Source organism: Gavia stellata, chromosome 14, assembly GCF_030936135.1.
Source record: "Gavia stellata isolate bGavSte3 chromosome 14, bGavSte3.hap2, whole genome shotgun sequence".
Lineage (NCBI taxonomy): Eukaryota > Metazoa > Chordata > Aves > Gaviiformes > Gaviidae > Gavia > Gavia stellata.
The window spans coordinates 19593760-19712762 of record NC_082607.1 but is presented as its reverse complement, the minus strand read 5'-3'; the positions used below and the strand labels follow the sequence as shown (position 1 = coordinate 19712762).

Below are 119003 nucleotides of genomic sequence, written 5' to 3'. Positions count from 1 at the left end.
CTGCTGTATCTCATTTCAGTGCTTTTTTAGCCCCCGCAGAAAGAGGAAAGCTTGTTGGATAAAGAGTTTGCTCTAGGGGAGCCTGCCTTTTGAATGGTTAAAAGGAAAAAGGTACTTCTTTCTGGAGTGAGAAAAGGGACAATATAAAAAAGGACAGTCCAGCACCTTTATAAGCAAATGGTATTGTGCTTTTTGATAATAAGCTGTGCCTGCTCTGGGAAGTGGATACAGAGGATTAAGTCTATTTCTGATTAAGTTATTTTGAGGTGACAAGCCACGGTGCTCTCCTCAGAAGAGTTTATATTATTGGTCCCATTACAGACTTCCACTCTGTGTGAGCTTGAAAATTACAGTGAGTTCATGAATTAACTTTTAGGCAGCAAACACTCCAGCAAAAGCTTATAAATATTTTTTAGACAACAAATGAGGCTGTGCAATAAACAAGCAAACTGTAAAGTGCATTTGAAAGTCAACCTAATGATGGATTTAAAGGCTTAAAGCGGCTCTTCTACTGTACTTGTTTGAATCTTTAATTACACTCTTCATCCCCCGCAATCAGATGTGGTACTGAACTAGAGAGCTTTGTAAATGACGTTATGCGGGGTTTGGTGTCTTTGAAAAATCACATATTTAGCATGTTTCAGGAAGACAAAGCGGTTGAAGTGCTGCTGAGCTTTGTCAAGTTAAACACGGAATTCTACAGGAATTTTTTTAATTAGGTTTCAGGCCAACAGAAGCAACCCCTGAATATCACGGCAGCGCTTGGCTGGGCGATGCTGCCTTGCTCTGGGTGTGCCTCTGGGCTTCGTTTCTTCAATGACTGACACTTCTGTTTATGGATTGAATACAAGGGAGTTGCTTGGAAGAGAACGTTTCTGAATACGTTTCAGTGTACACAGATTGGAGTCACAAAGTCTGTTAACATACAGTTCCTGGTACTGGCCCCTTCCATTTAATCTCGAGATAAGAGTCTTTGCTCCACCCATGGCAAAGGGACTGTTGCCGTTGCTGCACTCCGGGCTGTTCTCTCCTCTTAGGCAAGGGCCGGCGGTGTAAGCGAGAGCTTTGTCGTCGTCCCACTGTAACTTAACCTTAACCACCATCAAACCAAACCAGATTTTGCATTCTGTGCTCAGTTCTTTTCCTAAGGTGACATTTGAACAGGCAGTGCTGCTCTAGTAGCGATGAGCTAGAAGCAAAACCAGCAGCTGACAGGTACCATCTATTACCTTCACAGGAGAATAACCCTGGATGGCTTGGAAGATTAGCGTTAGGGTACACGCTTCTGGTTTGACGGTGTGAAATGAGCCCCAGGCTGGTAATAGTCAAGTTAATGCTACTGGTGTACCGTATCCTCTGTAAAACAGGATTGATGGTTGTAATCATTCGCTACGAGATACACACGCTCCGTAATTGGTAATCTCAACCCTGTGTCCCGAGCTTCAGTGGGCGCGTGTTAGTGCAGAAGTTGTGTTATTGGCTCCTGTTCTCTGGTCGAACTGAGCTTTTCAGCCTCCACGAATGTAGTTCTGTCATTTTTCAGAGACTTAATTCACAAAAAGTTAATATAGCATGGAGAAAATACATATTAACTGAGGGTGCCTTAAGTGCCAGAGAAAGGTCTTCGGTGTTGCTTATGGCATTTTGCTTATGGCAGGGGTTACGGTAAAATTACGCACAACTCCCCAGAGAAGGCTGCCTTCACGCCATCACTTGCTGGCCTCAGCTGTCTGTGGAGGAACGCTTGTAAAGAGCCCGTTGTGGAGATACAATCTGAAAGTTTTCAGGAAAAATCAGATGCAACGCACCCTTCCATCTTTCTCCTCTTCCCAACCAAGGCAAGGCAGCAGGCTGCAAACTTTCAACGTGTTTTTGAACCCGCTGTGAACAAGCAGATAGCCAAGCCAGACACAAACCCAAATCAAACCTGTCTTTTCATCAAAGGAAAATAGCAGCGTTGGCAGATACAGAACTTCCCCTGTGCAGACAACTGTTCCTCTTCAAAAGGGAGCAAAAGAAAAGGAAACCAGCGTGAAGCTGTAACTGAAAAACAATCAGAAGAAAAGCTTGGAAGTGAAAGTAAACAAACAGGCTTCCAGTAGGCTGGAGGCTTAATGCTGCAGAGAGAAAGGTTGCCTGAGGAAAGCTAAGAAAATGTCCCTGTCCTAGGTGATAACTGTGGAGTCCAAGAGGATTGCGTGTCCCTGTAAATACTGCAGAGGATAAATGCCACCCAGCCACAAAAGTGCCGTCCCCTGCCAGACACCCGGGTAGGCACCGAAGTGATCTTTATCACCCGAACATTGTCCCAGGTGGGTGACTCACTGTGCCAGCCTGCCCACAATACTTCCGCTGCTGCGAGGAAAATCACCCCTGACAGAAGCGGGATGTGGGAGAGCAAAGAACTTTTGCACCCACCCGCGGCTCCTGTCCGGCCGTGGAGGATGCTCCCGGGGCGCCGTGGGCACGGCACGGCTGCCTCCCGCCTGCCCGCACACCGGCTGCAGCCCCCACGCAGGCTGCCGGGGCGGAGAGGGCCGGCGGGGCACTCACGCACCGATCCTGTCCAGGACTCTGCAGGGAAGATCCCGGCCGTGCCAGGGATGCTGCTCACAGATGAGGGAGGGCAGAACTGGTGCAGAGGTGGCTTTGGGCTGGCTGTTAAAGGATGTTTTAAATATACCCCCTGTGGGGCTGGCAGTGGTCCGGGCTGTTGTTATAACATTTTCCACATTTTTGGACTATTGCAGTCAGGGTAGCTTGGACATTTTAGATTGCTCAAAAATGTGGCAGGCAGTTTATTCAGTGGGATTTTGTTAAGAGCATGCAAAATGCTAGACCTCTGCCATCGAATCTGACCTCTTTGACAGACACAGAAGATGTAGGAAGTTTTCTTATCCTGTATCGGCCGTAGGAAGCTGATGCCCGCTGCAGTTGAAGGGATTTGTTTGTGTGCAACACATTGCAATAGAGCTCCAACACCTGGACCCACAGCGGTGTTTATTTAGTCACCCAAGTCTGACGTGAAATCGGTGGGAATGTAAGCACCTGGATAAATCTGTGGATCTGGCTCGGGCCCTTTGGGTTGTGTCCTCCCTGCCTTCTGTCCTGAGAAAAGCGTAAAAAAGCAGGGAAGCGGCTGCTCGTGATGCTGCCCCAGACCTCCTGGGGATGCTGGCATGGCATCCACATGACCCGGGACTGGGCTGCCTTGGCTTGTCTGTACTGGGATGATGGGAGTGCTGGAGAGTTTTGTTGCAGAAGCAGAGTGATCGTTTTGCAGCAGTCGTGGTGTTAGTATGAATGGTAAGTTTTACCCCCTCGTTTGGCGGGGAAGCTGTGCCCCACGAGCGCCCTGGCTGATGCAGGCTAAAGAGTGACTTTCTAACAAAAAGTGCCACCATCAAAGAATCCGTTAATGCGCTGTGGCTCAGGTGTCAAAAGCAAAGGAAGCTCTCTGCTGCATGATAAATCACAGTGAAATGGTTCTGTCTCTGTACAATTGCTGTTCCCTTGAATTTGCATTGGCTGAAAAACCTGTTCACTGTGTATGATTAACTCATTGTTATGTCTTTTTTTCCCCCTTGTTCTTTTTCATGTAGTTTCAGAATTGAAGCTAATAAAGCAAAAAAAAATGGGAAGTTCACAGTGGGGATGTGGGGATTAAACTGTCTATCAACCGCATCGGAGGGAAAGGTCTTTTTTCTAATCATCATTTGCATTTTCATAGGTTAACATTTTCTGAAACTGTTAAGTGATATTGTTCCTTGAGTTTGGCAGCGTTTGTTGTACTTGTCTAAAATGAAAAATGCTTTCAGCTTAAGAGTGCATATAACTGTATAATTTATATGGTGCCTGCTTGCCTTAACAGGTATGATAATGTAATTTTAGGATTACGGTGCCAAATGAAAACCTGGCATAAAAGTCATGAAATTGCGCTGAACTCTATGGTTTCCGGCTGCTTCTGCCGTCTCTGAAATGGAGGGTTCAGGTGGATAGATGTTAAAACAGTGCTAGTGTTTGGTGCTTTTCAAACACACCAACTCATGCTGTCAAATAAAGACAAGACAATATCATTCTTTATTTTAAAAAATAGCTAGGTTTTAATTCTCACTGTTTCAAGGAAATGCTTGGACACCGTAGTGTCCAAGTAGGGAGGAACTGCTAAAATCTCTTTTGCTTTTGGCATGCTCCAATTTAGGAAAGAGACTAAAGCAGCCTCTGATGTCTGAGCATTGCTTTGCCTGCCTGAGTTTCACCTGGGTGCGAATCCTTTTCATTTTCCTGCACACAACTGGCTCCCAGAGGGAACTGAAGTCTCCGGGAGAAGCCGTTCCCACATCCAGGCTCTGTAGCTCGGCTGCCCTCTGAAGGAGCCTACGTTCAGTGAGACTGCGTGGCCTTTTTCTTGGGGAGGCGGAATAAGAGTTGTATATGCCATTAATTATTAATTAATGTTTGTATAGCTCATTTTTCCGGAGCTGCCCTTCCCCAGGTGTGAGTGCCGTGGGGTCCCCCGCAGTGGCTGGAGCCTGGCTCTGCCTGCCGGCAGCTGGCTTCCCACCACTGCTCCGGCACCGGCTCCTCGCGCTGGATGTGTTTTCTTTGGGAGACTCCAGATTCCCCGAAGCTGGGCGGTGCTTTGGAAATGCTGCAGTACGTTAAGGTGAGCGCGCTAATGAACTAAGAGCGACTGCTTGCTTAGTGCCTGGTCTTGATGACACTTTTCCTTTTAATTCCCAGGAGCTTTGTATTGGGAGAAAGTTAGTTGTTTAGTTGGTTTTAATTTTCAGGAAGAATTATATGATGCTTCCTATCCTGCTTTGTTAATAACCTCATTATAGTTATCTTAATTATTTTAATCGCACTGAGTACAACAGTGCAATGGTGTGATGTGATGAAGTTGTCGAGCAGAGGATCAGCTATCCTGAATAAAAAACAGGGTGGAAGACCAGCTGAGATAAACCTAAGCACTTCTTTTGTCACGCCTTTGATTTCCTTGTGGCAGGCAACCAAAGTTATTCATCAACTGATGGGGACTCAGATCCTGTAGCCCGGCAGCTTTGTTACACACCGCGTATTAGCAGTTCGAATTCTTTGGAAGCATTTGTTATCCTCCAGTGATCAAGTAGGCAGTGAGTTTGCAAACTGGAGGGAAGTAATGGAAAATGAAACTGTCAGCAGCCCGTACATCACGGGAGCAGCTGGGAGAGCAATCGCTCAGATGACTTCATCTGAAAAACACATGAATCTTAATAGTGTGTAGGGTGTGACCTTTGAAGAACAGCTGTCTAATCCAGTTGTACATAGCAATTTGATCCAAATGAGCTAATAAAAGCAGTGGGGCAGGCTGGCCTGGCACAGTTACATCCCTGTCACATCTTCTCTCGCGGCAGCAGGGTTTTGCAGCTGTGCAAACAAGTCCCCTTGGTGGAGAAACCACTGATCCGTGGCCGGTAGCTGTGGCACGCTGCACGCCAGCCCTCGCCCCGCAGTCCAGCTCCCTCGGGCGAGGAGGATGCTTGGTTTGTGCTGCCTACAGCCAGGCTGCGTCCTGCACGTTCGCTGCGCGTGGCCATGTCCTTGCTCCCACGTCGCGGCTGGCTTCCCCCGGGCCAGGCTGGCGGGTGCTGCGGAGCCCCGGGCACCGCGCGGTGCTGTCCCGCGAGGCCCCACCACGGCACCCGGGGTACTGGACACCGGCCCCTCTCCGGCAGGCACCTCCGCTCGCCCGGCTGGGCTCCTCCTCGCCTGTGCGGCTTCAGAGCACTCGACGTGCTGCAACAATCTTGATTTATAAACTACCCTGTAACTCCCAGGCTCTCAGAAGGAAAAAGCAAAAAGCCGCAGGCTTGTACGGGTGTCCCCGAAGAATCAAATTGCTTTGTAAAATTATCAGAAGTGCAATGGGGCTCTTTTTGCTCTTCTCCCCCCGCCAAACACTGAGTATTGCTGCTGTGCCAGAGATGATGTAACACTCCTACTGGGTGGCCTTTTCTGTAACGTTCAATAAGTAAAGTGATATATTCTTGGAGCCTGTATGAAATGCTGAAAAGCTTCCAATTCTATAAGCACACAGTCCCCAGAAAGAAATAATGGCTTAAAATCCAGTTCAGGGACTTATTTATTGGCACCATTGATGTGACTGGTATTGAATTAGCCCTAGTTTTTCGTTCTGCCCCTTTTCGTTCTGCAGGTTAATGTCATATACCCAGCCAGGACTGTTCCATCAGCATCCATCACGGTCACTGTCTTTGCATCTCTAGAAAAAGCTGTTTTCAGTTTGCTGTGATTTTGGGAGTCAGGTCACACCCCAGTTGACAACTGACCTGTAAGCAGATGGATTAGAGTGGTTGTACATTGCTAACAGTAATTACAAGTAATTAAAGTGCCTTCCTGGGACAGCAAGACCCTGACCTTGCAAACGATCGCTTGCAGCCTTGATTTTAGTCCCGTGGCGTCAGTGAGACTGCTGCGGCGTTGAAGTCAGCCAGGTGTGCGCGGCTGTGGAAGCAGGGCTGAGGTCTGGGGGAGAGGAGGACGCCACCGAGCACGCGTGCTGGAGAAAGCTGCTGTTCAGCCTCTGTGTTTCATCATGATAATACATTGCATAGGGGAGGCATTGACCTAAGGTGCACCAGGACTGTCAAATTTTTCATGAACGGTGTAATAATTAATGGTTTTCCCTAAGTCCCTAGCTCTGGGCGTGGTGGTGGTGGTGAATAATGACGTGAAAGGTCAGTTTATATTTGCTCTTTCTTTAAGGAAAGGCTGTTTCTATCCTTCTGTTTGCATGGAAAAATACTAAAATAGTTCCAAATATACCCTAAAAGAGCAAAATCCAGAAAGCAAATCAATTACGTCCATAATTTTTGCTTTTTTAAAAGTATTTTTAAAAATATTTTCATTATTTTTATGACCCTGTTCATGGTTTTTGACTATTTGGAGTGGCTCTACTGAAGCACACAGCTACTGTGAATATGTCATCATAGGGCTTTAGGAAGGATTAAAAACTATTAGCAGCTTCTTGCAGGTTGGACTTTAAAGCCAACCAAGACAATGCCTCTTTCTGATTTTTCTACTTCAGCGTTATAACAACAACAACAACAACAACAACAACAACAACAACAACAATAGTTGACAATTAGTTGATAATTTCTAGAAAGAAATTTGAGTACTATAATCTCTCTTACACACCAAATGCCATTCATAGGCTATTTGCATTTTTGCAAATGTTTCCTTTTTTAGAACATGAACTGAACAAAGGGATAAACATAAATGGTGTGGGAGTTCATCACAAGGGCTGGCTCTTGACGATTAAAAAGGACTTGTAATTGTCATTGCGCACAAATCCATGGGACATTTTTTATATGCCTTAAATGCGTTATCCCTCGCTGTAGCAGTTTAATTTGCACTTCCAAAGAACACGGAGCAAATATTTCCTGTTTCCTTAGAAAATGCTGTTTCTGTGAGCTTATTCCTGTAAGCAAACTCATTTTGTGCAGTAGTCCCTCAAAGCAAATGCAGCCAAAGCAATACTTCCTCTAAGCAAATATCAGCATAATGCATTTAGGCATTTTTTTATATTTTAATAATACAAAATTCTGGCAGAGTCCTGGTTTATTCCATGCATGTTAAGTAAACAGCCTATTTTGATACCTCTTTTTGCAACACAAAAGCTTTGTGTACATTAGTGGCTTAAAAGCTCATTGCACCCTTTTGAGAGGGGAATACACGGAGGTGAGCGTTTCAGCCCTGCTTGGTTTGGTGGAGGGAGCAAGGGAGGAAAGGAAGGGATGGATGCCTGTTCAGTTGTAAGGGGACAGGAAAAAAGGTTCTGCTTTTTTGTAATGAGAAATCATCCTCAAACTAATGTTCCTTTTTCCTTTTTAAAGAATTATTCTTAAGAATTCTCTTTTCTGCTCTGACTGTTTATTAAGGCACTAAATACCAAATGCATTTTGTTCTTTAAAATGCTGGTTGTAAGCAGTTTTGAAGCCCATTTGTTTTGAGTAGGAGTTCTCGCGCTGATGTCTGGCAGTTCAGTGGGACTTCTCTCGAGACAGACGCCTACTTACAGTACTTAAAATCTACTGGGAGAATGCGGACTTTTAGTTCAAAATGAGTATGTCATTAAGGGTCTGATGCAAAGCCCAGTACAATCCCTAAAAATGACCTGAGTGAGAGACTGGATGAAAGCACGTATACTGGTGAAAGCATGTATACTGGTGAAAGCATGTATACTGGCAAAGAACCCGTCTTGAAAGGGTCAGCTTTTACAACATACAAAGTCTGTGCCCGTTTCTGGGGAACTTAGTCCATAGGATGTTGTATGAGTTCATACCAGGGATGATGCACAACCATAGCTGAAATTTTCAACTTTGCAGTATATTTATTCTGAAATAGGTTATGTTACATATGCGTGTAACATACGTGTATGTACATGTACATGTATGTATGTACACGTTATAGGGGGCAAAAAAGGAAATTCCAGAGCTGACCGTGTGCGGCGCTGCTTGTGACAAGGAGTTTTGTGGACCTGAAATGTTTGTGTGCGCTGTCTTATGCTGGAGCAGAGCGCAGTTTCATATTGCTAAGCAGCACTTCTGCTTAGTTTCCCTATTTTACATGACAGACCCATGAACAAACCCAGCCCCTGCTTACCTCGCGGGTGGGAGGGTGGGTCGGACAGGCCCGGCTCTCTGGGGTGCTGGTACCCTGCCCTGGCCGAGCTCTCCCCCAGACAACTGCAACAGGCTGTGCGGCGCCGGTGGTAAAAGAGCATCTGTGGGGAAGGTTGTGCCACTGTAGGTGACCCTGTCCTTCACTTTTGTTCACTGGAGTTTGTTCGCTTGCAGGCTCATTACGCTGCGGATATTCTCATTAAGTGGAGAAACATCTACTCCTTTTTTTGTATCTTGCAAACGGCGTCGCCTCTGTGTTATCTTTCCTTGGGTGGTGCAGTGTAGCCTTTACGTAGGACTCCCTGTCAGAACCAAAGAGAAATCCAGTTTTAAAATACATTTTGGACTGCAAGAGGGCAGCAAACTCACAAATATTTAAAAAAAACTCTGCATGAAGGAAGGTTTATTGCTTGCTTGTTTACAAAGGCATGTCAGGATGCGTTCCCAACAGGAGAGACTATTATTTCCTCTTACAACATAATGCATTCTTAAGGCCAGTTAGCAGCAAACATGTATTTCTGATGGCTTCCTGCTGATGTGAAGGGAGTGTGCAGAGCGTCCGGAGGGCAGGGGTGGGACAGTGTGTGGAAGGGATGTCAGGCAGAGTCACTTAACCGTCGACAGCACATTTCTGTCTGAAAATGGTAAACCTTTGCTAATTGCCTGTCTTTGTGGAGTCACCTTCTGCTCCATGTTGTCTTCTGCTGTAAGCTGGGTTACTGCGTGTCTTGGAAGCCAGAGAACGGATCTCTCAGGATGCTTTTTGCCATAGGCACCGTATGTCTAGCTTAAATCCTCAGTTCAGCACAGCAAACCTGGAGCGACGGTGGTGGTAAGAGCAGCTGCGCAGCGTTTCCTTTTCTGTGATGGTTTCATTCTGTTGTGGCACTGCCCTCAGCCTACACGCATATGGCCACATCTATATGTATTGCAACCAGAGCAGTATGTATCAGTATACAATCAATGCTGGTTTATCTCATGCACGTGTAAATTCTCACCTGTTGCCTCTACTAACACTGATCAATACCAGTCTTGACATATGGTTGGACGTCTCAGGCTTGTAGGTCTGTTCTCCAGAAAGATTTTCCTTGTGCCCGCCAGGTTTTGCATGGTTGCTTGGCTTTCTGGCCACTGGAATGAAATAAGTCTTAAAACCCGCCTGTGCTCTCAACAGAGTCTGGTTTGGAATCAGACTCCGCTTACCTCATTTTGAAGCGGGACTCCCTGGCCATGTTGTCTCACTTCTTTACGTAGTCGATGAAAGAAGATGAGACACCTCAGGAAGGAGGTCCACACTCTTCCTCACCTATTGTAGGATGGGGTGATTCGTCTCTACAGGTGCCTGTGTTCCTCCATTTCTACAGGGAAACCTCCCCTCCAGTAACCAGCTCTTCTCCCTACAGGTATGAGTCTTGCCCCAGTAACCGGGTCAGACCCAAGCCCCTCCTGTCGCTCGAGCCATGGGTGGCTGCGTGCACTTTGCCATCCCACTCTGTCACTGGTAGCTGGGATGAATGTGGTCCTATGAAAATTGTTGGCTTTGCTGTAAGCAATTAGTAACATCTTTCCCATGAGTTGGGCCACATGATTTGTAAGCTTCTCAGAAAGTTCTCTGAAACACGAGCCAATTTCTCTTTTAAAACTGTCATTAAATTAAAAAAAAAAAAACCACAACTTACAGTGCTAGCAGTGCTGAGCAAGATAGTATCAAAAATCTGTCATATTTCTCACTGCCAACCAATACAGATTTATACCTTACAGGGGAAAGGACACAGAGCCTCAGTTTTCGATTAAAGCAGCTCAGCTTTTCATCAGTAAAAACTGAGGTCCACAGTGCCAAATAAAATACGGCCAGGTTCTTCGCTGGTTTAAACTGGATGAGCTCCATGTAGCTTCAGTTGACCTGCACTGAATTTTACTTGCTGGATTTTGGCTGTTACATGACTTTCCTTCTCTAACCAAGTAAGACATACAGCAGGCTTGCAAGGGATGTGTCTGAAGAGACACATTGCTATTCCGCACCGGTTCAGTCCTAGATTCACAGTTCCTGCAGATGCGAGTAGGATCCTGCTCATACACAGATTTATCAGTTTTTTTTTCTCCTTTGGAGCCTGCATTTATGTTTATGGCTTGCTGGTGGAGCATTTGCACTAATGGACAGGGGATTTTTATCCGTTTCTTTATTCTGGCATGCTGTAAACTAAAATTTTAACACCCAGTAAACAAAACTGAGAGGCAGTTTCTTCTCAGTATCATCTTCTTGTGACAAGACAGTGGGAAGGAAATGGCATCTACAAGCACCATGTTCTTCCCTTGGTGGTCCCAGTAATTTTAGTGCTGCAGTTATGTTGCTGGGGAGGAAAGTTACAGAGACCCATTGGGGTAGCAAAAATTTGAATGAAAATCCCCAACGAAATAGTTGCTGGTGATTTTGTGATGCTTCCACATTTAGGTTCCTCTAACACTGAGCCGAATCACGAAGAAATGCCAAGAGCATTAATCACACTGCTATATACTTTTCAGCTATCTTTTGGCAGCCTTTTGAAAGTCACAGCTAAAAATACTGAAAACACTCCAGGCTTAATGGGATTTGAGTTAAGAAAAAGGATGGCATAGAACAAAAAAGATGGAGAACAACGAGCTGTGTTATGGCTTTACTTACTGAGGTCCCAACATAGGCGAGACAAGAAAAGGACTGTTCATCCGAGTTAAAGGTGCACCTGATCTAGAGAGGAGTCCTCCACTGTACTCTGAAAAGTCATGTAGGTTTTGAGGGACTTTTCTCCCTTACTGGAATACGAATGAACAAACCTTTGTCACTTCAACCACGGCACAGGGGGAGGAAGCACCCCCAGGGACAGATCCCCGGCAGAGCAGTAACACCTAAGGGTTACTGCAGAAGCACTGGTGTCTTGGGGCAAGCCCAGGGCTGTTTTAAAACCTACTGAGGGCTTAAATAGCCCCAGTTCCCCTCTTCTCCCTGCTTTCCCCTCTGGGCTGGTTGCTCCAGGGCAGCGGGGAATCCTTGACCAGCCCCCCAGAGCCAGAGACACCGGTCCAGCTCAAGGATGTCCGGTCTCCTTTCCCAGGCACGGAGGTTTATGCACTTGGGCAGCATCATCCTTAACGCACATCGTCAGGGCTGCACATGGGCCATACGCAAGGTGCCAGCTGATCGCAAGAGATGCTCAGTGACTTGTAAGGGCAGGCAGCAACCAGCATCTCCCAGACTCAGAACACCTCCCAGTATTTTAAGCTTAATAGCCCAAACCTTAGACGTGAATCAGCAGTTCATGTTAGGATGCAGACCATAAAAGCTTAGAGATCAGCAAGTAAATCCCATTTTTTCCCACCTCAGCCTACTATTTTAGTGTTTTACGTGGCTTCTGCCAGTTGTTCTCATGAAGACATTAAAAGACTGAAAGTTGAGAAAAGCATAGGAGTAGCTGGCTGCAGTAACAAATTGCATTTCTTCACTGATTTTACAGGCTATTGTAAAGTGTATTTACTCACTTCCAAGCCCCATGTTTCTCTATCACTGAACAGGGCTGGCCAGAAATAAAAACTTTACTAAGCTGTTGTTCCTTCCTCCACTTGATGCAGAAGCGTTGACTCTCCGGCATCCAGGATTCAAACTCATAGTGATGTTTGGACACTTTGTATGTCTATAACTTCTGAAGTTTACTGCGTACTGTAGGGTTGTTATTTTACACCCGTTATTAGGCATAGGCTATAATGGCCTGGGTTTAAGGTACCTGGATAAAAATGTGGAAGCGCAAGCTGTAAATCTGAGCAATATTGTACCTATTGAATCCTCATATCAAAATTCTTCCTGCAGTCGTGAAATCCAGTTTGCACTGATTAATTTGATGCTGAAACCCCAAAATGGATTCTGAGCATCCCAGCCAAGTTACAGTAATAACACTGTGCTCTTACTGATCTCAGCGGGCTTTAGTGTAGCTGCCGTTGGCTGGAGCGGAGATACAGAAAAGTTAAGTAATTTCTATGGCACTGCATGAAGTTAATGGTAGGGTCAGGAGTAAGACTCTGGCTATTGGCCTTCAAAGCCAGGGCTCCATCTCGTAGCCTAAAGGCACCATTGAGAAGGGGAAGCCAAGGAGCTGAAGGCCATCGGCAGAGCTGAAGGCCATCGCAGAGCTGTCTCTGTTTCCTCAGTTCTCGGTGTACCCGAGCTGGAGGAAATCCACAGCTGCCACTAAACTTATCTCAGCTAATTGACATCATTAGAGTGATTCTGGTTTATTGCAGCTGGAAATCGGCATTTACAGTGGGAAAGCAAATACTCCAATGCAAATATTCCCATGTCCTGAGCTCTCAGTGTCCCTCTTTTCAAAAAAAATACTTCAATCCCATTGTAGAGAGGCTCAGGCTTGCACAGGCATTTGCGGATCGCCCAGGAGCAGGACATTGTTGGGCAGACCAACGGGTTTCGTCTCAGGGCTGGAACTTGTGAAGGCGTCAGTGGTGCTGTTGGGGACAAATTGGTCTTTGGGGCAAGGCGCTTCACTTTGCGTCCTCATCCCTCCACCTTTAAAACAGGGACAGTCATGTAGAAGAGTTTGTTCGTGGCAGGCAAACACTTAGCAGGAACTGAGTGCCTGTGTGAAAGTGGGACTAGTCTTGCTTCAGCCTTATCTGTTGTAGAAGTTGAAAACTGCGGGAGCTGGTCGGGACAGCACGTACTGCAAATAGCTGCGTGTTGCTCTCAATGCCCTTGTCTCGCCTGGGTGCTAAATCCTTTCAGGGCTGCACTGGTTTGTTCCTAACGTGGCCCTGGCGCGTTGTAGACTGCCATGGGCCAAATTAGCAAGGTAGGGGCATTCCCCAGGTCTTCTGGAGCCTCTTGATTTCTCCTCCCTGCCTAAGATCTGTTTCTGTACCTTCTGCCTCTCTTCTTGGTGACTGTGCCTTGATGTGAGGGGACGGCGACCGGTGGGGCACCGAGGGGGATGGAGGGCAGCCTCACGGGCCTAGATTACATTGAAGAGGTAAACAGCAGGGGTGTAGGAATCCAAATGAACTGGGATTGCTGGGAATGTACCTTCAAATCCTAACTCGGAGCTTAATTTTTGCCGGGTCAGGTTTGAACAGGGTCTTGGGGGAGTTTGCTCTTCATTATCTGCCCGAGTTGAAGACGGGAATACCCCTCGGCCCCCAGCATCCCTCTCCATCACCCCTCAGGCAGGGACCGCGGGGAGAGGGACGGGTTTTGGTTCAGAAGCAGGCAACTCTGCCATCCCGAGAGGAGACGTCTGGGAGCCATGAGCAGGCCGGCGGCTCCCAACGCGCTCTCTGCATGCGTGGTCCGGCTGCGGGGCTGCGCCGTGCCATAGGGCTGCCTCACGCAGAGCGCGGGGGCTAAGGTGGGCAGCGTCGCTGCCTACACCTGCTCTCCTAAGGCTTTGCACCTCTCCTAACACCTTACACCTCTCCTAACACCTTACACCTCTCCTAACACCTTGCCGTTCCGAGGCGGGTCCCCTCCCGCTGTGCCAAGAGTGGGGCTAGTTACTTCGAATTCACAAGCCAAAATGTAAAATAAGGAAAAACTACACTTGGGAAAATCGAAAGGATCCCCCACCCCAACCTGCCTCCCAAACCCAAACTGTCCCCCGCCCCACCTGCCCGCAGCCCCCGCTAACCTGCCTGAACCCCCCCGAACCCCGCCCGCCCCGGCTCCTGCTCTCGCCGCTCCCCGCTCCGGGCCGGGTTTTCCGCGATGCTGCAGCCCGGCCCCGCCCCGGCCCCGCCCCCGAGGGCATAGCCCCGCCTCCGGGGCATAGCCCCGCCCCGGCCGGCCGCCCCACGCCGCCGAGGGCAGGTAAGGGCCGCCGGCGGCTCCGTCGGTCCGGGGCCCCGTCCCGGCCTCCGTGGGGGGCGGGAGTGCAGCCCCCGGGCCGGGCCCGGCAGGGGCGGCGGGTGCGGGCGCTCGGGGCTCGGCCGCGGGACGGGGCGTCCCGGCAGCTCCCGGCGGGGCGGCCCCGGGTACCGGTGCCTGCCGGCGGCGCCGGCCAGACCTCTCCCGCCGTCCGTGCGCGAGTAGATCGCGGCTGGGGTACCGCTCCCTCCCGCCGCGGCGGCCGCGCTCCAGCGGCGTGGGGAGCCGCAGGGGTGGAAGCAAAGCGGGCAGCCGCCGGAGCCAGCCGTGCCCCGGCTGCCCGCCGTTCCCCGCGCTGGTCCGGCGCCTCCCCTCCGGGCGCGGGGCGGAGGCCCGCCGGCGGTGGGCGCTGCACGGCCTTGCGCCGGGCACGCGTGGCGCGCGGCGGCGTGGGGCACCGCCGAAGCGGCCGGGGGCGGTGGGCTGAACGGCGGCCGCCGGAGCCGCGTGCGGCCGCCGGGCGGGGCGGGGCGGGCCTCGCCGCCCCGACGCTCGTTGCGGGGAGCGGCGGCGCTGGTGGGGAGCGCGGCGGCGGCAGCGGCGGGCGGCGCTCCGCGGGGGGGACGCGTCTTGCGCAGCGGCCGCGCGGGTCGGCCGGGGCCCAGGGCTCCGCAGCGAGCGGGAGGTGGCCGTGCCCGCCGCCGCCCTTCGGGTTGGGGCCCGGGGCCGGGGCCGCAGCGGGCTGCCGGGCCGGCCTCGGCGGGGGCACCGCGCGCTGAGCCCGCACGGGGCTTCGGGCTGCTGCCGAGGTGAAGGCGCGTTCGGTGCTGCGTTGGTGAGGGGCGGGACCCAGGCCGCCCGCCTTAGCCATCGCGGGGCTCCGCGGCCTCTGCTGAAAACAAGGTTGCGAGGCGGCCGCTGGTCTTCAGAGGAGAGATACCAGAGCAAAGGTGCAGCTGTGTCGTAGAGAAAATCTGAAATGAAAAACTTGTGAAAAAAGAGGAGAATCCTACAAAATAAGGGGTACTTCTGATGCTTTATAGCATACCGCTTGTTACTGCCTCCCCACTCTGTACTGGAAGTTACTTGTGAAAACCTGGAACAGGAGGTGTCACTTCCCTGTGACTTCTCTTCGGTCTCTATTTCCATAGCCCCCCCCTCCATCCTGGTTTTATTTACTTACCTACTCATGTGTCATCCTTGTAAATAGTTGACATGGCAACAAGAGCAGCGTTTACCAATTTCTGCTCCCTTTGCAGCCGCCTCTCCAGTGTGACTGATGCTGCTGTATAAGTATGGTAACCTGTGGCCACTGCTATTTGCTTTATTATGTCTTTCTTGGATTTCTTTGTCAGTGAATAGTTTTCAAATCAAATAGTTTGCAGTGGCGCTTATCTTCCCCAGCCCCGTTACAGACTGTTCTGTGCCCCCTGCGTTTTTCCCCCCAGGACAGACCACAGGGTACGGTCAGGACACTGGAGATGTACCGCCCTACTAATGTGAAACTTCTGTGAGAGTCTCAGCAGGCGAGGATCAGCTAGCTATGAGGGCTGACCCCCTTTCCCCTCCCCTCCTCTCTCCCTCCCTGTTCCACCTTTGGCAGAACATCTGAGAAGCTCCACGTGGGTCCCAAGTTTCTGCTCCCCTGCGCAATTCTGTAATTGAAGCGCAAACTTGTTTTTTCCTCCTGAACTCATAAATCACATCCCTGTAATGGGCCTCCATCACTGGGAAAGAGGCAGCCCTCGCCACGGTATGGCACAACCTGGACAAAGTGTTCATTGTAAGGCAGGCTCACTTTGATTGCGTTTAATTCAATATTGTTATCTACACTTCAGAGATGGGGCGGGGGGGGAGAACAATAATAAATGTTTGCAACAAAGTTGGAAGGAATACATAGCTGCCCTGGAGGGGGTCAACAGGCAGCAAAGCTGCATTGAGAAATAAGTGCCTATTAGTGACTCTTGAATCAAAATCAAGTTACCTTTTTGCAAGTGGTACGGCTCATCATGGAGGGGAGAAAACAGGCGCGATGGGGTTCAGCGCAGCTCGCCCACGGAGGATGCTGTATGCTGCCGGCGGCTGCCCTGGGTGTCTGCTTGAATAACCTTGCCCTGCTTCAGGAGGTTCAGCCCAAGCCGTCGCCTTCTCGCAGACATGCAGCTCGCCGGGCTGAACGTAGCACTGCAAAGCAGAGCAGTCAGTAGCGTGGAGCGTCGCTGGGCAGACATCTTAACCCTCCGCAGTATAATGTGCGTTTTACACAACAGTATCATCGTACAGTTATGCCTGGGCAGAATTATAGTTGTGGCTGCTCATATAAAAGCTCCGAATCTTTCTTAGCTTGAGCATCTAGAAATAAAACGACGTTGTTCAACAGTACAGGTGGTCTTGTTATTTTTATCCAAAAAGTCTGTCTTCCCCACCTCCCTGCAAGGTTTGCTAAGTATTCCTGGAGCCGCCCAGATGGACGGAACACCTTGTCTGCGTGAGAAAATGGTACCAGATGATCATCTGAAACTGATTTTATTTTTAGTGATTTAATTAAATTGGTGCAATCTGTGTTTGGATTTCTCACTTGAATTTACCTGAACTTTATGTTGTGCGAAACAAAGTGACAGTCCAGGTCCACACACAGATTTGTGCTAGTTTAAGCGCATCTGTTTATAGCCTGTAGTTAATCAACCTACTGTAACTTTCTCCTATAGAGAAAACCTAATAGGAAAACTGTGCCTTTGTGATGAAATTGGCGTGGCAGCTGATTTATTTAAGTAATTAATTTCCTTGTGAATTCAGGCTGCCCATCTCTGGTAGCATTTAGCCTCCTCACATCTGTGGGTGTTGTATGTCACCCTTCACTGGGAAGACTTAAACACAAGATGTGTCACCTGCCACTGCCTGACAGACAGTGCAAGTAAGTGCTTTTTTTTTCCTTATTGTAGGTAACAAGTGCTGCCAGAGATACCCTCCTGTCCCGCTCCAGTCCTCCAGCTCCTACAGCACATACATGGCTCCAGTAAGTGAATTCATGACTGACTCTGTTTGCATTAGGAAGTTGCGTTATTCCTGGAAGAAAAGGGGCCGGTTTATTAAAAAATATTCCCATGTATGAATTTGTTCTCTCATGGAACAAGATCTGTGACAGAAGGTTAAGTTGCGGTTTCAGTAATGGGATTATTCTCCCTGGCGTTTCCTTTCGCTGTATCTCAGGGTGACAAACTAAAAAAGCTTTATTCGAAATTGTAGTGTAGTGCATTTCTGTGCTCGAGCCAGACACAGCACAGACCAATCCAGGCCTCAGCATGTGCTTGGAAATGAGAAGAGAAGAAGGTGGGGATCCCAAACCAGGCACGGACTTGAGCTTCGTTTTTCTCCCCTTTCATAATGGGGGGGCTGACCCCAGACTCTGGACGTGGTCCCTCTGTGTTTTGGCAGCACAAACTAGAAATTGCAGAGCAGGAGGTTTTTTCTTGGAAGGTTGTTTCCGAAACTTTCCTTTTCCCAGATGCTGGAGGGAATGATACCTTCCAAATATACCTCATTTTAAGCAATGACGAGATGCACCCCGTTGTTTTGCAGTTACCTTCATTCCATTTTTGAGTTATTTCAGAGTCACCCATGGCTGAGGCTTAAAAATAATCGTTGACCAGAAGGAAGGATCCCTCAGAACGCAAAGTTTCCTAAGCAAACAGCCCCGGTTTCCCGTGGGTTTTAGCACCGTGTGGGTTTTACACCATGCTCTGCCTCATGCCATCGAGCTCAGCAGGCAGAGTACAAAGAGTTGTGCCCCATGTATTTTTGACTTCTGAGCTCCCACCGTGTTACAAAACCAGGGGTTTTTTGGTTTTGTTTCCCCAACAAAATGGCTTTGGATTCCGAGGGCTCCCAGCCCGCTGCAGACGGCCGGGCAGGTGTTGCAAGCTCAGTGTAACCGGGGCGTAACAAGCAGGGTCAGGAAGGCAATTTATGACATGTCACCACTGGAGGCAAACATGGAGAAATTATGTTTGGAAGGAAGCAAAGTTGAGGTCAGCAAATATTTTTCAGGGTCAGAAATAAAAGCCAGAAGTTCTCATGGGTGGTTACTTTTTGCTTCATCTTCCAGTCCTGCAGTTTCTTTGTTTGAACTCAGCCAAAACTTACCTTCCATCTCCCTTTTCCATATTGAAAATATCCAGGTTCTGAGGATGAGTGAGTGACAAATGGGGACAGGGAGATGATTTGTCTAAATACATAACCTTCACCTGCAGTGGTCTAGCTTTAAGCTGCTGATTTCTCACTTTTAGCTGCCATATATTTATTTGTTGTTGCCTTTTCAAGTGTAACAGTTGAGAAGCTGCTTTTAGGAGTAACCTTCCTACACATGGCATCTAAAAAGGCTGCTAGCAGGACTGCTGGGTTCGTTAAAGCTGATAGCAAGTGACTCTTCTCCCTTGGCTGAGAAGGAAGCCAGGACACTGGGATATTTCTCCGACGGCAATGTCAGTGCAGCAGAAACACAGCGCGACTTGCGTGAGGAGCTCTGAACTGGCTCATAGCTAAGCCGTGGGGATGAAGGCTTGCTACAAACTAATAAATAGGGAATTGCAAATTCTTTCAAAACTCCGTTTTCTTGAGGATGTAAGCGCAGATTTAGCGCAAACCCCGGCACAAGCCTCTGCCCCCCAGCCCAAAGCCAAGCGTGTTTCGTGGCGGTGCGGGAGCGCTTCCCGCTCGCCTCCACCAAAACTCCCTGCCTGCGCTGGGGCTGGATGGAGGCAGCGCGGGTCTGGCTGGGTGACAGACATAGCAAGGTCTCTGAGACGCTGGCATCCTCTCTTGCAGTTGTGACATGGCCAGCCTTGTTCAGTGGGATATTAGAGGATTTCTCGGTGTCCCGGGCAGCTGCGCTTGTTTATTTGTGTTCTGGCAATCTGCAGAATTACAATCAACTACATCCTGCAAGATCTGCAAATAATCCCCACCTATGAAATAAACAGAAGTCTCAAATATTTAAACTAAAGCATTGGATTATCAGTTTATTGCCAGTAAAAGGCTTTATCATCCTTAAGGAGTCAGAGTCACGCTTCTCTGATGGGTTTTTTTTTGGCGGTGCTGGCTCTAGGAAATAATGGTCAGGACTGCGAAGCTCAGTCTTTTGTTTACCCTAGGTAGGATGGTTCACTTCATTAAAAACGGATAAAAGGAAGTAAACGGTATGTAATGCAAATTCCACCCATGCAGTTCCTTGCTGGAAGGAGATGGGTAGAGTTCAGTGTAGATAATTACTCATGTGACAGTTAGATTGCATTGGGTAGCAATGCAGAAGGGAGAAAAATCCTTATGCATGATTTTTTACAAAAGGAAACCGAAGCCTTAACAAAACTTTCCGGGTCTCATTGTGGGTCTCATACCTTCTTCGGAAGCAGTGGTATTTCTGAGGCTGAGTGAAAACAAGCAGAGTTCACCCATTTCTGATGTGGCCAGTGGAGCATTTCCTCAATTATGCATTCCCCACATGCACTGAATAGGGGAGTTTACTCGTTTTTTTGGCTTAGCATTGCGTTGTTGTTCTAAATATCTTCTACTGGCTGCTTTCAAGGGGCTGGGCTAGACACCTTATGGCTCTGATAAATTCCTGCAATTCCTATGTGCCTGAGAGCATCTCAGGGCCATTCTTGATCAATGGACGTCCTTCACTAAAGCTGCCCAGGGGGAGGAGGAGGAAAAAGATTTTAATAAACCAGCTGAGATTCTCCATCGTGCTGGACATTATTGGAAAGTGTAATGTGAGACAATGACTGCAACTGAGGGAAACCACCCAAGGCTGGGCTCGCAATGAACTGAGGAGTATTTTTGGTTCTGGGATGCACGTCGGAGTGAAAAGCCATCGCTAGGGTCCGAGCTGCTGTCTTCCAGCCTGCCCCTCGGGACCTGCCAAAGCTGCCCTCTGTGCCGGTTATCGGTAGGCACCAGCGGCTCACCGTTGTGTCTGAGGTGGGAACAGCAGCTCGTGTCACGTACGGCCCTCGCTGAATAGAGAAAAATCTGCGTCAAGTCTGTGATTAGTTAGGCATGAGTGATTTTAGCGTTTGGAGATGGGTGAGAATAAACCAGCCTGGTATTGCCAGAATTTGGCCTGTGAAGCACTAGCCAGTTCATAGCCACAAGTGGCACGTTGCAAATTAAGAGAAAATGGTGCACCTTGGAAGAGCTCTCATGATGCTGTGGAGCTTCGCTTCGCAACAGCTAACCAAGAGGCAGGTATTCTTTGTATTTATTTCATGACAGGGAGAGGGGAGATGTGAGCAGAGAGAGGGAGAAAGAGGGTTAGTGGTGTGACTGCGGCCACAGGCAGAATACACCTGGGTGGGGATGTCTGCTCTTCAGCCCCGTGCCTTTTCAGCGGGACAGCCCTCGGCTGCCGTAGGAGCACCTGGAGTTCACTGTGAAGCGTTCTGCACTTGCTGTTATCCAGCAATTCGATACTTTAAGAGCAATGTTTGTAGGCTTGTGCGATACCGTTCCTATCTGTATTATCGCACCTTGAGGGCTTGTCCGTGTGTAAAAGCACTTACATCAGTCGAGCTGTCACAGGTCTAAGTGAGACGCGCACATCTGGCTCCCTTCTGCCGCGGCAGCCCCACCGGCTGGCGGCTTCCCAGCCCAGGACTGCCGTCTCTCTCGGTGGCTGCGGCTGGTGCAGGCTGCGACCAACGGCAAGCTCCTGCGCGGGGTCGAAACTGGGATTGCACCGCTCCCTTTCTGGCTGCAGCCGCAGCACCGGACTCAGGGCAGGGAGACACAGTCCAGCCCCCATGGACAGGAGGTTTTATGCTGGTTTTCAGCCCATCCTTCCCAAAGAGAAAGACCATCCTATAGTTTGCTTTTTGTTTCTTCTCTGCTGGTAAGGGAGGTCAATCAAATGTCTAATGTTACGCCTCTGAGCATTATAGTGGCTGTCAGTGTTTTGCCTGTAAAACAGCGATGGCGATACCTCTGCGTATTTCATGGTACCGACAGTGGAAGAAATCAGATGGGAGGAAGAGTGGGGCTGGATCCTCCAGCATGAGACAGGGAAAGGCACAAGGCTGATGGTGGACTCTGTACAGGTATGGCAGTTTTGACCGCTAAGTCTTTCTGGTACTGTTAACTGCAGTATATATTGGGAACTGCAGGATGACTGTGGGTGCCAGGACCACATCCATCATTCTTAACACAATGCTACTCTTGGTTCTGACCTGCCCTACATGAGCTGTCCTGACTAACAAGGGTATTGGGAAGTGTCCACACATTGTAAAGCAAAAGGAGGTTATTTCCTTACATTGTGAAAGGGTGTGTGACAAAGAGGTATGGACAGAGGCAAGCAGCCTTTCCAGCTTGCTGCTATTTTCATCTGGCTATGAATAGCCTGGTGAGATCAGTATTATCTGTTCCGGGTTTTGTTATGTTTTGGGGAGAGATGTTTTCCTATCTTTATTACATGGACCTATGTGCAGCTCCAGGTCTCAGAGGGTGAGGTGAGTCTGGATGGTGCTGCGCTGACCTGGGTGATGAAATCAGGGTGTTAAATACTGTCATCATTCGTGGGTCCTGACTACCAAATTGGCAGGTTAAAGTTCCTAAATTCATCCTCTTCCTCTGCACGCAAAGCAGCGTCTAGTCAATGAAATCTGCTTCGCCCGTGGTCTATGTTATTAATCTGTCCACAACCCAGCGCTGAGGAAGACGTGCAGCATTGGGAAGGAAAGGGGTGCGCTGAGGAATCAGAACCGAGACTGGAGCGCCCCGCGGATGGTCTATAGGTAATTTGTGTCTGTAGGTAGATGACAGCAAGAGCACTCAGCTGGTACTGTGCATCTGAGCAGTTTGTGCTCGGGTTAGTTAAGAGCGTTAACATAGTTCTGTTTTGAGCTGGAGCTGAGTTAAACCTCCCAGAAATAAAATGAAAATGCAGCACAAAGAAGGCGGCAGCCCCTTCAGCATCTGCCTTTCCAAAAGGAGCTATATTTCATGCCTGCTAGGCTAAGCAAGCATTTAATTTTCACCTGATAAAACTATTTGAAGGAGAGTTACTTAGACAAACCAAGCAACTCCCTGAACAACACCCTTCTCCGCTGTAATAAACAGAAAAACTTGCAGAGAGAATATATGAATTCAGGCGAGAGGTCTGTAACATACCTTCCTTCACAAATAGCTCTCACTGCTGCAGAAACCCTAGATGGGATTAGTCAAACTATTTATTTTGGAAAGCGCTCCAGAACTACGCCTTCTTGAGCTTTTCCTTGAGGGCGCAGCTGCATGCCCGTGTCCTGCGCGGCCAGCGGTGAGAGGAGGCAGGACGCTCAGCACGGGTAATTCACTTGGGTTTGATCGCCTGTGCGGGGACGGACTGCAAAGCGCCGAGGAATGAGGGACTGTCCGAACGCGCTCTCACTCGGTGTGCCCCGATGTGGGTATGCTCCCTGCGAGAGGATGTTGCGCTCTGCTGAAGAAAGGTCGGTGTTTATTTGCCCCGTCACTTTTAGGGGTTGGCTGTTGGGTTGGTGCTAGGGGAATGCATGTCATACCGCCGCTTGATGCTTTGCTGAAGGGAAAGGGGCAGTTTTGGACGGGTCACAAATGTCCATGTCTTGGCTGGTGTAAAGGGGAGTCTCCCCGGACCCGTGCTCAGCACCTGGCCTTTCCCTGGCTGGCAGCTCCAAAACACGTGGGACTGCTCTTCTCCCTGAGCGGCACTGCTTTTTGCTGGTGCACAGTCCAAGCAGCTGACAAAGGGAAGGTTTATTCCTTTTATTAGTATCCCTCTTAGCTTTTCTGCAGGTGATCAGAGCTCTCCTCTCCCCAGGGGGTTGGCAGGGCCGTTAGCTGTGCCCCACGTGAAGGCTGGCACTGCCCTGCTCCCTCCTGCAGCCGGGCACAGCTTCCACCGCCTCTCCTGGCACTGCAAAACCAGCCTCGCAGGTGAAGATACCAGGGGTTGCAGCTGTTGGGAAAAGCCTTTTTGCACCTAAACACTGCTAAGCAGTGCTGTAGTAAGCTAGATGTGGGGCAGAGAGGGGTGTGAGGAATGATGGAAGCTCCCTGAGTAACGCCTGGAATGAGCAAACAACAAACTTCCTTCCTCTGGAAGAGAAACCGTGGCTGTGACACAGGTCTGCAAAACGAGCAATATGGAGGAGGTGGATGCCCAGCAATCCTTACTGGGTTTTCTAATAAACCGCTTGGGGATATGAAATGAAGCAAGCAAGCGACAGGTCAAAACCAAACAAGGGCAGATACTTTTGCATTTGAAGCATAGAGAGGCTGTGGGACTGTGGGGCTTTGAGGATATTGCAAATGCTTAAAATTAATGTGAGGTCAGAATGTAATCAGAAAAATTTGCGAAATGCAGAGGCGTTGCTCCTGCTTCGGGGAGTCCCTGCCCTGTACCTCGCAGGAAGCCGGAGCGCAGGAGGGCTCGCCGTAGGCTCCCCAGCCGTGTGCTGTTAGCCCTTGGTGAAGATAAACTAGCGCGTTACGGGGACCTTCAGTCTACCCGTGTATGGCCTTCCCTGTATTTTTAAACTGGACGCTGAAAATCTGTTGGGAGACAAGATGCAGAGATCCCAGTACGCTGTTTTAACGGATCTTCTCCGGTGACCAGAGCATTTGCTTCTCCTTGGGGCGGCAGCCACAAGAAATCAGAAGCTATCACAGTAGGAGATGCAGCCAGTTATGCCGCATGATGGGTCATGCTCCCGCTTGTCTCCGCACCCCCTCCACACCCAGCATTTGTCAACACCGCTGGGCGTGCACGTCGACCTCTTTGTGGTGTTCTCTTCCCCAGGAAAGCAGTTAGAGGGCAGAAAGTCCTTTGGGCTGTGCTCCTCTGCTCAGATTCGTGGTCTTTCCTATAGCCACGGTAATCCATTGTGCCCGTCTGCTTTGTCGGGACAAGTGGCAGGACCCCGCAGCGCTGCTCCCCCTGCGCTGGGGCATCCTGGTGCTCCAGCGCCTGAGAGCAACCGGAGTTTGCTCTGCACGGTTTGCAGCAGTCTCAAGGCAGATGCTGCTAATCCGGACACAAACAGTTTGCTCTTTCATGACTCCGTTGTGCGCCTGTTGCCAGAGAGCGATCCTGACCCCAGAGGGGTCTCCCACTGGCAGGGGGAAGGAGGGTGCTGCTTCCTTTTTGCTTGTCACAGTTTGTCCAAAGCCAGTTTACATCAGCAGGCTAATAAAGGGACTTGCACTTCAGAGGTCTCAGTCTAGGGAAGGTCCGCCCCAGCGCTGCCCCATGACTCCCATCATTGCCCTACAAACTCGCAGGGCTTTTGCGTTTCCCTTCCCTGCCGTTCGCAGAGGTGGCGAGGCGAGGGCTGGGCAGGACACGCAGCAAGTGGCCCCGTCTGTGTGAGACCCCCGGGGTCCTGGCTTTCTTACGGATCTGTCGGTTTAGGTGTTTGTCCTGCCTCGTCCCTCTGGTCTCCGAACCGTTTATTAACAAGGCTTTGAGAGGGAGAGGGTTATGTGCGCTCTAACAAAGCAAATCGAAGCCGTGTGGTGCTGCTCGGTTAGGTTAGCGATGGTTAGGTACCGCGCAGTGTGCCTGCCTGATAACGTACTGCACACGTCGGTTGATTTTTATCCTATTGCGCTTGCAGACCCAAGTAACCAAGTAACACGCTCTCCCTTACCGCTGAGCACCTGAGCGGGTAACGGTGGGGTTCTCCCGTTCCGAGCCTCTGCAGCGTCCAAGACACGGCAGCGCGCTGCGCCCGTCAGAGGCTGCCACGGCTCAAGTCGCAGCAGGGACGGCCCCGTGGCCGTGGCGCGTACAGAGATCATTTCCCAGCCTTGTTTACTCTGGTGGGCCTGGGTCGAGAGCTTTGCAGCTCCTGAGCCTGCCCCCAAAACCTCCAGGTGGAGCGGTCTTCGGCACCAGCTCACTTTCCCACAGCGAGTGCATTAAGTGGTTTGATTTTTAACTATTTAAAACAAAAGGAGGAGTTGGCTGTCTGGTTTCTGTTAACCTTTTCCTTCTAATGTAACTATTCCAGTAAGATAAAACATTCTCAGGGAAAAAAAGGCTGTTTACAAAGAAGTAGCCTTTATTCTTTTTCTACTTGACTACCATACCGATGAATAAATGTGAGTCTTCACTGAAAACGTTTTCTGAAATATTTTCAACCCACACGTCATGGGTTTGTTAAAAATAAATAAAAGTTCTAGAGAAGCAAATACTGTGAAAACTGTGTCCCTAGATACGTTTTTAAAAATAAAATCTGTCCCAGAAATTTCTGTAAATGTCTTTGTAGAAGTAGGATTGTGCCTGAGAGCCGGAGAGAGTAGATGGTTGGAACCAAGCATGGAAGTGCCGTGCCAGGCTGGATGAAATGTGGGTTTAAACAGTAGAAATTCATCACGGCTTTTTATTACTGTTTCTGTTTTAACTATTTAGAGTGGTATCGATAGTTACTCGGATGATAAAGGCTGTAATTGTAGCTTGACAAGCACAGCCATACTTGCCTCAAAGAAATCTGAAATGTTGTTTCCTTCCCTCCAAAAGTTATTTTCAAATAATTACAGAGTTTCTATGACAATGCGCATTCCTTTTACGAGCCTTTTTATGCGGTGTTCTGTGGTATTGCTTTGTAAGTGTTAAGGTCAGATGCCTATTCTTTCTTCTAACATGTTATTGCACCATTATGAAAAAGGCAAACATCTGGGAATGTATCATCCATAAAATAATGTAAATCTGTGAAATTATGCCAAATGAGCAAAGTTCCACTGAAATACTTGTGCTTAACTTTGGATACGCCAGTTGAAGGAATCACAGAATCACAGAATCAGTAAGGTTGGAAAAGACCTGTAAGATCATCAAGTCCAACCATCAACCCAACCCCACCATGCCCACTAAACCATGTCCCGCAGTGCCACGTCCACACATTCCTTGAACACCTCCAGGGATGATGACTCCACCACCTCCCTGGGCAGCCTCTTCCAGTGCTTCACCACTCTCCCAGTGAAGAAATTTTTCCTAATATCCAGCCTAAACCTCCCCTGGCGCAACTTGAGGCCATTTCCTCTCGTCCTATCTCTTGTCACTTGGGAGAAGAGACCAACACCCACCTCACCACAACCCCCTTTCAGGCAGTTGCAGAGAGCGATGAGGTCTCCCCTCAGCCTCCTCTTCTCCAGACTGAACAACCCCAGCTCCCTCAGCCGTTCCTCATCAGACTGTGCTCCAGACCCCTCACCAGCTCCGTCGCCCTTCTCTGGACACACTCCAGCACCTCAATGTCCTTCTTGTAGTGAGGGGCCCAACACTGAACACAGCATTCGAGGTGCGGCCTCACCAGCGCCGAGTACAGGGGCACGATCCCCTCCCTACTCCTGCTGCCCACACTGTTTCTGATACAGGCCAGGATGGCGTTGGCCTTCTTGGCCACCTGGGCACACTGCTGGCTCATATTCAGCTGTCTGTCGACCAACACCCCCAGGTCCTTTTCTGCCAGGCAGCTTTCCAGCCACTCGTCCATGTGGAGACGGTCCAAAGAAGAGTGACACAGATGATGAAGACCCCAGCTCTGAGGAACCTGAAGGAGCCGGGCTTGGTTAACGTGAAGGCTGAAGTGTAAAACCCAGTGAGGACGGCTGCAAAGGGAGCATCCCTATGGCGGATAGGACGGGCTGACATCTGTCAGGGAGATCTGGGGTAGGCAACAGGCAGAAGTTGCTTGCTGCCGGCTAGCTAAGCACTGAAATAGGTGGCCTGGGAGGGCTGCGGTCGCCATCCTCAAAGGGGCAGGTTAGACAGAGAGCAGGGGTGATACAGGCCTTGAGGTTAGGGAACAGGCCTGATGACCTTCAGATCATGTTTGCCACGAAAGCTGGGATTTATTCATTTTTAATTACCTGACTCCCAAGGCTGTGGGTTTGGGAGAAAAAGCCAAGTATGATGAAACCCACAGTCACCTGACAGGCTTGGAAAGAGTGGAAAAATCCCATCTGGTGAGCTGGAAACTGCCCACATGGACACGAGCGGAACTTCTGCTCTCTCGGAGGTGTGCCTTGCTGCCCTCAAGTTGGCCAGGGGAGAGGAAAAGGCATAAAGTAGCAAAGCAACATGATTTACTCTTCCTCCACGCCCTGCAGCCTCTGGCCATTTTTGATGTCTGTTGAAACACTAAGTGATCTGCACCCGTACTGTTTGAATAGCAAATATCAGTGCGGCATAAAGCAAAGTGCACGCGTACTAGAAAACGAGCAGCCTCTGGTATTTTATAGCATAACGTGCAGCAATAACACTTGCAGGTTGTTGTGCTGTCATTTTCCAGTTGCTTTACAAAGGTTGGCTGCTTATCCTCCGTCTCATTCGGGGCAGAAAGAAGTGAGGAAAAGAAGAATGGAGGTACAAAGCAAGCAAGCTCTTGGTAATTTATATGCATATTTTGCTCATAGCATGCTGAGTTGACTGTTTACCTGTTAGTAGGAAAGCGGCTAAAACAAAGCATTGTTTTGGTTAGGTTAATAGGCGAGAGGAGCTGTAGGACGGGGAGGAAAGTAGGGCAGCTTCTTTTGGAACTTGTGCTGAAGAACAAACAAAAACCCCCAATGTACACATTCGGTTACCATATGTCGTGCTTATCATAAAAGGCATCTCGGTGTTATTTCTTTGCAGGGATGCTTGAACTCTACGGAGGCAGACTTGCCCGCTGAAGAAGGCGCATGCCAGAGGTGCTGGGGTTGCCGCTGGTGAGACGAGCTTTCGTGCCTGTTGAGGCAGCTAAGGCGGGCGGCGAGCTCGCTCCTTCCCGTGCTTGCCTCTTTGATTGACGTTGGCTTCCAAATCGCTGCGACTGTGCCTGCAGAAAAGCGAAGGAGCATAGTTTTGCTGAGAGAATTTTCCTGGCAGGGGAAGGCATGCAGCGCAGAGAAACGTGCCAGCGAAGAGCCTGGAAGTGCAAGTCCAGGTGCTAACGCAACCTCCACCCAAGCCGTGCTGTTGTCAAGTCCTTTTTCTCCAGCCGCGTCCTGCTCGGCGCGCCAGGGCGGGCTGCACAGGGGCTGCCCATGGCATTGCGGCAGCCTGGGCTGGATTAGTTCCTGGTGTGTCATTGCTTCAGCTGTCTGAAGAACTGAAGACGATTGCAGGCAAGATGTTGGACTTGAGCTTCCTGACCGAGGAGGAGTATGAGAAGCTGATGAAGGTTCTGCAGAGAGATGCAGAGCTGAAGAAGAAGGATGGGGATCGCATCAGGTGAGAGAGCGTGCAATAACAGCATGACGTGAGCTTCCCCTGGGGGGATTTTTTACCTCTTTTAGAGAGCTCTGTGTGTGTGTGTGTGCAACAAGGAGAGGTGCAGGCTGCAGCAGTGCTGTCCCTTCTTGCTCAGATCATGACAGATCTCTTCATTGCACCTTCTGCTTTCTCAGCCATCCTGCTGTCGCTGCTGTCCTCTCTGTGCAGGACTGCGGGGCTGGACTCTCCTTTTGAGTTAATCAGCAGCCCTCAGAGACGCCAAGGGAAATCATCCCTTTCCTGCTCTGGGGAGGAAGATGCTGATTTCTCAGTGTCAGAGGTCCGAGCAGGGGAGTAGCTGCTATCTTGTTTTCTTCACTCGGTAGTACAGAAATCCCGTAGAGTGTTTTAAAACGGGACTTTACATCCCCATCTCTGCTTTGTGTCCCTCCGGTGCTCTTCGAGGTGGGTGTGTGTGCAGCATCCATCGTGCAGGCAGAGAGGGGCAGTGAGAGGCTGCATGATCTGCCAAAGGTTTGCGGGGAGCCATTTCAGAGCCAGGAATGGCTCTCAGTTCAGCTCGCTTGCCACTGGCCATCCTGGAGCTGAGGTCTGGTTGATCGGGATTGCTTGTTGCTGCTGTCACTTTTTAAATGCCAGCCATTAGACCATCTGGGTTGACAATATGCACCAGGCTCAGGAAGCTGGCACCGAACTCTCCGCGGCAAGAAGTGAGTAGCTCAGTGAGCGTGGATGGCACTGCGCCAGTTTACCCCTGTTATGGATGTGAGTCTTCGACTCGCTGTTGAGCCAAAAAAGAGTAAGCCCCGTGTAGGAGGGGTGCTCAAGGCTTGAAGGGGGAGTGGGTAGCTTTGCAGCAGGCTCCGGGGAGCGTACGTGCCCTGGTCTCTCTCTGCTCGAGGGTGAGAGCTGGGGAAACTGAGAACTGGTGGTGGCACGCAAGCAGATTGGGCTTGAGGTGTATCTGTCTGCATGCTCTTGGATCTTCCCTGAATTGAAACAAGGTTTCAAAAAGGTTTTCTCTTTTTTTCTTCTTTTTTTTTCTTTTTCTGAAATGCAGTAAAATTTTTGCTCTGCAGTGGAGGTTTGGGGAAAAGACGTTTGGAGTAGTCCAGTTTTGTTTCACTTCTCTTTGGAAGCTGTTGCACAGAAGGCTTTTGCATGGGAGCGAAGCCAGTTAGATCCCAAGCCGGGTGGTGCCCAGTGCCCCTTGCTGTCAGCATGGCTGTATGCAGTAAGACCTTTGGTGCAAGCGTGGACGTGTTTGGCTCCAACACAACCTGCCTGCTGGGGGAAATGAAGTCAATGGCATTACACTGATCTGGTGTCAACAAGATTAAAACACGTTCCTACATCTCCTCTGGCCCCGCACCTCGAGACCCCGGCAGGGGCAGACGCAGCCCTGATGTAGGTGGGAGCTGTGCGGCTCCCTGGCTGCCAGTCCTGCTGCCCCCCAGCACTGCCTGCGGAGGCTTCAGCCCGGTTATCCCGTACCTGCTCCCTTCTGGCCTTCGGGCAGCCAAACGTGACCCTTCAAGGCTCCAGGGTTATCTGGGGGTTTGCCCCTTCTTCCTGCTGAGAATTGGACTGCGGTGGGAGTTTCCTCTGGCCCCCCAGGTCTGGCAGGGACCCCGAGTCGTGCTGAGCTGTGGGAGGCAGTGCCAGCTGAAAGGCAGCTAATTCAGCAAGCTGTGGTGCAAACCCAAAAATAACCGGCGGAGGGTTAGAAGTACAGGCTAGCAAACAGAGCACTGGCGGGTTGAGGTGCCAAAAACCAGCCCTGGGTGTGCCCGAGCGAGTTACAGTAGGAGAAGCTGTGCTGGGGAGGGAGAGCTGAGTGCCAAAGCGGGCATGGCAGGAGGAGCAGGGAGAGGAGCAGTGTCCAGGGAGAATGCTGCAGGGACAGGTTGCTCACCTAAATAACATGATTTGTTTCCATGGTTTGCATCAGATTTGATCCAAAAGGCTTTGCTGCTCATAAAGAGATTAATAGACAAATAAAATGGCAAGTGCAAGACCTGCAAACAGCCCCACCCCTTCCCAAACCCTCAGGGCTGCAAAGCAAATGGACAAATCTCCTTGCCAGGTGACTGATTTGGATTTGTGACATTCAGGAGAGGTGAAGGCCTGTGTTTGCAAGGTGCTGTTCCCATTTCAGATAAACAATAATTCAGCTTTTGTTTTAATGCTGCTTTGGCCCTTGTGATTGCAGAGGATAATCTCTGGATCCTTTGTAGTATCAGACAGGTGAACCCTACGGATAATTGTGAACCATACGGATAATCGTGAACCATACAGATAATTGTTACGAAGGTAGCTCAAGGCAAGTCAAAACCTTGGAGATCTTTTTGGAGTGTAATGTTCTCATTGACTTTCAGGCGGATACAAGGCTCCATCAAGGATGAAAAGAAGAAGAAATTTGTGACAGGCGAATGGTTTTCGGAAGTGAAGGCAAAACGGTTTCAGGAAGACTTAGAGGGACCGGATCTACTTCGGGCATCAATTAGAAGGAAAAAAGGCAAACTAGAAAGTAAGTATGTTAGTGTGCATCTTAAGAAAACAAATCAATGGACCGGAAAAAAGGGGTCAAGTATGGGGGTCTCCCTGTACTGGGAGCCTGTTGGGGACCAGCCTTTGTGTTGTGATCAGGGGATTCTCAGCTAAGCTTTCAGTACTAGAAGAAAATACCTGATTATCAAAATCAGGGCCCAAAGAAAAAATTACAGTGTGGCAGAGGACTAAGGCAAAAGCTGTTTACCAGCTACATGCAGTAAATGCCTTTTCACCGCTTCAGCTTCTTTCTTCCAAAATGTCCGTTTGTCAGAGGTCACTGGTATCATTTCTTGTCGTAGAAGCAACAAGGGAAAGGGGGGATTTTGGGGCAATTTCTGGCATCCAAGTGATAATGTGTGGGTCAGACTCCCCCCCAGTTCCTAGAGCAGTCTGACAAAAGCAGCCAGCCACTGCTTTTGCAGGCCTCCGGGGTGGTGGGGTTCGTCACGTCTCTGCAAAGGGATGGGGTGCCTCTCATCTCCTGGCAGGTATGTGCCCACTGCGAGAGGGGAATGATGGTCCATGCCTAGCTTTTTACATGGGAATAATTCCAAGGCACAATGTGGTTTTCAAAGTAAAAAGGGCTTTGGGGCCAAGTCTGAATGCTGTGCCATAGCAAGGGTATGTCTGGGACCAGGGTGCGAGTTCGAAGCAGATGTATTGCGTGTTGTTTGACATGCAGATGAGCTCGCATGGTGGTACGTAAAACAGATCAAATCAGATTTGTCAGCTCAGGGCAGAGAAGAGAAGAGATCAGCTCCGTGCGAAACAACCAGGACTGTGCTTTGAGTCGAAATGTGACCAGCCTGGAGCTGGCACTTCGTGCTGAACATTTGTGCAAAGCAGAACTGGGGATGATTCACATCCAGTCCTCAACATGAAGACAGGCCAACCGTCTCCGCAGCAGGACTGTGGGACTGCAGCCCGGTCTCACACAACCTCCTTGATGATTTGTCAGGGTGGGTAATCACAGATAGTCGGACGTGGCTGGGGAGTTACTGGCTGCTGCTGCTCTGGGGAAGCCGTAGCCCTGATAGAGAACTCTAAGCAAAGTCTACCACGGTCCCTAGTATAAGGACCCTATAAATGGACTCTGTTCTTTTGCAGTAAAGGCTACTCATAGATAAAGGGTTATCTTCCATCTGTCCAAAACTCAGATGTCATCTCCACCAGTTCAGCCCTCTTTCCTGGGCCCAGCTGCCCAATCCTGCTGTGGGGTAGCAGCAACATGGATCACTCCCTTGTTTGGTGGGCCTCGTTGGCTGGGGTACCTCTGTACCGTTAATTGCCTGGGCTTAGTATACCCCTCTTAGCTCCGTATTTCTTAAACACATTCTCAATGCTAAATGCTGGCTAGGGACTTCACTAACTGAGCACCTCATTTTCTTTTTTGCTTTTTACTTATCCTTGACAGCTCGCATAACTTAGCGTAGATTCTTTGGAGCCTCTGATGCAGAACTGGATAGTGATGCCATTAAATTTACTATTTTATCATCCCTCCAGAATGCTAAAAACATACAAAACCTTTTCCAGCTCGACAGAGTTGCTTGGCCGTTTCTGCAGAGCATGTTCTGCTTTTTTGAGGATGTGCATTTGTGCTTGCACCCTCTTGCCATGAAGAGGCAGACGCTTCAGCAGCCCCTCTGCTGGGGCCCAGGTCAGACGAATGCTCTGTCATCTGCACCGCAGCAAGTACCCAGCAATGAATTGGATTCGTTTGCCTTTTGCCTTGCCAGGGACATCAGCACCTTTAGCTTGCAGCCCATTTCAGGAAAGCAAAATTTGGAGTACTGTTGGGTTTAGATTTAACTTTTACTGCCGATGTGCATGTATGAGATGTGGTCTCAGGTTATCATCTAAAATAATCTCCTTATTAATATAGCAGTAATATGCAAGTAATGTCTTTGCCTGTGCATTACTTGACTAATGCTGTTTTAGGAAGGAAGAACCAAATGTTACTAAATTACTATAGTAATTAGATTTAGCCCTCTGTTTCTTTTTCAACTTTTTTTCTTCCCTTTCTTTCTCTTTTTCTGTTCTCAGACTTATTTTGGAAAAGCACAGGTATAACATGACTTTATTCCTTCCTCTTACTTTTCCCACTGCCATTTTACAGCACTGGTTGAGGATCAAGATTCTGCAGCTAATATTTTCACCTTGCTGTTGCCTGTTGCCTGCTCAGCTCCTGCAGTCATTACTGTATAGATCACCTCGCTTCACACGTGAGGGCAAGCACTTCTCTCACTGACTTGTCACCAAGAGTATTGCAGCGGTGAGAGCAGCGCTTGGCTCATTGGGGAACAAGGATGAGACCCTTTACAAATGGTTTGGCCGTGCAGCTCGCATTCAGTCTGCAGTAGATGAGATAAGGGCCTTTGCTTGCCGTCTTGACACCTTTTTTAATCCTCCTGGAAAGGTCAGAGTCATTCACCTTCTGTGGACTTTCAAGGTGATGAAGGGGTGCATGTTCATTTAGCCAAATCAGTGTAACATGTTCATGACTCCAGGGCTGTTAATCCTGATTTAAGTCTTTGAAGACTGTGTTGTTAGGGAGTGAAATGAGAAAATTCCTGCATGGAAAAGTCCCGCTGAGATAATTGCTGGCATTCCCTTTGCATGGTACATGGGCTGAGGAGGGGTGGAAATTCGTGCCTGCACAGGAAAATACCCAGTGACCTTTTCTGGAGGAGGGTTTTAACCTTCGGAAGGGAAGGTTGCGTGGATCCCTGAGGGTCTTCGCAGTTGATATTGATTATAATAGAAAACACTAGTAATCGGCGATAATGTAGATCCATAAAATAGCTAGATACCCTATATTTAAACTGCAGCCTGCAGAGCAGCACAGATGCTTGAGCTTGTGTGCAATGGATGAGAGCTAAAAATCATCTAGGCGAGAGACCATTTTATCCACCCGCCAAGGCAAGTCAGCCCCGACGGCACGGTGAGCCATGCTTTCACCAAGCATTGAGTGTCTTCGTTTTAGAGTGATAGGAAATGAGTAAAGCAGCTAAAGTATTAGAGCAGGAGTGGCTGTATACGTATGTATGTAAATATATGTATGGACAAGTTAAACTGGTCAGGCCACTACTAATTTCTGTTGGAATTTGCTTCTTATTCTGTCTCATCCTAAAGTTAGCAAGGGCATTTTGCTTGTCTTGATGGATTATAATGCACTAATAACCTATTTGTTTGTGGTTATAGAAGCCAAGCCTAGCTGTGTCAGTGGCTGAGCCATTCTGAGGGGCAGTGATTTGGATGGGAGGAAGCAAACGCCTCCCGCTGCCTCTGCCAGCCGGGAAGGGGGAGCTCTGTCTGCGGGGGGTGTGTCAGTAAAAAGCAAATACGACACAATGCCTTTGGAAGTGGAAGTGAGGTGAGAAATGAATGCAGTCGTTAGTTGTCACGGTCTTTTCAACCATGATAGGCAGAGGGAAAACGCGGGAGCTGTGTGTTTGGTTCCTCTGCTTCCAGCACAGCTACCTGCTGGCATCTCCCGCCCTTGGCTCTGGGGCAGAAGAGGAGGACGTGGCTCACTGTATAAAGAAACGCTCCTCAGCGTGCCTTCCCATGCTTTCACGTGCCACCAGCCATGCCACAGCTTGCTTCTCCCGAAATGACGTTCAGTGATGCTTTTTGCACGTCAACGTTTGCATGGACAAAACACAGTCTCTCTCTCGGAAACGTGCTCTATAAACTGGCTCGTTCTTACACAACCGGACTCCTGTCTTCCAGCAGGAGCGACTCCTCGACTTCCCACTGCTGTGGAAACCACGGGGCCACCCAGCTGCCATCTCATGCGTGTGCCAGACACGTGGTCCTAACACGGACAGCCCCGAGCAACGCCTGCCGTGGTCCCCTGCACCGCTGGGCGGGGAGGAAGAGTTGGGACTGCAGCGTTTTTCTCCATGGGGATGCACAGGCAAGGGGGAATGAAGCTCCATCTTCGGATATCCCTGTTATCCGCGGGCTGACAGTGCTGATGCTGGATGGCACCACACGGGCGTCACCAGCGTGACATTGATATCACAGCCCGTCCATAGGACTCATCTGCTCCTGGGCTTAGTGCAGTTTTCTAGCCAGAAAACAAGCGAGGCTGTATTATTTAATGTCACATCTGAATCCTTTGAGCCTCTGCTTCTATTGTATCGTGCAATGAAATACATCCTAAAGAGATTTGGCAGTTTTTGTGACAGGTAGATTTACTCTTTAAAATAGACCTAGCTGCATGTGAATAAATATGTGCAGATCTTGTTGACCAGACTGGATTTCATCATTGTTTGAGAGTTTAATCCTTTTGGTTTTGCAGTAGCAAGCGGGCCTGTTTGCCAGCAAAATGTCTAATGCGACTTTGTACCCTGGCAGGCAGCTCCGAAGGTTACTGTCTTCTATTGTTTTTTCTTTAGGGTCTTTGAGAGCTTAGAAGACATAGCTGAGCCTTGTGCCAGTAAAAATAACAGGGATCTCCTCGTTAACTGTATTGGCCTCCTCCTTTGTTTGCCAAGATCGGATGACTTTGAGTCAAAACAGGAAATGGCTGAATTTAAATCCTGGTACGGATTAACTTTATTGACAGCCGCGGCAGCGTCCTGCGAAGGTTTCCAGTGATGCGACAGCTCCTGGCGCGAGTCGGGCATTAGGCAGCTCGCTTTGGCCGCTCGGACCCGTGGGGTGCGGAGGCGCCTTTGCCGCGTGGGGAGCGCGGGGGACGCTGCCCCGGGGCCTCCCCGTCTGTGGGGCAGCAGGCAGAGCCCCCCGTCAGCCATCTCCTGTTAAACCCCAGGGGTTGTGCTGGGGGGACTCATTTAACAAGCCTTTTCTTTCCCCAAACAAAACACACCGACCGTTACAAGTTTAAGTAAATGTCATTTCTCAGTTGTCTCTGTTATGTTATAGGTGAGGCCAACGAGCACATCCGGATGGGTCTGGAAGGCAAAGCGGCCCCGAGTCCTGCCTTCCCCGAGCAGGCTGCCGGCGCGGGAGAGGAGAGGTAACCGCCGCTGCTCGTGCAATGCTCTGGCTGCTGCTCTTACTTCTAATGGAAATCGAACGCTACCCATTAAATCCTGGTCTTTAACTGAGTTTCCAAGACTGTATAAGTGATAGGTTATATAGGATATTTTTAAAATCCTTTTTCCAGGAATTGTCAGAATATCAATCCTCCCGTAATAACTAAGTGCTAATATGCTTAGCCCAGAAAGGTCTTTTCCTGCATGATTTGATAAGGGGTCAGTAAAATGGAAGCTGTCTCTAATGCCAGGATATTCTGGTTAGTTTTTCAAAGTAATTATGGCTTTATTTGTTTCATTTTTGCCATGGAGCAACACTAACGAAATGAACTGTTTGAGGAAACTGCTCATTTCCTGCTGGTGCCAACCTCTATGTCCAGTGCTCAGCACTCTCCATCAAGGCTTGGTAGGATTTCACGTGGCACTGACTGAGCAGAAACACCCACTAAAAGCACTCCAATGAGCAAATCAGTGACCTCACTCAATATTCGTGGACTATGGAGAAGCCGTTAAAATATTCATACATTCATTCATTGTTGGTCCCATCTCATTTGCGTTTTTTTGTCAGTGGAATGAGGACTCATTCTTCACAGGTGGCAATTGCTCCAGTTAAATATTAAATATGGGCCTTGACACTTCCAAACCTCTTGCAGCTGATCACTGGGTGTTGCTTAATGAAGGATGCGGAGTCAACAAGCCTGAAATGCTCCTGCTTTACCAGCACAGCAACGGTCCTAATATGGTTTTTTTGGGGGTTCAAATCCTGAGAAGCTTGCTTTGATTTTCTCATTCAACCCTGAGCACAGAGCATTGTCATCTAAAATCTCACCACCTTGACGGCTGTTCTGCATCTAGAGAGCAGCCACCACTAGACACTCGCAAAGATGGTAGAAACAGTCAACTGCCTGTGATATGTGTTTCTTCTGTTTATTTACCAGGCAGTTAGTAATTAACTTACTTACATTCCAAGCATGAAGATTTATATCCTGTACTATAGTTTTGCCCTAACTATTGCCGTCATAATCATTCCTGTAGTTTCTAAACCCTCCATCAATCTGGTTATGCCTTTGGCCTGAACCGGGAGGTGTGGCCTGTTCCTTCCTGGGCCATAGCACGGAAATGCATCTCCCTCCCACGTGGCTCTTGGGCTCTTCTGGCACTGCTGCTTCCTATGTTTTTCCCTACGGTTTTCTCCCAGAAGGGGAAAGTCTAAATAAACCTAGACGTTGACACCATTGTTTTTATTGAGCAAGTTCTGTACTGACTGCAGTAGGAGACTCGTCCTTACTCCAGGTTCAGGCCATTTAACATGTTCCCCAGTCCTTCCCAAGGAGAAAATAAATGAAGGCACCAGCTCTGGGCAGCCTTATATTGGGCTGGGTCAGTAGATAAAAGGGGCAAAGTAGCTGAGCAGAACCGAGATGGTGTTGAAGACTGCCTGATCACCCTACCAGGCACATCACTACCACTGGTCTCCTTGCTCAGGTGTTTCTCCTCTCCACAGATCCAGCACACCTGCTCTTGTTACGGCAGAGGAGCGTAAGATCTTGCCAAAACCGAAGCCAAGACTTCTCGTCCCGCTGTCTGCATCACACAAGGTAGTATAGGCACAGCCTCTGCACTTTGTTTCATTATTCCATGGACCGTCGCACGGTCTGTACCTACTGGCAGGGGCTCCACAGACTGCCTGCCCTGGTGTCTGTGCTCAGAATACGCTTTTCCAGTCTTGCCAGTTTATATAGACTGATAGGGTTTGTTTTCCATTCAGAGATCCAGTATACATGATGTCTCTTCCTCAGAGAGTGATGCTGGAACAAGTCCATTTGTGGCTGCAACAAACAGCTTGCATTTGTCTAGAAAAGGTAAGGTTTTTGTTCAGTGAGCCATTGGTGTTTTTGTTACTCAACATTAAACACCAAGAGTCAAGATGTTTTTTGTGTGTGTACAAATGAGTAACAAAGAGTATTTCTTACCTTGGCACATAAGAATGGGCTGCCAACATTTGTATGAATTATGCCCAAGGCAGCAGGGACCAAGAAAAAAAAACAACAATGACTAAAACTCCTCCTGGCTCTCAGTACATTCTAATCTCAGTGCTTGGCTCACAACTCCTTAACCCACAGATCCAAGTTACCTTCTCTTTCCTGCCTTGAATGTATAGTGTATTTTTGGTACATAGCAAATAGCCAGTGGGAAAGCTGCCAAACTGAAAGCAAAGCTGCAAACAAATTCCCAACTCACAGCGACAATTTAGAGCTCAGGGCATTTTTTTCCATGTCCTGTTGCAGAGAGGAGGGCTGGGTTTTTCAGGGCTTTCTTCAGATGGAAGGAGGCTTGCTAGAGTCTCAAAATGGGGACGAATTAGGAACATATTGGTGGTTTCTGGAAACTCCCTCTGGCTTCCCTTTGAGAAGCTGGAGCCCAGCCCTTCTGGGGAAATACGACGTGTTGTGGTGGGACAGGCTGTGAGCATTTGTTGTCATTGTAGGTCATGGGGTATCTCCATTGCCCACCAAGCTTTCGGAGGACGCTGTGCCTCAGCCCAGCAGGGCAGCTGGAGGAGAAGCTGTTGATGGGGCCACTGGCGCCACAGCGGGGGCAAAAACTCCACCCGAAGAAACTTATGGTCCCAGCAAGATACCAGTTAAGAGGAAACCCAGCAGAACTTTCCCCAGATCCGAGCAGTTTGTGAATCACGTGGGGCCAGCAGAGAACAGCCTCGCAAATAGAAAGCTGCTGGCAAGCCCCAAACCACTGACCGCAGAGGGGGAAAGCAGCCAGGCTGCGAAACAAGGCGTGAACTATACAATCTCATCAATGAGTAACAAGGAGGAGGATATCGGCTTCGATCGTGAACACTTCAAGAACTTGAAGAACTTCTGGGAGAAGGGAGCAGACTCTGTGACAGTGGGAAACGTGCCGGAGGACCCGAGCTGGGTGGAGGCAGACGGTAGGCAGTTCAAGCTGTGCCGCTCACTCTCTGTGCAGTCTGGGCAAGGCCAGAACAGCGAAGAAAAACCTGGCGTCTTCACCAAAACAAGAACCCCCTACAAAAGGACAATAACCTTGTCTTCTAGTGAGGAAGAACCAAGCTATGTAGCCCCTGCAAGGAAAGGCTCGCTTTCCGTCATTCCTAGATCCACGTATGCCAAGAGCAAAGGCAGCCTGGTTACAAGAAATGACTCGCTGAGTGAAAGCAATGGGAAGCCACCAATGCCAGAGGAAGAGAAGGTGCCACAGCGCTGCTCCAAGAAATCCAGATTGCCTGTGCGAGCGCCTTCCGTCAAAATGGAGTCGCCTACCAAAGAAGTGTCTGGCAGCACGTTTGAGCCAGAGACGCCTACAGACGAGTTTATCGTGGCAGAAGAGTGCAAGCACGCAGCGAATTCCCCGGCGAGCAGGGTGCAGATACTGATCGAGCCTGTGCTTACAGATGGTGAAAACGATGATGAGAAAGAGGAGAGATCTGATTTGGGCACTCATGACAACATGGAATTAAATGGAGAGCTACCTGAGGAAAAAACGTGCGAGTCTTCAGACAAGCAAACACCCGGTGAACCAGCCAGAGAGGGAGAAGCCGTTCAGGGAGCGGACTCAGCTGTTTACTCAGGTACTGAGGGCTGTAACCGCACCCTGTGAAATCCCAGCAGAGAGTCATCCCTAAGCCTGTTTTCTTCCCTAGCCCTTCTGCATTTTGCACATTTTCTTCATTTGTCCTACATTGCAATTTGTGCAGAGTTAGCGTGTGTGGAATGTGTTTAGCAAACAGCTCTGGAAACAAATCTTGTGCAGCGCGGTGCAAGTGTAGAAGGGGGCAGTGCCATGTTCCCTTGCCTTCCTCCCCGCTGCCAGCCCTCGTGCCTTTCCTGCAAGCACCTCAGCTCGGGACAGCCCTCCGTTTCTTTAGCGCTACCTACAACAGGCCACAGGAACTTACTTTATTTCACTCACTGGGAAGACTGTACTTTCTTCAAATGTGGGGCTGGAGGAATTCTTTGTGGTGGGAGAGATAAGTGTGACACAAATAGAAGAAATAAAGCATGAAGCAAAGTGTTTAATAAATACATAGGCTGTTAGGCTACCTTGATATAGCCACTGGCTGTCAGTGTTTAAATGACATTTTGGGTCTTTTGGGAATCCACAAGTGAATTTGGATATTAAACTGCAATCAGAGTGGACTGAACAAGGAGTCTGATCTTTCTGGTTTCTGATACCATCTTCTCAACCATGATGGTGTCAATAGTATCATCACTTTGTGGGTCTCTCACTGGGTTTCATGGGCTCTTGTAGTGACTGTTAATATGAGCGAAAGTTATCATTAATTGCAATTCCATTTACGTGTGGGCTCTGATTGCCCTCAGCTCTGCTGTCTGCCAAGCAAAGACCTAGGAAGAGAGAGCTCGCTGTTCTCTTTTCCCAAATTTCCTGTGCTCCTGTACCTCAGTAGGACCTATTTGACAGGATTTTCCATAGACTCATCTGATTTCGATTTTTAACTATGTCATTTCTTGGCTTATTTCCTATCTCTTATAACATTTCTGTGAAAATCCTGAGTTGCACTTCAGGTAAACATAAATATTTCCTTTCTATTCCGGATCATTCTTATATTTCTCAGGCTTTATGCCTTATTACATTCGTTTCAGGATGGTATTAGCGGATGGCTGTGTTTCACTGGAAGCTTTCTGCAAGCGCTGGTCTGTTTTAGGGACTGGGTTGATCTAGTGTTTACATTTCCCATCATAGTGTGAAGAGTTTTTCTCAGGGAGAGACATGAAAGCACACTGATGATTTGAAAGCAGCCCTGTGTAATGTAAGTGCTATGTGCTCTAAGCAGCGTGAACAAGCCAGGAGAGACACACACACACACACACACACACACACACACGTGTGCTTGTTGACACACTGCCCGTTTGTGTTTGTTTATTTACCATGTTGATTTGGCTTTTCGTGTATTCCAGAGGAAGACGGGGATCATTCTCCTGCCGCTCAGGCATTGGCCCGAGCAAATAACATTAATCTTGCAAAGAGCATGGTGAACATTTACACAACCACCGAGAGTGAGTAACATCTTTCTTTCTCCTTTTTGGTTTACATGCCCTGAAGGTAATATATTATGCCCGACTTCTGCATCCCTGGTGCTTCTGTGCATGTACCAGGCAAGGAAAATGACATATTGTTTCATCATCAAATTAGAGAGCTTACAGTGCCTAAAATTTAATTCAGAGCCAGGAAATTGCAGCCAGATTGATGGTATGTTACTCAGTGTCTTCAGCAAAAAACACATGGGCTTCAAAGGGTTGGCAAGAAGCTTGTACCCGTCTCTCCTCTTCCCCCACCGAGTACCGTGGGAGCTGCGTGGCAGCCTGCGCAGTGGATTAGTCGGAGGTGCCAGAGCTGTGCCGCAGACTCCTGTCACACACTTACCGGCCTCACCCAGAGCAGACCCCGTTTGCTGGCCTGCTCTCCTCAGCTACCAGCTGGGACATACTTTATGGTGGCAGTTTCTCCCTGAGAAGCCAAGACAACCTAAGGAGAAGACAACCAAGAAGGCAGCAGCAAACCTGAAGAAGCCCATGGCCGAGAAACCTACCTGTGCCACCAAGAAGCCCAGGAAAGCAGCAGCCTGAAGGAAGGCAGCAGCGGCCTCTGTGGCTGAGAAAGCCAATAAAAGTCCCCAAAAGGTGAAAACTGGCAGGCCCAAGAGGACAGCTAAGAGCTTGCCTAAAAGCAAAGTGGTAAGGCCAAGGCTGCCAGGACTGAGGTGAGAAGGCTGGGAAGGCAATGCCTGGGGAAGGGTAGAGCCGCTTAGAGGAAACGGTCAAGCCTGTTTAAGTAAGCCCAACCCCTGGTTATGGGAGGGAGGAGAGTCCCTTTCGGGGCCACGTCGAAGGCAGCCTGCGCGTGGGACGCGCTGCATCGCCCTGTGACTGTGCCCACCCCGTCCAGTAGCCTCGTGCCAAGAGCGTGCCCCGTCGTGTGGTGCAGCAGTGTATGTCATACCGCACGGTGGCTCGAAGCTTCGGGTCCCGCATGCGTTGCCGTTCAGTGATGTGGTCTTCACACAGCCAAGATTTTAGCCTTCCCTTATTAACAGTTATTTAGAGCCACAAACTTTGTCCTCAGAAATGCTCCTCTACAGAGTTACGCTTACTTGTTTGCAGTAAAACAAGTAGCCTGTGGAGAGGGCTAGATTTAATGCTTTGCTCATGTTTGGAAATAAAAATAGTAAATATCAAATGCATGGTAAATCATATAAAAGGTAAATCATATGAAAGGAAAATGCCGAAGAAGGTCTTGTGCATTTTGAGCACTGAAGAATGTATCATCATGGCTAACAAGCTAAACAAGTGTGTATATGTGCATGCACGTTTATGCACATATATCTTCTAAAAACAACTTCTTCTGGGATGAAGACAGTCATCTTCAAGGGAGTTACTGAGAAAAGATAAAGATAGAACAAATAGGCTTTATTTAGACATTTAAGCATTCCAGTAACTGTCTTTCTAAGTTGAGATGAAGCTTTCTGACTTTTCTTTTAGATATCAGTCCACCTCTTTGTCTGGCAAAGTATTTGAGAGGTATATGCAATGGTGAAATGATAGGTATAAATATTTTACAGCTCTTTTGTACAGGGCAATATGCTACGAGATGAAAATGTGAGCATGTTTAGTTTCTTTGACAAGGAGACAGATCTGAATGGTTTTAGTCTAAATTAAATCTACACAAAGTGGTGCAAACAAGATACACATCCTTAGGCTAATAAGTGTATTAAATTAGCCACGAGAGGGAGTTTGCACACTCCCACACATTGAAGGAAAACACATTGAAAATAGCTTTAAGATGTTAGCTAGCAGTTTTTGTCTTGGGGAGGGTCAGCTTCAATGGCAGACAAGAGATGGGGCAAGTGGGTGGTACTCCGGTACCTCCCACAAGCTTTTCCTCCTTCCCTGTGCCCTTAAACAAAAATGTGACTTTCTTATGTTCTCCTGACTCTGACAAGATATCTTGATGCCTTTTTTTGTTTGTACCTACAGCATACAATAAACCTCATTTGATACCCCATCACTTTCTTGAACCTGAAAGAGTCAAAGAGCTGAGCAGATCCTCTCCTGTCCTGTTGTCTGAGGTAGGCTGGATACCAGAAATGGCTGGAATAACGTTCACAGCATCCCCTGAATGGCAGTCGGTTTCGTGAGAATGTTTCTCCTGGGCACCAACAGTACTTGCTTTAGAGCATGCCTCGGTTATGTCATAAATAAATGAGAAAAGCCTTAAGAAAAAAGCCCCCAATAACCTAGACCAACCCTTCTACCCTGGAGGAGTTTTAGTGTTTCCCTCTGTCTCAAACCACACTATTCTGTGCCCTTCCCAAGAGCCCAGGCGATTGCATGCAGCTCTGTTTGGAGGCAGTTAGTGATGACGTTCGCTGCCGGTCGGAGGGAATGCCTCAGGGGAGACTCCCTGCGCTCTCCTCCGCTCTCCTACCCTGATCGCTGCATAATGGGACTCTGCTGAGCTATTGGTTTTTCTGTGTAGCGTTGCAAAGTGCTCATACGGCAGAGCTTAAAGATGCTTGTTATTTTCTGAGCAGACTGAATCAGACACGGCTTCGGAAATCAGCTTCCAGTTTAACAAGCACAAAAAGACGCCTAGCATTGGCAGCCACTCGTCCGACATGGCATCTGTCTCCTCGGTAGGTGTTTAACGCGTACATCTCGCTAGATAGGCTTTCTCAGTCAGATGCGGTGACACTGCATTTCGGCTGATACTGATGATGTGGCCTCCGGAGTATCTTGTTGGTTTCTGCATGGTACATTATTAAAAGAATGGTGATAGTTAATGACTTACTTGTGTTAAAGGAGTGTCTCCAGGTACCATCTCAAATTAGGGACCCACTGGGTCATTGTTAGACAAATTCACAGTAAGCGATAGCCCCCGCTTCGAAGTGCGGATGCTCTGAAGCCTGGCAGTGTGCAGGAGAGAGGGATGGCCTTTTTCGGGGTGGGGAAATGAGGCACACAGCTATTAAGTGACATGTTTGTGGTCCAGCTCCAAGAGAGCTGGGACTGCAGGCGGGTGCCCTCTGGAAGTTCATCCTTCATCAGCAAATTCAAGGGAACTCGGAGTTGGACAGCAAAAGCATGATTTAGAGCTTCATCTTCTAAGGAAAGCTAAAAAGAGCTGAGTGTGTTTAGTTGAGCATTTTTAAAAGATTCCTTAGAGACAGTGTTTTGTGGGCAGCTACTTAGAAGTGCTTGAATTTGCTGTATTACTGTTATAGGTATCTCCAGGGTGTATATGTGAGGTTAAAAGAATATATGTGAAGCAAAGCTGGTGGGGAGAGGTCATGAATGTAGATAAATATGTTAAAAATCCCTTGAAATTTGGGGCACGTGAGTCCTTCTGGTCTGGAGAGTCTGGGAGCCATAAATGAGCCTTTTGTGTCCAAGACACACAGGTCTTCTTGAAAATCTCGCTCAGGATTCTCTGCTGAGGTGAGTATCCCGATGGGATGGTAAATGCAGGTCCAAGGACCAAGAGGAGATGTTTAGCAGGTGCTTGTAGGTTATGATAGAATGACATTCAGAACCAAAGGAGGTAGGGGAAGACAGAGAAGAATTGGGTTAATTACTAGGAAAGTTTTTTGATAAACGTTCATGACTGTACCACAGAAAAGTGCGAAGAGGGTTAATTATTTGCTTTGTAAACGACATTAGCTTTTATGTTATCCCGTCAGGAATCATGAATGATTGGTACAATAGAAAATTCTCTCATCTCTCTGGAGCTGTGTTTTAGTTCTGCTTCATCACTTTCTACCAGTGAAAGGCAAAGCCAGTTTGTTCTGGGAAAGCAAGTGACTCTTGGGTGCCTAGCTCCCGATTTATACCTGTAGAAACATCGTTTTGATGTGCCTTTGTGGCAAGTAGATGCACACAGACTGTCTCTGGTGGGACAGTGGCTCTTCAGGATGGGGGTTGTATCTATTTGTGTTTTGTACAGGTCCATGCACATTGTAAGCAAGCAACAAGACAGTAATAGTTTTTCCTGTATTTATAGTCTGATATGGTTCTTACTAGCCTGTTTTAAAAATTGACAATTGTGTGACTATATCTACCATAAATAATAAGTTTGTATACAGATAGTTCAAGTTCTCTCAATATATTTCTCTTAGTGGTGAGACTGGGACAGGGTAGCAGCTGTTTGTACTGTCAGCCTAGGGAAAGAGACTTGTGTGGCCCCCCAGTAATATTTGACTCCGTTTCCCGAAGTCCTGGTCTAGGATAGCACATCCTTGTGAAACCCTTATCCGGGTTCCCCAGCCCTTGCTTGTTTGAGCTCAGCTGCAGATGTGTACCATTTCTGCGTCAAGGACACAATACTACACAGGGATGGAAATTGCAGATTATTTCTCTGGAAATGCACTTCTCAGACTATTGTCTTTGTCCAGAAACAAGTCAGGAGGGTGCCTATTTCGTTGGCACTGACCTTGCTCTTCCACCTGGCAGGTGAGTGGCAGCGTGCTCAGTGTCTACAGCGGTGATTTTGGGAGTGTGGATGCCCAAGGTACCGTGGAGTTTGCTCTAGACTATGATGAAAAGAACCGGGAGTTCCAGGTTCATGTGTCCCAGTGCAAGGACTTGGCTGTCGTGGATGAGAAGAAAGGCAGATCTGACCCGTGAGTGATGCTTTGGTGCCTTGTGACTGCTACATTGCTGAATTTAGTGTTCTGGAGGATTTTTTTTTCTTAAGTTTTCTCTTTTTAAATGTCATAGTTTCTTCCTTCCTTCAGACTTCTGGTGCATGCTTACTGCTGGGACTTTCCGAGCTGATGGTTCTGGAGCCATTGGCATCAGTAAATATGTTGCCACAGACTTAAATTTTAACAGATTGAGAAAGCTTTGATCACTACAAAGACAGTTCCTGTTATCACTGGAATATGTTCTCTCTGCATCCATGTGAACCTTGATCTGCTCATGGTGAATACACTTTGGTAATAACTCCGGTGATGCAGACACATACCTGTATGAAAAGAAAGTCTGTAAAGAAGTGCTGTAGGGGCACAGTGATAGTTGTACAGAGATTAGTGGTCTGTAGTTTGAAAGATGATGAAAAGGAGCTTGGATTTGAACCCTGAGAGAGAGACTTAAAGACATTCCACCTCTTTCCTCCTCTCTAATTTCACCCTGGTTTTGAATGCACAGAGATGCTATAGTTATGGGCATTTCAGAAAATGGATATATAGCCTTGCTGGCTTCCCATATTGCCGAGACAGCTGCCTGTTCTGAATGTTGGTGGCATCCACCCATCTCCAGTGAAATTTATAACTTCACATGCAAGCCAAGTTAATATCCTAGCAGGTCTCTTAATTAGTTTTGCCTTCAAAGAGTCAACTCCAGGTCTTTCGTTTCCACGTCACGGTTCACAAGTGTTGCTCGCTTATAAGAGCCTGGCGATAGGGAGCAAGGTCCAGCTGGAGTCTGTGTTCTTTTCCAGGTATGTTAAAACTTACTTGCTCCCAGACAAAGCTAGAATGGGGAAGAGGAAAACTTCAGTGAAGAAGAGGACAGTGAATCCCATTTACAATGAGGTGCTACGGGTAAGAACAAATACGTGCTCTGAAGACCTGTGTTGTTGCAGGCACCTGTACCACGTCAGGTCTGGAAAGATCCTGCCTTCTTGGCCAGGCTTCTTCGCCAACACTGCACTGCTCTTCCCTGGGGTTTGTGAGGGCAGAGATGTTAAAGATTTCTTTCTCTGCACCTGTGTGGCACCCAAGATTTCTCTGTCAAAACTGCACAGTGATCTTTGGGTGAGATAGGGACCTGCAGCCTGTGCTGTCTTTGGCCGGAGCAAGGGGTGTTCTTCCCTTCCCTGGCGCACAGTCATGAGGTGCGGGACTAGGAAGAAAGGTCTTTGTTATGTGATCTTACTCATCAAAGCATAGAGGATTATTTAACAATGCCTGGGCCTGTGTTAATAACTCTTGAAAGAATATTGGTTTCGCCCTGTGACAAAGGGAGCACTAGGTTTCCCTGTGCTCAGCAGAAAAGCTTTGTCAGGGTAGTAGTATTGCTGGAGGACAATAAAAGAGATGTTCGGAGCAAGGCCAGTCCATAAGTGCATGTGTGGAGTGGGTTTGAGTGTCTCAGTCTGGGCTTATTCAAGCTTTCGAGTAGTTTATTTCCAGTTGTGAAAAAAACAGAAATGAAATTTGAACAACCTGACTTCTCTTTCTTCCTCTAGTATAAAATAGAGAAAATGGTATTGCTGATCCAAAAATTAAATCTCTCTGTTTGGCACAATGATCCACTGGGACGTAACAGTTTCTTGGGAGAGATTGAAGTAGACTTGGCCAGCTGGGACTGGAGCAACAGGAATCTCAACTGGTACCCACTGAAGCCCCGAGTAAGTGCAGTCCTGCTTCCTAGCCCAACCCTGAAGCCTTTAGGGGTGGCAGAAGTCCTTCCTGACTCCTCTGAGGTCTTTGGGTGGTGTGGTGGAGCAGAACAACCTGAATTGTACCTAGAGAAGCGCAGTAAAACACCCATGAGCCCTGGACACGTTTGTGCAGTATTCAGTGCTCTGCACACAGGCCTTCTCAGGTCTTACTTGGTGACTGATCTGTAGGGACACTTTCATAAATGTGATCTGACACTAATCAACAGAAACTCTGACATGACTTTGCCTCTCTCTCTACTCACATAAAGACCATCCCTTAAAAATAGACAGCAGAATACTAGGTGATGCAGTTGAACATGTCTTGAGTGGTGAATATTCAGGTGCCACTTTTTGTAAAGCCTGTACAGCTTCCTGCATGCTTCTGGGTTCAGAGGTCTGATTTGAGATCCCTTTTCAGAAAATAAAGGACATTGTCTTTCAGAACTAAGATGCTTAATTACGTCCAGCTGGACATGTCCGCAAGGGCAGCCTTGCTCTGAATCCTCAGGCTTTTGGTTCTGAGGGACTGACTTTGAGAACAAAGCCACAAAGAAAGGAGCTGCCCTGAGAACGGGCTGCCCCAGCCGTGCAGAATCAGAATTTGTCCATTTGTGCCTCTCCATTGAACTCAAAAGCTGTTTGCCTTGCTATGTTTACACAATCCCTCCTTTAGTCAGTCGTAACTCTTTCTGTTTCAGAGCCTTTCTGCTGTTAATGGTGTGGATCATCGAGGAGTGATGAATTTGTCTATTAAGTATGTCCCTCCAGGAAGCCTAGGTAAAATGTGTTTCATGCATTAAGAAGTATTGCCCATATGTAGACGTGCAGCTTGCAATGCCTCATCTGTTTAAGGCCTGGTTAAAGAGTAATCTCATAGAGCAAGATCTTAGAGATCAGCACAAAGGCACAACCAGCAGTGCTTGATAGCACTATCTGCAGTCTACATCTGATTTTCACATCTGGATTTATTGGGAAAGTGTTGGGGAGAGAGGAAGGGCTCAACAACCTCAAACGCATCAGCTGTTACGAGCACTGTGGGCACTGTAGGGTGCTGGGATGTGGTAGCAGCAACACACAGCCCCTCTTGCTGTGGGGCAGGCACGAAGTTGGGTTTGCCCAGCAGTTCCTTCTCCTTCCCTGTTTCAAAGCAGCACCAGCACTGTGTCAGGAGCACTCCGCAGCTGCAAGTGTGACGGGGCTGGTGGTAATGCTGTGGCACCCAGGCAGAGGGGTGCAGAGCTTGCAAGGGAGTGAGTACACGGAGAGGTCATGGTGCTTCTCCCTCGGGTCCTTGGAGAGGAGGCCTGTCATTTTGCCAGCGATCATAAGGACTGGCGCGACAGTTTTTCTCTCCTCCTAAATGGCAGGTCCCAAGAATCCTCCCTCTGGCGAAGTTCACATTTGGGTCAAAGACGTCAAGGACCTGCTGCAGTTGCGTCCTTCTGGAGTCGACTCCTTTGTGAAATGGTAAGTGCATGAGCATGGTATTGGGTTTGAACCTGGGTCTGTGCCTCCACAAAGCGGTATGTTTTCTTCTCTTTTCTTAGGCTCACCTAGCTGTGCCTCCATACTGTAAAGCCTTCTTGTTGCATTGGGCTCTGTAGGAGAGAATTGCCCGTGTTATTCACTTGTGGCCAAATTAGGAGAATCCTTGCTGTGATAAAGCTCTTGGTCAATCACTGTCTGTGACTCACTCAGTGATTTGCCTCAATAACATCTGAGTGAGAGCAATAGGTGGGCCCTGCACCTCAGCCCAGTGTGTTCATGTGAAGTTGTGAGTTTTGCCTTGATACAAGCTTCCATGCAAAGTTTGGAAATTTGTTGGGGACTCGCCAGAACTGACATACAGATGGTTGGATCCTGCTTCGATCTTCTCCAGAACTTAGTATGTGAATGTTTTCTGAAGCCTGCAACATCAGTTCTGCTTGTTTTATGGGAGAAGGTGCTGCAAATATTCCAGGAAATTAAAAATATTTTAAGGGGATTTTAAGATTTTTTCAGTGCTTTGAAGTGCTCACCATGTTTTTTGTATATTTTAAATCCTTACAGAGTTCTCCTGCAGAAAGGTTTGCTGCTCAAGAAGCCTAACTGACCATTTTGAAATGCCCTCTTAGGCATCTAAGTGATGAAAATTTATGAAAGTAAATATGTGAAAGTAATGTCTATTTTTTTAATGTAAAATGTCCGTTTGCAAAAAAAATTTGCCAAAAGCAGGAAATTTTAAGCAAGTACCCTCCTTTCTGAAAATGTTTGCTTTTAAAATGGATTGTTGTAGCAAAAATAGTTTCATCCGGGAATTATGAACATTTCCTATTAAATCTACAGAATTTCTTATGTTGAGACCCAATTCCTCCTTTCTTCAGAACTGAGCCTTGTTTAGACCGAGGAACTTTGTAGGAACAATTCAAATCTCAGGTGATAGTCAATACTACATGCTGTGTTTTTTCTCCTCTCAAAGCTATGTGCTTCCAGACACCAGTAAGAAGAGTTACCAAAAGACTCGAGTCATAAAAAGAGACACAAACCCTGTTTTCAATCATACTATTGTATATGATGGCTTTCATACAGAGGATCTAAAGGATGCTTGTGTTGAACTGACCGTGTGGGATCATGAAAAACTCACCAACCATTTCCTTGGAGGAATCAGGCTGGGCCTCGGGACAGGTAAGAGGTTTCCTTTACATTAAATGAATACTGTTAACCATATTGCTGAGCCACAAGTTACAATGGGAGGTTGCAGAGCATTTTCCTGTTGGGGAGCAACCAGGGATGGGGAGTCTCAGTAACGGGTGGGAGTCTCGGTTCTTGCACTGTGTCTGGGAAGGAGGAGACCCTGGCACCATGATAGCACATTTTCTATTTTCTCTCTTCCCACATTCTCTGTCAACATCAGCTCTGAGGTCTGGCAAAACTCAAGAATCTCCTTGGGTCCATCAGAGAGTTTTCCTGCTGTTACAGGAAAACAGACTGTGTTACAAATCAACATTATATTGCTGCTCCTCCCAGAAAAGAGTGGGCAGAGATGAACTTGAATGCCATGTGGGACAGCACCACCTGGTGACTCTGTCCACATCACCTCCTCCCTTGAAATGCTTTAGTAGCAGGAATAACTAATGTTTGAAAAACAGGGTGAGCTACACTAGTTGATCTGGTAGGTAATCAGTACTGAGAGTGCCTCAGCTGGAATTAAATCACAAATTGGAAGAATGGAGTTGTCTGGGTGTAGACTAAGGTGTTATTGTTGTTTTTTTGTTTTGTTTTTATTTAGGCAATATAGTGCTGAAAGACCTCAGCAGAGGTGCCATTTATTCCACTGAGAGAAAGTCATGGTCTCTGGGAGTTGATGGCATGAGGTTCCAGTTCAGAGAAGGACTTAGACTTGTGCTTAGCTGGAAGTGTGTTACTTCAATGGGGTTACTCATCCTTGAAGTTAGGAAAATTCCAGTATTTTTAAGCCACAGTTGTAAAGAGCTGATCACAGAATCACAGAATCGTTAAGGTTGGAAAAGACCTGTAAGATCATCAAGTCCAACCATCAACCCAACCCCACCATGCCCACTAAACCATGTCCCACAATGCCACGTCCACACGTTCCTTGAAACCTCCAGTGATGGTGACTCCACCACCTCCCTGGGCAGCCTCTTCCAGTGCTTCACTACTCTCAGTAAAGAAATTTTTCCTAATATCCAGCCTGAACCTCCCCTGGCGCAACTTGAGGTCATTTCCTCTTGTCTTGTCGCTAGTCACTTGGGAGAAGAGACCAACACCATGTCCCATTGTCCAGCTGTCCTGCATCGAGGTTTGTCCCTCTCTAAACATCCTATCCAAGCCTTCCGTCTACCCCATACCTAGGCTTTGACAGATAGCATGTTCATCTTTGTATTTTTGTAAGTGGGATACCTAAGGTTTTCTAAACTATTTATTGTTAAGCAAGAGGGCTCTCTGAGAGAGGAAAGGCAAACAGAAGATTTCAGGATGTTGCAATAAAGGCTAACTGTTCCTTGAAGGTATCGAGAAAAGACTCATAGTAGCTGGAAGGTCAGCCTTGCAGGTGCACCCGTGTTTATGGGATTTGCTTGTGTATTCTCTGTTTTCAGTCTCTAACATGTCACCAGGAGGGTTGTGAACTATCCAGTGGGAAGGGGCAACAAGAGCAAGCTCAAAAGCAAGATATAAAAATACTAACCCCAAGATAAGCTGTGATCCAAATTTAGACCTTTATCTCATTGACCAATAGTTGGCATGTGAAAATGTGGTTGAATAATCGACATGGAATTAATGTACACACTTTTCTGCTATCATATGTTTGATTCCTATACAAATGAAGCATAGAGCAAGAAAGTTTTGACAAATATCCCACCCTGTCCACAAGAAAATCTTTTAAGGGGAAAACCAAGCCTTTTAGACCTTCTTTACCATTCCGAAAGATGCAGAAAGGGCTTGAGCCCGATACTATATTCCTTGGCAGGTTGTGTTTAGGGTTCTTGCATTTTGTGGCTTTTACATTGACTTCAGTCTGAACTCTGGTGTAAAATGGAGGTCGTTAGCAGAAGAACAGGAGGTGTTTAGGCTGCATCTTGCTGAGAAGTCAGCTCCTGTTACGTTAAGACACTGCCTGCAATAGTTACATCCCATTGAGTATTTTTGCATGGAGTAGAAACTCTTTGTGTAGCTCCCAACATTGTAGTTTTCTTGTTCTTTCCAGGTTTGAGCTATGGCATCTCTGTGGACTGGATGGACTCCACGCAAGAGGAGGTGGCCTTTTGGCAGGAGATGATGTCGGCTGCCAATGAATGGATCGAGGGATTGCTGCCACTGCGCTCACTGGCAGGGAGGAAAAAGCTGAAATAACCTGCTGTTCGTGCCATAGAAAGGCTGAATGTGTTCATTAGAAGTAGGAAAATTCCTGCACCGAGGTGATAGAGACCATCCATGGGGCTGGCAAGTGTCAGGTTAATAAGGCAATTGATGGACAGCACTTTGGAGATGTTAAGTGTTAAGTACTAATTCCCTGACAGAGGACATGGAAGATGCCAAACTGATGCTATGCTTGATTTTGTCCAAGAAGAAACTTAATTTGCCTTTTTATTTAATCATTTATATTCAGTATCTTTGAATTCCATTAAGCTCTGGGAACATTGGCAGAAGGAAAAGGAGATACAGATATTTTTATTTTTTTACTGTTTCTTGTGCCATTTGTTTTTTTCCTGTGCAGAGATGTGGTTGTACTAAAGCAGCAGCATGGTATTATTCGTATTCCCCTGCAAGTGGTACACTTTGTACTTGATGTAGAATTGCTCCAAGTCACCAGCAGCACAGTCTGAGAACAGGAGCTTTGCATTTGTTGCTGGTGAGAACACCTTTCTAACGTGAGGAAAATTGAGATCCAAGGTGAATCTAAAGAAAAAGAGGACTATTTGAAGCAGAAAGTGAAGCAACCCGAGGAGGATAACAATGAGGAATTCAATATATTAATTTCTTTCTGCTTTAATATGAGAGAGAGAAGTGATGGTCCTGCAGCTAGTGGGATTTTGCAACGAGGGGCTGTTTTCCTAGCTTTCCCACAGGCTTCCTCAGTGACCTCAGGCAAGTTTCTCTATGAACGGACAGTTTCAGTGCAATATAAACTAAAGTGCTTGCCCAAATGTAAAATATGGTTACATTGCTAATGGGCCTAATCGCACCTTTGAAAAGCTTTGTGTGCAAAACATTTCGATATGAAATAATGATGCAGAGAAGACTGAGGGGGGATCTTGTTAATGCTTATAAATACTTCAGGGGTGGGTGCCAGGAGGATGGGGGCAGGCTTTTTGCAGTGGTGCGCAGTGACAGGACGAGAGGTAACGGGCACAAACTTGGTCATAGGAAGTTCCATCTAAACAGGAGGAGGAACTTCTTTACCTTGAGGGTGGCAGAGCACTGGCACAAGCTGCCCAGAGAGGCTGTGGAGTCTCCTTCTCTGGAGATATTCAAAACTCGCCTGGACGCATTCCTGTGCAACCTGCTCTAGGTGAACCTGCTTTGGTGGGGGGTTGGACTAGATGGTCTCCAGAGGTCCCTTCCAACCCCTGTCATTCTGTGATTCTGTGAAACAGTCTCATGTTAGCCTGGCACAGCGGGTCAGGAAAGAAAGGTCAAAACCACACTGGAACACAGGAGATGTTGGGAGCCAGTGGGAGAGGTAAGTAGGGAGTGAACGAACGCGAAGGGTAGCTGCAGAGCTACAGTCGCCTGGGGTGGTCTCCTGCCCCCGCATACCCTGCTGCCCGTCTGGTCTTCCTCTCACCTGATGCCTGTCGGCGAGTTGTCCGTGCCTGGAATTTCCTTTTTGCCAGTAGCTTGCAAGAACTTTGCATCTGGCACATTGACCATGGCAGAGTGGCGTTGTGAATGCATCTTGAAATACAGCTTTGTAATTCCTATTTTGGATGTACATATTGTGATTAAATAGAATGTTTTTCTTTAGTCATCAGCTGGTCTCCTGGTATCTATTTTTAGCGTGGGCTGAGTAATGAAAAAGCAAGCAAAAGAGGTGTTAAATTTTGTCATGTCAAAATGAACCATTTTTGCCCAAGGGCAAGTGAAATGTCATGGAGAAATATTTTTTAGCTATCCTACCCTAGATTTTGGCTCTGTGAATATTTTGATATTCTTCTTTAATGTACTGATTTTATTTAACTCAAGCTCAGTGTCAATTTTCAGCTTAGCAAAGATGGTTGTAAATAAATGAATGGAAAAATGTACACTTAAAATAACGAGACTTCTTCATTAAATGAAGACATTTGGGAGATAATCAGCAGCTTTTCTTGAGCAAATTAAAGAAAGAAGATGGTTTTGCAATTGGAAAAAGATAATACTTGGAAATGTACCGGTCATAGTACTGAAAGCACTGAGTCCGTAGAGCAGTAGAATTAAAAAATGGCTGTCTAATGAAGGACCTGATATATATAGCATGTCAGCCCAAAGATACTTTGTATGGGCTCCAGCCTGGCATGTTTTGTTCACCATGGTTTGGTCATTTATTACCTTTGTGGGATAAAATAACAATATTCGGCCTAAGATGAGAGTTTGGAGTCTCTGTCTGGAGAAGAGGAGGCTCAAGGGAGACCTTACCGTTCTCTGTAATTACCTGAAAGGGGGTTGCAGAAAGGTGGGTGCTGGTCTCTTCTCCCATGTAACTAGCGATAGAACGAGAGGAAATGGCCTCAAGTTGCGCCAGGGGAGGTTCAGGCTGGATATTAGGAAAAATGTCTTTCCTGAGAGAGTGGTGAAGCACTGGCAGAGGCTGCCCAGGGAGGTGGTGGAGTCACCATCACTGGAGGTGTTCAAGGAACGTGTGGACGTGGCACTGCGGGACATGGTTTAGTGGGCATGGTGGGGTTGGGTTGATGGTTGGACTTGATGATCTTACAGGTCTTTTCCAACCTTGATTCTGTGATTCTGTTTTTAAATTATTATCTTTACCTGTTTAGGTTCTGAACACGTGATCATTTATGCATACATATAACTTAACTGCTACAAGGAGCCCTGCTCATCGGAGCCTTGGCTTGTTGCAGTGAAGTTACCCACAGGACTGCTGCTCTCACCCGGAGCGCTTCCTTATCCCGCAGGGTGCTGCCGGCGGAGGGGGGGCAGGAATTTCTGCTGTGGCTGTGAATGCTGTTAGTAACACTGGGGGCTTCAGCGCAGGCAGGTCTGGGTCTCCTCCTGGAGGGTTCAGCTGACTTCTCTCCATCACAAAAATGGAGTCATCCCACCTCCTCCTCCTCTTCCTCCTCCTCACGTGCAGTATTAGCACATGCGGCTGTGATGATGTTGCCAAAACTGCTGTTTGCGTCAATGAGGCTGAAAACGTTTGTGTTGGTGTTTCAGAAGATTAACATTTTTTTCACTGATGGTGCCAATAAGGGGAGAAAAAGGGGATCAGTGGGCCAGTTTCATCCCAGCGCAGTTGCTTTTGTGAACATGGCCCAGGACTTGGTGAACAGACTTTTTGCATTTGGATTCCATTGAGGATTTTTGTTAATCTTTTGATGGCTTGTTTATTTAAATTAAGCCCTGATTAGCTTAAGAAGCTTTCTATGGCATTTAATAGTTTATCAGAGTAAAAAGATTACACTGCCAAACCACATGCATATTTGTAACACAGCTGTATTTGAGGTAATAACATTTGCTATGCCATATCTGTTTCACTTGCCATGCAGAAAGCACTTTATCAGAAAAAGATTGAAGGCACTTTTATTGTCAGTGTCATATGGAGGAGTGGAGGAGCTTGTGAGTATAAGGTTAACAGCCTGTTTGTATGTGGCTTACGATGCTGACGTTTGCTGTCTGTGAATGCTACACGTAAAAGAGACTCGGGCCCGTAGGCATGTGATGATAACAACATGAGTTGGGTAGTAACTGGTAAAAAAAAGAAAAAACAGACGGAAAGTTTTCTGACTGTATTTACTCGCTCATTGTAGAATGGGTTAAGCAAAGTTCCCTAAGAAGGTAAGACTTCATGTATATAGTAAACGTGTTTTAAGTCTCTCATCTGCCTGAATACGAGCACGCGGGTACCAGTGACGCAGCGGGAGCTGACTGCGGTCACTGAGCTCTTGCCGGATACAGAAGTGACCCAGGGACTGAGCAGGCCGGTGAAATGCTAGGTTGCGGGCTGGGACCCCTGGGCACTATCCTCTTAATACAGAATACAAGCCTCGGTATCTACAGTAGAGCTGGGCAACTGCTGTCCGTGTGTGTTCTGCATTTGAGAGTGAATGTGCTTCCTTTGAGCTTATGCCTTATTCATGTAACTTTTTCTCAGGAATCTTGCAAGCAAAAAAAAGGAGAGGAAAGCAAGAGTCTAGAAAATATTTCTGCCCCATTAGGCAAGTATATCTGTGGCCTGTGTCCATTCAAAACTCCTCGTATTACAGGTATCAGAAACTATTGAAAATAGTTTAGAAGCTAACTAAAGAAGAGAAAGAATTGTTGAATCTTGAACAATATCCAGTGAATGAGTGTCTCAGAGGAGATGGAAAACAAGTGGTTGAATTAATTATCCATCACTAAATATTTACTCAGCTTTATCCTTCACGAAGGCAAGAAAAGAATTTGAAGTACTATGGAGATTCGGGGAGAAAGTTACACCAGCTAAATAAACCCATGTAATAACATGATCTATTGAAATCAGAAATGCTGTATTTTTGCAGGCTTGTTAAGTAAAAAAATGTGTCGAATAGACCGGTGTATCAAAAACTGAATAAATAAACACACTTCAGTTCCTGATAACTAAGAGTGAGCATATTCAGCACCAGGTTTGGTCGTTTGTTTTAGTTGGCTGTTTTGTACTTTAATCTTTCATGGCTTAATCCTTTTCCACCTGCCTACTTTCCACCCCTCAGGTGTCCTGGTCGTCTGCTGTTACTGTTAAAACAGATGCCGGGGAAGAGATGTCGCTCTGAGCGCTGTCGCAATGCTTGTCAGAAGACATTGGGAAGCTCACTGTAAAGCACCGTGCGACAGCGCATCCGCAAAGATGCTGTAAGGTATGTATTACTGGAGCCTTGCTGCTCTCGGCAGCATTGCTACTGCACAAGATCCTACTGATCCGTGGAAAGCTCTTGAAACAGAAATCCCTTCCCATGGGGTCAGCCAGGAGCAGCTACTTTTTTCCAGGAGCTGCACTTTTTGGGAAGCTGCTTGTACTGGTGGCTCTGCCACGAGGAGCAGCTCTCCCAGCGAGGGTCAGGGTGAAGTTCGGGGGTCCCCGGGAGGACTCGGTGTGTGTTTTGGTACTGCAGTGCCAGCTCCTGGCCTGTCACGGGCAGGAGATGGCTGATTTGTAGCAATGAGGTTTGAGCAAAAGCGGGCAACTCCGGGGTGGCCGTTTCCACTTTCGGGGCGTTTCCCAGCTTCTCCCACCCTTCTGCACACGCTGGTTGTTTGGAGGGTGCTGGGTCAGCTCACAGCAGCACAAACACTGAGCATCAGCCTCCAGGAGGCCCGTGGAGAAATTACTGTTAATGGCTTGTATGAGATCTCTGTCTTCTGAGAGAGGGCTGGGCATGGTGGAGAGCTGGAAACGTCTCCTCCAGGGGCCCTACAGGAGTTAGCAGCCCCAGACCAAGCTCCTTTTGGTTTTGCATTAATTTCCCGTTCACTCTGCTGAAATGCCTCATGTCAGATAGTAAAATCTGAATGAAGCAGAGTGAAGATGTCAGCAGGCAGCAGCATCCTAGGAGGAGTGGAAAAACACAAACGGGAGCAGGGGCTGAGCTTGCCGGGTTTGCTGGTCACGCCAGGTTTGTGCCGGAGGTTTGCATTCCTGCTGGAGAGGGGCCGCTGGTGGCACAGTCATTTCCCTGCAGGCGATCTGAGATAGGGGCTCGCTTAAGCAGGCAGATACTTGCTTTTTAAAATGCTGTAAAATCATATTATGGCTGGACTTGTCTCTGGGCTGTAGCAATCCAGCCTCCGTTGTAGACCCAAACTAGCTAAACCAGCCCTGCTTTAATAGGTCATTTTAGGAGGAAAGGAAGGAGTCCTGAGTATGAAGGCATTTCTGCTGGTCAGTTTTCCTTTTTTTCCCAGGACTTAGTCAGGGTTTAGTGAATTACTTGTCATCCTGTATTTTACAAAATGGAAAATACACACCACCACAGAGCCACAGTCCTGCCCCCTGCAGCACCTTAAAGACCCCCACAATTAGTTCTCAACGGGCGTTGCAGCTTCTGATAAAAAGGCATATGTTTAGCAGTGTTGAACAGAGCAAATGCAAGTATATTTTGCTTTTTCTCACTCTACAGATGCGCCTGTGCTGCCACTAAACTTGAGATGCTACCAGTAGGAACAGAAATCAGATTTCATGCGTCTAACAACCCGTAATGCGATCCTGCTAGTTATTAACAATCCAAAGTAGCTCTTGAGCTGTAAGCAAGCAGTCTGAGCTCTGGACTCGGAGGGGAAGCTTGGGATCTGTTTTCTGGCAATGTAAGTAGCTCAGACACCCGCTCTGTAGGAAGAAAAATCACAATAACCTCTTTTCCCCTCCTCCTCTCTCTCCCACTCACCATTACTAATTTATCCTGATTGTAATGGCTTCTATTTGCTCTAAGCAGATCCTGTTCCCTTCCTGGGAAGACTTGAAAAGCTACAAGGACATAATATTCCCAGTGGAGGATCTGTTCTTGGATTCAGGCAGGCTCAGGCAGATAGAGTGATCTCTTGATGGGAGCTCCCCTTTTTCGACTGGCCAACCCATGACCATCTTAATGTGATCATAATTTGAAATAAGACACTGGGAGCTGCATCTGGAGTAAGCCATCCCATGGTAACAAGCTGACGTTTAATTTATTGTCGCAGGGAAGCATTTTGCAACTGTTTTATGTCTCTTCAAAAACCCAGCTGACTCTTGCTCCATGCGCAAGCCGGTGGGGCTGGAGGTTACGTCATGTGGGTGCTGTGTGGCACCAGAGGGTGGCCCTGCCACTTGCAGGGGTGCAGGGACAAGCTTATCCTCTGTGCACGTCCGCCCATGTGGATCCCACTGTACGAGAGGTTAATCTTCCCTGTCCGTTCAGGTTGCAAAGCAAATGCTAACACTGCCCTGGAGCACTGTTACTGACTCAAAAGGCCTCTCTGGTTATTTCTGAAGTTTCTCTGCATTTGTGTCTCTCCCACATTCTCCCATCGGCACGGATCCTGGCTGGCTTTGCAGCCCCGTCTCTGTGGCGTTGTTAAGCTCCTTGGGAGGAGGCAGAGCCTCCTGCTCAGGGGACAGGGCAGTTCAAGCTGTCTGAGGTTGGGCAGCTGCTCTGTGCTGGGCCCTTCGTTCCTCTACGGCCAAGGGAGAGAGCAGTGGTGGTGGAGGATGGTTCATCCCATCAAGCTGAGTGGGATAAATAGCTCTAAAGACGTTCCTGCCTCTCTCAATTGGCTACAGAAGGAGCCTGGACACCCAGTGTAGGAGAGACATTTTGGTAATGTGTTCCTATATTAATGGGGAACCATTAATGGGACAGCCAGCATTACTCAGCCATGACTATATTTATCGAGCCTGTGCCTGCTCTACTGCTTTTGATTTGATCCCAGTGTGACACTGGGGGACCAGTGGTACCTCTGCAGGGTGCCACCCCTGGAACCCCAACCAGGGTGCTTGGAGCTGCCTTGGTGTGCAGTACTCCATCGCTCACTAGAAGCATTTTGCTGACAGGTTGGCATTTGGGGAGGGAGGTTAGACGGGTTTTCTGGGGACAGAGGCTGCCAGTCTGCCCCAGAAGTCCACCACTACAAAAGGCACCTGAGCCCGGCCAAAAGCCAAGATGGGACAGAAGCTTCACCATGTGCCTCCTGGCATTCAGCCCTGCCTGTGCTTCCCTCCTGCTACTGCTATGGGAGGCTCTAAGGCTGTCACCTCATTACAAAGTCCTAAATTACCCTCCCAGTGCCTGCTGTCAGCTGGGCTGTCAGTTCCTGAGCACCGTGTGGTGCCCTTGGCTTTACGCTTGTCTGCACCACCCTGGCTAACTGTGGGCATCATATAAATAATAAACATTAATTCGCTTAATACCTTCCCTCTGTCCTGGGTTTTACAGTGGCACGCATCAGCTAGCAGGTCATGGGTGCAATCACGTCCCTGTCAACAGTGTAATCTGTCTCCATGTCACATCTCCTAGACAGGCCTAATTTAACAGGGATGTGTTTTGGAACTAGCTAATAAATTGTTTGCTACGTGCGGCTAGCCAGCCCCGTTCTCAGCACTCCCATCACCCTGGTGTGCGGCCCGTAACTGTTTTCAGTAAGTAACTGGTCTCTGGCCTGTTTGGTAGCGTGCACTTGCAGGGCTCCACTTGGGTGCAGATTATCTCCGCGGTGATGAGCAGCTCTGTTGCGAGTGGGGCTGGGATATAAAACCGGTGAGGGCCGGGGACGTCAGTCTGTGGGTTCAGGTGCTCTGGTTCACCAGCGTGTTGCGATCGCTGCACCTTCCCAGGCTGGGGTGCAGGCACAGGCCGTCTCGGGCAGCTCCTGTGCAGCCAGCCCTGCAGCGAGAGATTGTGTCTGATTGATTGTTTTTTGTATCCTTGGAAACTGAAAGGGCATTAAAATTGCATGGTGCGTGCAGTGCTGATGCATTCTCCTCCTCGTAGTGCTGCCATGGGCTTGGAGATGGCTTCAGCCTCCAGCTGCGGGGTGTAAAGGGCACTGCCTGGTTCTGGAGAAAAACTAAACTGAACGGCAAACTATTTAGAGGGAAGTACCTCTGTGAATCGCAGTGCTGGTGTCTGAGGGGGTGTGTCTGACTCCTAGCCATCCCTGACCATGGCTCAGTACCTTCTCCATTTGTGGTCCAGCCACAGCGAGCCTGGTCCTCACGGCAGAGAGCTTCTCCTGAGAGGAGCTGCCTGCCTTGAAACCATCCCGCCCCAGCCACAGGGACTGCTGAGGCTGGCGCCGGGCTCTTAATGCGGGCTTGCGTGGCAGCGGTTCCTGACATTTGGAGCACACACAGCACTCTCCACCCACCAGCCTGAAATGGGTTGGAACTGGGCTCACAAAAGCCCTCCTAAGTATCTGCTTAGGGCTTCATCATTTAACACTAAAAGGAATTGAATATAATCGCTCTGGGATAGAGATTACAGGCAGCGCAGGGTAGCAAGGGAGTCATTCTCCAGCCCTTGTCCCCTTTCGTCCCAGCTTTCCTGCCTTAAAATAAATTTACTGAGTAAGAAATACCCACTCCAGTGGCTGATGTGTGGATGTTTTTCACCTTGTGCAGGAGCTGCACGCAGAGGTTGCATTGGTGGCCCTTGGGAGGGCTTTAACCCACGTTTGGCTGTGTGCAGTGCAGGGCTGACTGGCCGTGCTGCCTGCACGGGAGCTCCCTTGGCCTCTCGCTGGCAGCTGGGCTGGACCCTGCTTGTGGGGTCCCGTGGGCGCTGCCAGCAGATGCAAGAGCTCAGCCCCTGTGCACCAGCGTGGGTTCAGCCGTGCCCTCACCTGTGCTGAGGTGGTTTTCAGGCAGCTCTCCCCCAGCACTAGCAGTTGCGAGGAGAAAGGGGCTCCTCCGGAATCACCCCTGGACCCATGGAAAGGAGCGCTGAAGGGTTGCCCCTAGTCCGGGGCTGCCGACAGCCCACGGAGGCTGCTCTGAGCACTGCTGTCAGTGCGCACACTCCTGTGGCTTCTCACCAGCACCCAACGTCCTGTCCCCAGCCAACAAACCTGCTTTTGCATCAAATCTAGGTTACTCTCTGTCTCTCTCTCTTTCAGACACCAGATTTTCCATTTGCTAAAACAGGACCAGAACAAAGGCTCTCCCAGGATCTCACTTTCTCCTACCTCCTGCTAATTAATATCGTGGCTGCCTAGTCACGCAGCGTGTGTTCATCTATATGCATGTGTTCAGAGGAGATGAAAATATTATCTGCATCACGGGATCCTTTGGGTTTATTTGCTGGGGAAAACAGGTCCCTGCTGATGCTCCAGCAATTCCTCTAGCTACGACAGCATCTGCCGGGCACCAGCCCACCCCTCGGTGCTCTCCTTGGCCCCTCACAGCCCTGCAAGTCAGGCTGCTTTGGCTGCTCCCTGCCGTAACTCATGGTGCTGCCATGAAATGTCCACCAGCACCTCTGCCTCGAGATACCTCCGGGAGATGCCGCTGGTGGTTGACTTGCAGGGTGTTAGCGAGTGCCTTGCGCCTGCTTGAGTGCAGTCAAACCCGTGGAAGAAAGGGAATGGGGTGACCGTGTGTGCGAGCGCACGGGGAGGGGAGAAAAACAGTTAAGAGAAACCACTATTTGCTGTGGGCTTGAACTAATGGGCATCGAATACTCAGAAATCATATGGTAAAGTGCAACAGATCCCCACAAACCATCGCTGGCAATGAGTTACTGGTTAATGTACTGCTAACTCAGATTTATAGGTTTAATATTTTTTCTGTTGCACCATTTCTGTTGCTGTGCAGATTGCTTCATCAGTTTTCTTTCCTGTCCTGAGGTACTTTAAAATAGGATCTTTTGGGGTTGTTATTTTTTAATAAATACATTCTATTTCAAAGGATATTGAAAAAATTCCTCGCCATTTATTCCTCAAGAATTGAAATGGTCTCTCTAATGTCCTAGTCCAATTTGCAAGCTGGCTAACTATCTCATACCTATATAAATGCCCTTTTTTGCAGACCTAATTAATATAATAGCCGCTGTGAACGTGTTTATTTCAATAGTGGTCAGGCAGGAGGAGCTCTTAATGAAACCGTCTTTATTTAAAAAAACACACCAACGCTTTCATAAATTTTAAAAAAGAAAAAACATCAATAGTCCCTTTTTTTTAATGCTTGACTTAATAACACACACTTTAGTCACTGTTTTTAATAATATATATGATCATTTTCTCTTCCAGAGATCAAAACTCTGCTCCGGCAAGTGCTGAACAAGCAGGAGCTCGAGCTCAGCCGTATCCCACAGAGCCACGCGAGTGCGGCTGTGCGCTGCTATGGTGGTGAGCGGCACTACTCGTCTGGGGCAGCCCGGTCAAAACCAGGACCTACAATCCGAGGTATCCATGTAGATGCTGCGCGACGCTCGCTGCCGCTCGGGTTCCTGAGCAGTGTGCTTCGCCCTGCGGAGCCAAGAACCCGGTTGCGTGGAACAAGGAAAAATGGATTTGTTAAGGTTTGTGGTATTTAAGTTGCCGGGTATAATGTCTGTAACTATTCATTTTTGAGACTGTACACACATCATATATATATATACACATACTATATATATACAGACACATACATAGATGTGTGTGCGTGTGGATATGCTCGGTTTGATAAGCCTGTTAGCAAGATACCTTACTATCACCATTGCCCCTTTCCAGACAAGGCCGGCACACTGCGGGTGACCCAGTGCCCAGGGCGGTGGTGCGGAGGCTCTGCAAAAGTGCCAGCAGCACGTGGGCTCCCCCCGGCTGGTTTCAATGGGAACGAAGCCCCCGAGGCAGCGGTGAGGAGCCTGAATCTCTTCAGAAACGAGACTCGGGTTTAAAGCACGGAGAGGTGCTGCGCGCCCCGCTCGAGGCCCCTAGCCCTGGCAAAGAGCTGAGAAAGGTTAGCCTTGGCCTGCGCCCCTTGGCTTTGGGGTCCGCCTGGACCCCAGCCCGCCCTTGGCCCTGGGCTCGGCGTGGCTCCCCTCAGCCTCCAGCTCCCCTCAGCACCGGGCTCCCCTCAGCCTCATGTCCCCCTCAGCCTCATGTCCCCCTCAGCCCCGGGCTCCCCTCAGCCCCGGGCTCCCCTCAGCCTCATGTCCCCCTCAGCCTCATGTCCCCCTCAGCTTCATGTCCCCCTCAGCCCCGGGCTCCCCTCAGCTTCATGTCCCCCTCAGCCTCATGTCCCCCTCAGCCCCGGGCTCCCCTCAGCCTCATGTCCCCCTCAGCCCCGGGCTCCCCTCAGCCTCATGTCCCCCTCAGCCCCGGGCTCCCCTCAGCCTCATGTCCCCCTCAGCCCCGGGCTCCCCGCAGCCACTGGGGATCTCCTCAGCCCCCGGCTCCCCTCAGCCCCGGCCCCCCCCGGCCACCCCCGCCGCCCCGCACGGTCCCGCCCCGCCCCGCCCCCGCACGGCTCCCGCAGCGGCCGCGTTTCGGGGGTGGCGGCTCCTCCCGGCAGTGCGGTAGAGCGCGGCCGCCATTGCATCACGGCGCGCCCCGCGCTCGGCCGCGCCTCCATCCCGCAGCCCGGCTCCGGCACCGGCACCGGCACCGGCGGGGGGCGGGGGCGCTGCAGCCGCAGGGAACGGCCGCCGCGGCGCTGCGGGGAGAGCGGGCTCCGCGGCAGCGGGGGAGCGACCCGCGGCCGGGCCGCAGCGCCGGGAGAGCTGAGGCGGCGGCCGGCGCCCGCCCGGCCCCGCGGTCCGCGCAGCAAGCACCTTCGGCGGCGGGGCCGGGGCTCGGCGGGATGCGCCGGCGGTGACGGGGCAGCGGGGTGCCGGGCAGGGGCCTGCGCCGGCCGCCATGGGGCCCGCCTGAGCGGCGCGGCCGCGGCGCAGACAGCGGGGCCGGCCCGCCCGCGCCCCGCCGGCGACGGCCCCCGGGCGGCCGCGCTCCCGGCCTAGCGGCGCGGCGCCTCCCGGCCGGCGCGCCCCCTGCGGGCGAGCGGCGCGGCGGCGGCGGCGGCCGCCCCCGGGCCCGCGGGCCGGGCATGGGCGGCGCGGCGGCGGGCGGGCGCTGAGGCGGGCGGCGGCAGCATGGAGGCCATCTGGCTCTACCAGTTCCGCCTGATCGTCATCGGCGACTCCACCGTGGGCAAGTCCTGCCTCATCCGCCGCTTCACCGAGGGGCGCTTCGCCCAGATCTCCGACCCCACGGTGGGCGTGGATTTCTTCTCCAGGCTGGTGGAGATCGAGCCGGGCAAGAGGATCAAGCTGCAGATCTGGGACACGGCCGGGCAGGAGCGGTTCCGGTGAGGCGGGCGGCCGGGCCGGGCCCCAGCGGGGCGGCCCTTCCCGCGGCGCGGCGCGGGGAGCTGCGGGGCTGGGGCCGGCGCCCTCCCCGTGTGCCGGGCCGGGGCTTGTGCGGGGCGGCCCGCGGCGCCGGGCGAGGCGTTTGGCGAGTGAGACAAGAGTCCCACCGCACCTTTTGCTCCCCCCACCCCCTTTTTCGTTGTGTTCTGTCGGGGGGTTTTCCAGCGCTGCCCCCAAAGCGCGCCGGGGGAGCTGTACCCTTTGTGTGCCCGGGATTTGCGGCCCCCCCCCCCCCCCCGGGCCGCCTGCGGGCGGTGTAGGAGGTGTGGGGCGGGGGACGGAGCCCGAGGGCAGCGCGGGGCTTTGGGGGTGTTTACGCGCCGGGAGTTGTGGATCGGAGGATGCGGCTCGGCAGGGAAAGCGCCTGCTCCCCCTTGGTGCAAAGAGGCAGTAACCAGGATGTTTCGTAGCTCAGCACGCTTACAGGCTCGCTGGACGCCATGGAATACGTGGTTTGATTCTCTGCAGCGACAGCAGCGATCAGCTGTCCGTAGGACAGAGAGAGAACGGCCGGGACAAACCCTTGGTTGTGGCTGCGCAGGGACGACGGGTGCTTTCTGGAGGGTGCCACGCTGAGCGCTGCACGGGCGCTAACAATTGGAGAGGTTAAGCAATAGTAACGAAGACTCGAGGAGGAAAAATAAAGGTGGCTTGTGGGACCCTGCCCGGAGTTTTCCACAGAACTGTATGGTAGAAACAGCAGTCGTGGTCGGAGCAGGCTCGGCCCCCGCTAAACAGGGGGCTGGCGGTGTCGCGGGATGCGTGCTGCTCAGGCCGTGCCCATTTGGAAGGGGTGTGAGTGTACGCTCAGCTCCCTGCCTCCCGTTTGCTTATACTTTTCATGCATCTTTAACCCTCGTCTGCTCTTTCATCCTGTTCCCTCCGGGAGCGCTTTCCTTGCTCCACATCTCTCCGCAGCTTCACATAGCATCTACTTCTGTGCTGTAATGACTCGCCTGAGGAATGTTTTGGTTTCATTCAATAGATGAAATCTCCTCTACCCCCACTCCTCTCACCGCCTTTCTTCACATCTGTGGCGCTGGCGTCTGGCCCAGGATGTGCAGTAGTCGCTCCTTATCCACTGACAGGTTTTGCTTCTGCTACCTCGCAGCCTTTTGGGGCGAGGAGCTGGTGCTTTATTCTGCTGAGAGAGAGGAGGTGCTTTAGCCTGCAGTTGCATCAGCTTCCAGCTTTGGATCTCGGGCTGAGGTCTGTAGAAAACACGCCTGGGTGCCGTCCCCTCCTTCTGCCTTTGCTGCGAGGAGCAAAAGCTGTTGGATGGCTTCCATTTCCTTTCTTTTACACATTAGGAAGTTTGGGGCCCTGGAGGCTGCTTACCCTTAGTGCTGGTGGTTGACCCGGCCCGGCGCTTGGGTTGTAAGCATGATGAGCGGGTGACCTTCAGCGCAAGGGCAGGCTGCACTGCTGCGATGGGCAGCGGCATTCAAAGGCAGGAAGAGTGTAAGGGGCAGGGACAGTGAGTGACATAAAAAACCCCACGTTGCACAGCTTTGAAACGCCCTTGCCAAAGCGCAGACTTAAATTCCCGGTGTGAAAAGCTAGAGGGAAGTGAGCAAACCCAGGTGCCTTTATGGTATGCTCTGAAGTAGGAAAAAAATCAGGCAAAAAGTCTGTTTTGTGTTTATCCCTTTCAAATCACCATTAGCCCTGTGACAAATTGTGCCCCATAAAGACAGCAGCTCTCAGGCTCCTCCTGCAAACTATTTTTCTTGGCAAAAGGCAAGATGTAGCTATTACTGGAATAAGCTGAAGCCTCTCAGACTTGTGGGCATAGGCAAGAAGCACAATGGTGCAGGTGCTCTCCAGAACCCTTAAACATCTTTGTCATAGCATAGGGAATTTCTCACGAAGGAAATTCATAAGAATGAGCTCTGCTTTTTCACAGAGTTCTCTGATTTGAGCATTTCCAGTCTGCTTTGCATAGTTTTAGCAGCTGCCCCACAAGGAAGAAACCACTGTAGTTATTTTGAAGACACTGTGTTGGCATTCTCTGGTCTGCAGCTGTGCTACATTTCTGCTCTTCCTGACCCCCGTTGAGAGCTCTTTCACTCTCCATAAATTAGAAGCAATTTCTGTGCAGTCAAGGCTTAAATTACAGTTAAGCACGTGCCATTCTATTTTGCCAGATCACTCCCCAAAAAATGCTGCCTGGGGCAGCGCTGAGGATGCTTTGGAGCTGTAGAAGAGCAGGGTCCAATTCTTCTTGGATCCAGCAGGTTTTGCCCATCTCTGGTTGCTCAAATACTGTGATTTCCACGTCTGAAACGTGATGTTGTGTAATGCTAACAAAAGCAAAAGCACGTGCAGCCCTCACTCCCCGGAACTGTGTACCACCACCTACAGAAGAGCTGTTTCCTTCCAGCCGGCAGCTCTCCCTCGGCTGAGAGGGAAAGACTCGAACAAAATCGGCGCGGGCCCTGGGTACCAGAGTCCCCACCATGGGTAAAGAGCAGGGGAGAGTTCGCAGGCAGAGGCTATACCTTTATGTTAACACTTAGCCAAAATAGGTCCAAATCCCCGTACTGCTCTGCATGAGCATGTATGAGCATGGCGGGAGGAGGGAAGGTAGGAGTCTTGGAAGGGAACTGGGGAGTGATGTGCAGCCGGAAGGCAAACTATATAGTTTGTATATACTAGTTATAGTATATATACTAGTTATAGTATATAAAACAAACTATATAGTTTGTTTCCTGCGGGTAGGTAAGGAAAACAGTCTGTGGAAAAGGCTTTAAGAAAAGGCACTGAGTCCTTCACCTAGTTTTACCTCCAAGCAGCGTTCAGCTCCGATCCTGTCATGTCTTTCAGAAGTACCTGAGGCATTGTTGATGTTGGCAGGAGGAGCCAGGGCTGATGGCACGGAGCACAAGGGAGAAGCAGAAATGCCTGTGACAGAGTGGGGGTGAATCCAAAGCGCCAATATCTGTTTGCAGCTGGCTAGTTAGCAAAAGGCAGATCTAATTCCCTCAGTGCCAAATGTGCAGAGCTACTGTTGTCCCTCAGCCAGATAATTGGGAGAGGAGAAATTATCCAAATGCAGCCAACTATCTTTCCCCCCTACCCCTTCTGGCTTTCTTCACTGCACGTCTGTTGATAAAGCAATCCTTGAAAACTCCAGTTCATCCTTTCTTGGGGCAGTTTCGCTAGATACACACACTACAGGACCAAATAGCCCCTAACAACAGTCTTGTTGGGGACTTGTCCCCAGCTAAAAATGCAGCAGTGCTTACATTTTCCCGGCAAGGAAAGTTCAGGCCTGAGTGTGAATTCCTCCAGGGACTGAAATTGATCATTGCTTCTGGATTTAGAATGAATTCATGACTTTGCAGAAACACCACAGGTTTACAGCTTCTTGGTTTTTCCACGTGTAATAGTCATTGAACTGTAGCTCTGCTCAGCCTCATGGTCTCACCTTTGCTCCGTCGCCCTGTGTTAGCTGATTCCATGTACTGCTTCTGGCTGTGTTGAAGTCTGTCCTTGCTCGGCAGAGTTGTGGAAGATGCGCTCCATTTCTCAGCCTGCGGTTCGGGGGTCTTTCTGGTTACTGTTTAATGTTGTCAGTATTTGACAGGAACAAGACCAAGAGTAATGCACAGAATCATTAAGGTTGGAAAAGACCCGTAAGATCATCAGGTCCAACCATGCAGATTCCCTTAGGACGCTCTTGTATTGTTTTGCTGTTACTCGGGAGGTCAGACTGGCTGTTGCTGTTAATGTGTTAGCTGTAACGGTGCGTGCCTCCATTTTGACCAGTGGCGTAGTGGGAGGAAGCGTAGGGGTCTGTGCGTGTCCCTGTGCCAAGGCCTTGGGTGTGTGGAGGGGAGCTACAAGCCCATGGTCTGCCTTCCGAATCTGTAGCCTCCTTTTATGTATCTGTTAGAGAGTGGGTGTTTGGTTTCAAATGAATCCTTTCATTTGTTACACTGCTTCTAAACCAATGGGTTAGACAAAGTATTCAGAGAACTTACAGGGTGGTGGATGGGACTCTTTAGACTAACAGCAAAGGGCATACAGAAATCCATGATAGAAAACAGAGACCAAAAATGGCAGTGGGGAATTTGAACAGTGAGGCAGTTACCCAGGGGTGAAATCTTTAAGCCAAGATTAGTTGTCTTTTTGAATGACAAGCTCTACAAAGCACAAGCTACAAGTGATAAGACATTGCCTGAATGGCCTTCTCTGCCCTGTATTCTGCAGGGTAGACAGGGTGGTGGCAATGCTGCTTTCTTAAACAAAGGCGTATCTTCAGAAAGGCTACATTTGGCTTAAGGAAAAAAAAAATCGGAAAGCACAAACAAAACCCCAGGTGAAACTCGCTCTGCCCTTCTTCCCAAACAGCTGTAACTTACACTTTTGTTGTCACTCATTTGTTTCCAGGTCCATCACCAGAGCCTACTACAGGAACTCGGTTGGCGGACTCCTCCTCTTTGACATTACAAACCGCAGGTCCTTCCAGAATGTCCACGAGTGGCTAGAGGAGACCAAGGTGCACGTCCAGCCGTACCAGATTGTCTTTGTTTTGGTAGGTCACAAGTGTGACCTTGACACACAGCGGCAAGTCACCAGGCACGAGGCTGAGAAACTGGCTGCTGCGTATGGTATGAAGTACATTGAGACCTCGGCTCGGGATGCCATTAACGTGGAGAAGGCCTTCACTGATCTGACTCGAGATATATATGAGCTTGTTAAAAGGGGGGACATTTCCATCCAGGAGGGATGGGAAGGGGTAAAGAGCGGGTTTGTCCCAAACGTAGTGCACTCTTCAGAAGAAGTGGTGAAATCAGATAGGCGATGCTTGTGCTGAGCTCTTCTAGTGAGGCAAGTGGTGATGAACTCTACTAACCAAACGTACTTTACTAAGTGAACTCAGTGTGACAGAAGGGAGAGCAACACTCCCGTTGTGAACAGCCTCCCACGTTGTTTTGGACACCAGAACAGACCCCAGAAAGAAATGTTCTGTTCCAAATAACCTTTCAGAACTGGGGGCTACAAACTTAACGGAGAGTGAGTGAGGGTGCATGTAGATGTTGTAGGGAGACAGGAAGCAGAAACGAGGGGCTGCACGAGACAGGAGAGAGTATACAGAGAGCTGAATGGGCTGGCACATGCCAGGGTGCTGTACACGTCCTCTTTCAAGTAAATCCATAGCTCCATGCTGGGCATTGAAGCCACAGTATGGATACTTTAATAGTTTGACAACTGGGCAGACAGAGAGAAAGAAAGAGGACATCTTTGTTTGTGTCAGCTGTTTATTACCAGGAAGGTGTAAAGGCAGCACAGATACCATTTCCTCATAAGGCCAACGCCACAGGAAAAGTTTACTGACATGGTATGCACACTTCTGAATTTTCTTTCTTATGTTCTTGAACCTAGTTTGACAACAGAGAATATGCTGTGGGATTTAAAGAGGAAAACAGTAGTTATTTGACTGGTAATTAAAATTTAAATTATTCCCCCCCGATAGTGCTTTTCTTGCTGTGCTGAACTGGAATTCTAAGCGGCAACTCCTGCTCCGGTCGTAATTATTCAATGCATTTTTATGCATTTACTGCCTAGGTGAGTACCTTGAAATAGAATTAAGGGATCAAGAGCATAGAGAGAACCATGTCCTCATATGTTATATCTTAAGGCTGGGGTGCTGCAGCCAGGTGGGACACATCAACATTTCTCTCTTGCTAACAGCACTGTGCTGCATTTTTGGGTGTCTTACCAGCCAGGTCACAAGGCGGAATGGAAAGGAGGGGGAAAAAAAAACCAACAACAAAATAAAAAACTTGAAAAGCTTAACTCAGGTGCATCAGACATCCTAAAAGGTGAGATTTGCTTTTAAAGAAGTTAAATAGCGTGGAAAGTAACAGCTTCCATCAGTACTTTCTGCTGTTGAAGTGTCATTTTCTTTCTGGCATCCGTGGAAGATGAGAACTAGCACCGGGAAGGAGGAGCACACAACAGAAGTGTCTGAGCAGGTGGAAAGGAAAGCCACAAGACGAGCTTAAGAGTAAAATTTGTTTTCCTCCATGTTTTAATTTGACAAAAGAGGATCCAGCTCAGGTTGGTCATCATGGGATGGTAGCCACATTACAAAAGCTATATGTAGGTGGGTGTTTTCTGGGAAGGGCATTCACCACTTAGAAGCTTTGCTTCCACTAAGTTTTAACTTAAGCTTTTGAAGTGCAGCAGGGTAACTCTGCTCCTGTAGCAAACTAGGGACGTTCAGCCTATTAAAAGCAAACAAACAAAACTACAGTGACTTTTTTTTTACTCAAGTTTGCAAGCTTTATACACCAAACTGTTAATGGGCAGGAGAGAGGGATTAGGTAAAAGCCACAGGAAGCATCTAGTGTTTGATTTTAGGCCTCTAAGTAGAGAAGAAGAAAATACTTGTTACAGCTTTTTAAGCTACCCCGTTGCTAAAAGTATGGGTCATCTTGATTGCTGTTGAGTTCAGACTATTTCTCCCTTTGAACCTGTTCTCATGGTTTGCAGCGCATGGGCAGGTCTGTATGAAGAAAAAAACTTGTGGTTTTTCCATATTAAAGCTATGAAAAAAACCCCAAACCCCAACAAACCCAACTTCCCAACCAAAACCCTGAAAGTTAATAACATTTTTATTTTCAGTGTTCTAGGAACAATTTCAGTTCCTGGGCTCTGCAGGGGAGCAGCAATGTTGTACCTGCTGGGAGGGCACTGGTAGCAAGTTGGCGGGGGGGTGGCAATGGTCTTTCAGTAAGCTTGTCACTGCTAACCCCTGATCGCTCTTGACTAGGCTATAAACGTACCAAAAACCTTGTGCTAAAGCCCAGTGAATTCCAGGCAGATTCAGTTGCGGTTGAGTTGAGTGCCCTGAAGATTAAAAAAAAAAATATCCCTTTACAAAAATCTCTTTCTAGGTAAGCAGAGCTGGAGAAGATGGATGCAGAGAGCGCCACAGGAGCTTGGCTGCCGTGGGCTCTCGTGGGCTGACGCCAGTGGAGAGAGAGCGCAAGGTTTTGCTCGCACCAGGTCTGGTAGTCATATTTCCACAAAGGCAAAGACAAACGAGTACGGAAGGGTCAGTTCATTCTCTGAACGGAAAGTCGGCCAAGCGTTGGTCTCTCAGGGTCCACCTGTTCACGAGGTGTGTCTTGGGTTGGTAGCTGAGGGTGGCAGAGCTGGAGTGCTACGTTAACGGCAGTTGGAAGTTGGATCAAACGGCGTTTTAGCAATAGTAAAATTCTGTAATTCTCTGTGCAGGAACCTGGCCAGCAGGGGAAAGATCACTTTTCCCGAGACAACCAGTATTTTATTTAATGGGTTTTGGACATTCCCCTTTGCTGCTCCCAGAGAGAAATTCCAGAAAGCCTAAATAAGTAAGTGCATTCAGGCCTTCAGAGTAAATCTTCAGTTTAAAAATACAAGTGTCGTAATTCTAAAGAGGAACAGTACAGAAGAAAATGTATGCAGTCTTAACTACTTAGAGGTAATAAATGGTTATATTAAATGATAGCGAAATCATTATATACATCTTTTTCTAATTCCTTGCATTTTCTAGACAGCTTATTAAAATATAGGAAATGTAGATTCATCTGTACAAAATTTGGAATGTTTTTTCTAAGATGAAGAACTTATAGGATATGCTAAGAATTCTTTTCTAACAACTGGTTTTAATGCTTTGACTTCTAGTGCAAGAGGGATTTAGAGAAATCAGAAGGTGATACCTTTCACAGGGTAAAGGTCAGGAGCTCTTTTACTCTAGGACAAAAAGAAAAAAAAAAGAAAAAGCTAACTTTCTGTGGTCTCTGCCACATGTTAAAAACAATCTGCATGTTAGATTGAAATTGCTCAGAACCTCCAGCATAAAAGCATACTATACACTTTCCTCGCTTTCTGTTATGCACTGTAACGAAATGTGAAAATAATGCTGTATTTAGCTGTCTGTACGTGACTGAAAATATGCTTGTATTTAGCAAAATGGTTACTATGTGATAATGTGAAATTTAAAACTTGTAAAGAAACTTTGGTGGTTTTTTTCTTTCCCCCTCCCCATTCTTTACCAGTCAGCTATCTACTACCTGTACCACTTCTATACCGCAGCCATAACTGGCAAGCGCACGTGGACTGGCTCAACAATAAACAGGTACCCTTTGCAACAGTATCCGCTACACGTTTTTCTCTGAAGGCCCACTGCTTCAATCTTCAGAACCAGCCAGCTACTGTGCTGAGAAAAAGCAGTGCAACTACAGAAGCACTGGCCATTCTGAAACGAAACAAAAAAAACCCCAAAACAACCCCCCAAGCCCCCCTGGTTTTGGCTGCAGAAGTAGCCAAAAACAGCCTTAGCCTCTCCAGGAGGCCTTTCTCGGCGGCGGGCAGGACTAGGGTCACTGTAGCTGAAACAGCTTCTGCAAACGGACCCTCTGGTCTTCCTCAAAGTCACAAAGCCCTCACAGCAACGGACTGAGCGACACTGGACAAGGATCGGTCACAGGGAAGCTCGAGTTCTTGTCTGTGAGTTTTGTGTTGGTTTATTTACTTATCAAACATACACACACCCAAAACAAGAGCCATCTCCCATCCCCCCTAAGCCAGATACCTTTTGAACCTGCTGAGCAATTGCAGCTCTAACGCTGTCACACACCCCCGTCACCCAGCATTAGGTCACTGGCCGTTGCACACACAACTTACTTTGCTCGTGCAGAAATGCTTAACTCGTCATTTCATTGTGCACAACAAAGGCAGGCAACTGCTGCCTTAGGACCAGCCGGAGCGAGGGGGGGAAGCACGCTTCAGCCTGTTGGGATCTCATTAATCCAAATTGAAGAGAAAATTGCAAGAAAAATCAGGACAACGTGCTTGCAGCTGCTTTTCCTGTCATTGCTGACGCAAAGAAAAGGAGAGGAGCAGCCTGCAGCCTGGTGTAGCCGTGGGCAGATAACTGTTAGTAATACGTTAGATCTGAACGTTTCTCTGCTACAGCCAAAGACACCGGAACAAACCACAGTGCTGTCAAATCAGTTGCTTGTATTCGCCGACTCACACTCCCCATTTCATTCAGGCCCGTACTCAGCAGCTGCACTTCCCCTGCCTGCTGCTTCAACTGAATTCTTTCACCCCCCTGCCCCCAGTTAAGGGAGGGAAACATTATAAAAGATCACACATCAGATTCGTGACTTTCCCACACAAAGAAAGATGCACAAAAACAGGTTTTTGCCACAGCTGTTTAGTTTTACTATTTTAATATCATGAAATAAAAGTACAAAAAATTTACAGGTATATTGTTTCTTACATGTAGGTCGAACAGTTAACATTTGCATTTATTTTGCAGCGAAACCTGTATTCTCAGTCACAGAATGTGAATATTAGCCACTGACATCACCACTGAGCATTTCATTTCAGAAAGAAACTGCAGAGGTAAAAGGCAACAATCTTGCAAGGCTTCATAAGAACCAAAAAAATACTCCAACTGTTAACACCAGAAGTCACGCTTCAGTAAGCCATCCTCATCCAATACAGGTTTCACCACCTGGGAGGCTGAGAGCGTTAAGACATTTGAACTGGACATCTTGTCTAGGGGATCGTAAAGAGGGGGTTTCTTGTTTATGGGCTATCAGCATTTTGGTGTCCTTGATCAACGCGTTTGCAAAAATAAGCAGTGTACGCACATGTATGAAAAAGAACGGGGTGAGATCACCTGCAGTCTTGACATCGCTTGTGCTGTTTACTCCGTTTACCACTCTTCTCTGAAGACAAGTCACAAACTGTTGTGTGTAAAGTGCTGAGAGTTCAGTGACAGGCAGTTAACTAACCAATAATTATTAAAAACAAGTTTATCCAAAGTGGATACCCAGGAATGCTTGCAGAGTGATGCTGCCAATTAACTGACTGAAACAAGATCCAAGACTTCACTGTATTTTTTGTTTCCTAGATCATTACAGCTGCATGTCTTCCCAGCCCAAGTCGACTTTAACTTCATCAGCTGTACACAGAGGTGAAAAAGTAAACCCCTGTGTTACCTTAATCTGCTAAAATGTCAGACTCCATTTCATACATGCCCCTCAGCTTTTCAGACAAGCTTTCAGGTAGAAATTTATTTATGACAGACTGATCTGATCAAAATACCACGTCCTTTGCTGGACTGTGTGGTGCCTTTTCAAGTAATTCATTTCATGAAGCATGCATGAAACCAAATTTTGAGTTTACAAATAAATAAAATGGTGCTCACCATTAGTTTTTATATATCTTACCATTTACTGAAATGCTTAAAGTAACTCAATCCCTTAAGAATGAACTTGGGGGTGTTTAAATAAAAAATATTTGGAAATTGAAACCACATTCAAAACTGGCAAAACTATGCTTTGTTTTTGGAAGGGTCTTGCTTGTTTCTTCTCTTTACATCCCAATTATAAACTCTAGCCATATCTGAGGGTGTGGAATTAAGGAAATAGCTCATGCATTCAGAAAAGAAAAAAAAAAGAAAGAAAAGGGGAAAGCGGGTTATACAGTTGGCCACACTTAACTTGAAACAGTCAATATAGAAACCATTTAATTAAAGAGCTGACTCGGTGCAAAGCCTGAACACGCAGGAATACTAGTAACTGTTAATAACCGAAGCATTTATACCATTTACCTAAAAACATCCAAAAAGATATTACAGAGAAACACACTTTTAGTTTTACTTACAGCTACTCTTTCCTGATTTCAGTCAACCTGCTCGTATCAGCTGTATTTGCCTATTCCAGGCACCCATAACTTCCTGCAGCACTAAGATAGCTTAAGTATCAACTTGAAAAAATAAGCAGTTGTGCCTTCGTTTACTAAACCTAATGCTTCAGCTGATGGCTACCCTCATCATTAAAATAGTTTTTAAGTAGAAAGTGTAAAAAAAAAAAACCAACCCAGACCCCTGGAGGCGGTTCATGATAGTATAAAGAAATAAAAAAAAAAAGTTAAGCCGTGCCTAAGCTAGCACCAAGCTTGCTGCAGCAGGGCTTGCGTTGCTCGGAGAACATCGCAACGGCAGCTGAATCAGGTACGATTAGCCATAGCCCAAAGAAGAATATTAATGTGCTCTTCCAAGGCAGGAAGAGTTGCTTTGCTTTGAAATGGCCACCCGACCATCAATCCACAGCACCGATCCACGCTTCCAACTCACTCCCAGTCCAGGTTTGCAACCAGGGCAGTAGGTTTCACAGGGACCCAGTCACAAAGACGAGCTTTGCTACATCTAACACACCAACCCTCAGCTCAGCGCTGGAAACACAGTATCCTGTTTCACTGCTAGAAAGGATTAAGTTCCTGGAATGCGACACAATTTTAAGGGCAGCCAGTCCAAGATAAAGACATGTCAGGAAACTGGTAATTACCTGTATGTTAGCTTTCACATACACCTCTTCCTCTGCAAATAAAACAAAAGGATACTGACTTCTGTAGTGGTGAACTGATCTCTAAGAAAATCCAGGTCGTCCTCTAGAAGATCAAGGTTTCTTGTGGCTGTTGACAAATTCTTCTCTAACAGAGCCTGAGCTTCATCAATATCATATTCAAGCATCACATTGGCCTAAAAAAAGAAAGATTCAGAAAAGCTTTTACTCTTCCATTGTAAGGAATAAGCCATAGCAGGCTGATTTCAGGCTGTTGTTTATAACTTATCACATTAACAAAAGGCCGTCCTGACAGACCAAGACAACAAGATTCAGGACGAGCAATGCCAGAATCCACTTGAGGCCTCCACCACTTTGGTAACTGAGCAATAAATTCCTCTAGTGACTTAAAAAAAGGTCTCTTCCTAGAGCTAAGCAACAAGGGCTTTCCCTCCCTGTGGATTGCATTCAGCCTTTCAGGTATCCGTATCTCATCTTCACCATATCTGAAAAGCGATAGATGTCACGTTCCTCAGCAGCACCTTTCAAGTGCCACAGAACTCTAGAAACAAGTTTTGTTGCGTTCAAGATTAACATTAGGATCTCTGGGTGGAACACTAACAAACAGCCTAATGGCACTGGTCATTAACAAGAAGTATTACAGGTGTTTAAAGAAACAACATGTATAAAAGTCCTATCCTATATATCTTTATTTCAGTAAGAAGCTACCACATGACGAGATAAAAGAGCAGTATCAAATGCAGATGCACCAATGAAGCTTTGTCCCATTCCAGAACTGTGCATTGAGCAGAGCCACATACCACTAGACGTGATCCCAGGGAATGCTGCACAGAGCTGCAAGAGTGAGATAAGCCATTCTTCTTTTAAAATACCTGGAAGACGTAGTTTCCCCAATAATAGTAATACGTGTAGCCCAACATGCAGACTGCAAGCAACGAGGAGGATAAAGGCAGAAGGCCAAGAAGACCTACATATAATAAATTGCTTGTGGCATTTCATTATAGCTTTTCTGTATGAACCATCAATAGGATGAACTTTCTCTGATATTCCGCTACAAAATAAATCTGGATGCTCCATGACAGTCAATGGTTGTGGATTCTGAAGACAGTCTCCTAAAAGCAACAGGTATCGGACAAATCTTCTCTTTTTATGATAGAAAAGAAGTGGGAAAGGCTGGGAGCAACTGCCCAATCAGCCCGAATGCTGCATGTGTCAACAATGTTTCTGTCCTAACCAACTGGTTTTGTTTGGCAGCCAACACAGGGATTTGGGAACATCTGGCATTTAGAAGTCTCAAAATAAACATTAGCAGGTTATCTGCACATATAAGGAAGCCTCTGAATACAAAATATCCCAACCTGATATCGCTTAAGTACTTAGAAATCTGTGTTTTGAGCTCTGATCCCGCCAGTCTTTAGCACAAATTCCATTCTAAATGCTGGCAGGTACCTGCGAGTAACAGAAATACCATCTTTCCCTAAAAATGTGCATGAAAAGGGAAAGCAAGACGCTAAGTGCAAATAACATAGAGAAGATGGGAAGCTACTTGCCATACTAGGTTATTTTGCCAGGCGCATTCCCACCCCAGGCAATGCTGAATGGTAATTTGAACCACAAAGTCATAGAAGTGATAAGGAAAACATAAATGAATACACTTTTTGGAAAGAACAATCCAGCAAAATTACAATTCTCTGACGTCTTACTGTTCAGGCACCAAATAAATTGAACATGAAACCTTCACTAATGCGTGGAAATTGTCTTGTTAGGTTTGCCCTGCTGACAGGACACAGCTCCACTATGCACACATGAACAGAATTATGCCCAAAGCCACTAGAAGAACAGAGGAGACAGCAATGAACACTGTCTTTTATAAGCCCTTTATAAGTTATTTAAACAGTTTCAGAGAAAATTCCATTTTACTTACCCCCAACCACAAACAAACTTTATCTGTAGGAGGAACTGAAGCTTTGCAGTAGAGATTATCTGCCAATAAAAATCTGGTTTCCATTGGATTTGTGGAATCCTTAAGACAAATGATAAAACTTAAAATTGCTATTTTCACTGGAAACTTATGTCAAAGACATAAAACTTACAGTAAAGAGCACACTTCTGCTTTTTGCCATTGATACAGTATTAACTTTGGTGGAACTCTATGTAATTTTACTTCAACATTAACGTGAGAGCTCCAAGAATAAAGCATTTTAAAAAGATATATTTAAAAACAATATAAAAATCTCTATAAAGAATAGAGACGAAGTCAAAGCTTAGTTGCAATCTATACACTATTAGAAGTGAAGCTTGCATTACAAACATTAACTTTTTTTGAACTAGCTTTCAAAAAGTACTACATACCTTTAAAAACAATTCTGTTATTTATAAAGGCATATTAAGTGTGCTCTCCAAAACATTTCTTGCAATGTGTTCTGTTAGGGTGGAAAGGTCGTTAGCTTTTCTCATACTGATTAGATATTCAAAATAGTTTACCTTTTTCTTCTGCATGTGTTTTAAAATTTCTAATGTCTGTTTAATTTCAGGAATCTGACTTTTTAGCCTGTGAATTAACAACAGTCATAATTTATTATTTTACAGAGACACAAAGTTTCCTAAACAAGTGATCAGTTTTATTACACAATCCAACCTCCATTTTAAAACTTGAAACTCTAACAGCCTTCCAGGCTTACAAATGCAGATTTGAAAGATACGGCATGTAAAGGCATCTCAACTACAGCTTCACCTGCCTCTCATCATACTGAGGCTCATTGGTTTTCTGAGGCAAAGCAATACATAACAGCTTTCAAACTGGAACAAACATGTCATTAACAGTAACAGATACCAGTTTGCTAAAATGGTGTATTTTTGCATGTTTCTGATCTCCCTGGAGGAGAGGGAAACCTCAGCAGAAATACAGATAAAAACCACTGTAGGTAAAACAAAACAAGCGTGTTTCTTCTGAGGACAACAAACTCTTCTAACAAACAGTTCAGAGCTACACGACTTGGCACCGTTACAACGAAAGCTCTCTCCAGAGTTCAGGGCATCCCCTCCTCGACAGCCCTTGCAGCAGCCCAGCAGAGACGCTGGGATCCCCGCTGCCCTTCCCGGCCGCCCTCCTCTGCAACCAGCAGGCTCAGACAGCAGTGACTGCCAAAGCAGGCCTCTGGCTGGAAACTACGAGGAGTATTTGTCCATGAAAGAAGTTTAATCTAAATAAAATATTACTTGAAGCTTTGATTTTAGCTTTTAAAAATTTGCTTCTTGCCTAGCTTCAGATCAAGACTGAAGCCACTGAAGAGAGACAAGATTACTAAACCGAAAGTTACAGGCTTGATACAGTAGTCATTTGACAAAAACGTATTCTTATTTACACTAGGCCGACAAAATTAAGAGACTATAGCGGTACTTTTTGGCCTTAAAGGCTAAGGACCAATTCAGCAATACTGTAAATTCTTTTACATGTAGTTCTCAGGAAGAGGAAATAAAAAAAGCTGAGCTTTCCTGAAAGTACTGCAAATATTAGCTCTCCTAACATCAACTTTTTACTTCTGGGGATATTTTAAAAAACTGGACTTATTTTTAAAAAAATAGAACTGCGCTAAACATTTCCCAATTCTGCAAAAGTTATGACTTACCTCCTTTTCTTTTGAGCAAGATTAAGTTCCAAAAATTTATACTTCTGATACTGCTCATCCAACTTCTTAAGAACTACATCTGCTGTCTCATTTCCAGGCTGTTTCATAAAAGAATCTACATCTTCCTTTAAGGGGAAAAAGAAACCTTCAATGTTAGAAGAGTTTTACACAAATCCTAGGTACAGTCATGCTATCATCTTACTGCAGCTAAGACTAGAGGGGTTTTTATACGTAAATAAACTTCTTTTTTTCTGGAGTGAAGTACAAAATCATTTTGTTTCCTTTCTTAGTCACCTTTTCACTTCCTCCTCCCCCCTTTTTTTGGTAGGGAACTACAGAATAGGTGCAAGGATTATTTCATAACAGTATGTGCTAGTAACTTGTTGGGGTGCTTTCGGTCCTGGCCCATGTCGAATGACACCTAGCGGGGACGGATATCCTCAGACCACGGCTAAACTTTGGTTTCCTATCTGTAAAGCAGGGATAATGCTTCCCTGCGGCTAATCAGATTATGAACTACTTAGGGTAAGATGGATGGAGGAAAAGAATCGCGGCCTGATCAAGCATGTTGTGGCAGAGAAAGAGGCAAAGGGGGGAAAACTGTGGTATCTGCTCAGGCAGGCTTTATGGTAGTAAACAGCTTGTCTTCAAAAGCTCCTTCTATAGTCAGCAAGAAGCCACGGAAACCTCTAGCAAACAATTCCAGCCAGTCCTACCATCAACTGGAAAAGTAGCCAGAGAAGACAGGCCTAAGCAGGCAAGGATGCTGACCTCTGCAAGTGCCTCCTTCAGACTCCCAGGAAGCAGTTCATCTGCCCACGGGCAATGTTTTCAGCCTCCTGGAAGGCACCTCGGGCCAGAAATCCACGCCACATTTCTGACCTTGACAACATTTACCTGTGTATAATTCAAGATGACCACACTCGTCCACTGCGGTAATTCTGTCCTTGTTTGTCTATATGGCTCTGTAAAATCTGATGGAAGCCTACCATAGGCCTCTTCAGCTTCTCCTTTTTAACTAGGTGTTTCCATTCCAGTTGTTTCACATCAGAAAAAGACTATAATACATTACTAAAGTAACATCAAGACATATAGCTGGTTCTCCTCATTATGATTCCTAAGCTCTCTTGGCTAAAGAAACTTACTATGAAATTACTAAACCTGGTAAGAAGTCACCCACCTTCCTTATCATTAAGGAAATCTGCAGTAGAAATATGAACTCCGCAACAGACTTGAGCAGGCAGCATGATCTAGGTGGTACAACAGAACTCAAGAGACCGCATTTCAGACTAACTGCCCAAGGAACACCTCAAGCTACCTCACCAACAACAGAACAAGAGCATTCCTGCCTCTTGATGAAGCCCGTAGACAAGCTTTAACCAAAAAAACCAAGGATTAGATTCAGGCAAGTGACGTAGAAGTGAGGCCTGAGGATGTTCTGAAATGAAACTCCCTCTTGTGGAAGCTATTCTGCTCATGTAAATCACCCAAGACAGAAAGAAAAAGCAAGTGGGCAACAACTCACCCCACATACTGCCCGGCACCCCACCTCTGCCTCAGCTAATGCCTGTTTGTACAGACAGACAAGACAGAACGCAAGTCCTCCTGAAATGAAGATGCTGGGAAGTGAATTCAGGCCCTCTGTATACTGGTGATCTCCTCCCACTAAATAACGCCCCAGTCCAAGGCGGGCCCAGATTTACCACTCAGGTTTTCCAACTGCAACTTCCAAGTCCTGCTGGTTGGGCTTTTGGCCCATCTTACCCAACTGCAAGGCTGAGACACGGTCACTTTGAGCTTAAACAGAACAGCTTTGTAGCAGAGGTGGGTGTCAATGCTATTAGGATCCCTGCTTCATGGTGTGTCAAGCAGCGTCTCAGCTGCAGAATTACCTTACAGGTTCTGCAAGGATCTACCAAAACTCATCTCTATCTTTTTAGGAAGAAAATTCACTGGCAAAACACTGTTGCTGTATACCATAAAGGTAAGACAGTCTTTGCAAACTTAAGCCGAGCCACACGAACTCTCTGTAAAAGCCCTGAAATAGAGCAGGAGAGCACATTCTCATGCGGCCTTATGTTTATCTTTTGAGGGATGACCCAACTAAAGAGCTCCAGGCACTGGCTCTGCTTCTGTGGAGAGCTATCATCACCTATGGGCATATTCAGAGAACATGACAAAAAAGACACGTTTTCAGATTTGCCTCCCTTGTCCTCCTCGCACTCACACGCATGCTAAGGAAGGCAGAATAAGGAAGGCATTTTGTTTGGAAACATCTGGACCATGGCTCAAAAGAAAACAGCGTTGAAAGTTCTATTTGGAGTGTTTTTTAAACTCCAGTGAAACCTTGAGTTAGTGCTTAATGTCACTTGAAATCTGGAGAGGCACAAGAATCCACAGTCAACGCCTAAGAAAAGGCATCCGCCATAAACTGTTTGAAGAGCCTTTACTGAATCAAGACACTTAACGAAAACATCTCTGAAGACAAGTTTCACAGTAAGACTGCCCACGTAGCACGCGGTGTGGGGAATGTCAAGCAAGTGGTCAGGAAGTTTTTATTATCATGATAGCGTACAATGTTTTTGAAACAGAAACCTATTTTGTGAAGAAAAAGACTTGTAATAAAGAACAGCCTTAAGACACTAGTATTTTCACTTTGTGGAGCAGAATACCATTAAAAACTTCTCAGCGTATGCTTACTTTGAATAAAAAAAGTCTATGTTAACATCTACATCCGAATACTCTAAGATCATCATCGAGGATCTCTTCTGCAGAGACATCTGTATTTGATTAAAGCACCTCTCAAAACTGAGAATTAGGAAACTTCAGTGGGTTTTAGATCTAGACATAAGGTTATGAAGAACTAAACAGAAATAGAGAACTAAGCCACAACCCCCAGAACTCTCCCAGGTTGCGTGGTACAGCACGTGAGGTACTTCAGACACAAGTATCAAAAGGGAACAATGTGGGATCAAACACGAACTGCATCAACAGCCACCAGCATGAAGATGAGGGCTGTGACAGACCCCCTCAAAGTGTTTGCTGAGGCTCGTTATCTTCTGCTCCTTCCAGGGTGGCCACCTCCACAGCAGAGTCAGCACAGACCACGAGTTCTCCTCTGTCACGATGGTGGAGGTCTCGTAGGGCAGCTGAGGCCACGGCCCTTTCCTTTCGCTTGCGTCTACGTTAGTCTCCCCTAAGGGGGTGGAAGGAAGTTAGCTGCAGGCAGCAGCGGTTTTACAGCCCAGTAAGATTTGCCAGACCCCAATAATTGTTAAAGAACCTTAAAGAAAAAGTAGGGTCTGGATGCACTGCAAGCAAGTGTACTGTACCCATTTGTTCAGGACCTATGCCCTAGCAAGACACAGCGGTAATACAAGCACTACGCCCAGAAATACCAAAATGCAAGTCAGATCAATTTCTTTCTATAAGAGCAGTCCAAACAGCACTGGCGAAGATATCAAGACAGATCTGAGAAATACAGATTTTCAAAGTCCAAGAAAATCTCAGTATTAGAGCAGCACAATAAACACAGCATTCAGGGCAAACATCTGACATTTCAAGATGCCACCAAGGCAGTCAGGTAGAGCCAGTCTGATCAATGCTTATCGAGCAAATGAAATAAAGCAGCAATCAAGACAGCACACCAAGAGCTAGCTTATAGCAGAAAGTGAACAACAGATAATTTTGACATTACATCACTGTATAAGTCGATGAATTCTTCTTTTCAACCAGTCAACAGAATTATTAAATACTTGGTAAATCACTTTTTAAAGCCGGATAAACAAGTTCAGCCTGTTTTCCGAAAGACACACGTTTGTTGGTTTTCAAGAAGTCAGGAAACCTAGCTGGACACCGCAGCCGCTTCTGAAGAGTGATTCTGCTTAACAGCCAAGAACTAAATCATGAGAGGAAGGGAAAGGTGCTAGGAGCACGGTACGGCATTATCTGCGATGAAACAGAAGTGGCAATGTTGTGCTCTGTGCAGGAGGAACGGCCGTAAGGAACCCATGGCTTAGTATGTACGACAGGAGGGTTCATTCATAACGTGCTCTACAGTGGCATGTGAGTCAGCCACTGAAATTACATGACAGTGCTTGAAAGGGGGATTTGAGTTTGCTGTAAAGTCTATTAATGCTTAATAACGCCAAGGCAGAATCCAAACAAAGCAACTCACCCCGTGAAAATCCTCAGGGCTAAGGCACCCCCCGCCCCCCCCGGGGCACAGGACCCTGCCCGCTTTGGAGGGAACAGAAGCGCTCGAGCACGGGGCTGTCTCAGGCCGAGACCGCAGGACGGCCGCGGGCAGGGCCGGGCAGGGCCGGGCAGGCCGGGCCCGCGGGACAAACCCGTGGCGCTGGGCGCGGGCGGCCCGGGGCAGCGGCGGGGAGGGGAGGGACGGGGAGGGGGGGGAGGGCGCCGCAGCTCCCCCGCCTCGGCGGAGCCGGGCCGGCAGCTCCCGCTCTGCCCCCCAGCCCAGCGGGGCGGGCCGTATGGGGCAGCCCCGCCGCCTTCCCCGCCGCCCGCGCTCCCTCAGGCACCGCCCGCCCGCCAGGCCGCGGCCCCGCCGCGGGTGCCGCCTCACAGGGGACGGGCCCGGCTGCCGGAGCGCCGCCCCCCCTCTCCCCCCCCCCGCCGCTCACCACGAAGACCGCCTCGGGGATGCCGAGGGGGCCGCGCTTCTCGCCCGCCGCCGCCTCGCCGCACCCCGTCTCGCTGCTGGTGGCCGCCGCCATCTTGGGGAACCGACGGTGCGTGCGCGGCCTTCGCCGGGACGCCGAAGTCGTACGTCATCACGTCCGCGCCGAGCGCGACCCTATCCATTGGCTGTCAGGCTTTGAGTGACGCGAGGACGCGGCGGTGGAGGCCAGCGGGGTAGGCGGGGCGGCGGCCGTCCCAAAGCAGCGCATTGGCGGGCTGGGGCGCGGCCCGGCCCTCCCCGCTGCAGCCGGGCGCGGGGCTGGAAGAGCGGCCCCGGGCAGCGCCGGGCGGGCGGGGCAGGGCCGGAGGCGGAGGCAGGCGCTGCCGGGGGGGCAGCCCGAGAGGGGAGGGGGCTACTTCACCGGGGACCCCGCGGTGAACCCCACAGCTCACGGCCCAGGGCTTCATCAGCGCCAGGAAGCTGGCGGCCGGCAGTGACACAGCAAGGAGGAGCTACCACATAGTTCAAGCTCCGGCCTGAAAACAAGTCTGGACAGCAAAATGCAACAAAAAAGCAGCGATTAAGAACATCGGTCTTCAAGGCTTCCGATGTAGAAGTAAGAAACATCCGCAGAGGAGAGATCTTACCGGCACGTCTTCCCCAGGCCCCTAGCACGGCTGCTGAAAGGGGGAGCGGGGGAGGAATTAACCCAACTTCAGGCAAAGTGAACCACAACTACACCACCTTCCCAGAACCCACAGCCGGGAGAAGGCCCTGAGCAGCCACAAGCAATAAACACTCCCCAATTCAACGTTTTCATGCCGTTGATTTCTGATCTTGAGACTTTTCTCACAGTAACAGGCAGAGCGGTGAGAAGAGCCCTCACCCCTCCTGCACTTCAGGGACTCCACAGGTACAAAACCATGAGAAAGCCAAATCTTTAACTTTGTCTTGCTTAAGGCCCGTTTCCCATGTGGATGCAGGACAGAACCCAAAGTCCCACCTATGCAGTACAAAGAGCTTTGTGTCTTCCCCTCCATCAAGTCCAACGACCCAGCACAGGAAAAACCAGTTGCTACTTCCCAAAGGAAAACTGCATCAAAGGAAAAACTTGTCGACAGAAGAAGTTAAGCTACACTGATACTCTGAATGAGGCACAATAGCACATTAAATGTAAATGCAGAAGAGTAGCAAACTAATCAAGCAGCTTAATTGAGCTGCTGCTGTTAGTACTCTATAAAGCCTTAAACCTGAGAACACACTGAAGAATGATCACATACACACAGACCTTGCATGTGCCAAAGTTTATTTTTTCCAAAACTTGTTTCATCAAATAATTGGATATGAGCAGTTTTTAAAAAACAAACAGTTTGTGTATTAACAAATTGCAAAGTTCCACAATTAAAATATCAACACAGCCAGTCTTGTGCTTAGGCTTCTTTTTAAAAAATTATGACTTCATAGAACATAAACCCTCAGAATTTTTTTCCAGTTTGTGGCTAGTACATTTTCCACACATTCTGATTTTTATAAAATGAAGGAACTCATGTAAAGGAACAGCTGTACAAGAATACATCTGAAAAAAAAGCCTGAACAACCTAAATTATAGTAGCTCCTTTTAAATAAATATCCAATAAAAGGCACAAACCTGTTATGGGGAAAAACATAACATACAAAACAAGACCTATTAAATAAATAAAGTGTGGGTTGGGGTGAGGGAAATCTGTTCCAGCACCTATTTTGTCATTGCTCCACGACGAAATTCCAGCCAAACATTTGGTAAAGGATTAAACTTAATCACAAGGATACACGTTTGAGATCTGAGAGATTTGATGTTACAATTCCTGTTGTAACTCTACCAGTTACTACAATCTCTTTAAATAAATGATCATGAGAATCTGCGTAAAGTAGTGATGTATATATCAATGACAAGTCAAATACATCTTCAAAGTAATAGCAACAGCTTTTCTATATTCCTAGCTATCAGTAATGTATAAATGATAACATGTACAGTTTCCATTGCTCAAAAATATAATCTTTTAAATGGAAATAAATGACTGATACACAGTGCCTTTAGATGTTGTCCTTACAATACAAACTACCCAAAACAAAGTTTTCCTTTTTATGTACAAATTAAGCACCGATCCACAGTGCGTACTATATTCTAATCGTAACCCCACCCTCCCTGCCACACATCAAAAAACCCAGATGGGGATACACCCTGTATTCAATCTTGTCATCAGAAGTTTTTTTGTTGTTGTGGTTTTTTTGTGTGTGGTTTTTTTTTTAAAAACAGAAGTCCATTTGTTTTTTTACCTACAAGTATTCCACCACTATGTGCACAGAACTGAGATTTCTCTAGTACACGTGTCCAAAATTTAAAAAAAAATTCAATTCAGTAACTTCTTGGAGGCAAAGTCAAACTGTATCCAGAGAACATCAAAAAACCCCAGTTATTTAAAAAGAGGTACACTTTCAAGTCCAACAGGCCTAACCCAAACAACCTTTCCAAATTCCCCCAGAAGTTTTCTTATGGTATATCCCATGAAAGACAGCCTCCCTGTAGCAGCATGAAGTCCCAACAGTTAGGCTTGAATGACCCACTAAAGCAAAATAATGCAAAGCGCACAGCATACTTCAAGTCTTCCTCCTTGTCCAGACAAACATGGAGTGACATCTTAGTTACCTGCTTTCTGAAGTACTCAGAACAGGATTCCGATCAAACGAGTTGGAAGGAAACAAAAGGGAAAGTCACATTTATATACATCTCTCTTCAGTGTTTTACTCATCACGACTGCTATTCGCAACTCTTGTGGGCTACTACAGTTACCCTCAAGAACAACCTTTGTCTTCAAAGTGTTTTTTTGGAGAACAAGTTCCAAGCCATAAAAGCCCTGACAGCATCCTATGTCCTTGGTTTTTTACTTCTAATGTATGAACTATGTTATTTAAAAGATGGTACTCTGCCATTTTATGTGTTCCAATATGTGCACACGGAAGAGGTTGGCAAAAATCAGTCCTGTGCACTTTTGTGCAGAGAGAAGTGCGTAAAGCAATCTTTTCTTCATAAGGATAAATCTGAAAGTTGTGGTTTAATGTATCATTCTGAATGAGACTAAAAAGAAAGTAGCTTATAAAGTTTTTAGGATGTACTTTGTGGCTGTTTCTCCTTTTTTTAATACTACATAAATTGGTATCAGACAGCTTTGCTACAAGAAAGCATACCAAAGAACCATTAAAAAAACAGAGCAAATAAGAAGTAGTGCAAACTATACCTAGTACTAAATCCATTTCTGAGCGAAGTACACTCCAGATATTCAGAATGCTCTGCAACAGAGTTATAACAAATATATACTGTTTGGCAGGCATTTATTTGCATATTTTATTAAAATAACGGATTATTACTTATACAACTCAGTATGAGAGAAAGACCTCACAGCTTACAGTGCTAGAAACTGCCTGCTTGTGGTGCTCTCAGCTCCGTCATTAATGCCCAGACATTTATTACACGTACTGGTCTAATTTGAACTCAAGACTTCTCAATGCTGAATAAATCAATGGAATTCACTATTTCTTAAAAGAAGTCCCCTCAACACCATGACCCATTCTAAATGGCATCTATTCCCTCGTCACGTGGAGGGTAACTATAGGCACTGAAGAACTCATTGGCTTAAAATTGTACAACTGTTCAACCCAATAAAGGTGGATTAAAGCTGGAAGCCCTTTGTAATTCAAACTTGAACATTAAAATGCTATATACCAGTCCAAATTCTTTTAAAATCAGTACACATTGTGAAACTCAGTTTTAAATTTCTGCAAGGTTACATTTCCCAGGAAGTTAGTGGTTACAGACTCCAAGGGCTGGGGGGTGGTTTATTTTGTTTCTTTTGAGTTGATTCACTTGGCAAAAATATTCCCACAGGGTTAAGAAATACTACTTTTGCACTCTTTGGACGGAATTAAGCGTTTAGAAAATGAGAAGGCTTGTTCCCACTATGAGGAAAGTGCTGTGTTTTAGAAGTTCTCTACAGCACAGTTTGACAAGATTCTCAGGCCTATTTGCATTTATAGTGAGAGTCAGAGACATTCCTGCAATTATAGACTCCCCAAAAGATAAAAAACATGCTACTCTGGTGGTCTGTTTACCATAACAATAGAAAACTATTAATTCTTTGAAAACCCAGCTTTAATATTAATCATTAGTAGAAGTCAATTTACAGGAGAGCTTTTCATTGTATTCTGCCACAAAACTTCTGGAAGAAAGGTTGCTCCTAATTCCATTTACTTTTTATGAACTACTTCTTTTTAATGCTATCACTTTTTGTCAGACATTGAAAAATACAAGATAAGGCATTTTCATAGCCAATTTCAGTTTTGGAGGAAGATTGTTAAATACAAAAGATGTGCCAGAAGTCTGTACACATCTGACCCATCGTGAATAGCATACTTCATAAATTAGTTGATTTAAAATATTTTCCTCTCAAAGAGAGTCCAGATTTCTTAACATAGCATTTTTACCTTGAAACTACTACAGAAGAAAAAGACTACTGCAGCATTAAAGAAAAGATCATCTAGAAGTTTGCACATATTTACATATTTAAAAATAATTACTTTTATATGGTTTACAACTAGGTTCTTATTTCAGCAAAGCAGCACAAGCTATTCTCTACAGCTGGATAATTTCAATATAGTTGCCAGTTCACAAGTGTCAGGACTACGGCAAGGTTTGCTTCTTTTGACCTAATAGACTTTTTTTAAAAAATTGGATCTCTTGCCTCTTTTGCAGTTAGCAACAAGACTTTCAAATTGCTCCCGTTTGCTGCTACTGGGGATACCTACATTCACTGGCTCCCAAAGCTACTCTTCCTTGAGCTATGGGAAATGCTCTCTGCAGAGAGGATACTCAATGGAAGTGCAGCTACTGTCACCTGTTGGAGGCTGCACTTGCTGCTTTAACACACTCGTTTCCCCTACTCCACCACAGACTTTCAGCCCATATGTATCAGAGCCTGGCTCTTTCAACTAGCCACGTAACACTGACATACCAATGGAGCCATTTATTATTTTTACTATATATATGTAGTATGTATATATCTTCTTGATTCACAGCATTTCAAACTCACATTATAAAGTTTGCAAATTACTATAAGCTATTCTAACGGGAAAAAGCTGTCTGATTCACATAATATTGGCCTTATGATAATGCAAGCATTGCTCTATCAGAATATTTATTAGAGCACATAAAAATTTTATTGCTCAACTTCATTTGTGTTGCGTCTTGGTTACAACAGCCACAGAATTTATGGAGAAAATAAATAGCTTCGACATCCTCAGTAACTTCCTAAGGTAATCCACTGATGAATAAGGTTGTAGAGCAACCATGTAACCCCTCTTCTCAGCTTTGAAGATGATAATCCAGCTTGTACCTTCTGAGTCAACCTCAATAAAATACAGTTTTCTGCTGAGCAGTTTAAAAAAAAATATCAGTGAACAAACATGACTTCACACTGCAGTGACTGTTATAAACAAGAATCTCTAAAGCATTGCAATTCAAAATAATATTGTATTATACAGGGAAGAAACAGTTGCCCTGTTCAGGAATACATCATGGAAAGATTGAAATTCAGTCTTTTCTTTTTTTTACCAGTATTTGGTTGTTCTCACATCTTGCTGCTTTGGCGGCTCTACATAAACTGTATCTGCAAAGTAGAGATTACATATTAATGCCACTTAAAATAACACATGGTTTCTCAGTGTTGTAGAATTATGAATCTATTCAAGTGCCTTGTTACTTCCAAGTTAAGACTATAGGTTTTGGCACTTTAAGACCAACACATTTGGATGACAGAAGTACATAGTTTCTTCAACTTGAGTAATCTCCTGTCCACACCTGTTTCGCTTTCCCATCACCTGATCCTTCAGAAAGCTTTCACCACTGCTCTAGTCAGTATGAGTAAACCAAGTATCCAGCTGATGTCACAGGACATCGAATTCTACACATCTTCACCACTCCCATTTTCTTAATACTGACACAGGAAGAAGTTAACGACTAAATCTCTGATTTTTACTTTCTTTCTTGCTTCCTACATTTGCATGGTCTCACCATCTGCATTTGCTTCCTCGCTAGCAAAAGCTGTTGCCCTTGACTGAGGAACCCCTCACTTTCAAATGCAGAAATACATTAGTAGCCCTTCATGAAACATTTTGTTGCTTTTACCAAAGACTCAAGTTTCAATGGAATCTCAGGATTAAAGAAAACAGTTCACCTGAGTTTCAGAAACAGGTGCAAAAGGATTTGTTGGCCTTAGACCAGGCTGCGAATACATCATTGACTGGGGTGCCATCAAAGGAGCAGCTCCAATCTGAGGAGGTACCTGTTAGAAAAACAAACCCCACACAAAACAGGTATATAAAATTCAAACTAATTCTAGAAGACACATCTTTTCGCATTTTAAGTATAGTAGAAAATAAGCACATAGACACACACACGTAGTGAAGTCAAAGCTTTTAAAAAACTTGCTGTATAAAATTTAGAGTAATCTCTTCCAATGCACAGTGTGAAAAAGCTATCAGATTTCACACACTGCTGACCTTATGAAACAATACATAGAAGTTGCAGAATGATTTGAGCATAATAATGCCTGCCATGAAACCCACTGGAGGAGACAACCAGGTTTTTTCAGGAATACAAGCCAATCATGTTTCTTACCATTCCATATACAGGCACTTGAGGTGTGGTCACTGGGTATGTGATTGGAGCAGGTACCTTCAATCAAGAAAATTTTAATGTATTTTAGATAAGCTCATGCATACTAGTAATATATATAAAAAACTGAAAAATACATAGTTTTCAATACATAAAACAACCAACATATTTACAAGAAATTGACTTACATATCCAGGATAGTGTACTCCATTCTGGCACAGCAAAAGGAGTAAGGACAAAAAATTATTTAAGAGGTATTTGAACTGGAAATTCTAACCAAGGGATGGATTCAAATCCAGTATCATAACTGTCTGTAACTGTCTGTAACTATGCTCAACTCATTAAAACAACTAAAGCAGGAGGAAAAAAGCACAAGGACAGTAACACCAGTAACTATGCTTGTTAACTTGGATAGGCTCCCTGCCTAGAAAGCTATCACTAGTAAGACTTACAGCAAAACGCGAAATTTTACTAGATCTAGCCAGATTTGAGTACATTGCTTGCACAAACATTTGTGTGAGAAGCTTTTAGAGGGCATGGCATGCAATATTCCTTCTTCCTCCAATTATGTGTGAGGAGGGCATAGAAAAAACCAAGGAAGCCAGTGACCGTTCAGCTTAACAAACAAATACAATAGATGTTTAGCCAGGTAAGTGTTGCTCACATACTAATTTCTGATGTCTGCAACATATCACAATATGAAAAAAGAAAAATGAGGAGCATCTTAAGCCAGTAATAAACTTTTGTCAGGTTATGTTCGTAGGCACAGTGATGCATGCACTTCGTATTGCCATGCATTACGAAGTAGCGCTCATTATGTTAAAAATGGAGTGCTAGTTAAAAATACTTCACCATGAAAGAGTATGCAGGCTATACGTGAATTTGAGGGTTAGTACTCCGAATGCCACAGACCAAGCCAGGACAGTTAGACCTCTCCAATACTGGGGCACTGATTTTAAAGATGCTCATAGCTGAGCTAGTTCTTTGCATCATTAATTGTTGGAATTCCATGCAAATGAGTGAGCAGATATCCAGCATAAAGCACTGAAATGCTTAGACCAGGAAGTGGTGAACACGTGAAATAAAAACACACAACCCAAACCCACAGTGATAAATGTGTGCTAAGGTGCCCTCTATCTCTCAGAAATAAGAATGCATCAGCACTCTAACAACATGTTCTAGTGCACCAAGAGGGGATAAAAAGGTTTTACGGTCTCAGAACTCTCACATGAAAGGGCTATACAACTGAGACATGCCCTCATCTGAATTTGAGTTTCATTTTTGAGTCCAACACTGGATTTAATATTCCATTCAACTCTGACAATTTTGAGTGAACATATACCCACGTAAGATGAGGAAAATAGGCACTACAGGCAAAGCTATTCTTATTGGAAAATAAAGTCAGACAGCAGTCCAAAATTCATAGCAAATGTGGAAATTACCCTAGTTGTACATATAATCAAGATGAACATTCTACTTCCCTCTAAGGCAGCTACATTTCAGAAGTGGTTTGTATTTGTATGAATACATATTAATAGAAAATACTTGAAAAATCTCTTTTAAAAGCATAGGAAAAGTCAGTTGCATACAAATATCCCTCCAAGAAATAAAATTCTTCATTTCAATAACTATAAAATTTCCATTTAGTAGTTTGTACTGTGTTAAAAACATGAAGTTGCTGTTGAGCATTATCAAAAGTCCAAAGTGCTGCTTGACCTGACAATTAAAGGTGCCCTGCAGGGATTGCAGCAGTGTTTCATGTGAAAAAACTGAAAAAGGAGTGAAAACTGGAAGGAACAGCAGTTTGGCCCTTGAAACACATTCTAAGGATTCTTAAAGGTGCATGGGAAGTGGGGTTGGAGCATCTCAAACATGCACATTAGAAATTTTCTGGTTTGGGGTAATTTGTTTCAATTAAAAAAGAACTTACGAACTGAGATAAATAATCAACTTTCACTTGAGATGTAAGTCTTTAATGGGCAAGTTTTACAGCGAGCGGAAATAAAGCATACTAAAATCTCTACCTCATTCAGTTTGAGAAGTGATCCTCCAAGCACTCCCCCCTGCCCACAGTCTTGTCCTAAACAGCCTTCGCTATTCTTTTTGAGATAATTCAAGCAGGGAAGCAGCATTTGCTAGAATGAAGCGTGATTTCAATAGTACAGAAATTACCATATGTGGAATAGTGGGTAAAGGAGTAGGGTTCCATGTGGTCGATGTGCTTGTTTTTGCTTGCCAGTTTGTTCCACCAGTAAGTTTTTTCTCTGTAGGCTGTGTCCACTGCATATCCGATCTAAAATGAAACTGTGGTATTAGTTTTCACAGATCGTCAACAGCTAGAGTAACAACATCATAATGGAAAACCAAAACATGCCTTAATACATGTACACAGCTGAAATCTACGGGTGGAAGAAACACTCAGTATTTCAGTAACTACTTATATATCTCTGTTCCAGCAAGTATGAAGTCTGGGGGTTCTCTTTTGTGTTAAAAGTAAACTATCGTTACTGCACTGTACAGTAACTGCAAGATCTTTTACTGTTTCATAAAAATACTTAAATAAAAATGCAGCAATTGCGAAACTAACTGAAGTGAATTACTTCAAAAGTTAAGGTTGACCACGTTACGGTGACTGACCACAAACTCACTGTTTCAATGCTGTACTTGGTAGCAGATTACTTTCAAGAGTTGAGTCTCATGCGATGTCAATGCTGGTAAACTGTGTCAGAGACTACCAAGTAGTAATGTAAGAATATTGTAAGTACACGTATGCACTTACTTTTTGGATGGAGTTCCTCCAAAGCCAAGATCTGGGGGGAAAGAGAAACAGACAAAATCCCTCACTATTTTTAATGGGGGGGGTGGGGGGGGAAGCTTATTTTGTTTTCAGTAACAAATGGGAAAGTTAAATTTAAAAGCTTCACACTTACTTCCCACTAGATTAGCAAGTGAAGAATCGAGGTCATTTGCCAAAATTTTTCCACTTGGCTGGTTGGCTAAAGTGGCTCTTTGGCTTTGTGGTGGTACTGTCGGTTGCAATACATCATCTAGAAAGTTAAAAGCTAAACAAAGAACATGAAAGCAACTGTTAACAAAACAGTTACATTGCATTTACTAAAGAGATATCCATAAGCCAGGAAGGTATTTTCTTTATAGGACACTAAGTAGTTTGAGTATTTATATACGGAGGTTCAACATGCTGGAAGTGTTTAAGGCTTAGACAGAAGCATAGTTTAACCTCTTATTTTTTTATGGAATACTATATTGTGGCTACTAATCTAGTAGAATCTTCAATTTTACTTCAGCAGTAACTGACAGTATTTTTAAATTAAGATAAATCTTCCCTAAAACTGAATAAGGCAGGCTGTTAAAGATAGTTTTGAAGTGTTCTTGTAGCACAATATAGCAGTAATTTCATGATACTGCTAGTATCCTGAATGTACACAGAAGAGTTCCTTTGCTGTATGTTCATAAGGACTTTGAACATATAGGAAAATAGCACCAACCGAGAGAAAGATCATAACACAGCTATACCTCAAGCAATGCATACACGCAACTAGTTTTGCATTTTTCTAATTACAACGCCTCTCAATGAAATTGAGGGAACTCGTTTCCATGTATCAAGAGAAAACACTGAAGTCATAAGCACTGAAAACAGATTAAATATAAGCTTACCCATTAAGAGATATCCAGTGGGCCACATTCAAAGTTCATTCCCCCCCAAAAATAAAAAAAAGGAAACCGTTATTACACAGTATATGAGATCAGTCAAAGCTAATTTTAAAAATAAGTAACTACAATTGAACTGACTACCTGTTATCTTATCAGTCCTATAATCAGCTTGCAAATGTATTAAGTTATTAAATGTTGAACTGCAATAGCAATTATGCTAAATTGTTAAGCAACTGTTGCCTGTAGGGTGTAAATTAGTCATAAGCTAGTTTTTACCATTTGTAGTCCTGTACTCTGGTGCTGTAGATTTTCCTCCAAAAACAGCATCAAAGTCCACATTAATTGTTGAAGAAGTGGTATTTGGAGGAGCTGAATGAAGAGGAAAACCTGGAATAAAATTTATAGTAATCAAATACACCCATGGAGTAATACCACTCATTACAGTGAAACCAGAAAGTTAAAAAAAATTAAATTACCATCAACAGTCAGAGGATGATACACAGAAGCATATGTAGGTTTATGACCACTAAAGTCATCTTCATAAAAAGAGAGAAGAAAATAAGATCAGTTGAAAAAAGGAAGAGAGAACCCAAAAATTAAGTCTGCAGTTAAAAATTAAGAATTTTTAGTACTTAAAAAGGGTATTTTTTTTTATTTAACAAATCTGAAAAGCTCAAATAACTCCTGCATTCCCAATTACAAAAGAAAAAGGAGGTCGCAGTTTGAAAGAAATCAGCAAAAATTCCAGCAACATTGCAAGTCTTAGGATGTCTAGGTTGGGGCAAGCTGAACAAAATAATGAGTTATTTCAACTGCAGAAATAAAACTTTAAGGAAACATATAATTTACGACATCTGGAATTAATGCACTATTTCCACTCATTAATAAAAAGTGAAGATTGGCCCAAACCACAAAAAGACTACACGGCCCAGTTTATTAGCATTATTAACTCCAGTTGCAAAGAAATTACATGGGTTTTGTTTGTTTGGTTTTTTACCACTAAACAGTTCCACCGTTTGTTTGGAGGAAAAAGTAGAATTGATGAAAGGGGTGGTAGATTTTACAGCTTCTTCAACTGGCTTCATGTCAAAGATGTCCAGATGAGGTGGAGAACCAACACAACCATTTGAGGACGAGAAAGGACCTTTCAGATGCAGAAGTGAAGGAAAGAATACAGAGTACAAATAATGGAAAAGAAAAACAGACTGAAATGATTGAATCTGAGAATCTCTAGACAAAGTTAAACTGTAAAAATTCCACCTAGTGATCAGCCCATTAAAGACAGAAATTCTTAGTTTTAGATAAAAATCCTAACAGCTCGCTCTATTTAGGGAAAATAATTCTAGTATTACCATTGGGTGGGAGGGGAAGAATGACAGAACATTTATCAATCAAAAAGGTTAGATAGTACATTTTTGGCTTCAAGAATTACCTTTTAAATAGCACATAAGGGTATCAATTCCACCTATTAAAATACCAACACTAACAATGATGTTAGCATTGCCTTATTTCAGCATTTAAGACATTTCTTTGACACCTATCTGATTATTCTTTGGAGGGATGGGTGAGGGTACAGAGAACGCTGTGCCCAAGAAACTGGGAATGACAGCTTTGTTATTAAGAACTTTGAAGTGACCAACACCTTTTAAATGAAAAGTATATTAAATATCACTTAACGGAATGGAAATATTAGTCCAGCATCTTTTCAGTTACATCTGCTTAGTTTCTATTTCCCAGCATTTTTAAACTCTACAGTTTACAGATTTTCAGTTACATTTCTTCTACCTGTCCCCTTTATGGAATAGCTCCTTCATTCCATCTACTGCACACTGACACTACTGCTATGTGTTAAAGAGAAGTAACTTTTCTGTAACAGTTTGCCAGAGCTTTCAGATTACTTATTTTGTATTCTGTCAAGGACAGAAACATTCGGATGCAAAGTAATTAAGGTTTAAGATGTGGATTCAATTAAGTATTAATCTGTATTTTATTCTTGTATTCCAAGAATTCACCCATCATTTAGTCAAATCATATCAGCTCACCTCCCCAAGCACTGCTTGCTGATGTTGATATAGCTGGAGTACTCTGCACAGTTGGAACAAATGCAGGCTGAAGATCAAAAAGATCACTAGAAAGGTTGGGCATGCTGAATAAGAAAAGAGAGAGAAACAAAGATACGTAATAGGCATTGTATTCTTGTGTTATACAAACACTCACACCAATCCCACTTTCTCTTGTTCACTAGCAGCCCCTCACTAATAGTGGTACAAAACAAAACTAGTAATTAAGCACTTCTTATTGACCAATACCAAAATTCCTGTGAATACATCAGGAAGGCATCAGCAAAAGGTTATTCTTGAAAAGTACTTGATAAGTAACTAGGATCAGTGCTTTGCAGTTGATTGTGGAGCTACAGGCCAATGCAGTAATTTCTGCTTACTTCAGAAAGCAAATTCTCTCTCACCTATTTGTTGTGGGTGCTGGTACTGCAAAGAGGTCAACAGCTACAGTGGTATTCACACTTTTTCCTGATAAGGTGCTTGGGGATGCTGATGTAGAAGTAGAATTTGATACTACAGAAATCTCTCTTAATCGCTGCTCCTGAAAGATGAGATATACAGTTTGCATTTTAGTTTTATTACTTTATTAACCCTTCAGTCCTGAAGACCTTTTCCAAGAAGAAATTTTTATTATGGTATTAATAAAGAGAAGTGTTATTCTTCTGTAAAGTCCTGAAAACAGAAAGATGATTGAAATTAGAGATAAGAGCATTTGTTTTAACAAAGCCTTTGAAAAATCAAGGTGGGACTTGAGGTTTTAAACAGTTATTTTTTTAAACTATTTTCTAATTTTTTCTATTTTTCTAATTCCCTCCTATGATCAGTCTTACAACAGCAATGCTGTACGTTCAGCTGCTGAGATGTAACCTAGAATTGCTGTATACTAGTTTTGTGAGTCTTTGAGATAAATAACAATCTCTTAAGGAAGAATATAAATGATTTCTATCAGTGGTCTGCTATTAAAATGATACTCCTGGTGGAAAGGTCAACACATACTGGCAGCCATCACACCTGCATCCTACAGAATCATGCCTTGGCCTCTCTGAAGGTGAGCGTTCCCCCACCATACACTATTTTAAGCCAATCCTGGTTTTCAGCTGTATCCAATTAAAAAAATCTCAGAATACAAACTTGTAAAAAATACAGTACCTTAAGTGCCTGCAGTCTAGCTTGTTCCTCCTCCAATGCCTGCTGCTTTTCTTTCTCATCCATCCTGCTAAATGACATTCCTGTATTGGCAAGTGTGGAAACAGCACTGGATAGGGCACTAGCTCTAATAAACAGTAATAATCACAAAAAGTTTTATTAAGAAAAACAGTTGGGTATACATCACTTACAGTTTAATCTTCAAGTGCCTTATCTAGTTGTGTGTCATTCCCCCTCCACTCCAGTCTCTTCTTCCCTTACTCTGGTACAGAAAAGCAGACACCCCAATAATGAGAGAGTTTGGTGAAAAAGCGGCATGAGTACACAGGATTACTCCCTCAAGTTTCAGCGAGTAAGAACTGGAAAGTGCAGAACATACCAGTTGTGTTTTTTCTTTAAAGGTCATGTAGACTAGACTGGAATTGTACTGCATTCAAGTGGCAGAGGCACAGAAAGCTTGTTTGTACATATTATACATATAACAGTAAACAAAGCACAGAAGTTATTTCTTATATAGTATACTTTTTAGCAGAATACTGTGGTAGTGAATCCTCAGATACTTTCAAAAAAAATTCTCTGAGGAGCAAGACAGCAACTCAGGAATGTAGCTTACACCGATACATTTATCAACGTTTACCAAGTTTCTGGGGGAGAATGCCTATGCCAAAAAAGATCTCTCACTCTTCCGTCAGAAGTACTGTTCACGCATATTGATACTGTACTTGACAGAAAGAATAACACAATTCCTTTCAGCACAAAGCAGCTAAGCTAATTTGGCTGCTCTGAGAAGGAACTTAAGAACTTTCATAAGCAGGTTAAGATAAATTTATGGTCTGAGAGGCAAATAATTGACAATAAATACTGTTTTATCTTGGGTAAAAAGAGCCTCAAAACCCAGTACCTTAGAAGTCTTATAAGCCAAAGGACTTCAAACAAGGTAAAAAGAATAATATACAAGGTCTCAGCTCAGTGGTTTATTACAGCATAACAACAAGTCCGTCGGTGACACAGGCAGACATACCTAGATTTCAAATATGACTAAGCTATGAGACTACTGCTCACCAGACACTTCAGTTATACTTCTAGGAAGATGTATTTGGAAGTGAATAAAATTCAAGAACACCAAATGACTGAATCCTGAAAATTGTTAGTATGAACATGACAAATTCTAAGTATAGGCATCATTGTAATTCATTAGGTGCTCACCTGCTGGCAGCGGAGACTTCTTTTGTTTTCTTTCCCTCCACAGAAGCCAAATGCTGTTCCAGTGCTTCAAGCAAGCTGCTGGGTGCCTAAAGTTAAAGTATTTGTAACACACTGCTTCTAGACAACACATCATCATTTAGTACACAGATTAGTTTCCTCATCCACTAAAACCAAACAAAAACCCACACATCAATAATCATGCCTTTGGGTTTTGCTGCCATCCTGCACACCTGACTCCTACCTACCCAGCTGTGGTTCTTTAAAAGGAGTGGCACCACAGAGACATGAAGTAAGGATTCTCCCAGAGTAGGTCTGCTTCTGTGCACGCAATTTGCATTCTTGTTTTTGGCAACAGTATTTGCTATGTTAAGATTAATCCAATAATCACACCTGATTAAGCAGTACTCCCTTAAACTCACAGAAATACTAAAATGAAGCCTTTGCATTTTTGATCCCCTTTTCCACTGTAAGAAGAAGGAGCCAATCACTTTCTATTCAAATATTTACAGTCAAAGGCTTGCATTAGAAACACTCAACTACAGCAGAATGTTAAGTTTGATAAAAAAAGCCATCAAATTCAACCTGATCCCAACCATACTATTGCAGACTGAGTAACTATTCAACACATGACTACACAATAAATCAACATTAGAAACGAGCACCATCACTTCAAATAAAGTTGTTTTTTGGTGGATCCCTCCCTCCAAAAAAAGCGTTACCCATAAGAAGTTTTTAAACATTAAGCTGTTGTTTAAAGCCATGAAGAAGATTGCAAAAAACAGGCTTCTTGCTACTTAAATCCAGCAAGAAGTCAGGCACTAGACACCTCAGCTAAGACTTCAGACACCTAAACAAGTTTTAGGTGACCAATACTCATAAGCTTACCAAGACTTCTGAGAACATGGCTATGACATCACTCAGTACCCGAGACAAAGATTTTAACTGATAGGTAACAGAAAACAGCAAGTTTAAAATATACAGACTAAAGCACACCAGAGCTGCTTTGGTTCTGACAGAAAACAAGAAAAAGGTGCCAACCATAACCTGCCTTCTTTCTGCCATATACTTGTATCCACTACAGAAATATTTCTTCCATACCAAAGGAAACAGCCTCAAAGTTCAGAATAAATTTGAATTCATCTTGTTTACAGAGTCTTAGTAGTACTACGTAAGATTTCTCCAAATCACCCTACAAAACCAACCTCCATCAAGCAAAACTATTAGGCTGGCACTTTTGGAAGAGTTCACTACCTTGCTATTCTAGCCACATTGCTCTCTTGGCTTTTAAACTACATAGTCTATACTCCATCAAACAAGTGAAATAAATCCTACTGCAGATTCTGACGAAGGGAATAGACCTCTAAAGTTTTAATCTCCTTGCCAGCTCAGTCCTCCTCATATGGCAGGGTTTCAGAGACATTAAGTCTCTCTTACCACTTGCCAACTTTCTGTAGGTAGAACAAATATGATAGGCATTATTTGGAAGAAAACCAAGCTTGCCCTTGCTAGCCCTTCTGTACCAAAAGCTAGACCAAAGTATTTCCTGGAAAGAGGAAAAATATTAATTATAGAAGGCTTTGGCAAGTTCCCCTCTGAAACACTGAGCACAATTCTAGCTTCCCACATTCCATGAAAGCCAATTCAAACTACAAGAGATGCAAAGAAAAGCAATTAGAATAACCCTATAAAACTGCTTGACTTGAAGTTAAGCTTGAGTTGATATTTCTTTCTATAAATAGTTAGGTAAGCTAAGACAGTATAGTTACCTCAACAACCAGTCATAAATAAATTCAGCATTCAAATTAGACACCTAAACTGCAAGGGGGAACACTCTGAAATACCTTTCTGGAAAGGTATCAGGGATGAAAAAACCCAAAGCAAGAACCCCCATACTTTTGCCTTTCAGGAGGAACAATAGTTTGCAAAAGGCATTGCATGACACAGCTAGATAATCTTAATAGCAGGAGACTATACCCTAATTCCAGAAAGTTTTTCCTAGTCTTCACATTTTTCAAGGCCACTCTAAAACTTATCTGTGTGCAAAAGCATATTCTACACTTCTTGTTTCTAAAACCCTCTAAACAACCCCCCCAACCATAAAACCTAAAACCAACAAACCAGTAACTTCTCCAAACTTTCTCATTGCTGCAGACATCCAACAAAACATCAGAGATGAAATTTTGAGTGAACAGATCTTAGTAGTTTTGTGTCAGAAAAGATGCCTGGGCTAATACAGACATTATGACTCGAAGAAGGCTGTATTTTATGACTCAGCCTCCCTCCCCCCACCCAAAGACATCTGACAGGTAACATCCACATAGAGGAAAATGAGCCAGTCGCATTCACGGAATACAGCAACAGCTATAAACAGAAAAGTAAGCAACATCATTGTGAAACAGGGCACTAGAAAGGAAAATATTTTCTTTATAGGAACTGGCAATAGCAGTTCTAATGTGAACATTAGAATCAAGGAAGAACAATGCTTATACAGCAGCAGTAATAATAAACCTCTAAAAAGATAAAACCACTGTTGTCAGAACAGCTTAAGGAAACTCTGAAATATGCATATCCTATAACAGAATATACACTAGAAACATAAACAAAGTATTTGGAAAAAAATTAAATATGGTAGATCAGAATAGAAAAAGACACAATCCTCTCAGAACTCATTTCAGAAACACAAGCACACTGAAAATTACATTTTTGTGAAAGCCTAGTATTAAGAAATTTTAGCAAATTCTTTTAATGTGTCACTAGATTGATGTACAATTATCCAACTCTTACTAAATGCCATGAAGTTTACCATGGCAGTGGAATGCTTAACAGTGGCACTGAAATTGCCAAATTACACAGGAGGCTGACATCTACCACCACAGTTCAGAGAGTTGCCTTTCATGTCTAAGTGAACTTAAAACAGCTGAGCTATTAGAAAAAACATTGTGAGAACAGTAGGTATAAAGGGTTATATCTGAAACTTCCAGTGAGGAAAAAGAGCAGCAAAATGAAGATAAATCCCCTATTCTCAGTAAATCAAAAACCCTAGCTTTGAAGAGCCTTATAATAACCCAATTAACTGGACAAGTGCACACAAACCCAGTGAAGTACAACTTCAGACTTGAGTATAATTTGATTAGCATAATATACAGACCAGCTGAATACTGCAGTACTGATCAAAAGACAGAGTAAGATGCTAAGATCAAACACCAATAGAAAACATCGAACTACTGTTTTCACTCATTACCTGCTCTTACCCTGCTGGTTACAGTCATATTTCTTTCCTACCACAAAGGCCCAGAAGTTCTTAAAGAGGGCAATATTAACTGCTAGGAGCAAGTATTACAGATTTGTACTTTGAAACATGTATAATTTCAGATGGAAAACATACTGTAGGCAGTGATGAACAACACTGACAATGGAAGTCTGTGGTTTAGATTTGATTTCTGTATTAAAGACACTGACGAATTTTAGGCAAGTCTTCACAGTAGATATATTTTTACATGATTAACCCATGAAATTTAATTTCATGAAAGTAGCATAGGATTAGACATGACTGTTCAAAGTTTACACATTAGATTAACTGTTTCACACTGACTCCACTTAAACAGCTTGAGTACTCTAGACCTCTAAGGCACTCCAGTTTATTGCCCGAGTCTCCTGACAGACTGCCATTTATTCTACCCATTTAGTTACTCTCTACAGAAAGAATGCCAAATACCTCTGTCCTGTGGGGTTGGTCCTAGGTTAGAAATATAATGTCCCTATGAACTGAAGGAACTTGCAAAGAATAACTTTGTGCCCTTTTGTGGACTATCTGTGTTTCCTGTTCCTCAGGTCAAACCATCTTTCTCATCTCCTTTCTGTCCCTCAATTTATCCTCACTAGAAGGTATTCCCCTGCATTCCACCTTTTAGATTAAATGTTCCAGCGCACAACCTGTATTGTGCATGTCCCTCATACTACTGAGCAATATCAAAGCCAGCGTTAAGTCCTGATATAGAAACATCAAATCCATTCAGACCTCTGGGGAAAGAAAAATTCTTGATTGAACTAGCTAACTGTAATCTTTAAGAGTGTTGGGAGACATAAAGTTACAGTGAAATGAAATGAAATGTTTTCCTCAAGGCATGGCAAAATGCTTGTGCCTTATATGCCAGTGAATCCTCTGTGATAAAATCCACAAGTTCTTGAAAAATATTTTCTGTGAGTTTTACTGCTTTAAACCATCAAAAAAATCTTATTAAGAGCTGCAAAGTGTGAGTACTGAGTATGTTTAACTCATGGGAAAAGCCACCATACATATTTCCCATATATAAATACATAGAAGAGAATACATTGTCAAGATGAATGATTACAATGATACACATCAACCTTTAAAAATGCAAAGAACAAAATAATTGGGTTAGTCAATATCATATGTACACTGACCTGAGTAAGATCTGGAATGTCACCCTGATCAATTCCAACTTGCTGGGTTTTCAAAAAAAGGGAAGAAAAGAGAAGTACATTACTACATGCAGTGCCAATGAAAATAAAACACAGTGATGTCTGAATGTTAGAGACTAACTATTAAAAAGAGATATTCATAACTTTCTGAACTCATACGAGTTTCACTAGGAACACATTAAATTGAATCTCAAAGCAAACTCAACTTTTCATCCAGCCTAACTTTTTGATGCAGAGAAGCTTATGGCAAGCATTAGAAACACCCACATTGCTTACTAGAACTACTTCTCCATTTTTAGCAGTTACAGTAAAGGAGAGCACTGTAAATAGACTGTAACATTCAGTGCATACATTTTGGACCATTCATGAAATTTATAACACCACTTCAGAAAGTTTACTGTGTTGTCTGGCTAATAAAAAGGATATCCAAGAATCTCACTTCATGTTAATGAGTGTATACAATCTTTAAAATATGTGATCTGTAGAATACCTCCTTGTATAGCGAAGTTAAGCAAACATTAATCTGTTTGTGAAGCTGTTATTATGACTACTGTACCAGTACAGACAGCTAAATTATATCCTTTCCATAGATGTAGATTTTATTTACCTCTGCTACTTTGAGGAATTCTGACAATTTGGTCATTCTGGCTAGAAATTTTTTGTAAATGTCCAAGCCTTCTTTGCACTGGTTCTTCTTCATATCAAAATATCTTTCTGAGGATGCAAATAAAACTCTTGTAAGGTAACACCCTCCCCAGCAAAAAGCTGACACAGTATTATAGAAGTTAATTCGAGACAAGCTTCAGGGAAAGAACAGACAGAAGTCAAAGCTGTTGAGATTTTAAAGTTTACATGAATACCTGACACCTTTTGTAATAAAGTCAGTCAATAGAAAAACATTGATTTTTCTATTTCAGTACATTAGAGTATAATGCAAAGCTTTATTAAGCATGGATGCGAATCACTGCAATTGTTAAACTGGGTATTTAGGAGAATATTTTCAAGGAGTCAGCTTAGTAGCTGACAACGAGGCAAATTAATTTATCATTTGAAAATATTCCTGGTATTATTTACATTTTTAGACCCTGTATCAATACATTTTGGTGTTTGTAAATGGGCTCAATATCCAAAAGACATCAGAATGGCTACTGAAGTGGTACATATACTGAACTGACCTACCAAAAGGAGTACCAAGCACATTCTTCACTTTTTACGGTTTTGCTCTATATACTTACAGATATTTCATTGAGTAAAAACTAATGGATTAACAGAACGAACTGATCAGATTATTTCATTCAGAAACTTGCTTGAATAGTCATTATAAGGCTTTCCTAAGAGCTAATCACTCTTGAACAAAAAACCCTACATGTTATCTACCAGGCTTGTGTAGATTCAGGTACCAGGTAAAGGTGAATAGTCAAGCTATAAAGAAAGTATGGGAAACCAGAAGCCAGTCATACTGTGACTATAATAAATACTCAAAATATCAGGTATCTCACTAATAGTTTTACAGTCCAATTGCAAGTGTTATCCACTGTACATTTATGGTATCTTTGTTTTAGTCTCACCAGTCACCCTCTCATCTCAATTTCTGTTTCAAGATGTATTCTTCTAGGTAGAAGGGTATGTTTAAGCCTATGCTAGTTGCCACTGAAACTAAGACAGGCTTAATTTAATGGTAATGGAGCAGAGACAATTTATTAGGAAACTGCAGTCAGAAATTGTCTAGATTCTTCAGTTCTCTCATATCTTTCACAAAAGTTCAAAAGCTAAAAAAATTATCACATACCTAAAAGATTAATAATCCCCTCATTGTATGCTGCAAAAAGTCTAATGGAATCTTTAAAGAGGAGCATAAAGGCAGCATTTATAACACCATTTGTTAGTTCATTTGGATTTGCCTGTGTAGAAAGCAATGAGAAAGTAAATTAGTATTTAATAAAATAATGAAACTCTCACTTCAAAATGAGAGACTGTTACCTAACATTGAGCTTAAAGTACTTACATCAAAATCAAGGAGTGCATCAAGCTGGTTCTGTATGATTGGAAGGGTTTTCAGAAGCTTTTCAGCATTCATGGTTCTCATCACTCCATCTATCCTGCAGAGTAGAAGACACATTTACAAGTTACCAAGAGACCTCAGCATAAAATTCTGTTTCAACAATACTATATTGCTTCAAAGGGCGAAAAGGAACACCCATCTACGATAAGCTCAAGAACAACTGGTACTTCCCTCCCCCCCCCCCCAATATGAAAGACCAAACAAAAGCAGCAGTAACAGTCTTACCCTCTTTTCATTTTGGTGAAGTCAACTGCTACAAGTCTATATGAAAGTGCTTTTTCATTCAAGTATCTGCTATATCGCCTAATGAAGGTAGACATATCATAGCCTGAAAGTTAAGCATTTTCAAGTTAGGCATTTTGAAGGAGTACAGTTTCCTTTAAGTTCTTTTCAAGAACTATTCTCCTACTAGCCCATTTTACATCAGCTTGCATAAGTCATCCTTCATAGGGACTTTCCAGAGTCTTGAGATTCACTGTTTTTCACCTTGAGATGTAATGTTACAGTTTCTTCCCAGCTTGCTAAGATTAGGAAAGCATTCATTTCAATTAAAATAATATTAAAATACTAGGCAAGAACCAAGCAGCTCTTAAGATGTTCTTGAAATCAGACTAAAAATGTATTCCTGGTAAAACGCTAAAGACTTTGGTAACTTATCTGCAATGCCTCAAAAACCACATAAAAACTCAAAAGTGTTTTCTACCATTGGCAAGTAATTAAAAAGACTTCTCAGAAATTTGAAGGAGTTCTCACTATTTATATAGCACATCCTAGTTACCATTCCATGCACGTTAACAGTAAACCTTTACTCCTGAGACACTAAAACACAACAGCAAAAATAGATCATTGCGCTAATATTCATCAGGTTTATTCTAGTCAGTGTTAAGAATTCACTTTTTAAAATTTACAGCTGTGTATGCACATGATACATACATTATAGACAAGTTTCTACCACTCAGTTAGGTAACTCAAAATCTCACTTTTCTTGTGTCTACATTCTTGGCTGTTTGATGCCTCATGCAATATAAACCATAAGACCCTTTCATTTAAATGTCATTTGTCTCCTAGAGTGCACCGACACAGGCGCTATCACAGAGAAAAAAAAGCAGTGATTTCCTTCAATGAAAGATACTTACCCTGCATGGCACTTTTGTCCAGGTAGTTATTTAAATTGAACAAAGTGTTTCGGGATGCAAGATACTGGATAAAGCGCTGTTGGTGGAAAAAAAAGTTGAGAATATCATTGTTGTGAGAGTCAAAACATTTAAGCATATTACAAGAAAACTACACTTACCTTGTAACTGGTTCTAGTAACCTCTATCAACAATAGAAATCAGTCAAAAGGGAAAAATTTAAAGGAAAACGTTAAACTACTGATTAGCAAAGGCTCTGAAATCCAAAACTCTATTTGGCAAAAAGATAAATTTAAACTAAAAAGACATCACTGCCTGTGAATAAAAGACTAACAATCCTAGAGGAAGCAGCTTAGGTGAACTTTGTAGTTTAGAACAGACAAGCTGGAAAACACAAAACAAAAATACCACTCGCATTATCCCAGCTGTCGAGGTTTGCACAGCTCTACTGCTGCTGTAGAAGTGGGAGACAGGCTTAGTTACAAAGTTGAAAAGTAATTAGTAATAATAATGCTTCTGGAACTGTGGTGAGCAGCAACACTGGGGTTATAATTTTATGTACATATATATAAAATGCAGTGATCTGACTAAACATTTAAGTTTTGACAAATAATAGGTGGCTCTATAAATAATGCAAGAGACAAACATATCCAGATCGCAAAGCAGTTTTAAAAGTTTCTCTGCTGCTGTTCCCCACAGACCTCTTATGATTGCAACTTCTTTACTTTTTTGCTTTTTTGTATGTGTTTTAGTCCATAAAAGAGGATTATGATCGGTACAGCTTAAGGGACTTGTTACATCTTTGATCTGAATCCCTCTGCTGCCACAGCACGCAGGGCCCATTCCTTCACCCTTCATCGTGGAAATCCACCCGTCTGCCAGGTTTGGACTATCACGTGCCGCAAAACTAGCATTTTTTCACTCAAGCTCAGTACATCACCTGCTCTTTGGGAATTGCAATGAGAGCTCAGCCCAGCAAAAAGAAAATTCTTCTCTCAGGTACTATTTAAACTGAAAGCAGTACTTTCACCTTCTAAGGGGCCCAAATGATTCCCCAACTTGTCACGTACCACCTCATCAGTAACTCCATATGTGTTCTCAGCCTATAGCTACGGAGTTCACGCAAGTCTACAACACGCAGCTTGCCTACCAACAGTTCTGGCACTGTTTTAACTTCTTATTCTGTTTTCCAGTCGGTTTATCTGGTCTTTGTACATCTTAGTACTGTATTCAAAGAGATATAGAAGAAAAACAGTTGGAACATGATCAGGAACAGAACAGTGATATTCTAAAGGTGTCTATACACATTTTAAAATTAGCTACTGTTCTGAATCTCAATTTAAAAGGGCCAAGGCTAACTCTCACACTCCAGATGTCAGGGGTCTTGCATTGCACAATGCACAGGTGAGAAGAGTTTTAACCTGTTTCACACAAAACTTCATCACAAGAAACAGGTAGTCATGTTGAACAAGAAACTGCAAGACAATGATTGCTCAGACAATATTTTGACCTTCTGCTATATTTACTTGTACTTAAAATAGAAGCCCAACATCTGATAATTTTTTACCTGTTTAAGAAAAAGGCCTCTTTTAATGTATTAGAAGAGTGTGGACTACACTCGTATTCCACCTGAAATCACAGAACTACTGTTCTAGCCACATGATCTCAGCAGGTATAAAGGAACTTGTTTTCATGTTTCAAACACACCCATTCAAAGCTGAGCAGCAGTTTTGGTACAGACATAAAAAATTAACTCTTCTGCACTACAAAACACCCACAACAATAAGTTTTGGGTTTTTTTTCCTATGGCTCAGTTGTCTGCTTTTTTTCCCCTTTCAAGTTTCAGTGTGTAGATATGAACTGTACTGGAAGAAGAGAGAATAAAATATACAAACTGATTTACAGCATTCAGTTTAGCTTTATACTTGGAATAAGCAGTGAATTCCGAGCACTGAATTTTACTTCGTGTTATCCTCTAACTTCAGCCTATTATCTGTTGAAACTACAATTTAAGCACATAAATAACTTGGGGAAGTGTTAACAAAGAGCACACTATGTTTTACAAGTCATTTCAGTTAAGTTCACAGAGCTTGGGAGAGAGGAGGCAACACTAAGTTTTCAGAGCAGTTTAATGGCTGGAAGCAGTACCTTGAAGAATCATCATTTCAGTATTACCAGTAGTCAACAGTCATTTATTAGGAGAATGACTACACACAAGTTCAGGACTAAACTGTCATCTGACCAAGACGAAGTTTAGTTTTTAACGGAAGGACTGTGTAAGAGAGGCTACATTTCTAATGCCATGTTATTGTCTGGGAAGCTTTTCATAAATAGGGATGAAATAATTTAAAGAAACCTACTGCAATAGAAACCTGTTTCGGAGGAATGTTAATGGCAACAACATATGAAGATTTAGCCCATTAGATGATGACTTGCAAGATCAAATATTCTAGTCACCATATTCTTCCCCCCTTTAGTAAGTATTCTTATCTGTTAATAGGTTGGCTGCACATTTGTGGAGTGCTAACAAGACCACTTTGCTGTGCTCTTACTGATAAGCACTAGCCTAATGAAGTAAAGCTCATCCGAAGTTTTTCAAGTCTTTATTCTAGAAAGGTCATTCATTATTCCCTCACAGCCCAACCCAAACATCTGCAGGTAAATTGCAAAAACTGACATATTTCGATATTGAAATAACGAAGGAATATTTTCTCCTCTGGAGAACAAAGACTTTGAAAAATTGTAGTACATATCTAATGCTTCGTAGATTGAGACAATTTTTTAAAACACTGTCAAGGAGGCTTTAACAGAACTAAGCATGTCTTACCTCGTTTCCATACATCATGAGGTGGTGTGTTGTAATTAGAGCTTTGAACACTACAACCCAGCTACTGTTTGCAGTTCTCTCAAAGAGTGTGTCTGCCAGCTGCGGAATATTCACATTCATTTCATTTGTGCACTGGATTAGATCTAAATTAAAGAAAAAAATCAAAGCATTACAATGCATTAATATGCTCAAAGAGGATCATCATGTTATTTTGTGTTGTTACACTGAGAATTCATACTGGAAGCATTAACTTCAGTTCTTTAAGAAATAATTGAGCTATTTTACATTCTTTGCTCAAATTCACTGCATTTTACTGAAAGACTCCAAGTATTAACTTCAAAGGCATGTCAATAATTTTATGGAGTCCTAGAATCTCATCAATAAATAACCTGCTCCAGTAGAAACTCTAGGCCTAAATTATTGTCTGAAAGCTAGTGTAGACCTCCTGGATACTCAATACCTGAAGCCACTCAATCTAACAAAGAAAAAAAAAGAAAATCAGAGAAGCAAGGAAAAGCTGAGACATCTATACCTCATGAGATCAACAGGCAGCAAGTACCCTGCAACTCCAATCTAAGCGTGAGTACTGACACACGACAGCAAATGAGATGCTACAAACCTGTTATAAGCCTCTTTTCTAGAAGAATTAAGAGCAAGAATTTGCATCTACACACCTTTCCACTTAGCTAAAATATCCTAATCAACAACCTGCTTGAGTATTTTGTGATGGATCGTGGCAGGTCTCAGGCTTTTGTATAAAAAAAGCTGTTTGTGTCCAAGACTGATTATAAATTCAGCAGTAGAACATTAACTTGGGCGGTCACAGACAGAGAACTTCAAGTCTCTGCCTGAGTATTGGTGAAAAACCAGAACAGGCTCCAGCAGATACAAGGGGAAAAAAGCCTGCCTGAGAATGCTACTGAAGGCACCTGCTGAGAAGAGAGCAAAGAACTGAATCCAGGACTATTCTAAACCCCTCAAGACAAACACACATTAGACAGTTACTCTCCCTCTGAGCTAAATTTGGCTCAGGTGTGATCAAAGTACACCTTAAGGACTGGGCAAGGCCAGTAAAACAAACATCTAGTTTGAAAAGCTTCCTTTGTGGCCTCTTATTTAAGCCAAACCTGTGAGCAGCCTGTAGGTTGCAGAGCAGCATTGCTGTTTATGTGGTTTGTCTGTGTAAGTACTTGAAGAAGGGTAGGTGCTTGGGAAGATGGGCAACAACTGAATACTGAGGTGTCGCCACCACCCAAATGGCCAACTTATTTGTTGTATTAGCAGTATGTAGAGGACAGACTACATTATCATAAGCAATTTAAACATGAACTTAGAGATCACACATTGATAGTTTAGGATTAAATACTTCATAGAAATACTGCACTTAGAATTTATATCTGTTCTAGTGCACAGAATATATTACAGATGTATCTTAATTAAAGATCTGTTTATTAAGAACAGGAACTCCTTTGATTAAGGATCACTGTTTAGAATAATTTAATAACCAGAGTAATTTTAACAAAGTAAAGAGTTTTAGGTAGTATCTTGTTGAGGTAGAAAGCTATAAAACGCAAATTCTAATGAGTTACTAATTTCATTCTGATGTCAAAGGTTTCCAAGTATGTACAAAACATGCAAATTGGGATGCGAACTTTCATCCTTATTAGTAACACACAAAAACGCTGAAATAACTGCACAAAAAGAACCCTGAAAAGAAGTTTTCAGCAAGCTATACATCAAAACCTCATTGTTGAGCAGTATTAAAATATTTCAGTGTTTACAAATGCAAAGATTCTCAAAAACCAAGTCAGATGCTCCTGACCACTCACAGCTGTATCATCATCAGGTGCTGTGTCAAATTAAGAAGTACTTTGAAATTTCTAGAAGTCCAAACAGTCCATAGACAATTATTGCCCCATATAATGAAGGAAGTCACAATTCCAGAATTTATACATAGAGAAAACTTGAATTTTGATTCAAAAGCCTCATCTACCGAATGAGAACTTTGCTACGACATTTCTAAGTAACTCTCTCAAAATACATCAAGGCAAACAAGTCTTCCTAAATCCAATCAGTTTATAAGCAAGCATTATAAAGACACTCCTGCTAGATCTTGCTCAGTATTTTTCATGTAACTGAAGCATCTGTAACCAACACAGAAATGTTACAAAACTGTTATGAGTTCTATTCTCAGTTTAGAAGAACAAAACAAACAAACAAAAAACCCCAACCAACAAAACCCCCCCAAACTCTATACAGAGCAATACCTATAACATTACCGTAACAGTTGAAGAAATTCCATTGATCTGCTGAGGTCAAGGACCACCCAGACAGCCTATCGAAAATACTATTTCTGCACGAAGTCCTCTTCCTTCATGTGACCACTAAGCAACTCAAATTTTTCATGAAGATTTTCAATATTAAGAATGCTTACTAAATAATAGACAAAACTGGAAGATCCAGGTTAAAAACAAAAAACTTTCTGCTTCAAGTCAAATTAGCCAAGCTAATTTCATTCATATTTTGCCAGCACTCTCCACAGAGATTTCAATCTTGTCACCTTCCCTCAAGCTAAGATCTTCCAGCAGATGTTCCAGGAGACCCTAAGATGATGCTGAACACCTGGGAGATCCCTTGCATATACTTATGTCTAAGACTGATATCAAATGTGTTCTTATAGTGCTGCTCAGGCACAACGTGACAGAAATCCTACTGTTAGCAACTATATCAAATGCTGTAACCGATCCCCTCTCCTTAAGCCACACACCCATAAAAAAAGCTTTGGCTTACCATGCCATCGTAAAGGTTTACTACCACAAAAAGCTATCCAGCTGTCTACCTTCAGAAGGGAGCAACTGCCTTCTGCTTTGGCACACAAGACTAAAAGAACTCTTCTGTCAAGTGACAGTAATGGTGGAAGTTGGTAGTCCTCTGGTGCATTTGAGAAGTTCATATGTTATTGTTTTATTCCACAAGTGTGGTTCCACATGATTGAAAAATGCAGTTCCAGTAATTCTGTAAAAGTGCTAGTAAGGTTTTCCAGCGTGCGCTACTTTCCTCCGCAAGATGTGAGCCTGACCATTTCAAAAGGCAGCCAAAAGGAAATATTTCACATACGTAGGGCTACTCAGAGTCTAATTCAAGCTGTGCTTGAGGTTAGAGGACCTGAGTGAGCTGCAAGTCCCATGCACTTTAGACATGTGCTGAAGATGATACATACTGGCTCCCCTGAAGACAATTTTTATTGAGGGCACTTAAAACAATTGTGGTCTTTGATTTCAAAATCTCCTTGAATGCACAAACACATAAGCCACAGTTGCCAATACCAAAGAACACATGCTTAGGCAAACGAAACATCTATGAACGGTGGAAAAAATCTCAGTGCATTTTATAGGCCAAAACTGGACTTTCCTAAGGGTGTATTGCAAAAAAGTAAGTTTAAAAAGACTCTTAATAAGGCTACTCAGTGCAATTTTTTTAAATTATTGTTTTACAACTAGTAATAATAAAGCTAGCATCACATTTGAATTCTAACAATTGAGATACATGAAAAAGCAAGTGTCATTTCTCTAATACAATTCTTCTAAGTCTGCAATAGGAATATCTACATAGAAATAACTGTATGGATCTGTTACAGCTGGCAGCAAAGGAGGAAAAGGCTATTAACACCACACATCTGGAAGTATAACGGAACACATGCACCTGAGAGACTGACAGCTGGGCAACTGTAATATGGATGTTGGCAGCAAAAACTGGAATGAAATGCGTAGAGCAAGTGATGCTCACTCTCCTATCGCACTACTTTTATAAACACTTTACAACTCAAAGCATTTTGCCAATTACCCAGAGGAATCATTTCAACTGCAAGTGAAACTGTGGTGCTATTTCTAGAATGGAATTTAGAAACATGTTAACATCACACAGGAAAAAGAAAAAAAAAATAAAATCAAACAGCTTTAAACCACAAGAGCACCACAGAGGTTTTCAAGCAGCCTGGAAGAGCTGTAGAAATCTTACTGCTTAGAAGAGCACTGAGGATTTCTCTTCCACAGCTCATCTGAAATACTGGCACATCATCTATGAAAGCATACAGCTCTTCAGAGAACAGCATGCATAAATCCAGATATTAAAATACATATATCTATCTAGCCCAGGTTTTTGGAAAATTCTCAGCCAGGCACTGACAAAAACTGACCTGCTTTTCAACTTTCAAGTAACAAGAGTGTCATAATTTTCTTGATACAGGAATATCCCTCTCAAGAGAACTGTAAATACGTAAGTTAAAGACAACCATATTGGTTTAATATTCCCATAATTCTTCCACTTTGTCACAGAACTGAAACTGCTCTAAGACAGATATAAGAATTAAGACCACTTTCCTTAACCACGGCAGTCTTAAAAAAAAAAAAAACAAAAAAACATTTTCTTTTTGGAAGTTGCACCATAAGCTATAGATTACAAAAACATAGAACAGAAGAGTCACTTCAGCAAACTTTCTCAATGTATCCTAAGGAATGCAACAATTCTTGCTGGAAGACCTAATTAAAAGATAGCACCTGACTGATACAAATATTTTTATGTCCATGTGCTCTTACAGTGTAAATTTGATAGCAAACTTTAAGTTTAATTTATATAATAACTAAATCTGAACTTAGAGTTACTTATCAGAAGCAAAGCAATTCAGTTATTCTGTCCCACTCCCCAATAAAGAAGGATACATGATGGCCCATAAAGTTTTCTAAAAAGCCTTAAGCAATTTCTAAATAAACACCACATTTATAAATTATAAAAACATTAACTGTTTTTTCTGTCCAAGTCAAATTTCCTCAATTTCTGTATTGAAAAGCTTCACATATTTACTAGAGTTGTTTCTTCCTTTATTACTGTGTTCATTTAAAAGTTTAAAATGCTATTAACTTACCGGTTTATATTTTTCTACATTTTGGTCTACAAACACAAGTCTACTCCGCCAGTTACCAATTTGGCTACACCTTTAATTTATACTTCTTTTTATTATGGCTTTTCAGAAGTTAGCCAAGAAGAGATATGTGACCAAAAGCATAATCTAGCCCCACTCCACTGCAACCCAAACTCAGGAGGCTGAGGGGAAGTGAGAGAACCCACCCTGAGGAAGAAGAGGCAAGACCTTCAGGTGCTCCACTAAGAGAAAAGAACAGTCTGGATAACATTTTATGTTATCCTGAAGTATTACAGAATACTACAGAAATAGATCTGCTGACTTATTTAGGACACCGTGACCTACTTTAAAAGGAAAAAACCCCAAGTATTCCCATTGACATTGCTTAGTTTGTTGATTTTTTTTCTTTTGCTGTTCAAGAAAAATATGACTATATTACTCAGCAGTTAGAAGTCAGACAAAACCCAAGACACTTAAATACTAGTTCACACACTGCATGTGTAACATCTTCCTGTAAATACCTATATTGTAATATTATATTTTTTCTTGCTGAGGAAACTCGTCAACAAGGGGATTTTAAAAATTAATCTGAATAGAATGCACAAACTGATACTCCTCCACGATCACTGATACAACTACAGCAGGTCTCAAAAACATGTTCTTGGTGAAGCTTTTTCTTGAGCAGCAATTACAAATAATACCAGATGGTGTAGCATTTTGAATGACACACATGTGTAGCGACCAAGGTGCAACTAGCAGTGCTTTGCTTTAAATCCAAGCTATGTTTTCCTTCATAATTTTAAGTAAATTGGAAAGTAGTTGCACTCTATCTTTGAAAAGACATTGTGTGATTTTTCCACAGATTACAGTATTTGAACTAGTATCTCACCTGTTTGCATTTAATACAAGTAAGTATTGTGGACAAGTGAAAAAATAAGAAGTGCCATGCAAGGGCTTGCAGATGTTTGAAAAGCAGCGCCTGGGTATGCTCAATCAAGACTGAAGAATGTTCATTGGGATTATTTTTTTTTTTTTTACCCCTTACAGAGATATTTGTGGTACCATATTTCACATCTTTTTTTCCCCACCCCACCAAAGCGTTCCACTATTTCAGATACCAAGTCAGAACGACAAGCTTTTTGTTTGTCTTAGACCAAAGTCTGAGAAAATGAATTACACCAAAACACAGAACTCATCCGGCACAGAAGGGGACCTTCAGGAGACTGACAGCTCTAAACAGGTTTGTATCAAAAGATATTCCAAGGAATTTGGTAATCAAAAGGCAATCTCAGTTTATGCTATTCTCAAGTTAAAGAGTTTTTCCAGGTTTCCATTTTCTTATTTTGTGAAGGTAACTTATAGTAGATGACATTATTTTAAGGATATTTCCAAACAATACACGACATCTTTTAAGCTTCAGAAGCTTTCAAGCTATTGAGCAAACTGACACCACTTTCTGGCTTCCTGTTATGCTGCCATTTCTGGACTCAAGGGTTACCTCATGAAGTTGTTCTACCACAGGCAGAACACAAGACAAGATAAAGTAAGGTAACCTTAAAAAGGTATCTTTAAAAAAAGAAGTTGTCAGTTACCCAGTTTTAAGGCTTTTAATTTCAACACAGTAGCTGCAACATTCACTCCTGTAACTGGATTCCACTCATTCAGATCAATAACAAGTAAGATACATATTTGGTTGTTTTTAACTATTTGATCCACATCAAAAGCTCTCACACAAGAAGTCAGTATGAACAGACGAGTGCCATAGCGTCAGAGAGCCAAACTACCCTCAAACAATACAACTGAGTATGCTTCTTCCGAGAGCTTGAACAGCAGACTCCCCTTAGTACCATCAACTTGAACGAGTCCTGCAAAACTACCAGCCCGCTCCCTTGACTTTGAAGAAACCAGCATAAAACTTCATGTCTTCTTCCCTCTCCCTAACGGAAACACACACACTTACTTCACTTCTAACAGATGCTGAACGGGTAGACTGCACAATGTACAAGGTTTGAAGCATTCAGTGCACTTTTGAGCAGTCAAACAGTAACTTCAGTTGCTATCCAGTTCCTAAAACCTGAAGCGAAGCAACACCACTGATACTTTTGTAGGTATCAAGGGTACCTTTCTGCATCTTCCGGCATACAGAAAAGCGTTTTAACATATTCAATTTAAATATATCAGCAGCAACATACTCTCATTCTGGAGAGATGTATTGGTCCACCTTCGCCCTTCCCTTCATCTCGCTTCAAGGTTTTTTTTACCTCCTTTCAAGAGCCGTAAGACGGCAAGCTATGATATTTCGGGAAATGTTAGAAATCTTTAAACGGCTGCACTCCGACAGATGCACAGAAGGACAGAAGAGCGCTTAAAAATTTAACTTCTCGCTCACAAGAGTAAAACCACACCACGTAACCCACCTTTCCCCCAGGTGCCGGATTAACAAGCACTACTGTATCCAGAGCACATAAACTAAGAAGCTCTCACCAGGAACAAGTTCACAAGGTTAGAGTATTTTTGCTTCCTGGGCGCGACAGGGTGTTACAAAGCTCACTCCCTCCACGTGTAAAGTAAGTTCTGAAGAGCAGACCAGTCAGGTTCGCCCAGCTTTACACCACATCCATTCCTCGCCCCCCCCAGGTGCAGGCGGCCGCGCTTGGCTCTCCCCTCCCCTCCGCCCCCCCCGCCCGCAGCGGGAGGGCAGCGAGGCCACACCGGCTGCCCCGCCGGTCAAAGCGGCTGCCCGGCGGGCGAACCGCGGGCCCGCCCCGGCCACCCCCGCGGGGCGCAGGCCGCAGGCGGCCACGGCGGGGTCCTACTCACAGTCCAGGTGCTTCTTCTTGGGACCCATCACCTCGTGGGTCGTCGCCTTGCAGACGGCTTTGGCGACGGCCGAGCCGGTGACACTGTGCTGCGCCGCCGTGATGCGGTCGGTGATCGACTGCCCCGACATCGTCGGCGCGGCCCTGGCGGCGGCTCCCCCCGCGGACCCGCCGCGGCGGGCGGCAAGGCCGGGGCAGCGGCTCCCCCGCGGCCGGGGGGCGAGCGCAGCCTCCCCGGGGGAAGGGCGCCGGCAGCCCCCTCCGATGCGACGCCGGCGAGGGCGACTGCGGAGTCCTCGCCGGGCTCCGCCTCACCGGCTCCTCTCGGCCGCCGCGACGGGGGCTCTTCCCGCAGCCCTGCGGTGCGGGCGGCGACCCCTCCCCGCCCGGCTCGGCTGGCCGCGCCCGGCGCCGCTCCGCTCTGCCGCCTTCCGCGGGCTGCGCTCCGGCTTTCCCTTTCACATTTACACTCCCAGACAAAATGGCGGCGGCCGCGGCGGCGGCGGCGTCAGGTGACCGCCCGCCTCGCCCCCGCCCCTCGTGCCCGCCCCGCGCGCCCGCCCCGCTCCCGAGGGTCGGCCGGCGCTGAGCGGCGCGCGCGCTGTCGCCCCCCTCACCGCGCCCCCCCTCCCCCCCCCCCGGGGCGGGCGCGCGCAGCGTGTGGCGGGAAGCCGCGCTCGCTGAGGCCGCGTGCCCCGTCCGGCTCCTCCGTCACAGGCGACGTCAGTGAGCGTTTGGCGGGCTGGGAGCCGGTGCCCTCCCTCCCGCCGGGGCGTCAGGTGTCCGCGCCGGCGGCGGGGCGCCCCCAGCAGTGCGGGAGGGCGTCTCCGTCCCACGGCGGGAACCTGCCCCTCCACCCGCTCCTCGTTCTCCGGGGGCAGTTACATCAAAACCAAACCCCGCCCGGCGTCACTGCGCTGCCCGCGGCAAGGGGGGGGCCGCCGGCGGGGCCGGCGCGGCCGCGCGCCCTCAGGGCGGGCGAGGAAGCCGTCTAACGGCACTTGCGGTCCGGTTTCGGCGGGAGGAGTCTTCCCGCGGAGCCTTGTTAAGGCCACGTCGGCGCCCGCAGCGTTGCGGAGGTGCGGGGGGATGTCACGGCTCTGCTGCGCGCAGCGGGGGAACCCC

The 119003-nt window shown here is 45.4% G+C and overlaps 4 protein-coding genes across 8 annotated transcripts; 2 read left to right on the top strand and 2 right to left on the bottom strand.

The window, feature by feature from the left end:
* Positions 1–28646: 28646 nt before the first annotated feature.
* LOC104262008 (synaptotagmin-like protein 2) lies at positions 28647–52599 on the top strand. Its single transcript, XM_009818229.2, has 16 exons — positions 28647–28747; positions 31129–31280; positions 36197–36290; positions 37814–37907; positions 38078–38171; positions 38798–39919; positions 41268–41366; positions 43344–43435; positions 43901–44002; positions 45816–45985; positions 46804–46906; positions 47554–47715; positions 48447–48525; positions 49116–49215; positions 50207–50412; positions 52454–52599. Exons 1-16 carry the CDS (start codon positions 28647–28649, stop codon positions 52597–52599), a joined length of 2916 nt encoding a protein of 971 aa, XP_009816531.2.
* Positions 52600–64956: 12357 nt separating this feature from the next.
* Positions 64957–73265, top strand: RAB39B (RAB39B, member RAS oncogene family). Of its 3 annotated transcripts, none has more exons than XR_009484284.1 (3): positions 64957–65176; positions 69633–70811; positions 70969–73265. XR_009484284.1 is itself a non-coding variant. In XM_059824295.1 (2 exons), exons 1-2 carry the CDS (start codon positions 64962–64964, stop codon positions 70057–70059), a joined length of 642 nt encoding a protein of 213 aa, XP_059680278.1. In that variant the 5' UTR covers positions 64957–64961; the 3' UTR covers positions 70060–73265. The 3 variants fall into 3 exon arrangements, 1 of the variants encoding a protein (XP_059680278.1); XR_009484285.1 differs by having other exon boundaries at positions 69633–71306; positions 72146–73265; XM_059824295.1 differs by having other exon boundaries at positions 69633–73265.
* A 1179-nt stretch (positions 73266–74444) lies between these two features.
* On the bottom strand, positions 74445–84950 carry VBP1 (VHL binding protein 1). Its single transcript, XM_059824466.1, has 6 exons — positions 84888–84950; positions 80245–80369; positions 79100–79166; positions 78540–78638; positions 76653–76791; positions 74445–75653 (listed from the first exon to the last, which is right to left on the bottom strand). The coding sequence occupies exons 2-6, from the start codon at positions 80349–80351 to the stop codon at positions 75583–75585; spliced, it is 483 nt and encodes a 160-aa protein (XP_059680449.1). The 5' UTR covers positions 80352–80369; positions 84888–84950; the 3' UTR covers positions 74445–75582.
* A 3037-nt stretch (positions 84951–87987) lies between these two features.
* On the bottom strand, positions 87988–118009 carry LOC104263049 (phosphatidylinositol-binding clathrin assembly protein). Of its 3 annotated transcripts, XM_059824463.1 has the most exons (22): positions 117880–118009; positions 110142–110284; positions 107318–107393; positions 106407–106509; positions 106125–106218; positions 105909–106020; positions 104727–104833; positions 104102–104143; positions 99677–99762; positions 98474–98597; positions 97729–97865; positions 97307–97410; positions 96262–96408; positions 95741–95800; positions 95541–95651; positions 94523–94639; positions 94372–94402; positions 93765–93885; positions 91781–91804; positions 91596–91652; positions 91153–91260; positions 87988–90585 (listed from the first exon to the last, which is right to left on the bottom strand). In XM_059824463.1, the coding sequence occupies exons 1-22, from the start codon at positions 118007–118009 to the stop codon at positions 90571–90573; spliced, it is 2049 nt and encodes a 682-aa protein (XP_059680446.1). In that variant the 3' UTR covers positions 87988–90570. The 3 variants fall into 3 exon arrangements, with proteins under 3 accessions (XP_059680446.1, XP_059680445.1, XP_059680448.1); XM_059824462.1 differs by lacking the exon at positions 91781–91804; XM_059824465.1 differs by lacking the exons at positions 91781–91804; positions 95741–95800; positions 96262–96408.
* Positions 118010–119003: the final 994 nt, after the last annotated feature.

Excerpts from the sequence above, each read along its gene's own strand:
- LOC104263049 (XM_059824463.1), bottom strand. The coding sequence starts at position 118,009 with ATGTCGGGGCAGTCGATCACCGACCGCATCACGGCGGCGCAGCACAGT. Across the intron at positions 107,394-110,141 it reads TCATGATGTATGGAAACGAG|CGCTTTATCCAGTATCTTGC; the intron begins GTAAGACATGCT and ends TTCCACCAACAG. Across the intron at positions 94,640-95,540 it reads AGAGTACAGGACTACAAATG|ATGATGTATTGCAACCGACA; the intron begins GTAAAAACTAGC and ends TTAACTTTCTAG.
- VBP1 (XM_059824466.1), bottom strand. The coding sequence starts at position 80,351 with ATGAAACAGCCTGGAAATGAGACAGCAGATGTAGTTCTTAAGAAGTTG. Across the intron at positions 76,792-78,539 it reads AAGTTTGTTTGTGGTTGGGG|GCCAATGTGATGCTTGAATA; the intron begins GTAAGTAAAATG and ends TTCTTTTTTTAG. Across the intron at positions 75,654-76,652 it reads GTTCACCACTACAGAAGTCA|ATATGGCTAGAGTTTATAAT; the intron begins GTATCCTTTTGT and ends CCACACCCTCAG.
- RAB39B (XM_059824295.1), top strand. The coding sequence starts at position 64,962 with ATGGAGGCCATCTGGCTCTACCAGTTCCGCCTGATCGTCATCGGCGAC. Across the intron at positions 65,177-69,632 it reads GCCGGGCAGGAGCGGTTCCG|GTCCATCACCAGAGCCTACT; the intron begins GTGAGGCGGGCG and ends ATTTGTTTCCAG.
- LOC104262008 (XM_009818229.2), top strand. The coding sequence starts at position 28,647 with ATGTTGGACTTGAGCTTCCTGACCGAGGAGGAGTATGAGAAGCTGATG. Across the intron at positions 31,281-36,196 it reads GAAAAAAGGCAAACTAGAAA|GTGAGGCCAACGAGCACATC; the intron begins GTAAGTATGTTA and ends GTTATGTTATAG. Across the intron at positions 47,716-48,446 it reads GGTACCCACTGAAGCCCCGA|AGCCTTTCTGCTGTTAATGG; the intron begins GTAAGTGCAGTC and ends TTTCTGTTTCAG.